This window comes from Nuphar pumila, chromosome 14 (assembly GCF_984573655.1).
Source record: "Nuphar pumila chromosome 14, dmNupPumi1.hap1.1, whole genome shotgun sequence".
In the NCBI taxonomy this organism is placed as follows: Eukaryota; Viridiplantae; Streptophyta; class Magnoliopsida; order Nymphaeales; family Nymphaeaceae; genus Nuphar; species Nuphar pumila.
In genome coordinates, this window is record NC_143262.1 from 89,517,902 (window position 1) to 89,662,080 (window position 144,179).

Genomic DNA, 144,179 nt, shown 5'->3' on the forward strand with positions numbered 1-144,179 from the left:
TGTGATGTTATCAGGCCATTTTGCAGTATATCTTCACGTGGTGAGGGTATTTTTGGTGTGGGCATATGAACTATGTAACCTTATCAACGATAAGTGTACATTACTACATTATAATTTCAAAAAATGTAGCTAATGATAAACATAGTAATGCTCATATTTTCATCTGCTTGATAGATTCAGAGGTTTAGTCATCCAAGTGTCCATTAGCTTCTTATAAACGAAAGTCTTCATTGAGTCGGTATCATGTACATTGAACTTTGTAAGACCCCTCAAAGTTGGTTTGATCTTGACCCTTTCAGTTGTAAACATGTTATATTTTTAAATCACTCTGTCACCTACACTACCCATGAATGAACGTTTAAATTAATTCTCTCCCAATAGATGAAAACTTCTATCCCTCTTTATTTATTAATAGGAAATAAATTCTTTTGATATTGGGTAGTCATTCAAATGTAGTGTTATCATTTTCCTTGTACTTATTGCTGATATGGTGGACGGGTGAGTAACGCTTAAGAACCTGTCCTTGTGAGGGCGACAATAGCTGAAAATGGCTGCTAATACCCCATAGACTAAGGAACAAAAGGAGGAAACAGACTGGGGAGCGGCTTGTCTTTGATTAGCTAGTTGGTGAACATACATAGACAGAATTTTGGTTCCATCAAGCAAAGTTGAACTTGTATTATCTTCATGTTCTCCTCGAAACATTTTGAGATTGTAACGAAGCATATGAAGAGGGTGTGGAGCCCAAGTAGTAGGGGTGGACCTAGATTTTAATAGCGTCAAGTATTGTAAACAACAATATATATATATAAGGGGACTGTCCAACCAAGGGAAGGTCCAAAATGATAAAATCTACAGCCGATCGATGATCCGTGGCATTCCTTCTCTAACGATCGAGTTTTAGAATGATCAAACTTTACATATTTGATTTGTATCATTCATTTAGGAACCAACGTGTTTTAGATTATGAGTTCTCGATATTTAGATGCATTTTTTAAAGCTCTAAAAATCAATGGCCCACAAGACTTTGTATTGTAAAGTTTTAAATTCATTGTGAGCCGTCAATTTTGTTAAGTTATATATATATATATATATTCATATATATGTATATATTGATATAATAGGTAAATATCCTCTAGGGGTATTTTTGTCATTTTACTCATGTATTGGTATTGTTCATTAGGAATAGTTTTTCTCTTATTTATTTATTTTTGTCTTTTTATTTTGTGTTTTTTTGTAAAGAGCATGGGCTCTATGGTAAAAAAACCATAGAGTCGTTGGGGGCTCCCCAATATAGCCTCATGTTCTCTCTTTGTGTATATATAGGGGTTGAACTCCTCTCTTGTAATTAATGCTTCTCTTAAGCATTTATGCTCAATAAAGATGAATATTTTTACATTTTGTGTTTTTCTATTTAGATCCTTAAATGTTTTATATGCACTTAGTGCTTGTATTGTTGCCCCTTTATGGCTATTGTTTTGTCCTATAGTGGACTTGTGCTTGTGCACATTCTGTTGCGATCTTGTAAGCGCATTGGTTTGTGCTTATGCATTTTTTTTAGTGTAATCTTGTAAAGCCCTTAGTGGCATTGTTTTTGTATTTTTCGTTATTTCATTACATGGTATCAGAAACAAGAAATTCTTCTTGGGATTCTTTGCTTCAAGTTCGTGCTTCGTGAAAGATTCATGATTGATGTGTGGCTTGGATTCAAGGGAAGTATAACCCGATATGTATCTTATATCTTTAAGTATTTCTTGCATTATGCATGAGAAAACACTTATTTTTTTATCATTATATATATGTATATATATTTGTTATTATTTTAAAAAATCTTTTTAAATGGTTTGTTAATCATTGTTGAACTTTTATTATTATTATTAAATATCTTATAAGACTTATTTGTTTGTTTTTAAGAAATTGGATATATATGTTTTGAAATCATGTTTGAATCTTAATTTTTTCAAAACTTGCTTTATTTGATATATATTTATATATATATATATACAATCGTGTATGCTTGAGCATGTATTGTTGGCATTTAGAGATTTTATTTGAACAAGTCATGATTATAAATGTCAAATCATGTTCATATTGGTTTTGTTCTTTTTGATAAATTGTTATATATTTTAAAATAATTTGAGATATTTCGAAATAATGATGCGTGTCTTTCACAAGTATAATTTTATGAAATTTTGCTTGAACTTGTGTTTAATATTTTTCTTTACACTTGGTATATTAAAAGTAGCATATGAAGTGTTAAAAATTATGATCTAGCTTATAAAATAATTTTTATTGATATTTATCCTTATGCACTTATGATTGCCTTACATAATAAATAAGATTGTTTGTTCGTGTATAAGGTATTGAGCATAATTTCTTATGGAAAGTCATTCACTTTAATAAATGTCTTTTATAGGTCTTTTGTGGGACATTAATTATGATATTAGGTATTTATATTGTTGATCCTTTTTGTGGTACTTATGATTATGTTATTAGTATCATCGCATTATTTTACATGCTTTGCATGTGATTTAAATAGTGTTGCATACTTAGTTTTTAATAAAATATTAAGTTGAAAATCATGAGAAAATTCAGTGTTTTATGGGAGTTATATGTGTTTCTCTCATGGTTCATTTTAGTACTTGTCCATTGTTGATGGTTGTGTTTGTCCACTTAGATCTTTGGTAGACATGTGTGTTCTTGATTAAAGACTCTTGATTCATTGCATATTTGTTATTCATAAAATATAAATTTTTATAAGGTGCCCCTAGTGCCTTAAATTTGTTACTTGCATATATACTTAAATTTGTTCCTATGAATGTCTTTTGTATAAGATATGTGGTTTCAAGTTATTTAGATTATTGCATATATGTGAGTTCTTTTAATCTCTTTATGAGAATCAATGATGATACACTTGTTTTTTTTATATGGTTATTTGAGAATCTCTATACATGTTTTGGTCCTCTTTAATGGCATTGATTGTCTCATAATAGACTTGTAATATAGATGGAGTTGTTTCTCTATATAGCTTGTTTATATTAGCGATGCTTATGATTCCATGTGCATATGATTGCACTATATTCACTCCAAGTTTTTCATCTATTGTTATTGGATTTGATTTAAAACTTTGTTTTTTCAATTCGGTTCTTATATTTGAACTTCACTTGTTTGGAAAATGATGTCCGTGAGTATTTATTGCCCTTTTTATGGCATTTGTTGTGTCTTATCACAAAATTTCATATAATGCATCATTTCTCTTGGTCTTGTTATTTTTTTATTTAGAGATGGTGTTGAGGTCAGTTTAGATTGTCAACTTATGGTTTGGCTCTAACTGACAGTTGTTTGATCTCTATATCTAAGCGTGTTGTATCACTCATTTTTCCTATGACCATTATTATGTTGGATACTCATGATTATGTTTATCTGTGGTGACTATCTATTTTTGAAACCATGATGTTTCGAAAGATTGTACAAATTGATGACATTATTTTGTTTTCATTACAAACTCTCTTACCTTTTGTGTTTTCTCCTATTATGCCTCTTATTTATGTGTCATTATATGTAGACAAGAGATATTTATTCATACCTTCGTGTGTGATTTTAGCTCATCGTTGGCATTATACTCTTGATCTATTCATTGATACACTTGATTTTTTAGTATCATTATGTGTAGACAAGAGTTGTTTATTCATAGTGTACAAATTGATGGCATTTTATTATATATGTGCATGCAAAAATATAGGGTTTGGTCAAACCCGACGAACCCTATTAGGGTGACAAAGCAGTCTTAAAATTGGCTCTTGCTTTGTTGTTTCAACATGGAATTCCTGGTGGATGTTTAATTGAAATTCCTGCATAATATATGTTGATTCTTATTGAGTATGAATCTGAATTCATTGGATTATATAAAGCATTGACTCAAGTTTTTTTTAAAATTTTAATTTATTTTCTGTTATCTACCTCCTTGTGTTTTTATATGCATTTGTAATTGATTGTTTGTTTTTATAACTCTTTGTTTATGCATTATATGTTTAGATATTTTTTAAAGTTTTTTCAAGTTTTCAATTTTTTTCGAGGCTTACGCTTTCCGCCTTGAGGCTTACATGCCTCAGTTTTTGGTGGAGTGTTATGCTGAGTGCTTTTATAGTGTTGGATCAAGCAACCAAACCTGATAGAATAGTATCTATAAAATTTGCTATCTAAATCTATGAAACATGAACATCTTAAAAGTGGAAATTCGTTAAGAACTATTTTAGGCTGTCCTGAGTAATAAAAGATTAGTATGTATATTATTCCAATTACTTGTAAATTTATATACATCATTTCTGTTTACTGTTTATGAAAATAGACACAAAGTGGACCTGTCATAAACACAAATATGCATGACCAGTTTTATTTTCAAAAGAAGAAAACTCTAACCATAAATAAACCTTTGATTCGGAAAGAATGGATGAAATTATGGACACAGTCGGTAATAGCTATATGGAATAAAAGTTTGACAATTTTCATGAAATTTTGGAGTTTTCGTGTTCATACTAGTGTCATGTTGTGTCCCAGTGTCAAGTGCATGCTAAGTGAAGTTTTTGTGACATGCATCACTGCTAATACAATTGAGTCCCAATGGATTTTTAAGATCCCAATCCACCACCACGAAGCCAGTCATTTGTAATTCCTTTTGATATGGTAAATTTGGCATTTATTTATTTTGATTCATAAATGAGCAAAAAGCAGGCAGAAAACTGTGCTAGTCGACCACATTTTTTTCTCCCCCTACAAACTTGGAAAACTGGCATCGGTGTTTTAGTATTTTAATGTATGAAGCTTGTTCTTAATTTTCTGTTGTTATAATTGCTCTATTTTGTTACTCCAGTATATCCCTGGGACGAAGATGGTTTTCCCCGGTCTGAAGAAGCCTCAGGAACGTGCAGATCTGATCGCCTACATCAAGGAATCAACTTCTTCCTGATTCAACCACTGTATTTTTCTATCCTTACATGCGGCGAGCAGAGACATTTTGTATGCTGAGAGACTTTTTTTGCAATAAGACCTTTGAGGTCATGCATGCTCTCCAAGTGGTTGGGCTGCTCCATCTTTTGCACTCATACAAACTGTCTTCGTTGCATGTTCTAAAACCTTTAGCGTTGTGAGAACCCGGTTTTACAGTGAAGTTACACAACGTTCTTTTGTTTTGAAGATGAAAATGTGTAATATACGGAATGGCATGAATCATGCTGGATCGTTTTCAATATTATCTAAAGAAGCTTTATTTAGATAGTAGTTGGATTGATGCTCGCTATTAAAGATGCGAGTGATTTTAATCTCCTATACAATGATATGTTTTCAGCCCCCTTCCTCTAGATTTGATATTATATATGGCTCTTTTTCAAGGTGTTTCTTTGGTTTTCTGTTCTCCAACCAATTTATATTCGGTATGAGATTGTCTCGATGACCAAATCATATTCAAGTGAATGAGACTTGGCTGAACTTAGAGAGGGGTGAAATACTATAACCTTCGGGTGTGAGGCGTAGACACCTCAAGTATCACCACGTGAAAAGCTTGCGCCTTTTAAATTATGAGATTTTTCAAAAGCTCGCGCTTTTTAAATGTATTCTGCTATTTCCATGGTTTTATTTTTTGTGCATATTGTAATTTCTTTTGTTATAAGTTTACTGAAAGTTGTCATTTTGACAAAGATTTTCGATTTATAGTGAGAATTCCTCTTGATGGCAAAATCCTGGAACACGATTTTTTTTACTATGGTGAAGGTAGGAAGGATTTGCCTCGTAGTTGCAGGGGCTGGCACCAGCCAGTCCAAATAGATTCTTATAACCACCCGAAGGTTAAATGCAATCAATGACTGGGCGTGTAACGCTGCCGGGTTTTTACGAAACTCTTGGGTCATAATGGATCTGAGGCTACACCGTGAGATCCACGTCAAATTTAGAGTCAGACCTGGATCCGCTTCAAAAATTGTGCCGGGTCAAACATGACACAACCCATTTCCCCCGGGCTTGTCACTAGCCAAAGCTCACCAAGATGAACTTAAATCAGGTGTGATGCCAAAGATTGACAACACCCGGGCAGACCTAATGGACACCATCATAACTTACCCACATTACTGCGATCTTTACGATCAATTGTGGAGATCACAAATCAATGATGATTTTGGCATGATCAGTGATCCACTTGAGCTCACATTCAGCAATCGACGGAATGCCGTGTCAAGCAATCAAGAACCTTCGTGTTCACTGTTTAGACGGTTCTCATGCGGTTATGAGTCACGTTTAGCTAGGTTGTCAACCAGGTCAAACCAAGATAGGTGTTCCAACTCACTGTATGAGTTTCCAGTACCGTGAAGGATCGTGAATACCGAATCAACAGGGGGATTGAGATCGGTTTGTGAAAGGCATGCTTCAAAGGGGTTTTTTTAACTCACGCTTGTATTTCGGTGAGTAATCCTTCCTCCAATTTATTGAAGAGGGTTGCTGAAAGTTTACCTCCCTCTAGATAACTGTTTACCCCCAACAACTTTTATGTTGTTTCACCTGGAGTTTATCCATAATGAGGGAATCATTCTAGATAAGGCCCTAATCCAGGGAAGTTTCATCCGTTAAAGAAAGAGTGGACCCTCATCTCTCTCTAACGGGTGAATGTTCTCCATTACCACGGTTATCAACACCTCCCACTTGGCCATGTGAAACAAAAACGAGATGCAAGATTTGGCCTCTCACTATTGAAGTATTTTTTTTTCATCAATATCTTGGAATGAGTTATATCTTTGAGTTTATCATCCAAACATATGTGTATATTAGACATATCTTAATCTCATACAGGATACATGTTTTGAAAACATTTCCTCTGATATACCCTTTGTTAAAGGATCAAAAATCATATCAAATGTAGGTAAATAGCTAACTTTAATTTTATTTTTTTCATTCATATCACGAATGTAATGGTATTTTATCATTATATATTTACTTTTAAAATTATCAGCTCCACCCTCGGTAGCCTGATTATCACAATAAATCTGGACTGGCCTGTTGGTTATTTTTTGCTTCAAATAATTAATAAAGCAGTTTATCCAAATGACAAATGTGACACCTACATTGCATGAAATATATTCAGCTTCCTGAGTATGTTGAGCTACACAACCTTGTTTTTTACAAGACCAGGAAATTGTTCCTCCTCCCAAGAATAAAACATATCCAGAGGTGGATTTACTATCATCCCTGTTGCCTGCAAAGTCAGCATCAGCATATCTAGTTAATTCTAAGGAATCACCTTGAAAATATAATTTCGAGTTTATAGTCCCTTTTAAATATCGAAATATTCTTTTTACTGTTTGACAGTGTAGCCAACCAGGATTACTCTGGTAGTCGACTAACGAGGCTAACAGCAAAGCTGATATTCAACCTGGTGCAAAGCATAGCATACATCAAGCTTCCGACATCTTGAGCATAAAGAAAATTTAGTCTTTCTTGTCCATCACCTGGACTATCATTTTTACTCAAATTGACACCTTTTACTACAGGTGTTCTAACTGGCTTACAATCACTCATTTTAAATTTTTTGAGTATATGATTTAAATATATTTCTTGACTCAAGCTTAACATTTTGGAGCTTCTATCTCGAGTGATTTTAATTCTAAGAACATAGGATGCTTCTCCCATGTCTTTTATTTCGAATTGTGAATTTAACCATAACTTATGGTTTGATAATCATATCATTATCGTTTTCAGTCAAAAGAATGTCATCCACATATAGTGAGAGAATAGCAAATTTACTCTCACTTTTCTAAACATAAATACAGTGGTCAAACTTATTTACCATAAATCTTAATGACGTAATAGCCTTATAAAACTTTAAGTACCACTGATGTGGTGATTGCTTGAGTTCGTATAGAGATTTTTTTAACCTACATACTTTATCTTTTTTGCCTTTTATTATATAACCTTCAGGTTGCTCCATAAAAATGGTTTTCTTAAGCTCACCATTAAGAAAAATAGTTTTAACATCCATTTGATGTAGATCTACGTCGTAGTGAGCTACTATCGTAAGAATTATCCTTATCGACGCAAATTTTGTGATCGACAAATATGTGTCAACATAATCTAATCCTTTATTTTGAGAGAAACCCTTAGCAATTAATCTTGCTTTAAATTTATCAATGCTACCATCAGACTTGAATTTCTTCTTTAAAATTCATTTACATCTGATGGTTTTTCTCTCCTCAAATAAATCAGTCAATGCCCAGACCTGTTTTTTCTCAATAGACTCAATTTCTTTATCCATGGCTTTTACCCAGTTTGTTGACTCACGTGAGTTTATTGCCTCGCGTGAGTTTATTGCCTCAAGATGATCGTCTTCATTTATTTATGGAATAACTTCTTCCATGTTTTGATCTTCCAACAAGATAACATCTCTACTTTCGATTAAACCCTTATCTGGGTGATAGAATCTATAGCCTTTAAATCTTTTGGGATATCTGATAAAATACATCTTATAGATCTGGTATCTAGTTTATCCTTTGATCGCTCTATAATTTTTATATGAGCTACAGAACTCCATCTACGAAGGTGACTTAGACTAAGTTTTCTTTTTGTCTATGACTCATAAGGGGTTATGACAATAGCTTTACATAGAACTCTATTTCGGACATATGTTGTTGTATGTAAAGCTTCTCCCCAAAATACTTTGGTTAATGAAGTGTTAGATAACATACATCTAACCATATAAAAAAAAGTTATATTAAATCTTTCAACCACACTATTTTGTTGAGGTGTGTCCGGAGTACTAGTTTGCGGTCTAATCTCATTTACTTTGTAATATTCAATAAATTTATGAGGTATATTCTCCTCCCCGATCAGACCATAAAACTCTAATCTTCCTACCAAATTGATTTTCGATTTCTTGACGATATTCTTTAAATTTATCTAATGCTTCAGATTTATAAGTTATAAGATAAGCATAACTGTATCTAGAAAAATCATCAATAAATGATATAAAATACTACATTCCTTTATGAGTTGGAGTCTTAAAGGGAACACATATGTCTATGTATATGATTTCTAATAATTCAGATACTCTAGTGACATTTTGTGAGAATGGTTTCCTTCATTTTTTCATAAATACAAGGTTCATGTCTATGAAATGATGATTCATCAAAGTGAGGTATTAATTATAATTCAACAAGTTTCTTCATCTTTTTTAAGTTAATGTAACCAAGTCTTTGATGCCATACATTTACATCTACATTAAAGACAGTATCAATATAAGCAGAAGTCAAAGTAATTTTATTCATGTCTAAGTTATAAATTTTGAACAATCCCTGGTGCTGATCAAAGACCCCATCAAACATGACTCAACCATGTTTTTCTATAATGACTTTCCCTGGTAAAAAATGAATTTCAAAACTCTTGGAAACCAAAGCTGGGACATACACTAGATTACGTCTCATGGATGGTACAAACAGGATATTGGACAATAAAATATTATTTTTAGAGGTTTCAATCTGATAAGTCCCAGCACCCATAACATCAGAGTAGGTGTTATTGCCCATGTACACTCGATGTTCACCAGGTTTATAGTCGATTATGTCCACCATCCCCTCCTTTTTCATAGCAATATGTCGCATTGCCCTAGAGTCCACCCACCAACCAAAAAGAGTTTGGTCCGCATAAGAGCATTCTGATATCACGCAGATAATATCTCATTTCTCCTTTTGCTGATTGCTTCCATTGTTTCTGCCAGAGTTATTATGTATTCGGCTCCTGCAATCTCTCTTGAAGTATCCAGATTTTCCACACATGAAACACTTCACTTGTGAGGCGGCTATCTGTGACATGCGGAATGTTGGACCATTTTTCTTATCAGATTTGCCATTTCTTTTAAAGTATTTCTTCTTGAATTATGGGCGTCTAGAAGGGTTATAGTCCCGAGAAGGTCCATCTTTAGCGAAGTGTAATTCACTCTTTCATTCTTGTTTCATATGTTGTTGCTCAATTTTCAGTTGAGCAGGAAGTTCTTCCAAAGTTAGGTTTTTTGAATTCAAGCTAAGAACAATTTGTATCATCTTCTAAGAGGATGGTAAACTATGCAGAATGGTGGACATCTGCATCCGGTCAGAAATTACATTCTCAATAATTGTCAGGTTCTTGGCCATAACTAGCATTTTGTTGACATGGTCAACAACATTGTCATTTTTTTGCACATGGCATGAATTGTATTATTCCAAAAGAAGTTGAATGTGTGTTTCTGAGGTTGTGTCATATTTCTTATATATGGTTTCAAACATTGACTTTGTTGTACGGTAATCCTCAAAAACCCTAATGAGATCATCATTTATATATGTTAATATGATGGTTATGGCCAATATGTTGTCCTTTTTGTATTTGTTATATTAGGTTTTAACCTCGTCAGAAGCAATAGGACCAAGGTCACTCATCTCAGTAGTAAGGGCATTCTCGATGCCCTTTAGAGTCAGAACAAGAGGAATCTGTCTCTTCCAAATGTGAAAATTTGTGCCATTGAGTTTATCAGCTTTAGCTAATTCAGTAGCACAAACTCTACTTAGCATTTTTCTATTGTTGGTTATTTGAATATGGTATAACGTAATAAGTTTAAGTTCAACAAGGAGAATAACACGAGAATATCAGTCATGAATGCATAAAAGAACATGTTCATAATCAAAAGAAAATTCATGATCAATTTCACTATTTCATGCAACAAAAAAAATATATGACAATCAAGCTCTTTGATTTGAACTAAATTGAGCTAATTTGCACACTCTGACCACTTTTTTGTAATTTCATAAAAAGTCATAGGACAGTTCTGTAAGAGTAATCTCCAAAAGTAGGACTTAAAAGAAAATATGGGGTTTTCTACAAAAAATCAAAAAATTGACCATGTTTTGAAAAAAAAATCAAGATTGGGTCCTTTTCTAGAATTTCCAACAAAAATGAGGACTTCTGCTATAATTAAGAGACACAGAAGTAATAAACAACAAAGACTATGATACTGCTATAATTTTATAGGAGAAGGATATAATCGACAATTAAACTAAAATCAAGGGCTTTAAGATAAATCAACTATAACAGGACAGAACGATCTTTAAAGTAAATATGCAGGGTCAAAAAAGTAATTTAGTCGGTTAGGGACTTGACCAAACTTTTCGGAAAAGACCGGGGGCAAAAATGTATTTTGACCTAGGAAACAATATATAAACTGGGTTTTTTTCAAAAATAGCAAAACCTTCTCGATGAAGCTTCTATTTTTTTTTGTCTTTCAACCGGCGAGATCGATGTCGGTTCGTTCGCCGAAGGGAAGAAAACTGGCAATGGCGTCAAAGCTGCCTAGTGGTCGTTGAAGCAACCTTGCCAGTTGTTGCAGCGGTGGAAGACACTGAGAAAAAAAGTTTTCAACCATTCTTTGTCTTTCGCTGAAAAACATACAATGGCGTTGAACGGAGAGAAAAACTCTGATAATATGTCGAAAAAAGGAAGAAACCACCGGTCGGAGTCGGTGTGTTCGCCGAAAAAGAAAAAAATGACAATGGTACCCGGGCATTGTAGCAACCCAGAGGTCACCAGAGAGGTGTCGTCGGTGTTGCAGCAGTGAGAAAGGAACTGAAGCGTGCGATGGAGTTTTTGAGCCCGAAGGTTATTAGGTTGGGTCATCGCCAAAACAAAAAAATATGAAGACGAAAAAAAAATGGTAACCCTTTCCCTCTCCCCTTTTTTTATGTTTTTTTTTCAGAGTTGCCGGATAACAACGATCTCCCTTTTTATTTTTTCAGATGGAACTCAGATCTCCCTTTTAAATATCAAAATATTCTTTTTATTGTTTGACAGTGTAGCCAACCAGGATTACTCTGGTAGCGACTAATGAGGCCAACAACAAAGCTGATATTCAGCCTGGTGCAAAGCATAACATACATCAAGCTTTCGACAGTTTGAGCATAAGGGACATTTAGTCTTTCTTGTCCATCACTTGGACTATCATTTTTACTCAAATTGACACCTTTTACTACAGGTGTTCTAACTGGCTTACAATCACTCATTTAAAAAAAAATTAGTATATGATTTAAATATATTTCTTGACTCAAGCTTAACATTTTAGAGCTTCTATCTCGAGTGATTTTAATTCTAAGAACATAGGATGCTTCTCCCATGTCTTTTATTTTGAATTGTGAATTTAACCATAGCTTGGTTTTGATAATCATATCATTATCATTTTCAGTCAAAAGAATGTCATCCACATATAGTGAGAGAATAACAAATTTACTCTCACTTTTCTAAACATAAATACAGTGGTCAAACTTATTTACCATAAATCCTAATGAAGTAATAGCCTTATAAAACTTTAAGTACCACTGATGTGGTGATTGCTTGAGTCCGTATAGAGATTTTTGTAACCTATATACTTTATTTTCTTTGTCTTTTATTATATAACCTTCATGTTGCTTCATAAAAATGGTTTTCTTAAGCTCACCATTAAGAAAAATGGTTTTAACATCCATTTGAGGTAGATTTACGTCGTAGTGAGCTACTATCGTAAGAATTATCATTATCGAGGCGAATTTTGAGATCGACAAATATGTGTCAATATAATCTAATCCTTTATTTTGAGAGAATCCCTTAGCAACTAATCTTGCTTTAAATTTATCAATGCTACCATCAGACTTGAATTTCTTCTTTAAAATTCATTTACATCTGATGGCTTTTCTCTCCTCAAATAAATCAGTTAGTGCCCAGACATGTTTTTTCTCAATAGACTCAATTTCTTCGTCCATGGCTTTTACCCAGTTTGTTGACTCACGTGAGTTTATTGCCTCATGTGAGTTTATTGCCTCAAGATGATCGTCTTTATTTATTTGTGGAATAACTTCTTCCATGTTTTGATCTTCCAACAAGATAACATCTCTACTTTCGATTAAACCTTTATCTAGGTGATAAAATCTATAGCCTTTAAATATTTTGGTATATCTGATAAAATACATCTTATAGATCTGGTATCTAGTTTATCCCTTGATCACTCTATAATTTTTATATGAGCTACAGAACTCCATCTACGAAGGTGACTTAGACTAGGTTTTCTTTTTGTCCATGACTCATAAGGGGTTGTGACAATAGCTTTACATAGAACTCTATTTCGGACATATGTTGTTGTATGTAAAGCTTCTCTTCAAAATACTTTGGGTAATGAAGTGTTAGATAACATACATTTAACCATATAAAAAAGAGTCATATTAAATCTTTTAGCCACACTATTTTTTTGAGGTGTGTCCAGAGTACTAGTTTGCGGTATGATCTCATTTACTTTGTAATATTCAATAAATTTATGAGGTATATTCTCCTCCCCAATCAGACTATAAAACTCTAATCTTCCTACCAAATTGATTTTTGACTTCTTGACGATATTCTTTAAATTTATCTAATGCTTCATATTTATAAGTTATAAGATAAGCATAATTGTATCTAGAAAAATCATCAATAAATTATATAAAATACTGCATTTCTTTACGAGTTAGAGTCCTAAAGGGAACACATATGTCTATGTGTATGATTTCTAATAATTCAGATGCTCTAGTGACATTTTGTGAGAATGGTTTCCTTCATTTTTTCATAAATACAAGGTTCATGTCTATGAAATGACGATTCATCAAAGTGAGATATTAATTATAATTCAACAAGTTTCTTCATCTTTTTTAAGTTAATGTGACCAAGTCTTTGATGCCATACATTTACATCTACATCTACATTAAAGACAGTATCAATATAAGCAGAAGTCAAAGTAATTTTATTCATGTCTAAGTCATAAATTTTGAACAATCTCTGGTGTTGATCAAAGACCCCATCAAACAGGACTCAACCATGTTTTCCTATAGTGACTTTCCCTGATAAAAAATGAACTTCAAAACCCTTGGAAACCAAGGCTGGGATAGACACTAGATTACATCTCATGGACGATACAAACATGTCGTGATGCCTTTTGAACTCACGAATGCCCCTGCCGCTTTTATGGACTTGATGAATCGAGTCTTTAGGCCCTACTTGGACACTTTTGTCATCGTTTTCATTGACGACATATTGATATACTCGGAGAGTGTGGATGAACATCGAGAGCATCTAAGGACCGTACTGGAGATGCTACGAGAACATCACTTGTATGCAAAATTTTCAAAGTGCGAGTTCTGGCTCGATTAAGTTATGTTCCTTGGACACGTTATCTCCAAGGAGGGTGTTTCGTTGGACCCAGCAAAGGTGGAGGTTGTAACTAATTGGGCTCCACCAAAGAATGTTAGCGAGATCAGGAGTTTTCTCGGATTGGCAGGATATTATAGACGATTCATTCAAGACTTCTCCAGAATCGCGATGCCAATGACGAAACTCTTGCGAAAAGGTGTGAAGTTTGATTGGAGCGAAAAGTGTGTGGAGAGTTTTCAGACTCTCAAGACAAAGCTGACTACAGCCCCTGTACTGGCATTACCCTCGGGAAGCGGTGGATTTGTGGTATACACTGACGCTTCGGGTACTGGATTGGGCTGTGTATTAATGCAACATGGCAAGGTCATAGCTTATGCGTCAAGACAGTTGAAGACACATGAGAGGAATTATCCCACACATGACCTGGAGTTAGCAGCAGTAGTGTTCGCTCTTAAAGTATGTAGGCATTACCTATATGGTGAGCAATTCGAGATATTTACAGATCATAAAAGTTTAAAATATTTGTTTTCACAAAAAGAATTAAATATGAGACAAAGGAGATGGCTCAAATTCATAAAGGATTATGAGTTTACCTTTTCCTACCATCCAGGGAAAGCGAACGTCGTAGCTGATGCTCTCAGTCGAAAGTCGGGCAGTGGGTTGGCCAGTTTAATAAATATAGAATGGAAGTTGATAGAAAACTTTGCAGAACAGAGTTCATTCACAACGAGCTCCGGCACAATAAAAGTGAATAATCTCACTATACAACCAGAATTCAAAGAGAAGGTGATAGCGAAGCAGAAGAAAGATCCTCAGTATAGAAAGATGGAGACAATGGCTCAACAAGAAGATAACGAATTCAGGCGAAAAGAGGATGGAAGCATATGGATGCAGGAAAGACTATGGGTTCCTAGCGACCCGGAGTTGAGAGAAGAATTACTAGGTGAAGCCCACAAAAACAAGTACACCATTCATCCGGGAAGTACAAAGATGTTCAAGGACCTACAACGTGGATATTGGTGGAATGGAATAAAGCGCGATGTCGCTAGGTACGTCGTGAAATGCTTGACTTGCCAACAAGTCAAGATTGAACACCAAAGACCCGGAGGTATGATGCAATTGATGGAAATTCCTCAATGGAAGTGGGAGAACATAACCATGGACTTCGTAATGGGATTACCCCGCACACTGAGAAACCATGATGCCATTTGGGTCATCGTCGATAGACTAACCAAATCGACACATTTTCTGCCGATGAGGAAGGGTCAATCATTGGAAAGCTTGACGGAGTTGTATATTCAAGAGATAGTCAGATTGCATGGAGTACCAATCTCCATTATTTTCGATTGAGATCCTCGATTCACTTCTCGATTGTGGCGACAACTTCAGTCTGCGCTGGGTACCAAATTAAAGTTTAGTACAACTTTTCACCCCCAGACTGACGAACAATCAGAAAGGACCATACAGACATTGGAAGATATGTTGAGGGCTTGCATGTTAGACTGGAAAGGTGAGTGGGATACTCACGTGGTGCTAGCAGAGTTCGCGTACAACAATAGTTACCATGCAAGCATCAGAATGGCACCATTTGAAGCTTTGTATGGGCGACCCTGTAGATCGCCAGTACATTGGAATGAGGTGGGAGAAAGAACAATTGAATCCCCAATAATACTCCAACATTATACTGAACAAATCCAAAAGATCCAGAATAGACTGCGTGCTGCTCAAAGCCGACAAAAGAGTTACGCGGATCAGCGACGTAGGGAGCTAGCGTTCGAAATGGGAGACCTAGTATTTGTGAAAGTATCGCCAACCAAGAGTGTTTTTAGGTTTGGCAAAAAGGGAAAGCTCAGTCCTCGATATGTAGGGCCATTCAACATATTAGAAAGAATTGGCGAAACGGCATACCGAGTGGAATTACCTCCTCAATTTGCAAGCATTCACAATGTATTCCACATATCAATGTTGCGAAAGTATGTACCAGATCCCTCCCATGTGATACAATTCAAGGATCTTCAAGTACAGGAGGACTTGACGGTAGAGGAGCGACCCATGGAAATCGTAGATCGTCGCGAAAGAGTAATGAGAAATAAGACCATCACATTAGTTAAGGTTCGCTGGCAACACCATGGGCTCGAAGAATGTACCTGGGAGCCCGAAGAAGCAATGAAAGAGAAGTATCCTGATTTATTTGTGCCTGACTTATAACGAATTTCGCCGACGAAATTTGTTTTAGGGGGAAAGGATGTAAAACCCTGTAAAATTCAAGTCTTTTCAATAAATAAATAAATGAAGAAGAGTGGTTTTCGTTTTTTTTTGCGATATTAGAATACCATAACAATGCGATTCAGACCTTCTAGGCAATAAACTTGAAGTTCGAGTAAGAGCGCTACAAACCAAGAGATATGCTTAAAAGATATTAAAAGAAGGAGCAAGACAACAAGAAAAGTAATAGCGTTGTGGTGGAGTGTGCGACCATAGGGAAGGACGTCCTAAGTTTGAAGCCCTTGTATACGGAAGAGATTAGTAAAAACATCCTTTTTGAGTATTTTGACTAAAACGAAAAAAAAAAAGAAAAAAGAAAAAGGATAATGTAGTTTTAGTCGCAGAGAAGTGCAACCAAGAAATAATTGGCGCATTGGTGAGGTTAGTGGCCTCCAAGGGAGGAGAACCCCGGTTCAAATCCTCCTTGGGCGTCAAGTTATTTTTGATAGAAAAATCTTTTTTGAAACGGTTGGGAATTCAAAAAGGTTTACCATAACTCCTTAATAAAGAGGACATTAAAAAGGGAAAGGAGTTAGCTTCATAGAAAAGAGGGTTGAACTATCACCCAAATTTGGAAACTCCACCAGATAATTTGGGAAGACTCCCTTCACACATTATTTTTTTTATTTGGGAAGGGAGGGGTCCAAGGTGAGGTAGGTGAAAAGACTTCACGTTTTTTTTTAGAAAAAGAAGAGTTATGCCTACACTAATGAATTTGGGTTCAAGAAAAGGAAAAGAAAATGTTTTTGGATGGAGGCTTTACAAAAACGGGGGAGAAGGAAAAGCCTTTCCTCTTCTCCCATCGAATTTCTGTATAACCCTCACCTATCTTTCAAAAAAAAAAAACAATCGAGCTATTGGTGTTTCGTGGTGCTGGAACCATCCTTGCTCTTAGCTACATCCGACAGGGTGCAGGCCAGTGGGTGTAGGGAGCAAAGGTTAACCTCCGGTCGATTTTGTGGATTTTCTTCTTCAAAGAGGTAAGTGTACTGTTCCTAGTTACTTACGGGTATTGCCATGAAACATGAGTGTACGTGCTTATCGAAATCAGATATTGAGACTAGTACACAAGGAAAATAGTTGTTGTTATCTCCGTAACCTGCTAAAACGAAGTAGTAGTATAGGATTAGAAAACACTCAACAACGTGAGAAAAAAAAAACATATAACAATAGAACCAGCGTGTTATACAGGAAATTTAGTAATTTAGCATCCAATAGTTTTGTAGTTATTGGATATCATGTTACAGGAGCAATGAAATTAACTGATCATGATATATTTCATATGGTGTTGATGGTTTTCTTTTTTTTATTGAATACCCATCCACTACAGGGTTGTATCGAGTTTTTTTTTTTTACCATAAAGAGCATCGATCATACTGCTTTCCTATGAATATTGTCCGAAATTTTAGTGACCACCGTGGGAGAAAAGAAGAGTGTTAAAGTCTGCAGTTATTTGCTGAACTCAAAAGAAAAAAAAATCGGGACAGACCTATCGCTCTGTCCTCATATGTTACTGTTAGCGGCTGAAGGAGAAGGATGATCAAATATGATTGTGTTTTTTTTACATCGTGGTATGTATGTTCCTGTTTTCCTGGTCCATCAAGTTGCCCTGGTAAGAAATTATCTTTCCTAAAAGAAAAAAAAAGAAAAGAAAAAAGGGGTCTTCAGTTACAATCTTGAAAAAAAAAATGAATGGAAATATGTTATCCCTTCTACCAAACTTCCATGGTTTTGAATACTCTTGCTGGATTTGTCGGATGAACAGAGCCCATACACCCGTAGTAACTTTGATATGACTTGTATCATCTAAAGTTTTTGTTCTAATGGTACCTGAGAACTGCTCTTGATATTTACATTCTTATATGGTACATCTTTACATTATGCAATGTGCGTCTGACAATGGCCTCTTGGAATTTTGTGAGAAATTGTCCTCTTACAGTGCATCCTGCATATGCTTATGTGGTACTTATGAAGGTCTGAATTAGATTTATAAATCATAGGAGCAACTTGGATCATCTCAATGACCACATAGATATCTTAGATATAGTTTGTGAGGATTAAACCTTGAATGGTATTTTTTTTTCTTCAATGTATTGAAGCCCATGAAACACCTGCTTATATGACACAAGATCCAGTTTCTTCTAAACAAATGTTGTAAATCACAACCATAGGGTCAGATCTACAGAAAATTCTAAAATGTGTGAGTTAGAAAATGGACTTTGAATTTAGATTTAGGAGAAGAGATAAACTTGAAATGGATTTGAATTTAAATTTGAAATCAGGATGGAATTGAGAAATCCAAATGGTATAAGAAGATAGAAATAGATTTAGGAAGTTCAGACGAGATCTGAAAATGGAATTGGATTTTAAATCTAGAAGTGAAATGGAATTGGATTTGAAAGTTGGAATTGAAAATAGAACTTGATTTGAAACCTGGAATTCAAGATAAAATTGGATTCTGAATTTTAAATGGAATTGGATCCAAGATTTGGAATCCAAGATGAAATTTGGATCTGAAATCTGAGATCCAAGATAGAATTGGACTCTGGATCCTAAGATGGATTTTGGATCTGAAGTCTGAGATCCAAAAGTGGAACTGGGTTCAGGATCTTAAAATGGATTTGGATCTGAAGTCTCAGATCCAAGGTAGAATTGGATTCTAGATCCTAAAATGGATTTGGATCTGAAGTTGGAGATCCAAGGTAGAATTGGATTCTGGATCCTAAAATGAATTTCGATCTGAAGTTTGAAATCCAAGATGAAATTAGGTTCTGGATCCTAGAATGGATTTTGGATCTATAATCTGAGATCCAAAGAATGGAGATTTATACTTGGAAATCTGGATTCAAGTTGAGATTAGGATCTATCTTTGGAATTGGAAATTTTGATTCGAGATTTTGAACTCTGAATATATAAATGAATTTCAAAGTCAAATTGGACTTTGAATTTGAAAACTTGAATTTTTGGAATTTAAAAGATGAATCAAGAATCTCAAAGTAAAATTGAACTTTGAATTTGATTGGAGTTTTGAATAAAAAATAAATTTGGAACTTCAAAGTCAAATTGAACTTTGAAATCTGATTTTGAATTGGAATTTTTTAATATAAAATGAAATTTAAATCTCAAAGTTAAATTGGACTTTGAGATTGAAAATGAAATAGAATTGAAAATGAAAAGATGAATTGGATTTATACAAGAATTGAAGATTGATTGAAGAAGATATTTACATCACTTGGAGTTTTGAAAAAAGAATTTTGAAAATATGATGCAGTTCTATCCTAAATGATGAATGAATTTAAAGAATTTGAAATTGATTTTTTTTTTAAAAGCTATTCCATTCTTTAAATGAATTAAAACAAGATTGAAGATATAATATATCCTTGACTATGGTCATTGAATGTATTATATAATAATCTATATTTAAATTCAGGTAAAGAATGAAACATATTTTGTGCTTTTATAGAGTTTAAAATGAAATTAATTCTCAATATACCCTGACTATGACCATTGGTATATATGTTGAATTAATTTTAAATTAAACTCTGATAAAAGATGAAATATTTGAAAATATGATGATTTTTTAAAAGGATCCAGTGTGGACCCAATGTTATTTTATAAAAGATAAAAATCCTAAGTTTTGTTTACATCCTGACTATGGCCATTGATGTAAATCATCAACTTAGGATTAATTACCTCTTACGAAATGGTGCACGTGCCATTCGTGTTCCCATTCGTGAATTTTAAAAATAAAGGAGAAAATATGAGAACAAGTAATTCCTGATATTTGTAATGCTCATTCATTCTATCTAAGATTGCGAATGTAAATATTTTCATTATATCTAGTTATTTACAAGTTTGAAATACAAAGAGATAATAAAAATCCTAAATATAAAGACATCTCAACAATTTCTGAATATTGCCTACAAAACACTTAAGTGAGAGGGAAATGGAAATGGCAAGATATTTACATGGAATCTAAGGGTGTCAATAATTAGATAGACATACCTAAATGGATATTTCATAATTAAGAAAAGGATATACATAAGGGTTGGCATGTGAGATGCAATGGAGGAGCTATGAGACACGGAGTGTGTACCATCCACTCTCTCCAAAGTGGACCATGGGTCTGGTAACATACACTGCGATCTAGTGTACCCAGAACCCGAGAATCCAGTAACATACACCGCCATGGTGTACCCAGAAACCCAATGAGATACCCGTAACATATACCCCTTTATTTTTTAGGATACCCAGTTCTCACCTTAATTGTCTTTCTATAGTTTCTCATTCATTATATGCCCGACTAACCCCACGAAGACTTATTTTGCCAGGTACTTCACCTAATTCACCTATCTCACTTGACATGTACCTAAATTTTTGATTTATCCCACACACGAGCCATGCGCTACTGCCCCTTTCGGGTGAGTGAGCACTCTGTCCCCTTTCATAGTCAATAACCATGAAGACCCATAACTACAAATACACGGTTTAGGCAAAAGGACAAAGTTATACAATAAAAGAAAAAATTGGGGTGTCAATGTATAAAAACATGTAGGGTAAATATTTGATACTAATGAAGGCCCGGAACTATTATCATTCATTTTTATTTTTATTTTTATTTTCATCCTATTATTATTCATTGTATTGTGAGAGCAAGGTGTCTCACCCGGTCCCCAGTCCTCGGAGTTAGGGGACCAGGACCACCAGTGAATCCTAGGTGGTGGGTCCGAGTCTTCTGCAAAAGAGTTATGGGTGCATCCACTGTTAGTTTTTGCCAATTCGGGGATCTCTCTCGGTCGAGCACCGCACCCCTTTTTGGATATCCTTACGGCTAGATTATACGGGCTATATGTAATGAACCCCCATATAATCTCGGTCTGCTACGATGTCGAATGCATGTGCGTACCCACAGGGTAAGAATGAAATGAAGATTCAAAACAATAAATGTGGTAATAACTAATGAGACGGATAGGGGTTCAAATGGAACAAACATAAAAAGTTGAGATCATAGGATTTCCTACTCAGAAATCATATTAGACATGTTGGCCTTAGAAAGCAAAGTCTTTTTACATAAATATTAAAATTCTGTTAAGTTGTATCTCCCACATACCTGTTCACATGACACTACACATATGTATTTAGGACTGTAGCACTTACTCAGACAGTGGTAGTCTGATTCCTTTGTGGTTTATTGTTTCCAGGTGAAGCTATAAATGAACAGTCAGAGTGAGGGCGGCGGCATCGTCAGACGATCATGACACTATTACTTTTCTGTTTAATGTTTCTGGACATCTGAACTCGATGTAATAAACTTTGTTATGATGGAATAAGATTGAAGCTTTTGGTAACTCCTCATTTATCTAGTTGAAGTTTTTTTTTATTATATAAAAAAAATTGTTAGATTTTTCATAAGAAAATAAATGGGGTGTTACAATTATGGTATCAGAGCAGGACAGAAAAGTAGTAGTCATGACAACCTCGACGGTCTGCCATCACTCTATAAGTATACAATTTAATGAATTCACTAAAATCATGACCGATTTAGTCATATTTAACATTATTTTTGTATCTGTTAATCACTAAGTTATAGAACGACTATAACGTTATTTTTATTTTATAAACATGTCAATGCCAATTAGATGGCGTGTGCTAACAGGTGCAACGATATTCTGGAGACGCTACAAAATTTGGTGGGAGTGGTCGGCCAACAGGCTACCGCGATGCAACAAATGGGCACTAACTTACAACAAGTGGCCGAGGACAAGTTGAATGCAAGCGGGACCATGTCGTACAAGAAATTCATGGATATGGATCCACCTGCGTTTGTAGGAAAGACCGATCATGAAGCAGCGGAGTCCTGGGTGCGAGAAATAGAGAGGATATTTCGAGTATTGGAAGTTCCGGCCGAACGACGAGTTGATTTTGGCACATATCGCCTGAAGGAGCATGCAAAGAAGTGGTGGGAAACTACCCATGCGGTAAAGTTTCAGAATGGACCCGTGACATGGCCGCAGTTTGTAGAAGTGTTTAACAACACCTACTTTCCAAAGCACGAGAAAACCAAGAAAATGCAGGAATTCCTCGACCTGCAACAGGGAGAAGGGTCGTTGGCAGAGTATATCACAAAGTTTCACAACTTAGAGCGTTATTGTCCCAATGTATACACAACAGACGAAGACAGGGCAATGAAGTTTGCACGAGGACTGAAAGTAGGACTGAGAAACCGCCTATATACACGAGGGGCAAAAGCCCTCGAAGAGGCTATTCAGGTAAAAACAACTATTACGTAATTCAAAAAAAATAATTTGTTAGATTTTTCATAAGAAAATAAATGGGGCGTTACAATTCATGTCTAAGTCATAAATTTTGAACAATCTCTGGTGTTGATCAAAGACCCCATCAAACAGGACTCAACCATGTTTTCCTATAGTGACTTTTCCTGATAAAAATGAACTTCAAAACCCTTGGAAACCAAGGCTGGGATAGACATTAGATTACGTCTCATGGACGATACAAACAGGACATTGGACAATAAAATATTATTTTTAGAGGGTCCTAGTTATTTGAAAACAGGAACAATGGTCGCCGGAATTTGACGTCCTGCAAGATATGTCTAAAAAGCACTCACCTTTTTTTCGATCTGATTTTTCCAGTGATGTTTGCTCGGTAATTCAGAGTCGGTTTTGCACACACCACCGAAGATGGCTCTGATACTACTGAAGGATCATGAATACCGAATCAACAGGAGGATTGAGATCGGTTTGTAAATGGCTTGCTTCAAAAGGGTTTTTTAAGTCACACTTGTATTTCGATGAGAAATCCTTCATCCAATTTATAAAAGAAGGTTGCTGGAAGTTTACCTCCTTCTGGGTATCTGTTTATCCAAGCAACTTTTACGTTATTTCACTTGGAGCTTATCTCGAATGAGGGGATCATTCTGGATAAGGCCGCAATCCAGTTTCATTGTTAAAGAAAGAGTGGACCCTCTTCTCTCTTTAACGGGTGAATGTTCTCCGTGAAACACGGCCACGGTTATCAACATACCGAAGGTCTAGATTTATTGAACTCTATAGAGATATTCCAATCACTATTCCTCAGAAATTCATGATCAATCAAATTGGAGACTAGATGGGGATGGTCATGCTAAACAAGCGTTTGGTCTGTAAGGCAAGAGGCAGATGAAAAGTTTGTTCTTGCTCGTGGTGACGGGCCAAATTGGTAGGCAGAGATCTTTTATCCTCGGGTAGGCTGGAGAGAGAGAGAGAGAGCCGAAAAGCGATCAACGTTACTTAAAAGTGAAACTCAACAAAGCGTTGTTGAGACCCACAAGCACAAACACAACAACATAGCATGAGAACACCAATAACACAAAACAGAACACTCATAGAGGACCACAAACATCTATATGAGGATCGGTTTGTGGCAGAGGCAGGTCTTTGAGATATATGCGTAAGAGAGAGAGAGAGAGAGAGAGAGAGAGAGAGAGAGAGAGAGAGAGAGCATGCCTGACCCTCACTCTGCAGAGAGTGCAAGCCAAGTCAGGTCACGGATCAGCTTGAGCTGCGACGGTTGCTGCAGAAGCACTCTGGCGGAGCAGACTGCGAGACTACGAACCAAGGCGAAAGCACCGTTCAATCAAGAAAGCTAGCAGAATCACTGTAGTAAAACACAAATATTTGTAGATAGTTTTATTACTGAATCTATATCAGCGTTTACGCTAAGGTATTTTGCACAAAAGTTTAGATAGAGGCGGAGCCAAATTCTGTACGATATCATAAAAAAAACAACTGTCGTCAGATTGCTCCCTTCACACAAACAGGAAACAGGTGCCCAATGTTTTCTGCATACATTTCAAACCTTGGGCAGAGATTACTTGGGAGTATGGATCCTTTCGTGTAGGGGAAAATGCTCATTTAAGGGGTCGCCGAAGACCTGGAATCTACAAAAGCCCAAAGTAAGAACTTTTAGTGAATTATTGGCAACACAATGAAAAATTATAGCAACAAATGACTTCGAAAGCAGAAAAGATCATGGAAGATATAGGCAAAACAGTAACCAAATTATGATAAAAAGCTTAAACTGTCCTTAAATTGCTCAGGCTTTTAACCACAATTGACCAACCAGTCCAAACCATATGAAGTGTTCCACTTCATATCTAACCAATTGACTAAGCGTGCAGTAAATATACTTGGATAAAGCATAGATATAAATTTGAACACGATAAAAAAAAAGTTCTCTTTAGGCACAAGAGAGAGAGAGAGAGGCTTATGAAAGTATTGGGCATGTGGATCTACTCCTCAAGATTCGATGCCATTTTTTTGTATCAAGAGTTAAAAAAAATCTAAGCATAAAATTAATTCGGGTAAAAAAATCAAAGACAAAATTCATAGAAGAAAAAATCTCTATTACGATCCACAACAACCAATACTTCCAAAATCAGTATGAAATATTCCACCATTTTCTAAAAATGGGGAGAAGAGTTTTGTGTTCAAAAACTAGTGAGCGGAAAAAGAAATATAAAGTATGTTAAAAATAGAATAAGAATGATGCATAAAAACCAGCCACAGACGAAAAACAAAATTTTGAAGACTTCCGTTACAATTGCTGCAGTAATTTCTCTCTTCTTTTTCTTTTCTTATAAACCATGCAGAGAAAGGCTTGGACTCATAAAGCATATAAAAAATTGAGTAAATTATCCCCTCTCCCCTGCCCTCATCCAACAAAAGGAAAAAAAAGGAATGCATTTTTATGAACATTACTACGTCTTTTTCTTTTTTAATTATTGGCAGAAACCACAACATTACTGCATGTCCTTGTGTTGAAATTATGACACCCAATTTAGCACAAAATGTATACCAATACCCACATTTTAATAAGAGAAACAAGAGAGGACGTTGTTTCAATGGTTCTCCACATAACATAAAGAAACGAAGGATAATAAATCTTTTTTTTCAAGGTTTCTCATGAACCTATAAGTGCACTTATTAAATCTACAAAACCAGATAAGAATTGCACATTAAACATGAATCAACAAAAAGAAAACAGGAAACATAATGCAGGGTTTATGATCAAAGCTTAACTACCAGAAAATGATGATTAGTTATTAAATCCCCACTATTGTATCTTGTTGGAGTGGTATGCTGTACAATACAGGTAGAAGGGGTTTTATGATCAAAGCTTGCAACGTAGATAAAAATAAAATTTAACTACCAGGAAATTATGATTAGTGAGAAAAAATTTAGTTATTAAATCTCCACTATGGGTGTGGGTATGAGGTTCCATACGGGTATGAAGGGGTTTTATATGATCAAAACTTGCAACATGGATAAAAAAAAAATTGCCAGGAAATTATGATTAGTGAGAACATTTTAAGTAATTAAATCTCCACTACTCCATCTTGTTAGAGTGTTGGCGCCTATGTCACACAGGTACGGGTGTCAGTACGGGGTACAATACAGGTACGAATGGTACAACATGGGATTTTTCAAAAGGATGGGTAATGGGTAAACATAGCAAAATGTTCTACGCATGGATCTGTAGACTGTGAATATGAATTAAAGCACTAAACATATTAAAGATATATGATTAACTAATAAGTATTAATACAAAAGTATTATCGTTAATATTGGACTCCTTTGACATCGAGGACTATCTACACTTTGATTGGATCATGAAATGGATAAAATAAGTAAAGTCCAGTCCAAAACTTAGTTGAACCATACCCCAAGTATCCAATTACCTGTGTGGGTATGACATGGGTACGAAGGGCTGGTAAAAGTACCTATCTTACGTAGGTCGGTTCAGTGAGCATCCTTTTGAGGTTGCTTATCCAAGGAGCTTCAAAGAAAAAAACCTATTTTATACCTGAAGTACTCATTTCATGACCAGTAGGGATTTCTCGCAAATCTGTAGGTTGGGAGAGGGAAAAGTCCTGTTATATAGATAGCTTTGTAATGAAATACAAAAAGTGCACAAATAGATGCAACTTACAAGATCACAACAAGAATGTGCATAAAACATATACAAATCCATAATATATATATATATATATATATATATATATATATATATATATATATATATATATATATATATATATATATAACTTTAGCACTCCCCCTTAAACTTACAGTGATAACACTGAAAGTTTGCTAAGTATAAAATGGAACAGAGGAGATGAAAACGCCTTACTGAAAAAGTCAATCAACTGATATTTTGATGCCATATAAGGCAGAGTGATATAGACTTCTTTAAATATTTCTCACAAACATAGTAGCAATCCATTCAATGTGCTTAGTTATTTTATAAAGCGTATGATTGTCAGCTATATAAATGACACTCTTTTTGTTACAGCATAACTTTGAAGGTAATTGCAAATACACCCCCATGTCTTCCATCAGTCTTCTCAACCATACCATTTTTTATGACATGGTAGTAATAGTGTGATACTCAACTTCCGTTGACGATGGAGATACTTTATGTTATTTTTTGCACTTCTAAAACACCAGCGAGTTACTTATAAGAACATTTTTAATATAACTAACTTCATGTTTGTCTCGTTCAATAATGATCATGTCATCAACGTAGAAAAACAGAATAACAATACCTGCTTCAAACTTTTTAATAAACATGACAGTGTCAATATAACATGATTTGTAGCTAAGCTTAATCATAACAAAATTGAATTTAACATATCAAGCTTTTGGAACCTATTTCAAACCATACATGGTCTTTCTTAGATGAAGAGCCTTTCCAGATGAAACCTCATATCCAAGTGGTGGGTTCATATAAACTTCTTTCTTTAATTCATTATTTAAAAATACATTATTAACATCTATTTGATATATAAACCAACTGTTAGCAACAACTACGGCTATTAGGGTTCTAACTGAGGTCATCCTAGATACAAGTGCAAAGGTCTCATCGTAATCTATATCATATTCATGAAAATAACCCTTAACCACTAATTTAGCTTTGTATCTCTCTAAGGTATCCTTGCTTTTGGTTTTTACTTTATAAACTTATCTACAATCCTCGGTCTTTTTCCCTCTAGGCAGGTCTTTTATTTCTCAAGCTTTGAACTTCTCTAAGGCTTCTATTCATCACTCATGCACTTTTTCATTCAGGATAATTTTTTTGCTTGGTTATATGAGGTAGGTTCAAAATAAGAGAATAACTTAGCTAAGCATGCTTTATATTGAGGAGAAAAGGATTCATATGACATAAATTTATCTAGTGGTCTAGGGACTACTAGATCTTCTTTCTAAATTGGAGTAACTTTCTAATGCATTGGGATGTCTGTCATTTTCTCTCTTACTATATTGGATAACAATAGATTTACTTCCATCTATATTATTATGAACACCACCTTGGATATTAGGTTGAGGTTCTTCTTCAATATCATCAACATTTGCTTTTAGGAAGCAATTCCGAAAAAGATTAGTCATTAGCTTTCTTAAGTACACTTTGATCAAAGAAACTTTCTTTTTTTATAAATGATGTATTCCTTAAAATATAAAGTTCATCATTTTTTAAATCACAACATTTAAGTTCTTTTTTGTTTTCACCATAACCAAGAAAAACATAAGGTATTGCTCTAGGTGATAGTTTGTCATTTTTGTTTGTAAGAACAAAGTATTTACATTCAAAAGTCTTTAATTTAAAATAGTCAGGAAAAACTTTGTAAAGTTTTTCAAAGAGAGAGATATTTTGAAGTTTTGTGGAAAGGACCTTATTTATGAGATATACAATGGTAAGTGAGCCTCAGCCCAAAATTCTTTTGGAAATTGTTTTGAAATAAATAGAGTTTTAGTAGTTTATACTATATGTCTATGTTTTCTTTCAACCAATCCATTTTGTTAAAGAGTATTTGCACAAGATCTTTGGTGTAAAATATTATTGGTCTCTAAATATATTTTTTTTTAAATTATTTGACATAAATTTTTCTCCTGAATTGGAGCGAAAAATAGATATATTTGATTTTAATAAGTTTTAAACAAGGTTGTGAAAAGTTTTGAAAGTTTCAAAAACTTCGTATTTGTGCCCAAGAAAATAATTAAATCCAAGTATATCTAAAGTAATCATTCACAAAAATCACATAATAAGTATAGCAACCCTTTGAAGTAATAGTCGTTAGGCCCCAAACATCCCAATATACTAATTCAAGTGGTTTAGTAGGGAAAAAGGACATCTCTTTAAAAGGAATAGTTTTTATCTTTCTGATAACGTAATCAGTGTAATAATAATTTTCATTATAAAAAAATTCAAATGAGGTACATTGGATAATTTAGATATATGCTAGAATATACTAGCCATTGATGCAACAAAAATATATCCATATTTTGTATATTATAACAAAGGCATCTTTTGGAATAATCAACTGATTCATGTAATAGAAATCTCCTTCTCTTTGGCCTTCCTTAATATGCTTTCTGGGTTGGAGATCTTACACCAAACATCGGTCCGATGAGAATGAGATAATACAATCATGGTCAGCTATTTAAGAAACAAAAAAAAGATTTAAATTAGGTTTTGAAACAATTCTAACTTTAGAAATGAAAATATATAGAAAATTCTTTGAAATTTCTAATTCTTTATATGTGAAGAGAGGAACCATTGGTGGTAAAAATATTATATCTACTTGAATTAGTCTTGCAATCTAAAAGTAAACAATCATTGAGTCATATGAAAAAGAAGCACGAGAATTCAAGAGACCAAGAGGCGAGGAGGAGGAAACAACCACGACAACCTTGAAAGAACAAGACAAGCCTTTGAGAAGGGTTGTAGGGTCTCCATCAATTGGGACAACTCCATGGTTCCAATGGATTTAGAACATATATTGGTTCCACCTTTGTCCTCTTGAGAAGCATCTACCATTGCTACCCTCTTCTCATCTTTTCCTTTGAATTTAGGGCAATAAGGCTTGATGTGCCCCGGTTCCTCACAATTATGGCAAATAATTTTTTCTCTCATCATATCATGGCCTCTTGAAATTAGGTTTAGTGAGGTGTGGAGGCTTATATGCATTTGTGTTGGCATCGGAGACGACCAACACATTATCTTTGGATTCAGATATTGTCTACAATCTTATTTCTTTCATGCAAAGGTAGAATCTTCTTCCGATGGATGATGGTGACCTAAACTTGTTCATACTCAGGTCTAAGACCCTTCATGAATTGAAAAAATTTGTTCTTGAGGTTCCTTTGAAGAGCATTGTTGGGGGTATCCTATATAGGCCCTATTTTAGTCATTTGATCTTATAGTCTTTTGAGAGTACCACAATACGATTTAACGGTCTTATCCCCTTGTTTACAGTTGGGAATGCGATTGTTAAAAATATAAAAATGTAATTATATATTATATAATAATGTAATATTTTATTTATTTTTTATTTTATTTTTGTCTAGTTTTGATTGAACTAGATGTTTAAACTAGTCAAAATAGAACTAGATCTTGACTAGTTGTATAGCCATTAAACTAGCTCCAACAGCTCTTTATGAAGAGCTTATTAAGAGCTCCTCCTCCAAACTCTACTTGTATAAATAGGGGTGATCCCCTCTCCTTTGTAATAAATACTTCTTAAGTATTTTTATATGAAATAAAAGATTATTATTTTTATCTTTATATTATTTCTTTTATACCCTTTTGTGGGTTATGGTTGTAGTGTCTTTAATAGACACCAATTAAAAGCATTTGTGCTTTTGTGAAAGATTCTCATTTTCTTACATCATATCAGAGCTTTTAGATCTTGGAGAGTTTTCACCTTGCTTTTCATGCCGCTTTAGCAAAAGTTGATTCATTTCCTTGTTTGTGATTCAAGTGTTTTTTTTTAAGAAATGAGATATTTTGGAGGATTGTTGGTTACTCAATATTGTGATTGTGTTATTATCCTTCTCTTTCTCTTTTCATTTTTTTTTTCACTTTTCTCTATTATCTCTCTCTTTTCTTCTTCACCCTTATAAAAATGGATGACAATGATAAAGTCACCATCATGCCCATCAAATTAAATAATACGAATTATGTGATGTGGGCTTCAATCATGAAGCATCACATTTGGGAGAAAGGGTTGTGGTGATAGTAGACGGTTCTGATTCAGAATCTAAATTAATTCTCAAAAAATTTAAAAATAAGAAAGAAGTGCCTCTCAGGAAAGGAGAGAAAAATAAAGCATTAGCTACTTATGAGAAAAAGTGGAAAGAATGGAGGATAGAGCATGCCAAAATCATGCCATAGCTAATTAATAGCATTAACATCAAGAAATGCTCGAATTTAACCAAATTTGAGCATGCCAATAAGGCTTGGGAATATTTTAGAAATATGTATTCTCTTAAAGACATTGCACATGTGCAATTTGCAAGATAAATTTTGGACTTTGACTCAAAAAGATAAAAGTATTAAGGAATATTATAATGAGTCATCCAAACTTTGAGAAGAGTTGGCTCTTGAGCCAAAGTGGCATTGTCCCGAAGATATCGAGCTTCGCCAAAAACAACTCGATATGAAACATTTTTACCAATTTATAAATGGTTTGAGGACAAAATTTGAAACAACCAAATCCACCCTTTTACATAGAGGAAAAGTTTTCTCTATTATTGACATCATTGAGGAGCTAACTATGGAGAAAAATATGCTCAAGAAGAATACTCCAAAGAATAAAGATGATTTTATTCTAGCCGTATCTAGACCAAAAAATTATATGCGAGCTTATAAACGGCTTTATTTTGGTAGGCAAAATAATGACTATGATAAAAGGAAAGTTATTTGCTACCATTGCCATGAACCGGGACATTATAGGCCTCAATGTCCTAAATTAAAGAGAAGAGAAGAAAATAAGGTTGCATATGTTAGCTCATCACAAAAATCAAAGGATTAGATCAATCAAGATGCACCCTTATTCATGATTCAATTAATGAAAATCCTTCAACCTCATCTCAAAGCAGCATATTCCTCAACTGAAGCCTCAACCAAAGTCGTTATATCATTTTTTTCTGATCTATGTAACTTTCTTTGTCTTCTTGACTCTGGTACTTCTTTTCATATGACTCTAAACATCAATAATTTATCTGAATGTCTTAACAATAACTCAAGTATGTCAAATATTTTCATAGCTGACGGTAATCTCTTAAAATAAAAGGGATAGAAAATTTTGAAAATCTTCAAAAATCTAAAAAAAATCTTTATTTCAAAAGTTAGATATATTCTCAAACTAAATATAAACATTTTATATGTTTCTTCAATATTTGTTTATGGGTGTAACATCTCCTTCTCTTCTCATAGTTGTTGGGTACATAATCGTTAGTCAAAGAAACTGATTGAGGAAGACCATAAAGGAAGACTCTATTATATGGATTTTTTTAAATTACCCATGAATGTCTTTTGTTATAATGTTCAAAAACTAGAGTTAGATTTATGACACAAAAGGCTTGGCCATCCTCATATATTTAAAATCCAACACTTTTTAAATTTAAGAAAATTTTATAATTCTAAAAGTTTTGCTTGTAAAGAATGTATTCTTGGTAAGATGAAAAGATTATCATTTCATGATAGAACTTTTATTTTGTCTAGATCACTTGAGTTAATACATTTAGATGTTTGGGGTCATGCACCGGTCATATCAAAAGGCGAATATGCATATTATGTAATTTTTATTGATGACTTCTCTATGCATATTTGGATTTACTTCCTTAAGCATAAAGCTCACTATAGCGATTTATAGTGTTTTTGAATCTCACTATAGCGATTTGTAGTGTCTTTCGCAAATCGATATAGCGATTTATAGTATTATTCAGTAAGCAAATCGCTACCCGAATTAGGACCAACTTGTCAGGGTCATATCTCTCTAACCGACGGTCATATTCCAAATCCGTAAAAAATGGTGTCTTCGTTATTGAGTCTAGTTTATTCCTGTAAATTTTAAGCAATTTATATTGTCATTTTATTCTTCATTTTAACTAAAAACCAGACTATTATTATTTTATGTTATTTGAGTTGCACAACACCATTCTCGCTTGACATCCACATCTTGATTCTGGCATGCTCCCTGTTGGATTTTTCATTGATTTCTTCAAACCTTGCTTGAAACAAAAATATGTCTTTCTCACCACGACATCCTGTGCATTTTTTTACCACGACACCCGGGACCCGTGCCGGGGGGAGCCCCCGGACCCCCCTCCTGTAAGGGCAAAAACTCTAAATCAGGCTCCACAATGAATCTAGTTGAATGATGCTACCCACGCTGGGAGGAGCCTCCAAACCCTTCTCCTGTAAGAGCAAAAACTCTGAATCAGACTCCACAACGAATCAAGTTGAACGATGCTATCCACGTTGGGAGGAACCCCCAAACCCTCCTCCTATAAGGGTAAAAACTCTGAATCAGACTCCACAACTCATCAAGTTGAATGATGCTACCCACGCTGGGAGGAGCCCTCAGACCCCCCTTCTGTAAGGGTAAAAACTCTGAATCAGACTCCACAACTCTTCAAGTTTAATGATGCTACCCACGCTGGGAGGAGCCCTCAGACCCCCCTTTTCTGTAAGGGTAAAAACTTTGAATCAGACTCCACAACTCTTCAAGCTGAATGATGCTACCCACGTTGGGAGGAGCCCCCAGACCCCTCTCCTGTAAGGGTAAAAGCTTTGAATCAGGATCTACAACTCATTTAGTTGAATGATGCTACCCACGCTGGGATGAACCCCCAAACCCTCCTCCTGTAAGGGTAAAAACTCTGAATCAGGCTTCACAACAGTCAATGTGCAGGTCAGTCGATGCTTGATGGAGCAATGTAAGATCTTTTGTTGGATGTGCATAGAAGCAGAAATAGAAGGGAGAGAGAAAGTGAGAGGGTTGATGTTCATGGCCTCTTCCAGGGGAGATTTCTTTCTCAGATAATCCTGCAGTGCAGAGACTGGGTCTTAAATAGTCATCTTCGGGGCACTTAAGTCTTTACAACCACTCATTTTCAAGAATCGTCATTTTTTTTGCACCAATGGAGAAGAGGGTACTTAAGTCTTTGCAATCGCATCAAACTCCAACGCTAATTAATGCTGACAAACATGGGGATACGAGACGCACATGCTTACATACGTGGTGCTCTTTGGGATCCCCGAACATGAGATGTAGCTAACTGCCATGTTCGGGGGGGGGGGGGGGGGACATATAACTTGCGGCCCATTCGGCCATAGCACAAAAGCATCTTAAGGTTGGGCACCATTGTCCAAAAACTAGTTGGAGAAAACCATCGAAGAAACTAGTTGGAGAAAACCATCAAAGTACAATAACTTCCATCAATGCAAGAAGCTCCTCGAGTTAGAAACATTTGTCGAATCTCTAATCTGATGGGACTGTTTTCTTGAATCACTCGATCAGACGAATTGAAGGGGAACCTTCCCATTGCCCTGATAGATTGTTTCTTCAACCTCCACAATAAGGCGATGATCCAGGATAACAACCAAAGTTTTGATACGAGAATCTCTCTTGAACCCTGCTGAAGTAGGCACCCTAACATAGCTACAAAACTGTGTAATTAAAAAAATAATAGAAAATTGCAGAAAAATAACTAAAATTCACTAGCTAATAATTCATTCAAGTAGCTCTCTTCATCTTTTTTATACAATGAGTATATATGGCAAATCCAAAGAAAACCCTAGTCTTACTAGTGATCTGAGATAGATTTGAAACTCAATTAAAATCTAAATAAGATCTAAAAATAAATATCCAACTAGAATATGGATATCCAAATGAACCCTTGGGGGTTATATATAATATAACCAAATGAGTCGTACCCGAATGGAAATGTATGATGGGGATTGAATGAATGCGTACCTGTAACAGATCTGCTCTCATAAATGACCAGCATGGTAGGTGCAGTCTGATAAAAAAAATCTTGAAATGAACATAGTTTAGAGGCCCTATGAATGAGGAGGGTTATTGTCAAAGGTGTCATGGATGCCGATGATCTACAGTGACATGTTTGGGGCACAATACGTTAATGTCATGACCTAAAATGTAAGGGACTCGGTATGATGGTGTTTGAGGTTTTTTTTTTTTTTTTTTTTTGAAAGGCAAGCTGGGATTAGGCAGACCCCCTACCGGTTATACAACTATACCATTGGGTTTTGAACCTGCATCGTCCCAACACAAGGTGACGTGCAATAGCTGATCCTACCAGACAAGCGGTGCCCCCCTTTGGCAAAGTAAGTCTTGGCCAAGCAATGGACGATCAAGATGTTGTTTTAAGTTACCAGGACAATGATTGTAAGTACGGTTAGCAAGGCCAACACGACTAGGTCTATGATCTTAGGGTGGTTTCTCAGTGTAAATATAAAAAATATATATAATATTTTATATTAAATATATTATTTTATATAAAAATATTGCAAAACACAATAAAATGTTTTAAATTTTAAATGAATAATATAAAATATTTTATTAATATCAAATACTTTAAATATTGTATATATACTCATATTTTTGTGATAGATCATGACTTGACAGCTTGCTTCTCATATGGGACCTATAAATTTTTTTCAGAATCATTTACTTTTTTAGGTGAATCACATCCAGACTAGAAAAATGAATGGCTGAAACAAACAAGAGTGATGGTACCATAGGCACCTCTGATAGCAATACCATCAGAAAGATGCTTGTGACCTAATCCGCTCTCGAAAGTCTTCAAAGTTTTTCCAGGTCCATTTGTTTCCTGGAAAAAAATGATTATCTAGTTTTCGTATGAAAAACGAGGCTTTTTTCACCGTGGGTGAAATAAACAGTATACCCATCTGCATGGGTGAAACAAACACCTATATATATGTGTAGGCACCACCATTTTCGTTAGAAAGCTCATTCCCACGACCCAAAACAAGGAAAAGACGTAAAAGTGAAGGAGAATACAAATCATGGACAGATTTGATCAAGATGAAGGCCATGAATAGCTAAAGCTTTGATAGGTTTGTTCACAAATTTTTTTCAATTTAATTATTGGATAAAAACACCTTATTCCCAAAAATGCTTTTAGGGTTTTTTGCTCGGTGATAAGGATGGCAGTGGATCGGGGCAGGGCTGGGGGACAAGGTATCCACCCTTGCCTCATCTCAAAATCCGGACCTTCATCCCTGCCTTCATCGCCTATTCATATCCTCCATCCCCGGTCCAAACGGGGCGAGGCGGGGCAGGGCCTCGTTTCCCCTCTGTACATTGCCATCTCTAAAGAAGGATTGGAGATGGGGCGGGGCGGGGAAAGCATAAGTCCATCCCCATACGGGTTCCCTACTCGTGATGGGTTTTTTTTTACCACTATAAATATGGAAGAATTAAAAAGAAAGATTTAATTATGTCTTTTTCGTTGGGTATTCGTGTCAGTTTCAACAGGTCCGAGGGTGATCAATTTGTTAACTTTATTAGGTACTTGATTCATCCATCTCCTTTATAAGCCAAATACAGGTCCATCGAGCCCAAGGACGGGTGAACACCGGCGAGTGCTGTTCGACCGATCGATCGCTGGCCGGAAAATCTTGATCGTTCCATAACCCTCTCTTTCAATTGCTCTTCGATCGGAAGCAAACTTAGATCATCTCTCCTTTTTTCAGGTAATATTTTTTGCTTTATTCCTGCGAGTTTTCCTCCCGTTGATGGAAATGAATGCACACGTAAGTTATATCGGAAACTTTTGTAAGGATTTTGTTGTTCCTAACTCTCCCTCTCGGAAGGGAAGGAGTTCCTTCTGCGATTGTGATTCTTCATTTTTTCTGAGATTTTGTGGAAATTTGGGGGGTTTTATTGGAAATAATATCGGGCAATGCTAATGAGAGTTTTTGCAGTTTGTGTTGACCAAAGAAAGGTCCAAAATCTACAACCATGATAATAAACGTTGGAGTTCCTTCTCTAACGATCTATCCACTTTTTCATCAATGAGACTTTACATATTAGATTTTTAGCATTCATTTAGTGAGCTACATGTTTTGGATTATGATTTTTTTTTTATGTTTAAATGCATTTTTGAAAGCCCTAAAAGTAATTAACGACCCACAATACTTTATATAATAGAGTTTTAAATGCATTGAGTTATTTATTTTTCGTCGAAAAATATGACTATTTACTAAATAAATTATAAAAAACAAATATATGAGGTCTGATTGATGAAATGCTCAAGCATTGTGGAAAGTGAAGCCAATGACATTTGACATGGTGTCCTCTAGTTCAAAAATGACAAAAACTTAGTTTTCTTGAGTGACGGAGCTAGGAACCTAAACTAGGGTGGGCACAAACACATGGTAAGAAACCAAGTCAAAACCCTAAATCCTAATAAACATCATTCATAAATAAGCTAATTGAAAAAAAAAACCCTAAAATTCTAACCAAAACCAAGCTTACATTCATGGAATCTTGTTTAATGTTGATTGAAAAAAAAGATTGACAAAAATACCTACTTAAATATTCATGTCATATGAAAAACCAAAATAACACAAAAATACAACCGATAACCAAAATCAAGCATTCATTAATGAAATCATGTTTAATGATAATTGAAAAGAGAAAAGAACACGAAAAACTCAAAAACCATAATTAAACATTTACATCATTTGAAAATATCCAAATAAACACCCTAATTCCTAAAAAAATCATAGATTTATGCTCATTGAAAAAAAAATCTAATATTCCAACCAAAATAAAGTATTCATTTAATGGCTAATGCTTATTAAAAAAACAGAAAAAACTTTAAAACCTAAATTAAATATTTATGCTATTTAAAAATAAACTAACCTAAACCCTAACAAACATCATGCATTATGCTGATTCAAAACTGGCCCAGGTTCTATAGGGAAAATGTTAGATGCACTCCTAGCTGCATTAGTAGCATCAGCAACGACAATTCCAATATTTGCCTTCTTCAGAGCTGGAGCAACATTCTCTCCATCTCCACTCATTCCACATTTATGCTTCCTTTCTTGCAGTTTCCTCACGATTTCATACTTGTGCTCTATCGGGTTCTTAAATCCGTATCATGTCACAAGAAGCACATTTCATAGGAACCCTTAAAGTCCTTTTTTCTATTTTCAGGATAATTTTTATCATAACCATTACAAGGAAACCATAACCCTAACAAATTAACTCAAGTTGTTGATTCTTCAACTGCGATAAGAACTGATCTATGCAGAATTAGAAAAGGAAAACCCTAGAAGAACCAAAATTAGGCATCAACAACAAGAAATTTTGAAAATTAGAAGGAAAAAAAGGGGTTTCATTGAGAATGGATAGCGAGAAAATAATGGACTTTCTGCATAATCGTGCCCTGAGAGAGAAAGAGAAGAGTTGGGAAAACAGTGTAAAAGAGGTCAGGTAGTCTGGTCAGGGTGGGCACTACTCGCCATGAACCCCCCATATCGGGGAATTTTTCAGGTCAGGGTGGTCACGTGCCTGCCTACCCTGGCCACTATGTGGCTCTGCCACTGATTCTGGGGTGGGCGACCGCCCACCCCTGGCTCCGCCACTGGTTTTCTCCATTCATCTTTGGTCTTTTCACTCGCTATCTATTTGGTCTGTGAAATTTGTAGGATTTTTTTTTCTTATTGAAAAAAGAAATCTGGTAATAGACATTCTTACGTCTTTCATTTGATTAATTAAGGCTTTTGTTTGGTTGGAACTGTAATACCTTGTATAACCGGTGGACGTCAACTCCAGTTTGCCTATATAAAAAAGCTCCTTTTGAAAACTAAGTAGCTGAAATGAGAGTTAATGCAATTGGCAAAAGCAGGATGCCCCTTAAAGGGGGGCAAAAAAAATTTTATAATAAAATAAGATATAAAACTAAAATATAAAGAGAGACAAAATAATTTATAATAAAATAAAATATAAAAGAAGACAGTATAAATTTTTATATTTTGCTTAGAAGGAGGCAAAAAATTTCTAATAAAATAAAATATAAAACTAAAATATAAAAAAGGGTAATATAAAAAAAATAATAAAATAATGAAAAATTTTAAAACTTTAGGAAGCTGTATTTTATGCATTTGGGATGGGAAGCGAGGTCCTTGTATTTATACTGTAGCTACTATGTAAAAATTTGCTACCACCTTAGTTTAGATAAAGATTTTTTTGCTTTCGTGGACAGTGGGTAATGAAGACCACGGATATTTCCTGTAGGCCGTGTGATGCACATACTTGACTTGACGTTTTTTTTGCTCGACAATTAATGGATGCAATCACATGGCACAAAATTTGTGCATTAAGCACGTGATCGCCCTCCATCAGGCCTTGGGCCTCACAACTGACAGGCCTGTCCTCAAGATGGAGGGTGATCAGGTACTTGATGCACAAATATTTGTGCAATCATATTACACCTCACCAATTGATGATGACAAGCCACTGCAATGGGGCCCAAGCGTGAGAAACAAATACGTTGAAAATGTCAAAAAAAAATGTCATGCTTTGAGCCAATTTCAACCGTTCATTTTTCTGCAAAATGAATGGCATAAAAATTTCTTGTGGAGACCATGGGTTCGGGGGTGCCCTTTCTTTTTCTTCTATGTTGATGGCGCCCAAGGTGCGTTGAACCTTCTCTGCTCTCCAATTGTCTTCATGACAAGCATGTGAGAGACCATGCAATAAATATTTGAAAAGACAAATAAGACACGGGACACGCATGTGATATTTTCTTTCCTTGTTTTTTTAAATAATACAACTATACAAGGTTGAGTTGGAGTATCTAAGAGCCGAACTGATCATTGATTATTATTTAATTTTGAGTTAATTTGCAACTGTTGATTTTTGGGTCGCTGGAAAAACGTGTAGACAGGTAGGATCCGGCAATTCAAATATCGTTTAGAAGAAAGGAAAACTCTAATAAAAAAAGAAAGTTAGATATGAGAAGTTTTCCAAAAAAAAAGGTTCTCACCTCTTTGTGTATAGCATGAAAAAACCCAAAATGGAAAAATGTAAAAAAATGAGAAAGAGGAGGAGGAGGGCGATGGTTAGATGGTGGGTGGTGGTGATAGTGGTGAGATGTGGTGGAGAGTGTAAAAATAATTTTTTTCTTAATAGGAAACATATCTCCACACCCATGAAGCAATGTTTTTTATTAAAAAGTATACTTTTTATTAAAACTCTTCATTTTGGAAGGGTTTTCTATTTTGCATCACTTTTCTTACATCTTTTGCTTGGCCTTAAAAATATATAGCTCATATCAATGACGTCGCATGGATAAAAAAACTAAAAAAAAAAATTTGAAAATTTCTAAGTGGCTTTCCCTACAAACGATTGTAGCGACTATTAACCCTTTGTTCCCGACTGCACGTTTCACGGATCTGTGAGAATGAGGCCCACACCCGTCTCCTCCCTGCGGTGGAGTAATGGATTTACATGCATTGACCTCATCTGCCCACGGGATATCCATACGACATATGCCTAGAAAATCTGCAAAGCTTTTCGAGTAAACAACTCATCGCAGCGCGCAAGTTGCACTTTTTTTCCTTTTTGAAAGGGTAGCATTTAAAAGTAGAAATACGGGTTGCCGATACCAAATTTTTTATTATTTATGATTTTTAAATAACATTTTATGTGTATTTTGAGAATGTAAATGTATATTTGTTTGTTAACGTGTCTATTTTTTCTTTAAAGAAAAAGTGTTACTGTCTGTAAAAAAAATTCAATCTCTCTCTCTCTCTCCCTTTTGCCTAACTGTTTTGTATAACTACTTTTTTGGGATAAATACTTTTTACCCGTTTACTTCCCAAGATATTTAGATTGGGGAACATAACAAATTTTAACTTAAACCCACCTATAATTTCTTCCTTATTAATTTTTTGATCTTTTTTGTTTTACCAACAAATAGTGTGACAGTACCACCACCGAGGTGGTATCCCATGTGGTAAGAGGGGTCCTGTGCCAAGCTGAAGGCCCAGGTTCGAATCCCTGGGACACATGGGGGCTTAAGAGATATTTGATAGGGGTCTGCTTGCCTTCAAAAAAAGAAATAGTGTGGCAGTACCAACGGTAGGGGTGGCTTGGTAGGAGTTGTCAGTGCACGTCTTCCCGTGGATTAAAAACCCCAGTGGAAAGTTTTTGAATAGTAACTGGTGATGGGCCTAACCCCAGCTTGCGTTTCAAAAAAAAATAGTGTGATAGTAATTTTCACTAGCTTTTAGTATTTTATGAATTACATGTATTACAAAAACAATGAATCCCATTCATCCGTTAATAAGTCATATCTTGTAAGTATACAAGAAAATTATTTGCATAGTAAGAATATTTTTTGTTTTTTAGCATCAGAGTAGGTTTAGGTAATTTTTTCCACATGCAACCAATGGGGGCCTCCGGTTATAATGGGTGGGGGTCTGCCTAACCCCAGCTTTCTCTGTGAAAAAAAAAGCATTTCTTTTTAATAAAGGCATGTTATTTTAGATATGAACCTAAGATTTATTTTCATTGATTTTGTTTTTTATATATCAAGAGGAATCCTTGTCCTCGGGTGGGGCCCACGACCATCCTGCCTTACGTGACCCACAGCCCAGTTACGTGGACTGGCCGTTGCACCGTCCTAATATTATACTATAAAAACGCCCACCACCATTTTAGAGTCCAGAATATTTTGTTGTATATTATTGAGACACATTATTAGGGTGACATTTGATTTGACTGCCACCAAGCTTTATAATAAAATAGTAATAATAATAGTAAATAGAGGTGGGACCCAATTCTGTCCTTTTCAGAAAGCCATAAGATTCTCGTTTTTTAAGTTCAGTGGTCGCCCCGGACTCTCTCTCTCTCTCTCTCTCTATATATATATATATATATATATTAAAAAAAAGGATTTTAAGATCCTTGGATTTTTAATTGGTGGTTATTTTGATAACCATAGTTATGATTTTTTTTTAAAAAGTCTATCTAGGGTTAGGCAGACCCCCCTGGGGTTTTCAACCTGCAAAGTCCCACCCAATGTTGTTGGGTATTGGTGAGTATCCTTATCGGCAGAATTTCGACATGTGTTGGGCCGATTCAGCTAATTTTTAATAAGTCTAAAAAATACCAAAAATATTTTTAAAATATTATTTTAATAGTTTTAATACTTGTCATGTATGATTGACACATACTAATTTTTTATTTTTTATTAGTCTATATAGAACGATTCAGTTGAATATCGGTATCCGACAGATACAGCTAAATCAGCAGCCCAACAATTCATGAATGATTTTTTCCCACCTGCCCCATGCGGAACCTGTGCCCTTAGTTTGGCACAAGACCCCGCTTACCACATGGGATACCACCTCGGTGGATTTTCTGCTCCAAATCTTCAAAAGTCGCATAATATGACTCTCAGCATCCAAATCGAGTCAATCCAGAACAATGTTGTTGATGAACCGAATTCTAATAATACTCCAAATGTTGCTTTCATTAGAAGATCTAGTTGAATTTTCAGATTACCTGAACGGCTAAATGATTTCTCCACCTATTTGGCATCTTCTTCGTCTCTTAATTCCACGTCTCACCCCATCCAAAATTATTTCTCCCTCAAAGGCCTCTCATCATCTTATATATCCTATGCCCTGAGTGTCTATGCTCATCGTGAACTCAACACTTTTCAAGAAGCCAATCTTGATGCTAAATGGTGAAAAGCATTGGCAGAGGAAATTCAAACTCTCAAAAAAATAGTACTTGAGAAATAGTCTATTGTCCTGAAGAAAAAAAACTTGTAGGATGTCGTTGGATTTATAAGATCAAGTATAACAGCAATGACTCTTAAACAGTATAAAGCAAGATTGGTAGCGAAAGGCTATACTCAAATAAAGAGAATTGATTATACTGGAACTTTTGCACCTATAACTGAAATGAATTCTATAAGAATTCTTTTATCGATTATCGCGAATAAGAATTGGAAAATGTTTCAATCTGATATGAAAAATATTTTCCTTCACGGAGATCTTGAAGAAGAAATATATATGAAATTACCCCCAAGATATCAAGTGCGAGACAGAGAAAAGGCCACCTACAGATTAAAAAAGGCCCTTTATGGACTAAAACAGTCTCTTTGAGCTTGGTTCGCTACGTTAAGTATGGCTCTTACTGAAATGGGTTTTAAAAGAAGCACAGTTGATCACTCTATATTTGTCTCAATTCAGAAATCCAAAACTGCTATCATCCTTGTAAATGTGGATGACATAATCATAACAGGAAATGATGAAGTCTTGATCGAGCAAGTAAAGAAGAGTCTTCATAAAAAAAATTGAAATAAAATACTTGGGAGTGCTAAGATATTTTCTTGGGTTAGAGGTCGCCCATTCAAGTAAAGGAGTATCCGTTTGCCAAAGAAAATATATAGTGGATCTTCTCAAAGATACAAGGATGCTTGGCGCCAAGCCAACAGACACTTGGTTGACTCTAGCAACAAGCTAAGAAAATATGATGGAAAACCAATGGCAGATGTTGGCGAGTTTCAAAGACTTGTAGGTCAATTCATTTACCTCACTGTTATACGATCGGATATAACATATGAAGTCAACCTAATAAGTCAGTTCATGCATGAACCCAAAGAATCTCATCTTGAGGCAGCCTACAGAATCCTTAGGTATCTAAAAGGAATGACAGAAAGGGAATCTTGATGGAAAAAATGATAGTTTAAATATTATTGGATATATTGATGCAGATTGGGCTGACGATCCAAATGATAAGAGATCCACATCTGGATATTGTATGTTCATTGGAGGCAATCTTGTATTTTGGTGCAATAAGAAATAAAATGTTGTTGCTCGATTGAGTGCTGAAGCAAAATATCACTCTATAGCTCTTGAAACCTGTGAACTCGTATGAATCAAGTCCCCGTGATTAGACCTAAGAATTAAAGTTGATGAACCTATGAAGTTAAGGTGCGATAATTAAGTTGTCATTCACATTAGAGTTAATCTAGTATTTCATGAGAGAACAAAGTATATTGAGTTGGATTATTATTTTGTTCGAGAGAAAATTCTGACTCAAGTTATTAGAACTCCCCATGTCAGAAGTCAAGATCAACTTGCTAACGTTTTTACTAAAGCCCTGAGAAGAAAGAAACACCTTGATATTATAAACAAGTTGGGACAGATCGATATCGGGGAGATTGTTGGTGAGTTTTTTAATAGGATATCTTCCTATTCGTAGCCGACGGTTACTCTTGCCCTTTTCATGCTTATACCTTTTCATGCTTATCTTGTAAAGTTACCACTTTTACTTTATTAGTAGCTATCCAGGAAGATTCTTGAGTTTGTTATTTGTTGGTGCTGCCTTGTAACAAAATTATCATTGACATATATGAGAAAGATGAGAGTCGTTTCCTCCGTGGATGTAGGCAAATGTAGAACCAAGTATATTCTGGTTTCTCTGTATTGTTGAATATGCAGTGTGCCTTTTAACACGGTGGTGGTAATAATTATAATTTATTATGCTACCTGTTAGTTAGCTGCTCCCCTTTATTTGTTCTTGTTGCTGCTAATATTTACTCATGTAAAGCTTTAGTAGGTGGTGATAAGCTGCTAGGCATGGAGGGAAATGGTTGCATTGAAGAACACCAGCATCTTTGTGCCGAGAGTCCTATTGCTTTGTCCAAAGGTTCACAGGTAATTCTTCTTTGCTTTTGATATGAAATTTGGTAGCTATTGGTGGGAACGTCCTCTGTGAAGAAGGGAAACGTGTTATCACGGTGCTCCACTCGATCTCACATTGGTATTTTTCTCTCTTCTTTTTTGTTTGATAAATAAGCTGAGGTTAGGCAGATCACTACAATGCAGTCACCAGATCTACATGGTAAGCCAAGTAAAAAGCTCCCCATCACAAACCACTCATGGTAGGTCTGTAGTTGGTAAAATCTCTTGAGGTTCTCCCTACCCACCTGAGAGTACACCAAGTTTCGACCTTGTTCACTTCCGAGTCTAACAAACTCAAGGAGTCAGTTGATGAGAATCTTCATTCTTTATGTGTAGGCATAAAACTTCGAACACTTTCTATGTAAAAATATGAATTTTTTAAACACAAAATATTGGTATATTCTGTGCGGTATAGATTTTTGAAACTCTTAAAAAACGAGATTAAGATAATCCGAAACATGTTTTTGTCTAAACAAACCATGTAGATCATATGGCATGGCATGATCCAGAAAAAACAAACAAAAAAGTGAGTGATTTTTATTAGAGACTATGGTACGCAATAGGGTGTAGCCAATATTTTTCCTTTTCTTGGTATGCAATTTAGGAATGTTTGTGTAATATTTTTCCTCTTTCATCAGTACGCTTCTGCTAATCTTATGGGAAATATAAACAAGAATAGGATGTTTCTGCTGCCTCACCCGCTTGCCGGTGGCAAACATCTAAGTTAGAGGGAATTTTAATGAAAAACAGTGGACCATTTCACTTTGTGGAGGCTTTTCATCTATATTTCTTTTCCACAAACCACAAAAAGAAAAAAAGTACCACATTCTTTGTCAATGCCTGTAAAGTCCCTCTTCCTTTTTTTATTTTTGTCCATCAAGATGAATCACATTGAGCCCTACCTTAGGTGATAAACTGCATCAGTGGAATTGACCCCAAAATTGCACTCCCGAATGCTTTTTAGCTCTTTAGAACCATCTAATGGATTAGTAGTCTCTGTTGTCATACTGAATAATTCTATCTCTTTTTTCCAGGCAACGGTTGATCCAGGGGTTCCTGCCTCATTGACATGGCAACGGAAAATAAATGCAGAGGTCGAAATTGCACCAGAGTTCACACTGAGCAAATTGGAGATGTTGAAGATGGTACATTTTAGTTGCACCGTTTCTGGGTGTTATAATTGTTTTTGTTATTTACCAATGGGAGCTCCGCTTGTCTCGTAGGAGCAGCTAGTGGACGCCACCTTGTGTTGGGACTTGGGACGTTGCAAGTTCGAATCCCAATGGTATATTTGTATAACTGGTAGGGGTCTGCCTAACCCCAGCGTGCCTTTCAAAAAATAATTTTTTTTGGACAATCGAGGAAAACCGCCTCGTTCATTCAAGAGAATCGGTGTGAAAACCCCAGGTCCTTCTTGCCCGCGAGCGACTTCCCATCAGCTTGGTTGATGTTCACGAGTAGCCCCTACCAGATGAGCAAAACCCTTGTGAAATTGAATACTGTTTTGTAAATTGATCACTCGTTTGTGGAGCTTACTTTATTCTTGTTTGATTTGTCTGGCATGTAACCTTTTGAACTCACGAAGGCCCCCATGGGTTTTCGTCTGTGGCGTTATATCAAAAGAGAAACATCCAAAGGACGGGTATAAGAATTCCCCTATTTTAAAGTTTTAATTACATTAACTTTGTTTCAGTGAATGTACCAACTCATTGTTGTTGTTGTTGTTGTTGTTTTTTGGGGGGTGGGTTGCAGAAGCCAATAAACGATTTATTCAATCCCACCAAGATCCTGCCTTGCCAAGGTGTTCCCCTTGGTGGCATCGGGTATTTGCTTGATTTATTTTATTTGCTTCTTCAATTCTGCAATTTTTTAAATTTTCAGATAGGCCTTTCAATTCTGTTTTTGTATTTGTTGCTCCATCTTAACAAGAGAATCTCTCTGTTGGAACGATAACAGATCAGGTGATTTGACAAAAGACAAACTTTTTGTATTTTGAAATTACCATGGTCCATCACTTCAATCACCACCATTCATTATGCAAACAGCGGGGCACACCAAAAAGTGCCGATGTCATCATTTTCACAACTGATGGCGATGATTGAAGTATGGACGGTGGTGATTTCAAAACACATAATCTGTCCTCCTGAGAGGCAGGAAGGGGAGGAACCGGAATTGTTTGGCCCATCGCTGAATCTGCTCTCTTCATACCAGTTACCATCTTATTGTATAGGGAAAATTTCATTAAGAAACAACTTTTTGCCGCTAATTTCAGAAACAGACCACTTTTCTGAATTTTTTGATATCGTCCACAGGTTTTATGAAAGCTGCCAAAAGCCAAATTGAGCTTTTTCCAAGCACAGTTTTTAGCTCGTTTTAACTAAACCCGCCTAAAGCTATAGGCTTGCGGGCTTGGCTCATTCATAACAGAGCCGAGCCCGAGCTCATCAAAATCTTTATTCAGATTCCAGCTGGTTTATAGGCTTGCCTGCTTTTCCATGCACGGCTTCTTGAGGAGTGACTGATTAAAATTGGATACAATTGTCTCTCTCTCAGTGCAGGAAGCATCGGCAGAAACTATAAAGGCGAGTTCCAACGATGGCAATTGTTCCCTGCTGAATGGAAAGAGGAAGCCGTCTTGGCAAATCAATTCTCTGTAAGCCTTTAACCTTTAAACTCCACCTCTCTCTCTCTCTCATTCTTTACATCCTAGTGGTCAGCTCTTAAATTAGATTTTTATAAAGCCTTTGATTTTGTGCATTGGCCCTTCTTATTTCAAATGTTATCCAATTTTGGCATTGGTCGTCGTTTTTCTGGGTGGGTGAGGGAATTGGTATCTAATGCTCAGACCATGATTAACATTAACGTCATTAGAGGTGGCCAGATCAAGTTGGGGCTATTAGAATATGGATCAAATATGAGTCCAGTAGAGAATCCATATCCGATACAGCTTCTTATATATGTATGTGTAATATGTATTTCTTGTAAAGGGCAGTTTTGTCCATGTAAAATTGTTTGTAACCCTATTAATCTTAATGAAGGATTAATGCAGCAAGAAGAAAAATAGTGGTTGCCGATTCCCAAAAGGCTGAGTTCTCTCTCTCCTCTCTCTCTCTCTCCTCTCTCTCTCACCGATTCTTCGATTCTTTCAATAGTTTTATCATAGTATTAGAGCAGCAATATCTCTGGGCGTAAGAAGGTTCTTCATCGGGAATGTGAAATGTTGAGTCCTCCTCGTCATCAGGTCAAGTTTTCTTAATTTTATCTGGTCTCCCTCTACCTCGCGTTTTCCTGCTTCACGCATCTCGTCTGATCTAGATCACACCTGTTCCTTCCTCATCTGTCCTCATATCCCATACCTGGTTGAATCAGATCTGTTGTGCCCCTTACACAAATCTGTTGTCCCTTCCTTCTTGTAGTCTTTCTCTTTGTGCGCTCAAGCTTTGCTCAAGCACGTAACTCTTTCTCTTGAGTGAATGCTCAATAGCGATTTACTATGATTTATGTTTATCGCCAATAGCGATTCCCTGTGTTTCTGCTTATCGTCAATAGCGATTTATTGTATCGCAATTTATTGTGCTTTCAGTTTATCGCCAATAGTGATTTACTGTGTTCCTCATCTTCCTCTTACCTAATTATTTAAAGTTCTGTCGAGACACAATTTTTCTTTCTTCTCTTTGTGTGCCAAGTTCTGTCATAAAGCTGCAACTTTATGATATCAGTCTCATTTCTGTCGTAAGGTTGTTTTCTGTTACAAACCTGTAAATGGATAGTTCAGTCAACTCGGGCCTTTCCTCCAATTTTCTTGGACAACTAGTTTCTGAAAAGTTAAACACAAATAATTATTTAACTTGGAAGAGGCAGATTACTCCTTTCATTCGCAGTCAAGACCTTTCAGGTCATTTGGATAGCTCCACTCCACCACCTGCAGAATTCATCACACAAGAAGCAAAAGAGGGTGGAGGTTTGTCAAACATCATTCGCAACCCTGCATTTGTTGGTTGAATGAAGCTTGATCAGGCTCTTATCGCGTACATCACTTCCACATTATCACAAGAAGTATTGGTTTTTATTTCTGATGATTGCACATCCAAGGTATTGTGGGAGACTCTAGCTTAGACCTACTCTCAGATATCAGAGGCTAAGGTGTTATTTTTCAAGCGTGAATTTCAACTCTTAAAAAAGAGGACAATGACCATTATTGAATTTTTAAATCAAGTCAAGAGCATCACAGATCAATTAGCCATTGTTGGATATCCAGTGTCAGATAAAGAAAAAGTGCAACAGACACTGAATGCCTTGGGATCAGAGTATCACGTTCTTGTGACTTCTTTATTGTGTTTGCCGACGTTACCTAGTTTTGAAGATTTACGTGCTAAACTGTTCCAGTACGAGATGTCATTGAAAAGCATCTCTGATGCCCCACCAGGACAATCATCCATCATGATGTTCTTGCCACGGGGATAACTGTTGATCGTGCACGAAGAGGGCGTGGCAGAGGTAGGGGAGCACAAGTTCAGGGTAGTCGTGGTTTGCTACCTGTAACGCCCCAAAATTTCAAACTTTGCAAACCTTTCAGAGAAACAGACGAGAGACTAAAAAGGAGTCTCTTTATCTCAGAGATGGTTTATGAAATCAGCGGAAGACTATTCTTTTGTTAATTTCAGAAAGGCAAGCTGACAACTTTGGGCGCGTTAGCTAAAAGAATCAAAGCGCACAACCCATGCTACTTGCAAACACTTAGAAAAACCACTTTCATTTAAGAAGTTCTCCAAATAGTACAAAATTCGGATATCCCAAGGAAAATCCGTTATGAAACCCCAAACATCCAGGACGCGAGCTAAGAGCAGGAAGAAGAAAGTCTTGGAGCCATCTTGTCATCGCGCCATCGCCCGTGGTGTACATAATCATCACTTGTACCCATAGAATGAGTTAGTTTCGCGAAAAACTAGTAGGTGCACAAGAGAGACTACAAGAAACTGAATTATGTACATTTAATTCAGTAGGTTATGTAGTTAAACAGGTAAGCAATGCAAGCAGATGAATAGTGCAAACGCGTAAGTAGTACAAGCGAGTGAGTAGTGCAAGCGAATAATTAGTGCAAGCGAGTCAGTAGTGCAAGTGAATCTGTAGTGCAAGCGAATCTCACGACCCAACAACCAGTGTGAACAGACTTTATGTTTCGATATTACTGGCCTGAGGGTACGCGCAGGCAAAACGTAAAAACAACTGAGACTAGTTCGGGCGTCTGTTATTCTATGTATTTTGAATAACCTGAATAGTTAGTTGAGTCTGCTCCTAAAGGGACGACTTTAGCCAAGAGAGGATTCCCCAAAGGCTGAAAAGCAGTGCCACGGATGCATCCAACTTCTGCAGAAGTGTTGAGCTAACTATTGTAGCCTCTTTCCCCTAACTCCAATGACTGGGGAGGCCAGATCATTGCCCGTAGGGTGGTTGTTAACAACCTGTCCATGGAGTTTTGTACCGCTTTGTCCTCTCCCTTGACAGACAACAAGAAGCGAATGGGTGCGTTAGGAGTTGCTTAACTAACGACCCATTTTATGTTGTGGTCTTTAACTCACTCGAGCATCTTGCCTGTGAAGGCGAATGTGAGGCCATTTTATGTGATTACAGCATTGTGCATTTAGCACTATTCGAGGTCGCATAACCGTCTCATCCGATCATCGCATTACTAGACGTGTCGTGCACGACTACAAGTGCTCTAGGATGAAGGGGGTATAGCTCCTTAATAGAAGCCTCAACAGGAGTGTTTCACAAAGATGTAATGTTTATCAACTTTACTTCTGACATTCTTTATCTTTTGAAACAACAGTACTGTTGTAGTGAGGGAACCGATAACTCTCGCTAATGGATGTTGGCGTCGACACTCGTTGATGCAACATGGACATCGAAGTTTTGATCACTATGATGCAACGTGAAGATCAGATTCTGTGATGCACTTGAGGTGTAGCAAGTAGGGGCATAACTTCCACGATCGTGCGATGTGCCAAAATGAGTAAAGAGATCACCGTAAACTAACGGTGCAGGACTGTTGATTTTATTCAATAGGCTTTGAAACAAACAATGGGAAATAAAACCAAAGGCAACAAAGGAAGCAATAAAAAAAATAAAGTTGTTGCAAACTGACGTGACAGAGAAATAAAGACATGAAAAGAAAAGTTGTTGAATGAGACAAAAAGGAATAAATGCCAGAAAGACAAAATAATGGAGAAAGGGGAAAACCCCAGGCTGCTGCAATCAAAACTGACAGATCTTTAAAGTAATGAAAAGGCTGACAGGAAAGTAATAAAGAAACAGAAAAGGAAGACAAAGGTTGTTGCCGACTGTGCGTTAAAGAAAGAAACTCAGAAAAAAAAACATAAAGGAAAAGGCTGTTGCAGTATTGATATTTTCTCCCCCCCCCCCTCACGCAACCCTAGAATAGGGTATTTAAAAGGTTGCTAATGGATCTGGATCTTGGGTCCAATCCTTGGACCCGAGACAAACCCGATGTTGTCGACGTGCTGAAACGCTGTCGAGCTGGAACATTGTTGACGTGCGTGTGCATGCTTCAGACCTTCGTTCTGATGAGTCTCCACCATCCCATTGGTGTTGGCATGGGTCATTCTGTAGAGACCAGACCCGGTTCTGCTCTTCATCATTCTCCCCTGGTTGGGAAGAAGTCGGCTCTAACGACTTGTTGTTACCACGATATGCATATAAATCAGACACATTGACGATAGGCAACATATAGCGATATTCCTGGACGACTCCAAATCAAAGCCTGTAGATTTATTTTGAAATTGATCGTCTGTAGCATCTGCTATGACACTCTCTGGAAGCATAAGCTAAATTTTTGTCCCTCCAGTACGCGATCTTAAGGGTTTGGCTAGAATCCCAGCAATACAAGCATGCTTACCAAAAACTGGACCACCTTTTGAAAACTTCACTATATCTGCCCCGAATGCATAGTGGCTTTGCTCACCGTCCATAGAGAAATCCCCGTTCAGGATCTTGTTCCCAAAAGCAAACCCAAACGGCTTCAAAAGATCAATTATTGATGGAGTGTTCAATGTTTCGTAAAGAGGCTCGTCATTCCCAATAGTCGAAACCATAATAATATTATTTGCAGTCAACTCCCAACCCGTTTCGACCAATGGAAGGTCTAAGTAATCAGGTCCACCGATATGCAAATTTAAGACATCCATATTTGTTGAAATGACATAATTGAATGCATCAAGAAACCATGATGGATATGACACCACCTGCTGGATGGTCGCGCGACCAACAACCCTACGCAGGCCCGCCTTAATGTCATCTGGTTGCACGTCGGGACCCTGCAGGCCCGACCCACCTTGTGGTGCGAGCTCCCCAGCGCAAGGCCACAAGCTCAGGCCTGGGACAGGAACCAGCGTAACGTTGTGGTCCGGCAGCTCGGGCCCAGCCTGCGATGCAGTTGCAGGGGCTCGCTGCCATTGTTGGGGTGCATTCGCACCTTGATAGTTCAGTTGGAGGGTACCTGGACATGGGCGACCCAGGGTCGCAACTGATTCGAGATGGAGGGAAGGTACAGGATGGGTAGAACTGCCACAACTTGCTTCCCTGTGCAAGGTTTTCTTAACGCTTTCTCGTCGTGCCGTGTGCTGGAGCGTCATCGGGGTTGGATCGACGATGGTAGTATCAACATGATTAACCGCGCGCGTGCCTAACTGGTTTAATTGCACTGCGTGCGCATCCATCTTGGATTCAAGCGCATCCATCCGTGCTTTGACCCCATCCATGCGCTTCGACAGACCGGCTACCTCCTTTTTTAGGGATAACATATCTTCCTGTATCTCCGTCAACTTGTTGAGCATCCGCTTCATGATCTCCTTTCACACATTTCTGCTCTTAGGACCGTTCCTCGCTTCTTGCGTCATGCCGTTAACGAAGGAGGGGCTGGGCTCTGATACCATTTTGATGCAATGAGGGAACCGATAACTCTCGCTAATGGATGCTGGCGTCTACACTCGTTGATGCAGCGTGGACATCGGAGTTTCGATCACTGTGATGCAATGTGAAGATCGGATTCGGTGATGCAGTTGAGGTGTAGCAAGTAGGGGCATAACTTCCACGATCGTGCGATGTGCCAAAATGAGTAAAGAGATCACCGTAAACTAACGGTGTTGGACTGCTGATTTTATTCAATAGGCTTTGAAACAAACAATGGGAAATAAAACCAAAGGCAACAAAGGAAGCAATAAAAAAAAATAAAGTTGTTGCAAACTGACGTGACAGAGAAATAAAGACATGAAAAGAAAAGCTGCTGAATGAGACAAAAAGGAATAAATGCCAGAAAGACAAAATAATGGAGAAAGGGGAAAACCCCAGGCTGCTGCAATCAAAACTGACAGATCTTTAAAGTAATGAAAAGGTTGACAGGAAAGTAATAAAGAAACAGAAAAGGAAGACAAAGGTTGTTGCCGACTGTGCGTTAAAGAAAGAAACTCAGAAAAAAAAACATAAAGGAAAAGGCTGCTGCAGTATTGATATTTTCTCTCCCCCTCACGCAACCCTAGAATAGGGTATTTAAAAGGTTGCTAACGGATCTGGATCTCGGGTCCAATCCTTGGACCCGAGACAAACCTGATGCTGTCGACGTGCTGAAACGCTGTCGAGCTGGAACATTGTTGACGTGCGTATGCATGCTTCAGACATTCGTTCTGATGAGTCTCCATCGTCCCATTGGTGTTGGCCTGGGTCATTCTGTTGAGACCGGACCCGGTTCTGTTCTGCATCAAGTACCTTGTGCCAATATTATGCATGTGATTTTCTAGAATCTCATCCACTGTCGGGGTATCTACATGCCTCGCATGACTCGATACCGGCCTCGATAGACGGGATACAAGTTTCTCAACAGAACCTCTGCTAAGAAGTTTGCTCGAACCCCAACTCGTCTGCAGAATTGCGTACTCGAAGAGTCAGGATCCTTGCGAGGTATCCCTCTCCTTAGATGAGGATGGAATGCTAGCTCCCAACTCAACTCTCGTCGCAAGAGAGAGAGTGGTAAATGCCCCTTGCATCCTCCAGAGGATGCCTTTAAGGCATACGCAAAGAGCAAGAACCTGCACGTCATCTGCAATAGCAAGGCAATATCAACACATGCAAAAGCAAGAGCCTAGGCGCAAAGCGCGATGGCAAGGTAAAGGCGGTAAGCAGAAGTGCAACGTTAAACCTCGACGCGATGCGTGACGGCAAGTAAAAACTGTAAGCAGGAGTGCAACGCAAGATCTCGACGCGATGCGCGACAGCAAGTAAAAATTGTAAGCAAGAGTGCAATGCAAGATTTCGACACGATGTGCGACGGCAAGTAAAAATTGTAAGCAGGAGTGCAACACAAGATCTCGACGCGATGCGCGACGACAAGTAAAAACTGTAAGCAGGAGTGCAATGCAAGATTTCAACGCGATGCGCGACGGCAAGTAAAGACTGTCAGAAGGTAAAGGGCAAGGATCTCGAAACCGCGTCCTTGAGTTAAGTGCATACTCGTATAAATATATATATTTGTATATATATATTCATTTAATGATCGTTTTTAGTTTAATTGAACTTAATTCAATTATCCAAGTCTTCCGTGCAATCTTCCCCTACCTCGGAGAGTTGCAAGCTTGCTGGCGTCTGCGGGTGTACACGATTGATGGCTCGGATCGCGGAGCGCGAGCGGGATCCGTCGTAGCTGCAAATATGCGATATTAACACGCAGCCAAGACAAAAGCAAAAATAAGGAGAAGACTCAACTTCTCCAATACATAGGGCTGGGGCAGGGCCGAACGACTCTTGCCATCAAAGAATAGGTGCAGGGGCCATCGGCCCCCGCTGGTTATTTTAAAAAGACAGGGGCCTTCGGTCCCTATTGGAAATCTTAAAAGAAAAGAAAAGCAGGGGGCCATCGGCCCCTGCTGGGAAAGTACAAAGGGCAGGGGCCGATGGCCCCTGCTGGAACAGTAAAAGGGGCAGGGGCCTTCGGCCCCTGCTGGAATAGCAACAAAAAAAGGGCAAAGACAGAGAGACGCAGGGTCCAATAGCCCCTCTGCGACATTTGGGAGAGGAGCCAAGGGCCAAAGGCCCCTGTCGATTTGCTTAACAGAAAACGAGACAGACACCAAAGGTCCCTGTCGGTTCCTTAGAGGAACAGGAGGCAGGGAGGGGTCTCGACCCTCCCTGGTAGAGTCAAAAGGGCAGGCAGGGGCCCCAAAACCCCCTGCCGGAACCCTCCTCACAGGCGGCAGGGGTTTTACCCAGAGTTACCGGAAGCGCCTAGCTAAAAGGGGAAGCGCGCTTCGGAAGCGCGAAATGTCGCGCTTCCGAAGCGTGGGGGGAAGCGTCCCCCTTTTTTGGGAAGCGCGCTTCCCTTTAATGGGGGACGTGTTTCCCTTTAATGGGGGACGCGCTTCCCTTTAATGGGAAGCGCGCTTCTCCCACGCTTCCCCAACGCTTCCCCCACGCTTCCCCCTCGCTTCCCCTGTTTTTTCAAATTTTTTGTATTTTTTATTTTTTATTTTTATTTTTTTCGCTTCCCCCTCGCTTCCGAGACGCTTCCTAGGTCGCTTCCGAGACGCTTCCTAGGTCGCTTCCGAGACGCTTCCCGAATCGCTCCTAAGTGGTCCCACGCTTCCCCGCTTCCTAAAATTTTGAAAGTGCCTCGCTTCCCGCTCCCGCTTCCCGTATCGCTTTCCGCTCCCGCTTCCTCAACTGGCAACCATGGTTTTACCCCTGCCGACCTGTCGGCAACAGGTGGGGCCAAAACCCCTGTCGCACGGCCCTTTCCCGTCGTAAACAACCGACGGGAAGGGGCTTTGCCCCCGTCTGTCGATGACAAGGAGAAGAGGAGAAAAGAGGGAGAAGAGGCGGCGAAAGTGAAGAGAAAAGGGGGAGAAAGGCGTACCTGGTGGTCGCCGGAGGGAAGCTCGCCGAAAGGAAAGGGGTTGCCGATGTCGGTGGCGGCGGGCTGTCGGGGGTCGCCGGCGTCGGTGACGGTGGACGAGCGAGAAGGTAAGGGAGAGTGACGAGAGAGCAGAGGGGAAGGCGGTGAGGGGGGTTTCGTAACCCTCCTCCCGCTTGCCTCATTGTCTTTAATGACAGCGAGAGGCGGTGGTTCTGGTTGGGTCCGGATCCGGCCTGAATCTATACAATTTTTTTTTGAGTTGTTACACTACCTACACCAAATGTCACTCACAGCTCGTCAAGGAATGTTCCCGCGTGCTACCAGTGCAACAAACGTGGCCACATCAAAGCCAACTGCAATAGAATACAAAATAATAGAAATGTTGGTGCATCAGGATACACGGGTACCTTTCGGGTCAGTGATGATGCCAAGGATCTTCTATTGTCTGCTATGGCTAACTTGAACTTGAAACAGATTGATGATGGAATATGGTATGTAGACTCAGGGGCAACAGCTCATGTCACTGGCAATGCAGGTAAGTTCTCCACTTTGATCCCCTACTTTGGTAAATTTAATATTGTAACTGGAGATAGGACTCACCACCCTATTTCAAATGTAGGCAACGTTCTCATCCCTTTGTCTGAATCTTCATTCATTCCTCTATCTAATGTTGTCCATGCACCAAATATAAAAAAAAATATGTCTTTGTTTCTAAGCTTGTTGATTCTACCGATTCTTCTGTTGAATTCACTCCTACTTCTGTCTTTGTCAAGGACCTTCAAACGAAGAAGATGTTCGCTAAAGGAGAGCAACGTGGAAACATGTATATCTTCAATGAAGATCCTGCCTCCAGTGTTCTAAAGCCTCCCAAGTCTGATTACACCTCCAGAAGTATTTTAAGTATATCCCAATGTAATAAGCCAGAACTTTGGCATTCTCGTCTTGGTCATTGTAGTCAAGTCTTTATTGAAAAACTAGTGTCCAATGGATTTCTTCCAGCGTCTGTTTCTCCTTCGTTGAAGAATAAAATGTGTCCCAGTTGTCAGGTCTGCAAAAGTCATGTACTTCCTTTTCATCAAATAAATAAAAGAGCCTCCATGCCTTTTGAGATAATATGTTCAGATATTTGGGGCCCAGCCTCCAATCCTTCCTCTTCTGGAAGTAAATATTATGTATCCTTCATTGACAGTTTTTCTCGCTTTACTTGGATATTCTTTATGAAACACAAATCAGATTTTTTTCTCATCTTTCGTCATTTTCATGCCTACGCTAAAACCCAATTCTCTCAAAAGATCCAAATTCTTTAATGTGATGGAGGTGGTAAGTATTCCTCCAAAGAATTTTTAGATTTTCTCCAAGATAATGGGATTCATTGTAGAGTTTTTTGCCTGTACACTCAACAACAAAATGGAATTGTTGAACGTAAGCACAGACACATTGTGGAAATTGCAATGAGCATGATGCATGGTTCTAATGTGCCTAATAGTCTTTGGACAAAAGCTTTTCATACTGCTACTCATGTGATAAATCATCTTCCTATGCCTATTCTTGAAAATCAGTCTCTCTATTGTGTTCTCTTTGGTTACCATCCTGATTATGATGAGTTACGAGTTTTTGGATGCATATGTTATGTTCACATTGATAGATCCATGAGAACTAAATTTCAGTACAAAGCCTTTATGTGCCTGTTTGTGTTAAAATGTAAAATTGTACATATATGTATATATAATAATATTATATTATTATATATATATAAATACATTTTTCATTTCTTTCTTTTCTGTAATTTTTTTCCTTTATTTTTTGTCTTTATGTCATCTAGTTCAGTTTGAACTAGAATGACTGTTGCTAGTCAAGTCCTGTCCAGACTTGACTAGCAATAGAGCTGTTGGACTGACACATTCCAACAGCTCTAAATAGAGTTGTTGGACTGTGCCCTACAGCTCTATTGAGTCCTCTTTCAACTGTGTATATAAAGGGGTGCAGCCCCTCTTGTATTTTACTCCAATGCTTCTTAAGCAATTGGTTTTTCATATCAATAAAGAATACATTTTTATTTTTATTTTGTTTCCAGTTATACCCTTTTTAAGGGTTATGCTTTAGTGTCATTCTTGACACTTGCTCTTGTTAATCTAAGCTCATGTTTCGAAGATCCCCATTTCATTTCATGGTATCAGAGTCGCGGAAGTACTAAATCTTGAGGAAAATCTGCCTCGGTTTCCGTGCTCGTTTGCAAAAGTGTTCGCCACTTGAAGAGAAGTGTTTTATCACTTCATTGGAGAAGATTTCACATCTTGTTGTATTGTTTTTTTTTCTTTCTTTTTCATTTTCCTTCTTGTTTCTCTTCTATCCCTATTCTTTCTCTTCTTGTAATCGATGGATGACAATGATAAAGTCACCATCATGCCTATGAAACTAAGCGATACGAACTATGTAACATGGGCTTCAATCATGAAGCACCATATATGGGGAAAAGGCTTATGGGGGATTGTGGATGGTTCCGATTCGGAACCTAAGCTATCTCTTACTAAAAAGGAAGGAGATAAAGAGGTCCCTCTATCGGAAGAAGAGAAAATCAAGGCTATTGCCTCATACGAGAAGAAATGGAAAGAATGGAGAATATCTCATGCGAAGATAATGTCATGGCTTATCAATAGCGTTGACATTAAAAAATGCTCAAGTCTTGCCAAATTTGATCATGCCGATAAGGCATGGGAATACCTTAAGAATATGTATTCCCTTAAAGATATTGCACACGTGTGCAACCTCCAAGAAAAAGTTCTAATGATGACACAAGGAGACAAAACTATTCGTGAATATTACAATGGGTTGTCCGAACTTTGGGAAGAACTTTCCCTTTTAGAACCAAAGTGGCATTGTGCCAAAGACATCGAGCTTTGTCAGAAACAACTCGATGCTGAACATTTTTACCAGTTTATCACTGGATTAAGGCTGAAATTTGAAACCACTAAATCGGCCCTACTTCATCGGGGAAAAAATCCTTCTATTGTTGAAACTATTGAAGAGTTAACAATGGAAGAAAATCGTCTCCGGAAAAGTTCTTTAAAAATTGAAGATGATTCTGTTTTAGCCGTGTCTAGACCAGGGAATCATGTTCGATCATATAGGCCTCCTCACTTTAACCGACAAAATGGTGACTATGATAAGAAGAAAGTTATTTGTCATCACTGTCATGAACCGGGACACTACAGGCCACAATGTCCCAAACTTAAGGAGCTGAGAGAAAAAAGAGCTGCAATTGCTGGATCGGAGCCTAAAGATCAGGATGCACCAGTTTCCCTGGCCCAACTAATGAAGATTCTTCAGCCTCTCATCAAAGGTGCCTCTTCCTCATCTGAAGCTTCAACCGGCGCAGCAGCCTTATCTTTTTCTGATCTAGGTAAAATTTCTTGGCTTCTTGACTCTGGTGCATCTTTTCATATGACCCCAAATAATCAAAGTCTATCCAAATGTGTTAAAAATAAAACAAGTGTGTCAAAGGTCTTTACTGCTGATGGGACTTCTCTTGAAATAGAAGGAATAGGAAATTTTGAAAAAATTTATAAAACAAAAAATTTTTTTATTCCAGAAATTAGACATGTTACCAAATTAAATTTAAATCTTTTATTTGTATCTCAAATTTCTGATTATGGGTGTAATATTTCTTTTTCTTCTCATGGTTGTTGGGTACAGGATCGCCAGTCAGGCAAGCTGATTGGGGAAGGCCATAGAGAAGGAGGACTCTATTACATGGATTTTTTGGAAATGCCGAAGAAAGCTTTTTGTTATAATATTCAAAAAATAGAGTTGGAACTGTGGCATAAGAGACTTGGTCACCCACATATAGCCAAAATCCAACATTTTCCAAATCTAGGGAAATTTTGTAACTCTGAATCATTTGATTGTAAAGATTGTATTTTCGGCAAAATGAAAAGATTACCATTTCAGAACAGAACCTTTTTCTCTTCAAGACCACTTGAATTAATACACTCGGATGTTTGGGGTCCTGCACCAGTAATTTCTAAAGGAGGATTTGTTTACTATGTTATTTTTGTCGATGATTTCTCCCGACATATGTGGATGTACTTTCTCAAACATAAGTCTGAAGTATTTTCATACTTTCAAACTTTTCATAATATGGTTAAAAACAAGTTTCAAAATGATATTACTATTTTTCGCACAGATTCAGGGGGAGAGTTTTTATCCACAGATTTTCAAAATTATCTTAAATTGCATGGCATCACACATAAAAGATCTTGTCCTTATAAGATCTTGTCCTTATACACCTCAACAAAATGGACTGGCAAAACGAAAACATCGCCATATTATAGAAACCACTAGGACTTTATTAATAGCAAATCAAGTCCCGAAAGACTTTTGGGCAGAAGCTGCCTTAACTGCCACCTATCTCATTAATAAGATGCCATCTTCTTCGTTACAAAATATCACTCCCATTGAAAAACTTATGAACATTTCTCCAGACTACTCTAGACTAAGAATATTTGGGTGCAAATGTTTCATATTTACTGACAAAAATGATAAACTTTTCCCTCGTGCGATTCTCTGTGCCTTTTTAGGATATGCTGAAAACCAGAAAGGTTATAGATGTTTTGACTTCAAAAATAATAAACTATATGTGTCTAGAAATGTTTCCTTTCTTGAAAAGGAGAGCTTCTTTGATTTTAGAAAATTAAAAGACGTCACTGAGTACTCCTTTTTGCTAGATCTAACATCAACATCTGATGAATATGATCTTGACTGTAACTTTGATGATGATCAAAGAATTATTGATCTTAATGTTGAAAATGAAGAAGTTCATAGAGATACTAGTATTCAATATTCCAGGCGACAAGAGTCTAATCCTCCATGTGCACTTGAGAAATATTCTAACATTCCAACTAGACAATCAACCCGAATCTCGAGGCCTCCAGGAAAGTTTGTATCATACGAGTCTTTCTCACCCACATATAGGGCAGTTATTGCATTAATTCACTCATATGAAGAACCATCCACATATTTTCAAGCAAAAAATGATATCAAATGGATAGAAGCCATGAAAGCTGAATTAGATGCACTTGAAAAGGCTTCTACATGAAATATTCAAGATCTTTCTCCAGGGAAGAAAACTATAGGATGTCGATGGGTTTATAAAATTAAAACCAAGAGTGATAGTACTCTTGAAAGATATAAAGCCCATTTAGTAGCCAAAGGTTATGCCCAAGAATATGGGATTGATTATGAAGAAACCTTTGCTCCGGTGGCTCGTATGACTACTGTCCGAACCTTAATTGCCTTAGCTTTTATCAAAAAATGGTCTATTTTTCAAATGGATGTCAAAAATGCTTTTTTAAATGGAAAGCTAGTTGAAGAAGTATATATGGAACCCCCTCCTGGTCTAAGTATTCCTAAGGGTAAAGTCCTTCACTTAGAAAAAGCTCTTTATGGACTTAAACAAGCACCAAAAGCTTGGTATGATAGGTTTAGTCGTGTTATGATTGATATTGGTTTTCAATTCTGTTTAACTGACACTGCTTTGTTTATTAAGAATTCTGATGCAGGGATCATTGTGCTTCTTCTCTATGTGGATGATATGATCATCACCGGAAGCGATAAACAGGGAGTTGAAACAATCAAAAGACTTCTTAAATCTCATTTTGAAATGACTGATTTGGGCTTGTTGAGATATTTTTTAGGCATTGAAGTTGCTTATTCTCCTAGAGGATATTTATTATCTCAGACTAAATTTGCTTTTGATATTGTTTTCAGGTCTGGTATTACTGATGATAAGAAAGTCAACACTCCAGAAGTTGTTAATGTTAAAATGAAGATTGATGATGGAGAACTTCTTGCAGACCCTACTCCTTACAGACAGCTTGTCGGGGCACTTTCCTATCTATCCATTACCAGACCAGATATAGCACATGTTGTTCATACAACAAGTCAATTTCAACATGCTCCTACTTCTGTTCATATGGGAGCAGTCATGCGTATTATCAGATACATCAAGTCCTCTCTTTCACGAGGACTTTTATTATCATCCTCCTCTTCTCTTGATTTAATTGCATATACTGATGCTGATTGGGGAGGTGATCCCAATAACAGACACTCAACCACTGGCTTTTGTGTCTTTTTAGGGGAATCATTAATCTCGTGGAGGTGTAAAAAGCAGCAGAAGGTATCTCTCTCATCCACCGAAGCTGAATACAGAGCCATGGCAACCACGACCATGGAAGTAGTTTGGCTCCGACGACTGCTTGCTGACATGGGAGTTGAAGCAACAAAGGCTTCACAAATGTGTTGTGACAACAAAAGTGCGATCTACATTGCCAGTAACAGAACATTCCACGAACGCACCAAACACATCGAAATGGATTGTCACTACGTCGGAGAGGAATATCTACACGGGATAATTGATCTGCCATATGTCACTTCAGAATATCAGTTAGCAGACTTCTTTACAAAGCCTCTCGCTGCTCCCCGATTTCACTTTCTCTTAGACAAACTTTCGCTCATTGTATCGTAAGTTTGAGGGGGAGTGTTAAAATGTAAAACTGTACATATATGTATATATAATAATATTATATTATTATATATATATATAAATACATTTTTCATTTCTTTCTTTTCTGTAATTTTTTCCTTTATTTTTATTTTTTGTCTTTATGTCATCTAGTTCAGTTTGAACTAGAATGACTGTTGCTAGTCAAGTCCTGTCCAGACTTGACTAGCAATAGAGTTGTTGGACTGACACAGTCCAACAACTCTAAATAGAGTTGTTGGACTGTGCCCAACAACTCTATTGAGTCCTCTTTCAGCTGTGTATATAAAGGGGTGCAGCCCCTCTTGTATTTTACTCCAATGCTTCTTAAGCAATTGGTTTTTCATATCAATAAAGAATACATTTTTATTTTTATTTTGTTTCCAGTTATACCCTTTTTAAGGGTTATGCTTTAGTGTCATTATTGACACTTGCTCTTGTTAATCTAAGCTCGTGTTTCGAAGATCCCCATTTCATTTCAGTTTATAGGTTATGCAGATGAACACAAGGGTTACAGGTGCTATGATCCTGCCAATAGAAAGATCAGAATTTCCAGAAATGTTGTTTTTGATAAAAATAGTTTTCTGGGAAATAAAGCAGATCATAATCGTGAACATATTGACACCAATGATAATTGGTATGATCCATGGCTCAGTGTTGAGCGTATTTCACAGGCTGGGGACTATACTACTTTGACTCCTGAAAGCACAGATGATGAGACGGTTTCAGATGAGGCATCGAAGACAGAATGTCTGAGATACAAAGGAAATGTCTATACCAAGAGACTCAAAGAGCGAACAGATGTGCCTGCTGGAGAACACGTGGCATTGTCCAATGACAGAGAGGCACCGAGAAGATCAGGCAGGATAAGGCATCCCATTGAAAAATGGGTGAGTTATGATAAATTTTCAATGGATTTTTAGGTTTTTCTATCCAAGATTGAGAAACACGAAGAACCACTCAGTTTTTGTCAAGTCATTCACTCTAAGAAATGGATTAAAGCGATGAATCAGGAAATCGAGGCACTCCATGAATGCCAAACATGGAAGATAGTTGGGCGTCCTCCAGATAAAAATATTGTTGGCTCAAAATGGGTTTATAAGATTAAATATAAACCGGATGGTAGCATTGAACGATACAAAGCACGCCTTGTTGCCAAAGGTTTTACTCAAGAATACGGTCAAGATTATGAGGAAACCTTTAGCCCAGTGGTGAAAATGGGAACTATTCGTATTATTCTTGGCCTGACAATTGAACATGGGTGGACCCTTAGTCAGCTTGATGTTAAAAATGCATTCTTGCATGGGGATTTAAAGGAAGAGGTCTACATGGAGCAACCTCAAGGCTATGCAGAGGGAGATCCAAAGGAATATGTATGCAAATTAACCAGAGCATTGTATGGCTTAAAGCAAGCCTCCAGATCATGGTTCGAAAGTTTCTCCTTAGAAATTTAGAACCACGGTTTCATCTGTTCCTAACTAGATCATTCTCTATTCATATACAAGATGGTACCATTGTGGTTTTCTTACTTATATATGTTGATGATATTGTGATCACTGGCAATGCTCCAGACTACATTCAGCGAATTAAGGTACTTCTAAGTATGCGGTTCAAGATGAAAGACCTTGGGGAACTGAGATATTTCCTTAGCGTAGAGGTGGACAGGCAGGATGGAAAAATGTCATTAACTCAACACAAATACACTCTTGATCTTCTAGCCAAAGCAGGAATGACATATTGCAAACCTCTGCCTACACCTAGTGTTGTCAATAAAAAACTCAACATTTATGATGGTGAGTTGTATCCTGATGCAAGCAAGTACCGCAGTATAGTGGGTATGTTGCAGTACCTCACTTTTACCAGACCAGACATTGTATACTCTGTAAATCAAGTATCTCAGTTCATGCATGAACCAAAAACTGGTCACATGGATGCCGTCAAACGTATTCTTCGTTATCTAAAAGGCACGGTGGGTGATGGACTCACATATGTTCAGTCTTCATGGGAGACACCAAAACATGATATATTGGCATACACAGATGCAGACTGGGCAGGGGACCCAGATGAAAGGAGATTTGTTTCAGGTTACTGTGTTTTTATTGGAAAAAATCTTGTCTCATGGAGTAGCATAAAACAGAAGGTTGTAGCAAGATCTAGCACAGAGGCAGAGTATAGATCTATGGCAGCTGCCACAGCTGAAGTGACCTGGATTAGGCATCTACTTATAGAAATGGGAGAGAATGACTCAAGTTCGATTCTTATGTGTGATAATAGAAGTGCCATACAAATTGCGATCAACCCTGTTCATCACAATCGAACTAAGCATATTGAGATTGACCAACATTTCATTAGACAAAAGATTGCAGATAAAGAGATTGAACCAGTTTATGTGTCTTCAGAAGACCAAGTTGCTGATGCGTTCACAAAAGGTCTCACAAGTAACCGTTTCTGGTATCTAACGAACAAGTTGCACATGGTTTACTCCCATGCACAACCTGAGGGAGGGTATTAGAATATGGATCGAATATGGGTCCAGTAGAGAATCCATATCCGATACAACTTCTTATATATGTATGTGTAATATGTATTTCTTGTAAAGGGCAGTTTTGTCCATGTAAAATTGTTTGTAACCCTATTAATCTTAATGAAGGATTAGTGCAGCAAGAAGAAAAATAGTGGCTGCCGATTCCCAAAAGGTTGAGTTCTCTCTCCTATCTCTCTCTCTCACCGATTCTTCGATTCTTTCAATAGTTTTATCAGGGGCATGGATTACGACAAGGCTGCCCTTTCTCACCTTTGTTGTTCAATGCCATTGCTGAGGGTCTTATGGTGTTGCTTAAGCGTGTTGGCGCCTGATAGATCCTTTAGATGTTCCGGATTTCTCAGACCATATTCTTATTTATGTTGATGATATGATTATTTTTTGGTGAGCAAACGTGCAACAGATGCTTAGATTCAAACTTATTCTCTAGTTCTTTCTCTCTCTTTCTGGGCTTTTCCTAAATGATAGCAAATGCTCTCTTACTATGTTCAATGTTGACTCTTCTATGCTTGCAGTAAGACAATGGTTTTTTAATTGTGCAATTTCTGAGTTACCGATGACGTATTTGGGCCTGCCGTTACAAGTGAAGTGCCTCTCCTCCGTTGCTTGGGCTCCAACTATTCAAAAAGTGAAAAACAAGTTTTTTTGTGGTAGGTGTCCTATCTCTCCATCGATGGTCGTCTCAACTAGGTTCTCCATGTGCTCGTTTGCTTCATGCTAAATATGGTGCTCTTGATTTATCTCTTTTTCGTCATAGAACCCGGGGGTTGGCGATCTCGCACTTGCGAAGCATGTAGCTGAGAGCCTTATTGTTCTTCAGAGATTAAATTGGGGACACGGGAAATTACGATCAGTGGTTGCAATGAGCGATTGCGCCAAATGGTGCGTTCCACACCCACAAAGTGTATAGATCGTTGCTTCCCTCTGGGGCAGATTGGTTCCCTGGGTGTGTGTTATGGGCTAAGGGCCCTTCCCCAAGATCTCGGGTCTTGGCTTGGTTAATTTTGCATGATAGGGTTCAGACTCACAGTTATTTAAAGAAGTTGGGTTTTCAGTTTCCTAGCTGGTGTGTGCTTTGTCAAGTTGCTAAAGAAACTACCTCTCATTTATTTTGGTCCTGCCCAATCTTTGTGGCTCTATTTAATAGGACGTGGAGATATCCGGACGTAATTGTCAAAGAGGAGTCTTTCGCGCTTGATCTGCTCTTGGGCCCTGTTGGAATTATACGATGCAAGTGGTGGAGACTGATCTGGAAGACGTGGTTGCTTACTACTTGGTGGTTTGTTTGGATGGCACACAATGATGCTATTTTTCGTCAAATTCCGGTCGTCCTTAATAATCTTGTAAATAAAATCCTAGTTGATGTATATGTGATTTTACGTATGCATCTTAGAGACCTCTCCTTCCCTCTGATCAACGTTCACTCATCGATGGTTCCTTCTAATCCAGCGGATCCTGGTTGAGCTTGGCTTTGTTGTCTGTTTCTAGTTCCTTTATTTTTTTATATTTTATTTTTGTTTTCTATCGTGTTCGGTTCATGGGTTCAACATTTTGTTGATCTTCATGAGTGGTAATGTTGATCTTCTCTCTCTCTCTCTCTCTCGGTTTATGAGAAAATAGCACTTCATCACATACTGAAAATACTTCCTGCAGTAATTAAAAAACTCACTGTTTTTTAATACTTGTAAAAAATTCAAGGCGGCTAAATAATTCTTTTATTACCTGTTCATGCTTTGTCGGACTTTTTTCCCCTTCCTTATACAAGCTTATTGAAAAGGAATGCATGTGTTTAGTTCTTGTCTAGGATGCATGTTTCGATTCCTAACATTGGTCCTCTTTTACCTGTGATGTTTCACGTAGTGGTCTGACTGGAACTCTGTTTCATTGTTCAGGTTTTCTGTTCTCGTCCAAATGGTAAAAAAAATTCCTCTGTTCTGCACCCTGGATGCCCAGATAGGGTCAAGTAAGAACTTTCTCCAGTGATGGTTTTTTCATCCAGAACAAGGCATGATGTGCATATGAGAGCGACATGAATGTTGTTCGTTTATCTGTTTATGTTATTTAGTTATCTATTAGCTCACTAAGAGGTTCACTTGTGTGAGTACCATGGATATGCAGAGAGAGCACCGGTTCTGGCATTGGATCTTGGGATTGGAAACTTGATGGCAAAAGTTCTACTTACCATGCACTGTTTCCAAGGGCATGGACTGTATACAATGGTAACATATAGTATACTAAAATTGGGATATTATGAACCCTGATTGTTCATATGACATCCAGAACTCTGTTCTGCTGAGAATTATTTAACTTTTTTATGCAGGTGAACCTGATCCAGAACTTAAAATAGTTTGCAGACAAATATCACCTTTTATACCCCATAATTATCGGGAGAGTAGCTTTCCAGTTGCAGTATTCACATTCACGGTGCGGAGATAATGAATAGTTGTGTTACTTCATTCATAAATTTGGTGCTTACTAAAACATGATATATTCATTTGATCCAGCTAACCAATTCTGGCGACACTGCGGTAGATGTCAATCTGCTCTTTACATGGGCTGTAAGTTGGCCATTTAAAGTTGCCACGTTACTGTTAAGGATCAGATATTTTTATCTTTTTTGTATGTGAAGAGAAAAGAAAAAAATCTGTGGTGTTTTTGACTTCGGTTTCAAGTGATTTTCCATTTAAAAAGATTGAGTAACAAAAATATAGATTTTTCCAGGCAATCCTACATATCCCTTTTATATATATCTCAATATTAGTGGCCAACTCATCTGCTCCCATTTCATGTTGTCCTTGTAGAATTCAGTTGGTGGGGACTCTGAATTTTCTGGTGGACATTCCAATTCTAGATTTATGTAAGGCCATGTTACATATCCTTATTTTTCTTCCTCTGGATCCTTCTCATATGTAGTTTGATGTTGTTTTCATGCACAGTGGTTAGATATGATACCTTTGTTACAACAAACTTTCTTTGTTTGCATCTGCTGCTTTTTTTTATAGTTATTTTTTTATTTCAGAACAAAGAATGGTGTACGAGGAGTAATTCTAAATCACAAGCAAGTGCCTTTCCTTGGTTTGAAAGAACTATTTCCATATTAATTTATTTAATTTGATGTACTATTTCTAAGTGGAAACATTTCTTTCATTAGCTGCCTCCAACTTTTCATGTTGTTGCAACACAGGACCACAAATGGCCAACCCCCTGTTGATTTTGCCATGGCATCTCAAGAGACTGATGATGTTCATGTATCCGAATGCCCTTGTTTCCTGATATCTGGTAATGGGCAGGGCTTATCAGCAAGAGGGATGTGGAATCAAATCAAGGAGGTCAGTTAAGTAGCCTTTGTTTTGTTTGTGGCCATAAATGTTTTGCCTCTTAAGAGCTTGACTCTTGAATTGGTCAGAATTTGTTTATTCGAGAAAAAACATTATGAATAAAATAAAGATTTAAAGGTTGTCTTCTGCTACAAAATTTCCCTCTGATTGGTGTGTGAACCAGTAACTGCCGAGATAGAATATCACACAAAGAATTGTATTGGCCTTTTACAATTGAGCTTCTCATTAATGTTTGCATAACACCACCAGTCCTGTGACCTGTGTTAACCCACTTCTTCCTTTGCTTTGTATTTTTTCTATTCTTAAACGAGTGAAGTCCTTATCTGTTTGGCTGCTAAGGTTAGGCTTTCCTTATAGAGGAGAGTAAACTCTTACCATCAATTTTAGTTCCTTTTTTCTTTTTTTGGTTAAAAAGTTAATTTTGATTTGTAGACATCTCAATTTGCAATCAGGTGCCTAGAACGAGCACAACAAAAGTATTTTTATCATATCATAATGACTGAATGGAGATCCCTGGCCATTCTGTTACACTGTACTCTGATGTTCCACTTCCACTTTTTTGAATGCAAATGATAGAAGTTTAAAGGTAGTCTAAAATTTCATGATATTGTAGGCCACTTAGAGCGAGCTTATTCAATGGAAGGTCTGATACCCATGAGAATGTTAAAATGTAAAACTGTATATATATATATATATATATATATATATATATATATATATATATATAATATTATTATATTATTGATGCAGAGCAGGACCCGACTGGGTCAGTACCACGTGACCCAGACTTGCAGGTGGCACCACCCGATCCACTTCAGGGGATAGATGGTCGGACCCAGGAGCTGGATCTGATCCAGTCCACGGCACCACGATGCAGGGTTGATGTACCCCTGCGTACCTACTCCAGAAGAGCGCAGGCACGGACGACACAGGCCCAACAGCACGCAAATGTTCTTTCGGGTCCGGACCCGAGACCCGAATCCAGCTGAAGCTCTTCAAATAAGTTGCCTAGGGTTTCGTGAAAGGCAGAGAAGATTGAGAATACAACAACTTTATTCTTTTTGTTATTGCCTACTCCATTTTCCCTTTACAGTTATTGTCTTTTGTTTTCCATTTACTGTTCGTTGTTCTCTCATTTGTTATTGAAATCTTATTGAAAATAAAAACATAAGCCACACCGATTTTTCGGTGGGCATCTATTCTTTTCTCCTTCGAAGAACGCTGCATCAAAGTGGTATCAGAGCAGGCGTTCACCTTCATCAGCGAGATGACTCTTGAAGCGGGGACCGATCCGGTACGAGGTGAGGAGCGTGAGGAGACTGGCAGCGAAGATCCAATGCTGCGCGTGATGGTCGTATTGACAAAAATCCAGGAGAATATGCTGCGCATGAATAAAGATATTGTCGGCCTGTCGAAGCGACTGGATGGGTTTGATGAGCGTCTGACAACCCTTGAATCACACAAGGAACCGTGCGCAGCACCAGGCACAGATCTCGTTGACGGTGCGTCCGCAAGCTTGAGCCCCAATGTTTCAGAACCCTGTCAACCGACACAACTCCAGCATGGTTGTGTTGCTGCCTTCCCGCCGGTTCCAATACCCACCTCTGATCCATGCACCCTCCAGTTGCACCAGGGAGTCCCGGCGAGCAACAACACTCATGTGGGGGTACCTCACCCCAGGCAGCGAACACCTGTGATGGTGCCGCAGGTCGGACCGAGCCTGCAGGACCCCAGCGCTACGTTGGGTCCACCTGCAGGTCTGGATTTGTGGCAGCGAGTCCCTGTGACCGCGTCGCAGGTCGACCCGAGCCAGCAGTGTAAAAACTGTAAGTTTTTGCCATTATTTTTTTTTATAAAATAAAATATTTTGAAATTTGCAAATTGGGCCTGAGATCCACATTTTGGATCTAGGACCCATAAAGGGGTATTTATGTATAAATGATACCATCCACGTTTGTAGTAAAAAAATAATAATAAAAATATTAATAATAAATATTTAAAACAAATAAATATATATATATATATATATATAAACTTAATACGAGGATCCACAGTTGGATCCATCTGGTTCCAACTTGTGGATCCATATAAAAGGGGTAAGACGCGGACCAAACTCGGGGTCGGTTACCGGGTCCCGGGCCGCGCTCTGTATAACAAAAAAAAACGTTAGTAAAAAAGATGGGTCTGCTCGATAAAAACAAAGGGGAGGAGGCGGTTAGGGTTGCGATGGAAGCAGGGGGCGGGGTCGTGTGAGGTTGCCGAATGGAAAGGGGGGAAAACCTATCCCCTCCTTCCTTCTCTCTCTCTCTCTCTCTCATTGGAAAGAAAGTTGCCGCCGGTCTCATCTTCGACGATCGGAAGGTAGGAGGGCCTGATTGTGCCCACGTCCCTCACGTTGAGCAATCGGGGTCGGCGGGATCAACCTCACGCAGTTGTAGCAGCAACCTAGCGCTAGATAGAGGTATGGGTCCCCTCTTGTGAAAATGAATGAGAAATCGAACCATGGTTCAATTTTTGTGCTATTTTCTTTGGATAGAAACCCTGAAAAAAAATGGAGATACAGGTGTATCGATGTCCAGGCAGACTCAGCCGATTAGGTCGGCTGAGTCATGCCCCAAAAAAAAAGAAGAAAAAAAAATATGAGGTCGTTTGCTTTAGTTGACGGTGGTAGGCGACAGGCCCAGCCGACCCAGTCAGCTGGGTGTTGTGTTAGCTTTGGCAGGGTCCCAGCCGACTCAGTCGGCTGGGTACATGTGCTTGTTGTGGCAGAGCCAAGGCAGGCCCAGTCGACTGGGTGTTGGCCTGGGGTCTCAGGTATAATAAAAAAAAAGTTTAGGTTCAATATCCTGATATTCTTGTTTGGCATTGATAAATACATTGACATCCTTGACTCGAGTGCTACGTTAGTCATTCCCTTTTTAGTATGTCTCAGGAATTTAACCAGCCTCTTTGTGTTTTCCAAAGCGGTGATTTTTCTGTAAATGAAAAATCTGGATTTGTGGGCTTACGTTAGGAAACTTTATGTATGTAAAAAAAACAAAAAGCTATGGGCTGGGTATAGGTAGTGGGATTTCTTTTGTGTTAGTACCCATGGATAAAACCCTGTGTAGCTTCTTGCATCTTTTTGAATAGTCTAAATGGAAGTAGGGGGAAAACTCTACATATGAATATGGACACATCTGTGTCGGGTTCAAGCTGTGTTTGTTCCACCAAGTAATGTGTGTTTATGAACCTATGTTGGATTGCCATTACACAGTTCAACTCATGTTTTGTTTAAGACTTCAACTGTGTATATTGGCCTGCTTATTTTTGCCTTGTTGTCTTGGGCTGAGATCACACTAGACTGATAGTACAGTCCGTGTTCTTTCAGGATGGAGTTTCACTTGTGACGGGCTTGAAATTATGTTATCCATTCACACTCTTGCTTTTCTTTTTATCTATGATTGAATATTACCTAATTAATGTCTTCATGGCATAGTTAAATCAGAGAGAAATCTGTAGTCTGTTCCATGTGATGAATGACTTGCTTTTGCTGCCTGTGGTACAGGTGCTATATATATATATATATATAAATAGTTTGTTTAAGCATGTATGATGTTGTTTACTGGCAGCACACACATGTCCAAACTGGGCTTGTGTGTATGCTGTTGAGCCGAGCCAATAGGGCCGGCTGGGCTTGGCAGGTTACAAAAAAAACAGAATTTCATAAAGGAGATTTTCTCTATGTTGTTTAGGTCTTGACAGCATACACAGGCCTAGACCGGGCCTGTGCATATGCTGTCAGACCCAACTGATAGGGTCGGCTGCCTGTCGACTGGGCTGGATTTGTTTATTAGAACAAAAAGAAAATTAATATATAATCCCTTCTTTTCTCTTGCAGTGATATGTTGTTCAGTTTGACAGGAGGAGTGTGAGTTTTTAATGGATACAGATTTTAATGGAAATGAGCAATGTTATGAGTATACATGTAAAATGTATAGTCATGCTTATACTAGATTATTGATGTCTCATTTAACATAAGTATGCAAAATTGAAGGGTTTATTCGCGTGCACACACTCGCAGGAGATATGCATTGGTGATATACGTATGTGATGGAGGTAGCACACGTAGTGAGAATGCATATGATTGAAAAATGACATGCTTATAATTGGGTTTATGGTTGCATGAGTGGACATGCTTTTGGCACTTTGACCTAGTGTTATGAATAAAACACTACTTTAGTTTTGTTATGTGATGCATCGATGGCCTAAATGGATCATCACTGGCCTGGAGAGTCGTGGGTTTGATTCCTTCTTATATATATATTTTTTGATTTGCGTCACTTAAACTACCCAAGTTGGTATGACACAATACTACACTGTTCATGTTGTCCTCACGGGCTGGAGTCTCGTAAGGGTCCCCACAAGGGAGGATGCGGGTTTTCACTTTACTTTTGCATATGGTGTCGCAAACTTAAAAAATTGACTTTAATAAAAATATAATAAATAAGAAAAATGTAAAATTATGTTCTGGGATCTTCCATCTGGAGAATGGAGATCTTGGAGATCCGGTCTTGGGGAGACTGGGAGAATACAAAAACTCCGTGTGCTTAAATTTGGTCCCCTGAACCCGATATGAGGTTCCTTCTCCTGGCCACGGTTTTAGGGAGAGTCCGCCACTTTACCCGGGGGTGGTGTGTTTTGACACAGCTGTTGTTTATGGTACCAAGGAAGTGACACTTGTGGGCGTGGGGTGTCCCTTGTGTCCTCGACATTAGATGTGGAGGTCTAATGTTCCGAAGGTGATTCGGTCGAAGGCTAAGTTGGAACCCAGTAATAAAATACAAATTGTGTGCTAAGCTACCTTGGGAACCTAACTTAACCTCGGGGATTTTACCTGTTTGGTGTATCTGTGGGCGATGGTAATTAAAAAGAGGAACTTAAATTGTATGTATTTAATAGGGCATGCATATGAAAAAGAAAACTTAAATGCAAGACAATAAGGTGTTTATACATTGCACATAATTCATGCATAACCCTGCTATGCATTAGGACATGCATAATTTACTTTTTCCCTTAAATGTTACACGTTGTTGAATGGGTGATGGTTAATTTTTAATGCATGTAGAATATCTTGCTTACTTAAACTGAAGTACTTGCTGTTGATTAAGGTTCTTGTATACTTAATAGATGTTGTATGAATGCTTAAATTGGATTAGGTAATTGTCATAATTGCATTCCTCTAAAAAATTGCATAAAATTGTACCTGTGTTCTTTATGCTCACTTATTTTCATTAGAGGGATCTGTACGCAGAATTCTTTGGATTTCTGACCCTCTCTTTTTATAATTTTCGTAGAAGCAGGAAATCAGTGAAGTGACTGGTGTCAGGAAAAGTCACGAGTGTCACGCACTTGCTAGATAGATCACAGATGGACATCATAACTCTACTTTTGTTTCCTTTTCGGTTCATTTAGTTGTTATTGCACTCTGAATAATTCATTTATGCAAGTATCTCTAGACGTATTTATCAGTATTTCAATAAATGAATAATGGTTTGGTTTGGTATGGATGATAAGTGTAAGCTCTATTGTGGTGTGTGGTTATCCAGTTGTGAGTGGAACTGTAAAGGACTCGGATCTTTGGGAATATTTTCGCAATTGTTTTTTTTTTTAAATCTGCATTTTCAAGTGGATGAGTTAGGGTCGTTACAGGTTTGGTATCAAAGCCACCATAAAATCTTACACTTTTATTATCCTTTTTGCAATAAGTTTTAAATTTTGGTAAGTGAGCCATGTCCTGAAGTGGCACCAAGTTGTGTCTCGTACTCTAGAGCAGTCGTCTTCACTGGTAAGGTTATTCAAATACTTTTATTTAAGCATTAACATTTAGTATGCTTGATTGTATGTATGAGTGAACTTCATTATAGAATATACTAGTAATCGTTTGTGATCTTTAAAGATATTTGTAAGGGATCGACCCCAAGGGGGGGTAGGATCGGAGAGGCTCTAATTTTGTGAAATGTATGTGCGTTATAGATGTCGTATACCCGCAGAGGTGCTTCGTCCTCTACTATTGCTCCCGTGAACTGGCAGGAGCAGAGGGATTTTATGATGGAAGTCATTCATACCCTAATCGAGACCATGACGGCTCAAGCGACACAGACATCACAGGCGGTGCAAGCGGCTCAGGCCATACAGGCGGCACAGGCTGCGCAAGCGGCACAGGCTGCGCAGGCATTCGCGCAAGCTGCGGTCTGTGACCCTCCTGTCGATGTTGCTTCAAACGTGGGCGGTGTTTCCTTCGAAAGGTTCCTAAAGTTGGATCCGCCAACTTTTTCAGGAAAGGCAGACCCAGAGGTAGCAGAGAGATGGGTTGAGGAGATGGAGCGGGCGTTCGACATCCTACCTGTCCCCGAGGACAGAAAGATACCTTTTGGCACGTACCATTTGAAGGGCGATGCTGAGAAGTGGGACACCTTGCAGAGGGTGAAGTTCACTGTCTGGGACGAGATTTCCTAGGAGACGTTCAGAGAGGAGTTTTTAGATGCATACTTTTCCTCTTATGCCGAGAAACAGATGCAACGAGAGTTCCTCAATTTGACTCAAGGGACCATGAGTCTGATGGACTATACTACTATATTTCGGAGCCTCGAGAGGTACTGCACGAACCTCTTCAAGAGTGAGAAGGCGAGAGCGGCGAAGTATGTGCACGGATTGAAGGATGGGTTGCGGACTCGCGTCCTGACGAGTCGGCCTACTACTTTGGCCAATACGATCGAGTCGGCTACCGTTCTGACCAAAGATTGGGAGAAGTCTAGGGCTACATTTAAGAAAGGGGGTGGCGATGTAGATGGTTCTTCGGGCGGGACGAAGAAGAACCCACCGGCAGGCGGAAAGGTTCAAGGTGGCAAGAAACAACGGACCCATGATGGGCAACAACAGGGTCGACCCCAGCAGCAGAGGCAGCAGGGAAGGGCCCTACCAGTGTGTCTCAAGTGCGGCAAGAGCCATCAACCTGGCTTTTGCTCTATGTGTAAGGGGTCTGTTTTCAGTGCCAGCAACCAGGGCACATCGCTCCTTTCTGTCCGAACAAGCCTGCGGTTACGGGAGGACAGCAAACAGCAGCAGAGGCCTCAGCAGCAGCAGGGTCAGCGCAAGACCAATGGGCGGGTCTACGCGGCGACAACAGTCTCCTAGGGAGATCAGGCTGATCTGATCGAAGGTATATTCTTAGTTGTTGAACACTTTGCACGTGTGATGTTTGTTTCAGGTGCAACATACAACTTTCGTCTCAGCTTTGAAGGTCTCCAAGTACCACAAGCAGGGTTGCATGGTGTTCTTGGCCAGTGTGTCCTCTCAAGATAGTCAGGCGACACCCTTGAAGCAGTTAGATGTTGTCCGTGAGTTCCCGAATGTCTTTCCGGAGGACTTGCCAGGCTTACCGCCGCATCGAGAAATTGAGTTCTCGATCGAGCTAGTGCCTGGTACGGCACCTGCGGAGTTAGTAGAATTGAAGAAGCAGTTGTAGGAGCTTCTTTACAAAGGATTTATTAGACCGAGTGTGTCCCCTTGGGGTGCACCGGTCCTCTTTGTTAAGAAAAAGGATGGTTCAATGCAACTTTGTATCGATTATCGTATGCTAAACCAAGTGACGGTGAAGAACAAGTACCCACTACCGATGATTGATGATTTGTTCGATCAGCTGAGGAAGGCAAAGCTGTTCTCGAAGATCGACCTTCGTTCTGGGTACCATCAGTTGAGAATCAAGATGGAGGACATTCCGAAAACAGCATTCAGGTCCAGATATGGGCATTATGAGTTTCTGGTGATGTCCTTTGGACTCACCATTGCTCCTGCAACGTTTATGGACCTGATGAATCGGGTTTTGAGTTTATGGCTGGATTCGTTTGTCATCATGTTCATAGATGACATTCTGATTTACTTGGAGAGTGTGGAAGAACACCGAGAGCATCTACGAATCGTATTACAAACACTGAGTGAACATTAGCTCTATGCTAAGTTCTCAAACTGCGAGTTTTAGATTGATAGGGTGATGTTTCTCGGTCACGTGATATCCGAGAGGGGCGTGGAAGTTGACCCAGCCAAGGTAGAGGTTGTCTTGTCATGGGAGCAACCAAAGACGGTGATTGATATCAGAAGTTTCTTGGGATTGGCGGGCTACTACCGTCGATTTATTCAAGACTTCTCGTGTATAGCTGCCCCTATGACTCGACTGTTGAAGAAAGGAGTAAAGTTCGAGTGGTCACCTCGATGTGAGGACAGTTTTCAAGAGCTGAAGAATAGGTTGACCACGGCACCCGTTTTGACATTGCCTTCTGGGACGGGTGGCTTCGTTGTGTACAGTGATGCTTCGGGGAGCGGACTGGGTTATGTCCTCATGCAACACGAAAAGGTCATAGTGTATGCTTCTAGGCAGCTGAAGGTGCACGAGAAGAATTACCCTACACATGATTTGGAATTGGCGGCAGTGGTCTTCGCATTGAAGATATGGCGCCACTACCTTTATGGGGAACAATTTGAGGTTATGTCCGATCACAAGAGCCTCAAGTATATTTTTACTCAGTGAGATTTGAATTTGAGGCAGCGTAGGTGGTTGGAGTTCTTAAAGGACTACGACTTCTCCATCGCTTACCATCCTGGTAAGGCGAATGTAGTGGCAGATGCGCTTAGTAGAAAGGCATCAGTCATAGCAGCTAGCATGATTGGACGCAGTTGGGATTTGATCGAGGAATTTGTCAGATGTCAGCCGTTTGCGGGTGACTCTGGACGCATCCTTTGTGCGGTGATGTAGGCAAGATCATAGATCGGATCGAGGAGCTTCAGTCAGCTGATTCGGATTTTGAGAAGCTATGCAAGAATGCCCAAAAGTCGGAAGCACAGTTTCGTCGAGAGGACGGAACCATCATGTTTGAAGACAGATGGTGGGTTCTGAAAGCGTTACGGGAGGAGCTGATGAGTGAAGCTCACATGTCTAGATATTCTGTTCACCCTGGTTCTACCAAGATGTTCAAAGATCTTCAGAGGACTTACTGGTGGAATGGGATGAAACGGGACATCGCAGAGTTCGTGTCTCGGTGTCTCACTTGTCAGCAGGTGAAGATTGAACACCAGAGACCTGGTGGACTTCTACAGCCACTTGAGATTCCAGAGCGGAAGTGGGATGACATCTCGATGGATTTCATAGTAGGGTTACCTAAGACCCGACGGCAACGAGATGCCATTTGGGTAATAGTGGATCGTTTGACAAAGAGTATCTATTTTCTTTCGATTAGAATCAGCCAGAGTTTGGAGAGTTTGGCCGATCTTTACGTGGATGAGATAGTTAGACTTCACAGGGTGCCGCATTTTATAGTGTCAGATCGAGATCCGTGTTTCACATCTTGATTTTGGCGCCAACTTCAGAAGGCTTTAGGCACTATGTTGAAGTTTAGCACTGCGTTCCACCCACAGACGGATAGACAGTCAGAGCGTACGATCCAGACGCTTGAGGATATTCTGAGAGCATGTGCTTTAGATTAGGCAGACGATTGGGACAAACATGTGAAGCTGGCAGAGTTTTCATACAATAACAGTTTTCATGACAGTATTGGCATGGCCCCGTATGAAGCCTTGTACGGTCGACCATGTAGATCCCCTGTGTGCTGGGATGAGGTTGGAGTGAGAGCAGTGGAGTCTCTTGAAAGCATCCAGCATTATGCGGACTAGGTGCGTTTAATCCGACAAAGGCTGATTGCAGCGCAAAGTAGGCAGAAGTACTATGCTGATCGGCGACGTAGAGAGCTCAGTTTTGAGGTTGGCGATCATGTGTTTGTTCGGATTTCGCGTACGAAAAGTATCTTCCGGTTTGGAAAGAAAGGAAAACTGAGTCCTCGGTATGTTGGACCCTTCGAGGTTCTTGGATGTGTTGGGGAGACTGCATATCGAGTATCACTCCCTTAATTTTCGCAGATCCACGCTGTATTTCATGTCTCGATGTTGAGAAAATATGTACCTGACCCCTCACATGTGATTCACTATGAGGTCATCGAGGTGCAGCCTGACTTGACTACGGAGGAAAGGCCAGTGGAGATTGTAGACTGTCAAGAAAAGACACTGCGAAATAGGACGATTTCGTTTGTGAAAGTGTGTTGGCAGCATCACGGGCTGGATGAGTGCACTTGGGAACATGAGACGGCTATGCGTCAACATTACCCTCATTTATTTGGTACGTTCTAATTTCGAGGACGAAATTTTCTTAAGGGGGTAAGGATATAAAAACCGTAAGTTTTTGCCATTATTTTTTTTATACAATAAAATATTTTGAAATATGCAAATTGGGCTTGAGATCCACATTTTGGATCTAGGACCCATAAAGGGGTATTTATGTATAAATGATATCATCCATGTTTGTACTAAAAAAATAATAATAAAAATATTAATAATAAATATTTAAAACAAATATATATATATATATAAACTTAATACGAGGATCTACAGTTGGATCCATCTGGATCCAACTTGTGGATCCATATAAAAGGGGTAAGACGCGGACCAAACTCGGGGTCGGTAACTGGGTCCCGGGTTCGGACTCGGGTCGCGCCCTGTGTAACAAAAAAATAACATTAGTAAAAAGGATGGGTCTGCTCGATAAAAACAAAGGGGAGGAGACAGTTAGGGTTCTGAAAGAACCCTAACGTGATGGAAGCAGGGGGCGGGGTCGTGCGAGGCTGCCGAATGGAAAGGGGGGAAAACCTATCCCCTCCTTCCTTTTCGGGGGTTCCCCTTTTTTAAATAGGGGATCCTGAATCCCGTTCTCTCTCTCTCTCATTGGAAAGAAAGTTGCCGCCGGTCTCATCTTCGACGATCGGAAGGTAGGAGGGCCTGATTGTGCCCACGTCCCTCACGTTGAGCAATCGGGGTCGGCGGGATCAACCTCACGCAGTTGTAGCAGCGACCTAGCGCTAGATAGAGGTATGGGTCCCCTCTTGTGAAAATGAATGAGAAATCGAACCATGGTTCAATTTTTGTGCTATTTTCTTTGGATAGAAACCCTGAAAAAAAATGGAGATACAGGTGTATCGATGTCCAGGCAGACTCAGCCGATTAGGTCGGCTGAGTCATGCCCCAAAAAAAAAGAAGAAAAAAAAATATGAGGTCGTTTGCTTTAGTTGACGGTGGTAGGCGACAGGCCCAGCCGACCCAGTCAGCTGGGTGTTGTGTTAGCTTTGGCAGGGTCCCAGCCGACTCAGTCGGCTGGGTACATGTGCTTGTTGTGGCAGAGCCAAGGCAGGCCCAGTCGACTGGGTGTTGGCCTGGGGTCTCAGGTATAATAAAAAAAAAGTTTAGGTTCAATATCCTGATATTCTTGTTTGGCATTGATAAATACATTGACATCCTTGACTCGAGTGCTACGTTAGTCATTCCCTTTTTAGTATGTCTCAGGAATTTAACCAGCCTCTTTGTGTTTTCCAAAGCGGTGATTTTTCTGTAAATGAAAAATCTGGATTTGTGGGCTTACGTTAGGAAACTTTCTGTGTGTAAAAAAAACAAAAAGCTATGGGCTGGGTATAGGTAGTGGGATTTCTTTTGTGTTAGTACCCATGGATAAAACCCTGTGTAGCTTCTTGCATCTTTTTGAATAGTCTAAATGGAAGTAGGGGGAAAACTCTACATATGAATATGGACACATCTGTGTCGGGTTCAAGCTGTGTTTGTTCCACCAAGTAATGTGTGTTTATGAACCTATGTTGGATTGCCATTACACAGTTCAACTCATGTTTTGTTTAAGACTTCAACTGTGTATATTGGCCTGCTTATTTTTGCCTTGTTGTCTTGGGCTGAGATCACACTAGACTGATAGTACAGTCCGTGTTCTTTCAGAATGGAGTTTCACTTGTGACGGGCTTGAAATTATGTTATCCATTCACACTCTTGCTTTTCTTTTTTATCTATGATTGAATATTACCTAATTAATGTCTTCATGGCATAGTTAAATCAGAGAGAAATCTGTAGTCTGTTCCATGTGATGAATGACTTGCTTTTGCTGCCTGTGGTACAGGTGCTATATATATATATATAAATAGTTTGTTTAAGCATGTATGATGTTGTTTACTGGCAGCACACACAGGCCCAAACTGGGCCTGTGTGTATGCTGTTGGGCCCAGCCAACATGGTGGGCTTGGCAGGTTACAAAAAAAAACAGAATTTCATAAAGGAGATTTTCTCTATGATGTTTTGGTCTTGACAGCATACACAAGCCCATATTGGGCCTTTGCATATGCTGTCAGAAAGAGAAACGAGAAGTGGAGATTGGAATCGTGGTAAAAGAAAAAACGGAAGGAGATGAAGAAAAGAGTAGGCGAAACCTCAAACATTGATTTTCGGCACCTTCGGAATCCACTTCCACCCTTAGTTGGATTTGTTACGAGAGAAGAAAAAGACGACAAAGGAGTAAGTTCAATTGTGTATGTCAAGAATGTTGAGTACCTCAACTGGGAAAGGAAAGATCAATTAGTGGTTGCTTACATCACTTCCACCTTGTCCCAAGAGGTCCTTGTTGCCATCCCCGACAATTGTACTGCTCTGCAACTTTGGGAAAAATTGGTTCAAACATATTCACAAGTTTCGCAAGCGAGAATGATTTTTCTCAAAAGGGAATTCCAGATGTTGAGAAAAGATTCCATGACCATCATGGAATATCTGAATAAGATGAAGACTATCACAGATTAACTTGCAGTTATAGGATGCGCGGTGAATGACAGCGATATGGTACAACAGACTCTGAGTGGATTGGGATCCGACTACAACATGATCGTCACTTCCCTATTATGTCTCCCTGCTCTACCTACCTTTGATGAGTTGCGAGCAAAATTAATTCAGTATGAGATGACTCTGAAAGGGTTCTCTGAGGAATCTCACGTTCACACAAATTCTCAAGAAGTTTTTGCCACAGGGGTGTCTTATGGTAGAAGACGCGGACGAGGAGGACAAGGGCGAAGTGGACACGGAGGGCGTGGTTTACTTTCCACTCCAAATATGTTAGCTCATGCGCAGAGGTCAAGATCCATTCCTACTTGCTTCCTTTGTAATAAAAAGGGGCATATCAAGGCAAATTGTTGGCATAATCCAGAGAATAAAGGAAAGGGTCCACAGACAGAAAACAAAAGGAAGTTCTCAAGCAGTGGAGAGATTAAAGATTTGTTGATATCTGCCTTGTCAGAGTTGAAATTGAAGCAGAGCAATGAAGGCACCTGGTTTGTTGACTCAGAGGCAGCGACTCATGTAACAGGTGATGCAGGTAAAATTTCTAATCACATTTCTTATTTTGGAAAAAGTAAGATTGTCACTGGAGATGGGTCCCACCATCCTGTTTCTCATGTTGGAAAAACTGTCATTCCCATGTCACATTCCACTCTTACTTTTTCTGACGTTCTTCATGCTCCTGACATTAAGAAAAATATTGTCTCTGTCTCCAAACTTATTGATAATAATAATGCTTCAGTTGAATTCACTCCCTTCTCTGTGCAGGTCAAGGACCTTCGCACGAGGGAAACATTCGCTGAAGGAAAGAGACGAGGCAATATGTATGTCTTTGAAGAAGCTCCTTGCCATGCTGTCCGCCCTGTCCACCTAAATTCAGAGCCTTCATTAGAGTCGTGTTCATCTTCTTCTGCTAATGTTTTTTGTATTTCTGAATGTAATAAGTCATTCTTATGGCATAGTCGATTAGGACATTGTGGGGGTCATTTCATTGAGAAACTTGTATCTAATAATCTCATTCCAAAAGAAAGTCTAAATAGGGATGAGAACAGTCACAAATGTTCCAGTTGTCTTTCCTGCAAGAGTCATGTATTGCCTTTTCATTCCATTAATAAGAGAACTTCAAAACCTTTTGAGATCATCTGTTCTGATGTATGGGGACCGGCCCCAGTTGTTTCTGGATCTGGGAGCAAATACTATCTAATCTTTGTTGATAGCTATATTCGATATACTTGGATATATTTCATAAAAAATAAGTCGGAAGTCTTCTCTTTGTTTCAAAATTTTCTTTCACTTGTCAAAAATCAATTTTCTGAGTCCATTCAATTTTTCCAATGTGATGGAGGTGGGGAATTCTCATCCCGTGATTTTATCTCTTTTCTTCAAAGTAATGGAATATGAAGAAGGGTGTCCTGTCCTCACACCCCTCAACAAAATGGAATTGCTGAACGAAAACACAGGCATATCGTTGAAAGTGCCATAAGTATGCTTCATGACAACAATCTTCCCATCAACTTATGGACAAAAGCCTTCCATTCTGTCGTGCATGTGATAAACAGACTGCCTATGGTTATTCTGGAAAATAAGTCTCCTTATCACTGCCTTTTTGGAACTTATCCTAGTTATTATGATCTGCGTGTTTTTGGATGTGTTTGCTATGTGCATATCGATCAGTCCCTGAGAAACAAGTTTCAAGACAAAGCCCAAAAGTGCAGATTTGTAGGATATGCAGATGACTACAAAGGGTATAGGTGTTATGATCCCACCAACAAACGTATCAGAACCTCAAGAAATGTTGTCTTTGATGAACAAAATTTTGATCACGGAGCTAACACAACGAGTATGCCAACTGAAATTTACCATCCTTGGATAAGCTCAGAACTTTTTGCTGGCTCCAATGAAACATGTTCCTCAGATTGTGTGCGACAAGAAGAAGAGGTTTTTGAGAACACTGGGACGTCGGGGTCACAGAATGCAGAGGAAGTACCGGGCAGATACAAAGGCATTGTCTATTCCAGACAGAGACCGACAACATCAAGTCTTTTAGATCAGGTCTCAGTCGCCAATCCTACTCCTTCTCATACCCTCGCAGTCAGAAAATCAAACCGCATACGGCATCCTATTGACAGGTGGGTTAGCTATAACAACTTCTCCTTGGACTTTCAATTGTTTTTAACTACCATCAATAAGGATGAAGAGCCCATCATGTATTATCAGGCAGCAACTTCTATGAAATGGGTAGAAGCCATGAATGATGAAATGCAAGCCTTGCATGAATGTGGAACATGGGAAGTTGTTCCCAGACCACCTGACAAAAATGTTGTCGGATGCAAATGGGTCTACAAAATCAAGTACAAGCCAGATGGAACTATTGAACGATATAAAGCAAGGCTTGCAGCAAAAGGATTCACTCAAGAAGCAGGGCAAGACTATGATGAGACTTTTAGTCCGGTTGTAAGAATGTGAACGATTCGAATTATCATTTCCCTGGCTGTTGAACATGGATGGAAGTTGAGTCAGCTTGATGTAAAAAATGCATTCTTACATGGGGATTTGAAGGAGGAGGTATACATGGAACAACCCCCTGGATATCAAGAACAAAATTGTAAAACCCATGTATGCAGGTTAAAAAGAGCCATCTACGGCCTGAAGCAAGCATCTCGCTCTTGGTTTGATAGCTTCTCATCTGAAATTCAGAAACATGGATTTTCACGTTCCATGCTGGACCACTCATTATTTATCTTTAAAAGCCAGTCTGTGACCACTTTATTATTAATTTATGTCGATGATATTATCATCACAGGAAACTCTGCGGACCACATTCAAGAAATAAAAGACTTATTAGGTCAAAGGTTCAAAATGAAAGACCTTGGAGTTCTACGCTATTTCCTTGGTGTAGAAGTTGACAACCAGGCTCATGGACTGACACTCACTCAACACAAGTACACCGTAGATGTTCTCAGCAAGACAGGCATGAAAGACTGCAAACCTCTAGGAACTCCGAGTGTACTTCATCAAAAACTTAGCGCTCATGATGGAGATCTGTGTGATGACCCCACCAGGTATCGCAGCATAATAGGAATGTTACAATATCTCACATTCACTAGACCTGATATTGTTTATTCAGTCAATCAAGTGTCTCAATTTATGCATGCGTCACGTACTGGACATATGGAAGCGGTCAAGAGGATCCTTAGATATCTGAAAGGGACTATTGGGGATGGATTGATATATTTACCACAGTCCCATGGCCAAAACGAGCACGAAATTGCTGTATATTGTGATGCAGACTGGGCAGGAGATCCCGACGAAAGAAGATCTACATCAGGATATTGTGCCTTCATTGGAAGAAATTTAGTCTCTTGGAGCAGTAGAAAACAAAAAGCTATCGCTAGATCAAGCACTGAGGCTGAATATAGATCCATGGTTGCTGCCACTGCCGAAGTCACATGGATCAGGCATCTTCTAACTGAAGTAGGAGAAAAGATCTCCCACACTGCCTTGTTCTGCGACAATCAAAGTGCTATCAATATGTCATTCAATCCAGTACATCACAGTCGTGCCAAACACATTGAGATCGACCAACACTTTGTGAGACAGAAGGTTGAAAAAAAAGAGATTGAACCTGAGTTTGTCAGTACTGAAAGACAGGTTGCAGACATATTTACAAAAGGGTTAACCAAGGATCGCTTTTGGATGCTTAAAAGCAAGTTGTTCATGGTCCAAAACCATGATCAACTTGAGGGGGGGTGAAAAAGGTGCATAGGATCTGACCCGATCCATGTACCCAATCCATGTAACATGTAATGTAATTTTTGTTTTTCATTTATCGGGTCTGGATACACCAGACCCGGACCCATACCTTAATGTAACTTAAATACCTAAGTTTAGGTCACGATTTCATAGAGAAATCGTGACAGCCGAAGTCGCTCTCTCCCTTTTCTTTCCCTCTCTATTTCTCTTCTCTTTCTCAATACAGGAACCGAAAAAAAAATTTACAGTTTTGGTCTTGACAGCATACACAGGCCCAGACTGGGCCTTTGCATATGCTGTCAGACCTTGCCGACAAGGTCGGTTGCCTGTCGGTTGGGCTGGATTTGTTTATTAGAACAAAAAGAAAAATAATATATAATCCCTTCTTTTCTCCTGCAATGATATGTTGTTCAGTTTGACAGGAGGAGTGTGAGTTTTTAATGGATGCAAATTTTGATGGAAATGAGCAATGTTATGAGTATACATGTAAAATGTATAGTCATGCTTATACTAGATTATTGATGCCTCATTTAACATAAGTATGCGAAATTGAGGGGTTTATTCGCGTGCACACACTCGCAGGAGATATGCATTGGTGGATACATGTATGTGATGGAGGTAGCACACTTAGTGAGAATGCATATGATTGAAAAATGACATGCTTATAATTGAGTTTATGGTTGCATGAGTGGACATGCTTTTGACACTTTGGCCTAGTGTTATGAATAAAACACTACTTTGGTTTTGTTATGTGATGCATCGATGGCCTAAATGGATCATCACTGGCCTGGAGAGCCGTGGGTTTGATTCCTTCTTATATATATTTTTTGATTTGCGTCACTTAAACCACCCAAGTTGGTATGGCATGTTAAAATGTAAAACTGTACATATATATATATAATAATATTATATTATTATATATATATAAATACATTTTTCATTTCTTTCTTTTCTGTAATTTTTTTTCTTTATTTTTATTTTTTGTCTTTATGTCATCTAGTTCAGTTTGAACTAGAATGACTGTTGCTAGTCAAGTCCTGTCCAGACTTGACTAGCAATAGAGCTGTTGGACTGTGTCCAACAGCTCTATTGAGTCCTCATTCAGTTGTGTATATAAAGGGGTGCAACCCCTCTTGTATTTCATTCAAATGCTTCTTAAGCAATTGGTTTTTCATATCAATAAAGAATACATTTTTATTTTTATTTTGTTACCAGTTATACCCTTTTTAAGGGTTATGCTTTAGTGTCATTCTTGACACTTGCCCTTGTGAATCTAAGCTCGTGTTTCGAAGATCCCCATTTCATTTCATGGCACACTACTACACAGTTCCTGTTGTCCTCACGGGCTGGAGTCTCGTAAGGGTCATCACAAGGGAGGATGCGGGTTTTCACTTTACTTTTGCATATGGTGTCGCAAACTTAAAGAATTGACTTTAATAAAAATATAATAAATAAGAACAATATAAAATTATGTTCGTGGATCTTCCATCTGGAGAATGGAGATCTTGGAGATCAGGTCTTGGGGAGACTGAGAGGATACAAAAACTCTGTGTGCTTAAATTTGGTCTGTTGAACTCGATATTGAGGTTCCTTCTTCTGGCCACGGTTTTAGAGAGAGTCTGACACTTTACCCGGGGGTGGTGTGTTTGGACACAACTGTTGTTTATGGTACCAAGGAAGTGACACTTGTGGGCGTGGGGTGTCCCTTGTGTCCTCGACATTAAATGTGGAAGTCTAATGTTCCGAAGGTGATTCGGTCGAGGGCTAAGTTGGAACCCTATAATAAAATACAAATTGTGTGCTAAGCTACCCTGGGAACCTAACTTGACCTCGGGGATTTTACCTGTTTGGTGTATCTGCGGGTGATGGTAATTAAAAAGAGGAACTTAAATTGTATGCATTTAATAGGGCATGGATATGGAAAAAGAAACTTAAATGCAAGACAGTAAGGTGTTCATGCATTGCACATAATTCATGCATAACCCTGCTATGCATTAGGACATGCATAATTTACTTTTTCCCTTAAATGTTATACATTGTTGGATGGGTGATGATTAATTTTTAATGCATGTGGAATAGCTTGCTTACTTAAACTGAAGTACCTGCTGTTGATTAAGGTTCTTGTATACTTAATTAATGTTGTATGAATGCTTAAATTTGATCAGGTAATTGTCATAATTGCATTCCTCTAAAAAATTGCATAAAATTGTACCTATGTTCTTTATGCTCACTTATTTTCATTAGAGGGATCTGTACGCATAATTCTTTGGATTTCTGACCCCCTCTTTTTATTATTTTCGCAGAAGCAGGAAATCAGTGAAGTGACTGGTGTCTGGAAAAGTCACGGGTGTCACGCACTTGCTAGATAGATCACAGATGGACATCATGGCTCTACTTTTGTTTCTTTTTCGGTTCATTTAGTTGTTATTGCACTCTGAATAATTCATATATTCAAGTGTCTCTAGACGTATTTATCAGTATTTCAATAAATGAATAATGCTTTGGTTTGGTATGGATGATAAGTGTAAGCTCTATTGTGGTGTGTGGTTATCCAGTTGTGAGTGGAACTGTAAAGGCCCCGGATCTCTGAAAATATTTTCGTAACTTGTTTTTTTTTTTAAATCCGTATTTTCAAGGGGATGAGTTGGGGTCATTACAAGCAGGGCCCTAGCGTTACGCTGGGTCCACCTGCAGGCCCTGGCTCGTGGCATTGGTTCACAAGGGTTGTGCCGCAAGCCGAACCGGGTCGGCAAGATCCCAACGTCATGTTGGGCCCTACCGCAGACCTGGGTTCCTCAGCTCGACCCGGGAAGGACTCACTCTTCCCTCCCGACCCCATGCGGGGAGGGCCCGTGGCGGCACACCCGCAAGCAGGAACAGGTGGGCCCCCATGGATTGGGCCGAACCCGAGAGGGTCCGAACCAGGATTCTCCTCAGCAGGGACCAGGCTCGGTTCTCGGGGACCGACCGTTGGGTCCCTGGGAGCGGGTCCAGGTCTCGAACCCTCTTACCCGACCTACCCACTTGGATCTGGTTCGTGGGCCGTCCCGAATCAGATCCCACCTACAATTTTTGCCTCCCAAAACATGTCCAATGCTGACCCAGACCCCTATCGAACCCGGGTAGAGCTCTAGTTCAGATTTGAGCAGGGTCAAAACCAGACCCATAATCATATGGATCATGGATCGAGTTCAAACCAAGCCTTTCACCCCCATAACTCGATCATCGATCCAACCTATCCACATTTGGCTCCGACGAGTAGTTTAGGAATAGACTCGATCCACATCCCATCGGGCGAATTAACCCAACAATATACCAACCAGACCCTGTACCCAAACCCGAACCAACCCAACCCTGAACCAGAATCCAATCCAGTATCTGACCCAACACCAGTATCCTAACCCAAACCCATATTATGTCATTCCTACCCACCTAGAACCCGAGACCCATCCACCTCACCTTGGACTTCCTGTCATCCCGGTGCCCCAGCGCCGACCGCAGATGGCTCATGCCCACGGGCAAGCTAGACCAAGGCAGAATCAGCAGGGACCGGCGCGACCTGAGCGCCGACCACCCATCGGTGGAGTTCGTCAGCACCAGCACCCAGGCGAGCAGTACCGCACAGAGGGCGATAAAGTAGTCTGGGATGATGACGCTTTCTAGAATGACTATCCTGCAGGAATGGTGGAGACTCGTTAGCAGAGAGCACTCGAGCACCCCTCCACTTACGGGGTGAAGTTGGATCTTCCGGAATTTGCGGGGTGGTTCGATGCGGAGCAGTTCTTCAATTGCTCTTATGTCGTGCAGTTTTTCTTCGATTATCACACCGTCGCTGAGCACCGTCGTGTTTCTTTAGCATCTACTCGGCTGAGAGGCCTAGCACAAACATGGTGGGTTGAGCTGCAGAGGTCGAGAGAGCGGCAGGGACTAGAGCGCGTACAATCGTGAGAGGAGATGCAGAGATTGATGCAGTCAAAATTCGTGCCTTCAGATCACGCCGAGAGAGCCTACAAGGTGTACCTGACCCTGCGTCAAGGCACTCGAACTGTGGCGGAGTACACTTCTGAGTTTCATCGTCTTTCCTTACGTGTGCAGGTCGAGGAAACTGCCCGCCAGTAGGTTACAAGGTACATTTCTAGTCTCCGTTCTGCTATTTCTGATGATTTTAGTTGTATCACAGTTGAGACATTAGATCAGGCAAGCAGTTATGCCATAAACGTCGAGAAAAAGTTGAAAAGGAGGCAGGAATATAGGACCTCTCGCAGTGACCAGTCCAGTCGACCAAAGTCGAGTTTCCCAACCAGGGGAGCAATCTCTCCTAGAAAGGAGGACTCAAAGCCTAGAGCAAACCTGACCAGTCAGGCCCCAGATACAATACCCGGTCCAAAGTCAAACCTAGTGAGTCGATCATTCGCTGTTTTAGGTGTCAGGAGTTAGGACATGTCGCGTCTAAGTGTCCCACGGTAAGCAAGAACACCCATCTCGTCGAAGGTATTGTGGAGTCAGCATCTGAGAGTGAGTCATTGGTTGAGGACGAGGATGAAAGGGAAGTTGTAGAGTTCGATGGTAACATCGAAAATTTATTATCCATCCGTCATGTGTTGACTGCACCCCGGGAATTAGCCCCATCAAAATGGTTAAGGAATAATATTTTTAGAACCCGGTGCAACTGTGAGGGTCACGCGTGTGATGTTATCATTGATACTGGGGCATGCGAGAACATGGTGTCTGAGAGTGTAGTGTCTACCTTGAAACTCAACACCGAGAAACTGTGCCAACCCTATAAGATGGCCTGGTTCAAGAAGGGGAACGAGGTCCCCATCACCCAACGATGTTTAGTTTGGTTTTCGATAGGGGAACACTACCACGATGAGGTGTGGTGTGATATAACCCCTATGCACGCATGCTATATCCTTTTGGGACGTCCCTGACAGTTTGATCGCAAGACAACTCACGATGGCCGCAAGAACATATACTCTTTTATCTTCAAGGGCCATAAAATAGTCCTTCTCCCTATTAAGGAGACCGGTTTTCCCACCGTGGATAAGCCTGAGCGAGTCCCCAGGCTCGCGGGCCTCTCGTACCGGCCTTTCTTGAACCATTGTCAGGAAGATGACTATTGTTATGCCCTGGTGGCAAAGCCGTTGATGAGTTCGTCTGTGTCCATTCCTGCGGACGTTGCCCCTCTTATAGAGGTGTTTCACAACATTATACCAGATGACCTGCCTGATGGATTACCTTCGATGAGGGTAGTCCAGCACGCCATTGATTTTGTGCCAGGATCGAGTCTCCCCAACCTCCCCGCATATCGCATGAACCCATCCGAGCATGCGGAGTTATTGAGACAGGTTCAGGACTTACTGCAAAAGGGCTTTATTCGTGAGCGTGTTAGCTCTTGCGCAGTACCTGCCCTGCTCACTCCTAAGAAAGATGGGTCCATGCGCATGTGTGTTGATACTCGTGCAATCAATCACATCACGGTCAAATATCGTTTTCTTATCCCCCGTTTGGATGATATGTTTGATATGTTATCTGGTGCCTCCATTTTCTCCAAAATAGATTTAAAAGGCGGGTATCACCAGATTCGTATACGGGAGGGGGATGAGTGGAAAACGACATTCAAGACATGTGATGGGCTGTATGAGTGGCTAGTCATGCCATTTGGGTTATCTAATGCCCCAAGTACTTTCATGAATATGATGACCCAAGTGTTGCGTCTGTGTATAGGAAAATTTGTCGTTATCTATTTTGATGATATTTTGATTTACAGTTCGTCTTTGTCTAATCATTTGAGTCACCTGTGTCAGGTCTTAGAAATTTTGAGGAGAGAAAAATTGTATGTCAATGCAAAAAAGTGTGAGTTCATGACGTCTAGTGTCGTGTTTTTAGGTTTTATAGTGTCTTCCGATGGAGTTAAAGTTGATCCTGCGAAAGTCTGTGCGATTGTAGATTGGCCTACCCCAAAGACTATCAGAGAGATCCGTAGTTTCCACGGGTTAGCCACTTTCTACCGTCGTTTTGTGCGAAATTTCAGTACCCTCATGGCCTCTATCACAGAATGCCTAAAGGGTACTAGTTTCCATTGGACGCCTGCCGCGGAAAAAGCCTTTACGGTCATCAAGGAAAGAATGACTAGTACCCCTATCTTAGCTCTTCCCGATTTCAATGCAGTCTTTGCGGTTGAGTGTGATGCCTCTAAGGTGGGAATTGGCGCCGTCTTGAGTCAGAACCGCTGACTTGTTGCTTTCTTTAGTGAGAAGCTGACTCAGGCCAGGTGCCAGTATTCCACTTATGATGTCGAGTTTTATGTCGTTGTACAAGCCTTTCGTTATTGGAGGCATTATTTCATTTATAAGGAGTTTATCTTGTACATGGATCATGAGGCGTTGAAGTACCTGAATAGTCAAAAGAAGCTAAGTGCTCGTCATGCCAAGTGGGTCAGCTTCTTGCAAGAGTACACATTTACGATTCGCCATCAGTCTGGTACTCTGAACAAGGTGGCTGACGGTCTTAGTAGGAAGAATAGCCTTCTAATGACTATGTCAATGCAAGTCATTGGGTTCGGGCAGTACAAGGAGTTGTACCCGACAGACCCGAATTTCCAGCAGGTCTGGGAACGGTGCCTCTCCCCTGATACCACAACTGACCCAACTTTTGCTATTCATAACAGTTACCTTTTTCGAGATAATAAGTTATGTGTGCATGTCTTCTCCCTTAGACTACAATTGATTTTTGAGTTGCATGAAGGGGGACTGGCTGGGCATTTTGGTCATGATAAGACGTTCGCATTGTTGGATGAATGGTACTTTTGGCCCAAAATGCGTAAAGATGTTGTCAAGTTTGTTCAGAGTTGTCGAGTGTGTCAAGTGTCCAAGGGTCGACGTCAAAATATCGCTTTGTATACCCCGTTGTCGATTCCTGAGTGAGCATGTGTCCTTGGATTTTATTGTGGGTCTTCCCAGAACCTCGCGTCATTTTGATTCCATCCTAGTGGTAATTGACAGATTTTCCAAGATGGCTATTTTTGTCCCGTGCAAACGGACCACTGACGCCTTGTTAGTCATCTCGTACTATTTCAAGGACGTGGCCCGTTTTCATGGGTTGCCTCACACGATCACCTCAGATCGTGACACCTGTTTTATGAGCCATTTTTGGAAATCGTTATGGGCCTTACTGAAGACCAAGCTCCAGTTTAGCAGTGCATATCACCCTCAAACAGATGGCCAAACCGAAGTTGTCAACCGCACCTTGGGAAACCTGTTACGGATTCTCATGGGGGAGAATGTCAAAACGTGGGACCTCGTATTGCCTCAAGCCGAGTTCGCATATAACAGCTCCATAAACTGGTCTACAGGCAAATCTCTGTTCCAAGTGGGTTACGGTCGGTCACCCACCCATGTCGTTGACCTAGCCCTTGTGTCCGGTATTCCAGACCCCGCCCTAGATGCATTTGATGCCGTCGAATATATGTGTGATATCCACAGACAGGTCCGAGCTAAACTTGTTGAAAGCTACGAGGCCTACAAAGCGTTTATAGACCAAAGTCGACGTGATGTCCAGTTTCAAGTCGGTCAGTTAGTTTGGGTTTACTTGCATCCTGAGCGTTTCCCCGTAGGTACCTATAGCAAATTGAGTCCTAAAAAGTATGGTCCTTTTAAGATTCTTCAGCGATTGGGTCTGAATGCCTATCTCCTTGAGCTGCCCGACGATTGGCACATCTCGCCTGTTTTCAACGTGTTTGATCTATATGCTTACTGCGGTGACAACAAGTCGCCAGAGCCGACTTCTTCCCAACCGGGAGAGAATGATGCAGAGCAGGACCCGATTGGGTTGGTACCACGTGACCCAGACTTGCAGGTGGCACCACCCGATCCACTTCAGGGATAGATGGTTGGACCCAGGAGCTGGATCCGATCCAGTCCACGACACCATGACGCAGGGTTGATGTTCCCCTGCGTACCTACTCCAGAAGAGCGCAGGCACAGATGACACAGGCCCAATAGCACACAGATGTTCTTTGAGGTCCGGGTCCAAACCCGAATCCAGCTGAAGCTCTATAAATAAGCTGCCTAGGGTTTCGTGAAAGGCAGAGAAGATTGAGAATACAACAACTTTATTCTTTTTGTTATCGCCTACTCCATTTTCCCTTTACAGTTATTGTCTTTTGTTTTCCATTTATTGTTCGTTGTTCTCCCATTTGTTATTGAAATCTTATTGAAAATAAAAACATAAGCCACACCGATTTTTCGGTGGGCATCTATTCTTTTCTCCTTCGAAGAACGCTGCATCAATTATTATATATATATATATATATAAATATATTTTTCAATTCTTTCTTTTCTGTAACTTTTTTTCTTTTATTTTTATTTTTTGTCTTTATGTCATCTAGTTCAGTTTGAACTAGAATGCCAATTGCTAGTCAAGTCTTGTCCAGACTTGACTAGCAATAGAGTTGTTGGACACAGTCCAACGGCTCTATTTAGAGTTGTTGGACTGTGTCCAACAGCTCTATTAAGTCCTCCTCTTTCAGCTGTGTATATAAAGGGGTGCAGCCCCTCTTGTATTCTATCCCAATGCTTCTTAAGCATTTGGTTTTTCATATCAATAAAGAATACCTTTTTATTTTTATTTTGTTTCCAGTTATACCCTTTTTAAGGGTTATGCTTTAGTGTCATTCTTGACACTTTCCCTTGTGAATCTAAGCTTGTGTTTCGAAGATCCCTATTTCATTTCATAGTATCGAAGCCGCGGAAGTACTAGATCTTGAGGAAAAGCTACCTTGGTTTCCGTGCCCGTTTGCAAAAGTGTTCGCCACTTGAAGAGAAGTGTTTTATCACTTCATTAGGGAAGATTTCACATCTTGTTGTATTGTATTTTCTTCTTTCTTTTTCAATTCTCTTCTTGTTTTTCTTCTATCCCTATTCCTTCTCTCCTTGTAATCAATGGATGACAATGATAAAGTCACCATCATGCCTATGAAACTAAGCAATACGAACTATGTAACATGGGCTTCAATCATGAAGCACCATATATGGAGAAAAGGCCTATGGGGGATTGTGGATGGTTCTGATTCGGAACCTAAGCTATCTCTTACTAAAAAGGAGGGAGATAAAGAGGTCCCACTATCGGAAAAAAAGAAAATCAAGGCTCTTGCCCCATACGAGAAGAAATGGAAAGAATGGAGAATATCTCATGCGAAGATAATGTCACGGCTTATCAATAGCGTTGACATTAAAAAATGCTCAAGTCTTGCCAAATTTGATCATGCCGATAAGGCATGAGAATACCTTAAGAATATGTATTCCCTTAAAGATATTGCACACGTGTGCAACCTCCAAGAAAAAGTTCGAATGATGACACAAGGAGACAAAACTATTTGTGAATATTACAATGGGTTGTCCGAACTTTGGGAAGAACTTTCCCTTTTAGAACCAAAGTGGCATTGTGCCGAAGACATCGAGCTTCGTCAGAAACAACTCGATGCTGAACATTTTTACCAGTTTATCACTGGATTAAGGCCGGAATTTGAAACCACTAAATCGGTTCTCCTTCACCGGGGAAAAATTCTTTCTATTGTTGAAACTATTGAAGAGTTAACAATGGATGAAAATCGTCTTCGGAAAGGTTCTTCAAAAATTGAAGATGATTCCGTTTTAGCCGTGTCTAGACCAGGGAATCATGTTCGATCATATAGGCCTCCTCACTTTAACCGACAAAATGGTGACTATGATAAGAAGAAAGTTATTTGTCATCACTATCATGAACCGGGACACTACAGGCCACAATGTCCCAAACTTAAGGAGTTGAGAGAAAAAAGAGCTGCAATTGCTGGATCGGAGCCTAAAGATCAGGATGCACCAGTTTCTCTGGCCCAACTAATGGAGGTTCTTCAGTCTCTCATCAAAGGTGCCTCTTTCTCATCTGAAGCTTCAACCAGTACAACAACCTCATCTTTTTCTGATCCAAGTAAGATTTCTTGGCTCCTTGACTCTGGTGCATCTTTTCATATGACCCCAAATAATCAAAGTCTATCCAAATGTGTTAAAAATAAAACAAGTGTCAAAGGTCTTTACTGTTGATGGGACTTCTCTTGAAATAGAAGGAATAGGAAATTTTGAAAAAAATTATAAAACAAAAAAAGAATTCTATTCCAGAAATTAGACATGTTCCCAAATTAAATTTAAATCTTTTATCTGTATCTCAAATTTCTGATTATGGGTGTAATATTTTCTTTTCTTCTCATGGTTGTTGGGTACAGGATCGCCAGTAAGGCAAGCTGATTGGGGAAGGTCATAGAGAAAGACTCTATTACATGGATTTTTTGGAAATGCCGAAGAAAGCTTTTTGTTATAATATTCAGAAAATAGAGTTGGAAATGTGGTATAAGAGACTTGGTCATCCACATATAGCCAAAATCCTCCAAATCTAGGGAAATTTTGTAACTCTGAATCATTTGATTGTAAAGATTGTATTCTCGACAAAATGAAAAGATTATCATTTCATAATAGAACCTTTTTCTCTTCAAGACCACTTGAATTAATACCCTCGGATGTTTGGGGTCCTGCACCAGTAATTTCTAAAGGAGGATTTGTTTACTATGTTATTTTTGTCGATGATTTTTCCTGACATACGTGGATTTACTTTCTTAAACATAAGTCTGAAGTATTTTCATACTTTCAAACTTTTCGTATTATGGTTAAAAACAAATTTTAAAATGATATTGCTATTTTTCGCACAGATTCAGGGGGAGAGTTTTTATCCACAAATTTTCAAAATTATCTTTAATTGCATGGCATCACACATCAAAGATCTTGTCCTTATACAACAAAATGGACTGGCGGAACAAAAACATCGCCATATTATAGAAACCACTAGGACTTTATTAATAGCAAATCAAGTCCCGAAAGACTTTTGGGCAGAAGTTGCCTTAACTGTCACCTATCTCATTAATAGGATGACATCTTCTTCGTTAGAAAATATCACTCTCATTGAAAAACTTATGAACATTTCTCCAAACTACTCTAGAATAAGAATATTTGGGTGCAAATGTTTTATATTTACTAACAAAATTGATAAACTTTCTCCTCGTGCGATTCCCTATGCATTTTTAGGATATGCTGAAAATCAGAAAGGTTATAGATGTTTTGACTTAAAAAATAATAGACTATATGTGTCTAGAAATGCTTCCTTTCTTGAAAAGGAGAGCTTCTTTGATTTTAGAAAATTAAAAGACGTCACTGAGTACTCCTTTTTGCTAGATCTAACATCAACATCTGATGAATATGACCTTGACTGTAACTTTGATGATGATCAAAGAATTATTGATCTTAATCATAATGTTGAAAATGAAGTTCATAGGAATACTAGTATTCAATATTTCAGGCGACAAGAGTCTAATCCTCCATGTGCACTTGAAAAATATTCTAACATTCCAACTAGACAATCATCCCGAGTCTCGAGGCCTCTAGGAAAGTTTGTATCATACGAGTCCTTCTCACCCACATATAGGGTAGTTATTGCATTAATTCACTCATATGAAGAACCATCCACATATTTTCAAGCAAAAAATGATATGAAATATATAGAAGCCATGAAAGCTGAATTAGATGCACTTGAAAAGGCTTATACATGGATTATTCAAGATCTCCTTCCAGGGAAGAAAACTATAGGATGTCGATGGGTTTATAAAATTAAAACCAAGAGTGATGGTACTCTTAAAAGATATAAAGCTCGATTAGTAGCCAAAGGTTATGCCCAAGAATATGGGATTGATTATGAAGAAACCTTTGCTCCGATGGCTCGTATGACAACTGTCCGAACCTTAATTGCCTTATCTTCTATCAAAAAATGGTCTATTTTTCAAATGGATGTCAAAAATGCCTTTTTAAATGGAAAGCTAGTTGAAGAAGTATACATGAAACTCTCTCCTGGTCTAAGTATTCTTAAGGGTAAAGTCCTTCGCTTAGAAAAAGCTTTTTATGGACTTAAACAAGTACCGAAAGCTTGGTATGATAGGTTTAGTCATGTTATGATTGATATTGGTTTTCAATTATGTTTAACTGACACTGCTTTGTTTATTAAGAATTTTGATGTATGGATCATTGTGCTTCTTCTCTATGTGAATGATATGATCATCACCGGAAGTGATAAATAGGGAGTTGAAACGATCAAAATACTTCTTAAATCTCATTTTGAAATGACTTATTTAGGCATGTTAAGATATTTTTTAGGCATTGAAGTTGTTTATTCTCCTAGAGGATATTTATTATCTCAGACTAAATTTGCTTTTGATATTGTTTCCAAGTCTGGTATTACTGATGATAAGAAAGTCGACACTCCAGAAGTTGTTAATGTTAAAATGAAGATTGATGATGAAGAACTTCTTGCAGACCCTACTCCTTACAGACAGCTTGTCGGGGCACTTTCCTATCTATCCATTACCAGACCAGATATAGCACATGTTGTTCACACCGTAAGTCAATTTCAACATGCTCCTACTTCTGTTCATATGGGAGCAGTCATGCATATTATCAGATACATTCAGTCATCTCTTTTACGAGGACTTTTCTTATCTTCCTCCTCTTTTCTTGATTTAATTGCATATACTGATGCTGATTGGGGAGATGATCCCAATAACAGACACTCAATCACTGATTTTTATGTTTTTTTAGGGGCATCATTGATCTCGTGGAGGTGTAAAAAGCAGCAAAAGGTATCTCCCTCATCCACCGAAGCTGAATACAGAGCCATGACAACCACGACCATGAAAGTAGTTTGGCTCCGATGACTGCTTGCTGACATGGGAGTTGAAGCAACAAAGGCTTCACAAATGTGCTGTGACAACAAAAGTGCGATCTACATTGCCAGTAACAGAACATTCCACGAGCGCACCAAACACATCGAAATGGATTGTCACTACGTCAGAGAGGAATATCTACACGGGATAATTGATCTGCCATATGTCACTTTAGAATATCAGTTAGCAGACTTCTTTACAAAGCCTCTCGTTGCTCCCCGGTTTCACTTTCTCTTAGACAAACTTTTGCTCATTATACCATAAGTTTGAGGGGGAGTGTTAAAATGTAAAACTGTATATATATATATATATATATATATAATATATTATTATATATATTTATAAATATATTTTTCATTTCTTTCTTTTCTGTAACTTTGTTTCCTTTATTTTTATTTTTTGTCTTTATGTCATCTAGTTCAGTTTGAACTAGAATGACATTTGCTAGTCAAGTCTTGTCCGGACTTGACTAGCAATAGAGCCGTTGGACAGTCCAAAGGCTCTATTCCTCTTTCAGCTGTGTATATAAAGGGGTGCAGTCCCTCTTATGTTCTAGCCCAATGCTTCTCAAGCAATTGTTTTTTCATATCAATAAAGAATACCTTTTTATTTTTATTTTGTTTCCAGTTATACCCTTTTTAAGGGTTATGCTTTAGTGTCATTCTTGACACTTTCCCTTGTAAATCTAAGCTCGTGTTTCGAAGATCCCTATTTCATTTCAGAGAATTTCACAAATATTCAGTTAGTTTATGCATATATTTGGGAGTCTTCCCAAATGGTCATCTATGTAGTCAAACGTGCTAGTCAACACTTGGGTGGCAGAGCCTACAATGCCTAGTCAGCACTTGGGAGGGATTAGTCAGCCTAGTTGGACCAAAAAAAGGTTATGAAATGAGGGAATTTACATGAATAAAAATATGCATATACATGGATACATACAACAACTAGTTAGTTAAAATATTTGTTAGTCATATGATAATCTGTGGCAACATTTTATTCCTCTTGGTTCATTAAACAAGCAGTTTTACTCACGAAATCAGTTTTAATCATTTAGTTTCTATAGGGCAAAAGGAAAAAAAAAAACAGTTCACTTACAACTGCCATCAATGAGTGATTTTTGTATTTTTTTTATGTGCATATTTAATTTATTTGTTTCAAGTTTGCTCTTTAAATACTTTCTTACTCTCCTGGTAACTCTTCTATGTTATGGTCCACTGGTTTCTTCCTCCTCCCAAACAGCATGGGTCATTCGATCAGCTTGTTCCTGATGGGAAGATAATGCCTTCAGAGAATGGATCATCTATTGGAGCTGCAGTAGCTTCCTCTGTCACTGTTCCATCCCATCAAGTTCGTACTGTTACATTTTCTTTATCATGGCCCTGTCCTAAACTCAAGTTTGCCAGTGGTAAAACGTATCATAGGTGGGTGTCATACTAGACGAGGCAGCCATGGCTATTGCAAATGATGTCTATTAATGGTGGATATGTTTCATTCTAGGCGGTACACCAAATTTTATGGCTTTGATGGGGACGCTGCAGCAAATCTTGCACACGATGCTATTCTTGGTAACCTTCTATATATGTTCTGCAAGCTGCATATGATTTCACCAGTTCTTTATTACAACCAGCAGAGGACATTTGTTGAACTTATGCCATGATATATTGTCATTCATCAGATGGACAATGTCTGCTTTATCATTTAAGTTTAAATACATGTGCTCAAGAACTCTATTTGACAGTAGTTTCTTATATATATATATATATATATATGCACAATTATCTTATATTTTATAAAATGCTCTAGATATGAAGTTAGATTATCAATCACAAACTAAAATTCTGAAGCATGTCAAACGTATATAGTTAACAAATATCAACAAGTATATAGTTACACTGCTATTGCCAAGCATAGACCATAGATCATAAGATGGATAAATTGGGTTGACCTACATAAAAAACCCAGTCGATCCGTGTCAGGAGTACCGCCTATTACTGGCATGGGTACATCATAGGTACGGGGCCTAGTAGAAGTGCCCATGCTATATAAAGCCTGAAAGTTCTAGCTGAACATTAGGCATCTTGACCAAGGAATCTTGGCTTCAAATTCCCTGAAAGAGAAAACAAACAAGCAAACTGGGTCATAAACACATTTATATCTCTCTTCTATTTCCTGAAAAATGTCTATTGCTACTTCTATTGCTATGAAAGATTATTGATGTTTTCTGATTTTTTTTCTTTAAAATAAAAAACAAATAAATGATAAAAAAAATAAAAATTGTGGTGCAATGCTACAAATCGTAATCATACAATAAGATTTTTGCTTGTAAAATATGTTCCTTGTTTTTCCTGTTTGTTTTTAATAGATCATGGACAATGGGAGTCTCAGATTGAAATGTGGCAGAAACCTATTCTTCAAGATAAAAGGCTTCCTGATTGGTAGGTTTTCTGATTTTCCCTTAGTATCGGAAATTTTGGAAACTTCACCCAAGTATTCTTGCAGGTATCCCATTACTCTGTTCAACGAGCTCTATTATCTTAATGCAGGGGGAACAATATGGACTGGTATGTGCTATACTTGTCATATTCTGGAAATACTAAATTGTATCCAGTGTTGTCTAGTGTATCTAAGTGTGGAAGTTTCCTGCAGATGGAATGCCTCCTGCTCAGGATAATGTTACCCTTACATATGAAAATATTTCTCTTAATAAGACCATTTCTCGAAGTACAAATGATGATACTGCAGTCAATGTCCTTGATAAGATAACTTTCATTCTCGAAAAGATGCACAATCCAAGCACATTAAACACAGCTTTTGGACCTGCATTGCTTCAAGATGGAGAAGAAAATGTTGGACAAATGTTGTATCTTGAAGGAATAGAATACCTTATGTGGAACACTTATGATGTCCATTTTTATGCCTCGTATGCTCTAGTCATGACCTTCCCAAAACTTGAACTCAGCATCCAAAGAGATTTTGCAGCAGCAGTAATGATGAATGATCCTGAAAAAATACAAACACTAGCTGAGGGTGAGTGGGTTCCCAGAAAGGTTCTCGGTGCTGTACCCCATGATATCGGGCTTCATGACCCATGGTTTGAAGTAAATGCCTATAATCTTCACAACTCAAATAGGTGGAAAGACTTGAACCCAAAATTTGTGCTCCAAGTTTACAGGGATGTAGTTGCAACTGGTGATAAGTCATTTTGCCATGCTGTTTGGCCATCAGTTTACGTGGCCATGGCTTACATGGAGCAGTTTGACAAAGATGGAGATGGGATGATTGAGAATGAAGGTTTTCCTGATCAGACCTTTGACTTGTGGTTTGTCACTGGTGTAAGTGCTTATACAGGAGGGCTTTGGGTGGCAGCACTTCAGGCTGCTTCTGCAATGGCACATGAAGTTGGTGATAAGATTTCTGAAGAGATTTTCTGGAGTAAATATGAGAAGGCCAAAAAGGTTTATGACACATTGTGGAATGGTTCTTACTTAAATTATGATCATAGTGGCAGTGCTTCAAGCTCATCCATCATGGCAGATCAGTTGGCTGGATACTGGTATGTAGGACCAATTTTTTACAATCTTATGTATATATTTGTACCTTGCTCGTATTCTGTTTATATTTGCCTAGGTTCTCAAGAACTATCATGATATCGATGAATCTGACCTTGGTTCTCATGAGATTTTTGCAGGAATAGCATTATGTGGGTTTTTCTAATTTAAAAATATTTAGTGTTTTCTTCCCTCTGTGCAATTCAAGGAATATTTTATCTTGTCATCATCAAGAATTTGATGCGTAGAATGGTTGACCATATGATTACTAGGGAAATTCTTCAATTTTGTGCATGGGGCTCATGGTCAGGATGTGATATTCTTTGGATGGGTGGGAACCATGCAGCCTGGATGAATCCTCTACTGGAATAAATCTTATTGCAATTTTTATGCCCTTGTTAGGATGGTGATTTATTCCATTGGTTTGTACTTGAATCCCTACTTGATGAATAAGCTTGCTTGCTTTTAAAGCAAGATGTGGTTAATATGCATTTGTCATTTCATATGTGATGGCTTACACCATGAAGTTTTATTTTTTTCTATGTTACAACCTTTGAAAAAATTGGCATGCACATGCACATATTGCACAGCAAGCCTAACTTGTATTTTTTTCATAGGTATTCAAGGGCATGTGGTCTTGCACCAATTTTGGAAGAACGCAAGGCACAAAGTACACTTGAGAAGATTTATAACTTCAATATATTGCAGTTCAAAGATGGTAAACAGGGTGCTGTTAATGGGATGCTACCAGATGGTCGGATTGATACAACTGCATTACAGTCAAGAGAGGTATGGCCTGGAGTGACTTATGCTCTAGCTGCCTCTATGATTCAGGAAGGCATGGAAGAACAAGCCTTTAAAACTGCACAAGGAGTATTCAACACTGTTTGGTCTCAGGAAGGACTTGGGTAAGCTCTCTCTCTCTCTCTCTCTCTCTCTCTCTCAATTTAAATATAAATATATGTATATACACATCTGTGCTATGTCACATGGGTGCGGGGACGGGGGTGCGGCACTTTCAAAAAACTTTGGTGCAGGGGTGCAGCAAAATATATATATATATATATATATATATATATATATATATATATATATATATATATATATATGAAGTCCAAAAGATGGATATAAATGACCTTGGGTGCGGTCAATGCACCCAGGGTCAGGTTGACCACACCGGGTGCCGCATGCGCACCCGCATCGCGTCGCGTCGACGTGGGTGCGGCACCCAGTTGGGCGAGTCCCTGTGACATAGCATCTGTGATGTTAGAAATAAATTAACTGGGTAGTTTAATCACCTTTTGGAGTCGCTGCTCACATGCTCAATCCAAATGGTGTTCTTGCTTTAAAGGGGTGTTTGTTTCAGCCCCTTTCATAAGAAAGGGGCAGTCTTTGCTGCTGGGGCTGAAACTAATGCCCCTGCAAAGAAAGGGGATGTGAGGCCCGCATTATCAAATGTGGCCATGGGACATGCTCTTCCTTCGCGGAGGTATGTAACAAATGTCCCCTAAAGGTATAAATCTTTGTTGAAGTTTAAAACTGGAACCGAAATAATAGTCACAAGATGCAGAATAGGGGTGCCATTATCTAAATCCGCTATCCAACAATGGTCAGTTCTGCATTAACAATTAAGAAACAATTTCTCTGAATTATTGCTGATGGAGACAATTATTTCTCCAGATTGATGAAACGTTTGGTAGTATCATTAGAATCAGTGGTGATCTGATACAAACTTTTCCTTGTATGTCATCAGTAACTATTGGCACTTGGAAAATTAATTGGTGAAAAAAATTGTGGCAACAGGTGCCCAACATTGCTAGATCTATTTCAGGCTTTATCATTAGCATAATGTACTCCCAACTGGCTTTCTGACGTTACTAACAATCGTATTTTTACCTTTTAGCCAAGTCATAATACAATGTCATCATGAGTATTCAATTATACTCTACAATGACTAGTTGCTAGTAAGATGCTTCTGCTGTTAGCTATGTTGCACAGAATAGAGCTGAAGATACGAGGACATGGCCATTTTTGTGAAGTTTTCTGATGCAAGTAATATATAAGGGGATACAATACAGGAGTAAAAATGGAGTATCCATGTTACATAGGCTGTTTGGTTTTGATTCAAGCTGCCTCTATGTGTGTATGCACGTGTGCATGCATATGTTGGTACATTGTATGGCTGATGTTGACTTTACTGACAGAAGAACTACCATTAGTTTTGACTTTAATAATTGTGCAGGTGGGCATTTCAAACACCTGAAGCTTGGACGAATCACAACGAGTATCGGTCTATCTCTTATATGCGGCCTCTTGCTATCTGGGCAATGCAATGGGCGCTTTCACCTCCACGGCATGCTAAAGAAGTATCAAGGTCAAGAATAAACAAAGATGTTCCAATAAAAAGTCACATGGGATTCACAAGTGTTTCAGAGTTACTGAAGTTGCCAAACGAGGAAGACGCGAAGAGCTTCATCCAGGTTCTTTATGATTGTGCTTGCAGAAGGCTATGGAATTGATAGTCCAGTTTGGTTTTTCGATAGATAAGCTGGGGTTAGGCAGACCCCTACCAGTTATACAATAAGCTACATGCCCGTAGGAATGATAGTGCAGCTTGATTGATCTTGTAATAAGTTCATTTGTCGAAAGAACTTGATTATTTAATCAAGTGATAAGATGTAATCAGTTCTTTTGAAGTGATAACATTTTGAAGAGTTTCTGAATAATAGCATTTTTTCCCCAGAAGTTGGGAAGGCTCACATCTATGATTCGTGGATGCACTTTTCAAGAGAATTAATATTTATCATGATGATTGGTAATCTTGGCGTGTAATTTGACTACATTTCTGTTATATAAGCAGACTAATAATGAAGTCTAGGCTCAGATCAAGGACAGATTAGAGGTCATCAACCTATGCAACAAAGAAGCTAAGAACATGATATACAATAAGAAAATACTCATTGGGAAAATGATGCAGAGTAGGATGAACCCGGGTCCATACAGCGTGACCCAAGGAGGGGACCGGATTTACACTCTGGGGATCGGATTCAATCCAGATATTGGTTCCAAGACATGGGAAAGGAGTCCCGTTGCGTGCCAATTCCAGATCATGAGCCCAAAGAGTACGGGACGGACAGCTCCAGATCCAGCAGCACACCGGAGCGGCATCGGGTCTGGGGCCAGATACCCGGATCCAGCCAAAAGCCTTTAAAAACCCCTCTAGGGTTTCATGCGCTGGATGGAGAATATTGAAAATCGCAGCCGTTTTGCCTTTGTTTTTTTCTCATTTGGATTTTTTCTGTCAGACTTTTCCCTTTGATTTCCATGTTTTGCTTATGACTCGTTATTCATTTATCTTGGTCATGTTAGATTGATTTTTGCATTGTCTTGTTGATCCTCATTGAAATAAAAGAATAAAAGGTTACTTTTCACTCTTTGGTGGCCCCTTTCTTTGATTTTGTTCACTGGTTCATAGCACGATGAGGGGTCGTGCTTCAGTTTCAGCCCACAAGCACCCGAGAAGTTGATACTCCACTGCATCAAATGGTATCAGAGCACCGGGTATCCTCTGTCACCAGCAGCATGCCACCAAACATGAGGAACGATCCGGCGAAGGGAAAGGAGCAGGAGGACACCGCCAGCGACGATCAAATGTCGCGTATGATGGAGATGATGACCTGAATGGACGAAAATTTGATGTGTGTCAGCCGAGACGTGACCATCATGTTGAAACGACTCGATGGGGTTGAAACTTGGATTGCGGCTGGAGCCCCACACGGCGACCCCACGTCAAAGGGGTTCGAGAGTGGTCGACGAAGCTGTCGTCCTCATTGAAGCTGCGGCAGTCGATCCAGACCAGCAGATCTGTCAGCTTGTCTGTGCCATCACTGCGACCTCGGTACCTCCTCAACACCCTGAACCGGCTCTGGTTCGCACAACCAATCCACCTTTGATGAATCTGGGCAGCCGACACCCATTTGCCTCAGCGTCGTGGGTCGACCCGGGCCTGCTGGGCCCCAGCGTCACGTTGGGTCCAGTCGCAGGCCAGGGTTCGTGGACTCGGGCCACTGGAACCCCGTCGCCAGCCAGACCTGGCCAACAGGGCCCCAACGTCACGCTGGGTCCTGCCGACCAGGTGGGCTCATGGCCCCGCATTGCGGGGGCCCGCCACAGGTCGGGACTGCAGGACCCAGTCTTGTCGGCTCGACTTGGGAACCCCCCCCCCCCTTTTCTTCCTGAGTCAGTGCGTGGATGCCCTATGGCAGCACCTCCGCGAGCAGGAGCAGGTGGGTCCCACTACATTGGGCCGAATCCGAGAGGGTCTGGACCTGAGTTCATTTTAGCAGGGCCTAGACCCGGTTCTCGGGAACCATTTTTCGGGTTTCAGGGAATGGGTCCGAGCCCCGAACCCGACTTACCCAGTTGGGTTTGGTTCGCGGTTCGCCCTGAACCAGACCCAACCCATTAGTTTTGACCCACAAAAATGGATCCCATACCAACCCAAACCCATATCGGACCCGGACCGAGTTCCAGTTTGAATTTGAGCCAGGTCAAAACCAGACCCATAATCATATGGATCGTGGATCGAGTTCAGACCAAGCCTTTTATCCCCACAACTCGATCCTTGATTCAACCTATCAAAATCTGGGTTTGACGAGTAGTTTAGGACTTGACCTGATCCAGATCCAATCGGGTAATTCATCCCAGTACTACACTACCCAAACCCAGTACCCTTACCAGGCCCAAGCCTTTAACCCAACCCAGATCCAGAATCTCGTACCAAACCCAATCCACTATCCCTACCCTAATACAACCCATAACCCAGACATGTACTATCCAGTTCCTACCCACCTAGAGCCCGAGACCCGACAACACCATCCCCCTTACCTTGGACCTCCTGTCATATCGGTACCACAACGCCGACCACAGATGGCTTTCGCTCATGTACCAGCCAGACCGAGGCAGATTTAGCAGGTAACGGTGCGACCAGAGCACCGACAACAGGTCGTCGGAATTTGCCAACCCCAACAGCCAGGCGAACAAGACCACGGAGATGAAGCAGTTTGGGATGATGACACCTTATGGAACAAGCATCCTGCAGGAATGGTGGAGGCCCGATAGCAGAGAGCACTAGAGCACCCCTCCACGTATGGGGTGAAGTTGGAGCTTCTAGAGTTCGCAGGTCGGTTGGATGCGGAGCAGTTCTTCGATTGGTCATATGTCGTCCAGTTCTTCTTCGACTACCACGATGTCGTCGAGCATTATCGCATCTCCCTAGCCTCTACTCGGTTGAGAGGCCTAGCACAGACATGGTGGGTTGAGCTGCAGAGGTCGAGGGAGCGGCAGGGATTAGAGCACTTACAGACTTGGAAAGAGATGCAGTGGTTGATGCAGTCTAAGTTTGTGTTGTCAGATCACGCCGAGAGAGCCTACATGGAGTACCTGACTTGACAGATTACACTGCGTCAATGCACCAATACTGTGGCAGATTACACTGCTGAGTTCCATCGTCTTTCCCTATGAGTGCAGATCGAGGAAACCGCCCGCCAACAGGTCACGAGGTATATTTTTGGTCTACGTCCTGTTATTTTTGACAACTTCAGTTACATCACAGTCGAGTCATTGGATCAGACAAGTAGTTATGCCATGAATGTGGAGGAGAAACTGAAAAGGAGGCAGGAACATAGGACATCCTGTAGTGATCAGTACAGTCAACCCAAGTCGAGTTTCCCAACCAGGGGAGCGAGCTCCCCTAGGAAAGAATACTCAAAGTCCACCCCAGGAGTTGACCCTAGCAAACCCGATCAGTCTGGACCTGCATACCACACCAGATCCAAAGGTAAACCCACTGAGTCTATCATTCGTTGTTTTAGGTGCCAAGAGTTGGGTCATGTTGCATCCAAGTGTCCCACTGTGAGTAAGAACACCCATTTAGTAGAAGGCATTGTTGAGTCCGCATCCGATAGTGAGAGCGAGGGTGAGTCATCTGTTGAGGGAAATGACGGGATGAAAGTCATAGAGTTTGATGGCAACCTTGAAAATTTGTTAATCATTCGTCATGTTTTTACCACGTCCCGAGAGTCGGTCCCGACTAAATGGTTGCAGAATAATATTTTTAGAAACCGGTGCAACTGTGAGGGGTGCGTGTGTGATGCTATCATTGATACCGGGACATGCGAGAATATGGTGTCTGAGTGTGTCGTGACCACCTTGAACCTAAAAACGAAAAAATTGTCCCATCCTTATAAAATGGCATGGTTCAAAAAAGGGAACGAGGTACCTATCACCTTAAGGTGTCTGGTCTGGTTCTCCATGGGGGAGCATTACCACGATGAAGTGTGGTATGATGTGGCTCCTATGAATGCGTGTCACATCCTATTGGGATGCCCTTGACAGTTTGACCGTAAGACCACCCATGATGGCCATAAGAACACATATACATTTGTCTTTAAGGGTCATAAGATAGTTCTTCTTCCCACCAAGGAGGTCGGGTTTTCCCGGCTTGCGGGCCTGTTAGACCGATCTTACCTCCTTGAGCTGCCTGAAACTTGGCACATTTCTCCTACATTTAATGTGTCTGATCTAAATGCTTACTGTGAAAACAAGTCGTCAGAGCCGACTTCTTCCCAACCAGAGAAGAATGATGCAAAGCAGGATGGATCCGGGTTCATACAGCGTGACCCAAGCAGGGACCATATTTACATTCTGGGGATCATATCCAAGCAACGGATCCAATCCAGATATTGGTTCCAAGACATGGGAAAGGGGTCCCATTGCGTGCCAATTCCAGATCATGAGCCCAGAGAGTACGGGACGGACAGCTCCAGATCTAGCAGCACACTGGAGCAGCATCGGGTCCGTGGCCGGACCCGATACCCGGATCCATCCAAAAGCCTTTAAAAACCCCTCTAGGGTTTCATGCGCTGGACGGAGAATATTGAAAATCGCAGCCGTTTTGCCTTTGTTTTTTTCTCGTTTGGATTTTTTCTGTCAGACTTTTCCCTTTGATTTCCATGTTTTGCTTATTACTCGTTATTCATTTATCTTGGTCCTGTTAGATTGATTTTTGCATTGTCTTGTTGATCCTCATTGAAATAAAAGAATAAAAGGTTACTTTTCACTCTTCGGTGGCCCCTTTCTTTGATTATGTTCACTGGTTCATAGCCCGATGAGAGGTCGTGCTTCAGTTTCAGCCCACAAGCACCCGAGACGCCGGTACTCCACTGCATCAGAAAGTTATGCTGGGAATTGACAAACTTCTAACTGATTTTGGTAGGAGTCTTCCCAATCATGTACAAGTCCATGAACTACTGAGAAACTTTGAGGTTCATGAACTTAATAACATTAATGATGTAAAATGTATCTAAATCCTTATCTTTTATAGGCATCTACCCTTGATTGATTGATGTTCTAGCGAGAAATGAGCTTTTAACAGTGGTAGGTGCTCATAATTTCTTTAAAATGAAGATGATACTTTTGTTCACTTCTCAATGCTTGGTGGGATTAGGTAGACCCTTTTTATTTAAAGAGAATATTAAGGATATATATATATACACTAGAAATATGATAACGGCCGTGTGAACTGGTTATTTGGCATTTCCTACATTTTTTTTTTTTGCAAATTCAATCATGTAGATGCGTTCGGCATGTCCTCTTGCCCCGTCAATAATTTCACACTCACCCACCTAAGGCTCCGTTTGGAAACTGGTAGTTGGATGGAGATTATGCATTTGAAAAAGTGGAAGCTGCCAAATCCTGGATTTGGCAACTACCACCTCTAGGAGGTGGTAACTATCAATTCCATTATTTTGTGTAAATATAAGGAAAGAGACCTCACTTCCCATCCTAAATGCATAAACGCCCAAACATCTACCATGAAGGTAGTTTGACCAAGTTTTTACCAATTGCATTAACTGGCATCCCAGCCTTTCCATATTTGACCAAATATACTATAAGTCCAACCTGCAGAAATATCCAGATCCAATCAATTACAATCCACTAAAAAAAGCTCAAGATCCCAATCATTTATTCCATCTATTAGTATAAATATACTTAAAGCCATAGTGACAAAAGTTTAAAACGACATTTTCTCATGAAATTTTCAAAAAGTTTTATATTTTTCAGGTTTTTATTGGAAAAATAAGTAAAATTAAATAAATTCAAGGGAAAAAATGAAAACATGGAGGGTATTGTAGACTATTCGTCATCTGGAAAGGCTCCCAACAGTTCACCACGTTGTGTAAAATAGAGAGAGCGAGAGTGTGAGAATTACAAAAACACCCTTCATTTTGGCTTATTTACATATACAATTTTTAAGATATTACAAATACTTCTCAAAAGTTAGCCGTGTATTTGTAATATTTTAAAAGTTTAGGGCCTAATTGTGAATTTTTATTTAAAAAAACAAATTTTGAAAATTTTTCTCGTTATTCAGGGATCGGATCTGAAATGGGTTCAGGATCCGACCCATTTGTGACCCGCTTGACAGGGAGGGAGTAGACTGGCCCATAGCGAGGAGACACGAGTCCGTCGTCCATCCGATCTTTCTTGGAGCAATCCCGGCCGTTCGATCCACACCTGTGCTCCGGCGATCCGTCCAGTCTGGTGGCGGGTTCCCTCCAATCGCCTCCTCTCTTTTTGTTTGTTTGTTTTCAGTAATTTCTTTCCCTTCTCTTTCTCTTCATGCGATCATCAACCAAACGAACAGAAATCTGTTCGAAATCTGCCAAAAATCCTCTAAATTCTTTGTAGTTTTTCCAGACTGAGAAGATTTTGAATTGAATACTGTGACATTGGCTGGAGGCATTTTCTCTACTCCTTACTCTGAAAAAAACAAGGTCACCTTGCAGCCTTGAACGGATAACCATCTTTCGGCGAACCCTCCTCCATTCCTCGGGACCAACAAGTAGTACAGGAATATTCGCCTGTTGTCCAGACTCCACGCTCTGACTCACCCTCTGTGGATGCACCTTGCAGAGGAACCCTTAAGTTTTTGGTGCATTGGATTCTCACCAATGTTTGTGTTTCTCAAACAGACATTCTAATTTTCACTTTGACCACACCTGCTCATGCGGGTGCTTCACTCTAAGGCCAAACACTCCAAAATATTCTTGTGAAAGCAAGTTTCTACATCTGATTTCTGGGAACTTATGGAAAAGTTCTATTTTTAGGGCGTTTTTTATTTTATTTTTGAGGTTTTCTTCTCTCTTCTTTCCACAAATTTGTGGAGTTTCAATGTCTGAGATACATCCGTCATTTTAAAATTCTCTCTCTCCTTGTTGGCTGGTTGGTGGGATGGACCCTGTAGATAGAATTAATACAAAGATACCCACATCAATGGGAGTTTTTTTTTTTTAAAGGCAAGCTGGGGTTAGGCGATCCCTACCAGCTACACAACATACCAGTGGGTTTCGAAGTTGCAATGTCCCAACACATAGCGACGTGCACTAACAGCTCCTACCAAACAACGAGAGGTTTAACATTCTTTTTATGGGGAATTCGAACAATAACCTGCCTGTTTCTATTTTGACATGGGTTGGGTCGCCCAAGTAGGAAATGATAAGTCTAGTCTTTCTTTTTTTTTTTTGAAAGGCAAGCTGGGGTCAAGCAGTCCCCTACCAGTTATACAACTATACCAGACTTGCACTAGCTGCTCCTACTAGACAACTGGAGCCCTCGGTGCATCCAGTCAAAACAGAAAGTTTGAAGGATGGATTATGTGAAGAGCAATGGATAGGTGCTTGATGGGTTTTTCGGCTTCTTCCGTGTTTTTTTCGGGGTTCTGGCCCTGTAAATGTGTTGAGCATGGTTGATTTAGTAAGAATGATGTAATTTTTATGAAAAAAAAAATAATGTTTGAAGATTCTAAAATTTACAAAGATTTTGGACCGTTGATTTTTAGAACCTTATAAAAACCCACCCACGTGTCATAATAGAAAACTTTAAGAGCTGATCCCTATAAAATCAAGTATATAGATCACATTTGTACTGTCAAAATTAAAAATGAAATGGAAAAAACCTGAAAACCCATCCAACATGTACATCAAGTACCTAACGTTCAAGCACCTACTCACTATCATTTTCATTATGTGAAACCCAAGGAGTCAAGTTGCCAATTGTACTCTATATTTACCATAATGATATTAAGATGATTTTGGAGAAGATCTTGAAATCCAAGCTGGGTGTACCCCCAACCCAATGGGCAAGGGTCGGGACTTACTATTTTTCAACTGGCTTTTAAGGTCATGATGTTGCTCTTTTAATACTGGTCTTGTTATCTTTCAAAACAATGACAAATAAAATTAGGCCCATGAATGTTCGGATTATTTAGTAAAGATAACTCATGCATATCACCAAGTTGAAGCAGCATGTACTCCCTGATGGGCAAGGAGAACTTGACAAACATGGTTTCCAACAACTCGCTAGGATCAAAGGGTAACACTAGTCAAATCCAACTAGTGTATAATGGCTTCATTGAAAAGTCACTAAGGCTTGTAAGATGGCTTGTTCGAATCCTCGACCCCCAACTTACACCCAGTTCTACTTGGACTTGACTGGGTCAGGTGCCCGAGGGGTTGGCGTTGACCATCAGCAGAACTGTGATTGCTTTTTGTTGTTGTTGTTGTTGTTTACCACCGCAGGGTGGCCAGCGGGGTGGTATTGAGGGTGCTGAGATGAAGGCATCGGATCAAACCCCACTAGCTTATTCGTAGCTTTCAGAGGTGGGCCACATAAGCAGGATGGTCACGGGCTCCACTCAGGGTTTTCTTTGTTTCGGCGAGGTTTTTTCGTCATTAAAAAGAGTCTTTTGTTGTTCTTTTGTGACGACAAAGACTGAGGTAATATTTTGAGTAAGTAGGGCTGGGAAACAACTATTCAGCATGGCTCAAAAATTGAGCCCAACAATCCCAGCTACAAGTCAGCTCATCTAGGTAAATAAGTTGAGCACGAACATGACAAGCTCGACTCATATAGGCTTGTTTTACCTATTATATAATTATATATCTTATATTTTATACATGAAAGTTGAACATATTAGGCTCCTTTTTTCTCATTCTGCCCTGTTAGGTCCTATAGTTTGAAGTGTTTGTGATAGATCTGAACCTTTAAATGTGTTTAACATGCTCGATTTAGTGGGAATCGACTCTTCGATCATGTTTTATCCATGAAAAAATATATTTTTATTAGTCGAAAAAATATGTTGATGCCTTCATAGCCATTGATTTTTTATCACTAGAACAACAAACATGATTTAAGGTATTTTTCAAAAATTGATTTTGGAAAAAACCTATTTGGAGTCTCGTATACCTCCAAAACCATCATATATAAGTCCAAGCACAAAACTAGGGTTGATATTATATCAAATACGTGCCATGTATCTCATTCAAGCATACATCCTTGGTGTTTCTCATACACACAAAGCCGGTGTACACCTACTTCAAAATCGGATAGGATAAGAAAAATTGTTTGATGTTGGTGTGTAAGTTTACCACCAATGGATGTGCAACCTCACCTTCAAACTTTAATGAAGGTCTGAACCTAGGATGTAAATAAAAAGAGAGTATAGAGAGGGAGGGTCGAAATTGGGTGAGGGGTCTCCTTAGCTTCTTTTGTAGATTTTCCAATAGTCTATCATTACTCATACTAAACTGAACTCATCAAGTGTCTTTTGTTGCAATCATCAAAATACTGTGAAAGAAAGAGTTGCCCCTTGTTCATGGGCGCTTGTGTGTACCTCATACAAGCTTGGCTACAGAGGGTGTCGCCCATGTAACATCTGTGATTTCCTTGATTTTCTTGAAATTCTTGATTTTTTTTTATTTCAAGTTATTATAAAATTAAGACTTAAGTTATGAAGAATATTACAAGAATAATTATAAAATTTAAAAATATGTGTCTTAAACAAGTGAATAAATGATTTTGCGTATACATTTATATTATGGATCTTGGATTGAATTAGGTTTGGATCCAAACCTAAGTTGGATCTAGTGTTGTTTTGGATTTGGTATTTGAATATAAATTTTTATGGTGTTATTCGTGTATTAATCTATATTAAGTCAGAACCAACCTGAAATAATAAGATTCTAAAGGTTTTATGATTTTAAAAAGGGTTTTTACAAAAATCATTTTCTAAAAAACCTAAAGTTGTGATGTCTGATATATTTTTTCTAACCAGTTTTGAAAAATCTAAATAAAATTACTAAGATCATCTACACATCTCGATCTTAAATTTAGAATCATGTTTTGCTCATTTTAGATCTGTATTGATGTAGATATGCCTATTTTAATAGAGCCCTAATTTTTTACTCTGTTTACAGGATGATTTTGACCTATTTTTGATAAACATTGTAAACACCTATAAAAAACGACTCCAAATATTTTATAAAAATTTTGAGTGAATATTAATACCTAATATTAGAATATGTAAAAAGGGTTTTCTCAAAAACATTTTACAAAAATTCCAAGAAATACCTTAATAAAATTAAAATCTTATAGATTACAGATTCTAGATTGAAACTCTGTCAAGATAGGGTTTCGTAAAAGATTTTTAATTATTTTTATATTTATTATTTTTATAAACGGTCTATTGTATTATATTTTTGACAAGTATAGGTAACCACAGTTAAAATTTCATGATTTTATAAGCATTCTGCTATTCTTGACAAATTTTATAAAATAAGGTCACAAAACATTTGAATTTGTCATGTAAACTTATACTTATTTTTAATTGCTTAATTAATTAAAGAAATTAGCTAGAATAAACTTGGATTAGGACTCATAGGGATCAGCCCTAGAGAGTTTCGGCTGGGATGGAACTCCAAGTAAGGGGATGCCTCTTCCCTTAGTAGATTTTTATTATATATATAAAAAAAAGAGTTCTCTCTTATTCTTATTTCCAACTATTTTCGTGTTCTTGTTCTTGTTCTTGTTCTTGTTCTTGTTCTTGTTCTTGTTCTTGTTCTTATTCTTTCTCTTTATTATTCTTCTTTCTTGGACATTTTTATGGATCTTGCATGATTTTGGATCTTGGTTTTCTGCCCTTATTTTTTATCGATAACTTATTGAAAATGAAGTTAATAAATTAAAATAAAAATATCAAAATATTCTACACATCCAAGGCTTAAATTTAGACTCTTGAATCACTTTGTTTGGCGATGTATTAAGGTCAAAACATCCTTCACAACAGAACATTAGTTTTCTGCCATTTTGCAAGACTATTCTGACTCATGATTTTATTGATTTTAAATACCCAATAAAAACTCATCAAAATAAATAAATAAAAAATCTGAGAGAGGTAATAAGTATGATAAAATCTTGTAAAAAGGGTTTCATAAAAAGCTTTTTCTGTAGGCCTGGAGAAATTCCCTAAATTGGGATAAATTTTTGCAGATAACAGGATCTGGTTTATATTTTCCCTGGACAGGGTTTAGTCCAAGACTTTTCATGATTTTTGTACAACAAATTTTCAGGTTTTGTTTCTTGGACTATTTTCTTAAGATATAAAGGCATTATAAATAAAATTGAGAAAGTATAATTAGGTATCTAAATTTTTTTGTGGATTTTTCAAAAATGGGTTAATAGGGACCCTAATTTACACATGAGGTCATGTATGATTGCTTGAATATATTTTACATTATGCAGCATGGTTATGGATGTTATCTTAAAATTTGAGTTCATATGCATGCAAACTAAATATATTTCATGTTACTCTTGTTTTATAACCATTTATATGACATGCATGTTGATGTACATTGAATATTATAAGGCATGGTCAGTGTAAAGTGAATTGTTACACATGTTGTTTGTTTAAGCATGATCATGAATTGCCTATAGTTGCAACCTTTATTTATGCATGTGAGCATATGACATGGTGATAATGATGTGTGATATGAGCATGTGTGTGGCTCGGTGTGAATCAGGGTTCAGTAGAACCTATGGGTGTCTATGGTGCACCAGAGATAGAAAAAGATATTCATGCACATAATCACATAATTGCCTCATGGAGGCCGGGCTCACAGTGTAAACTGTGAAATCTGGATGGGTCAAAAACAAACTTGCTTATAAAATTTCTAGTGGGGAGAATGGGATGGTGAGCCTGGGTGTGTGTGTGGTGAGCACATGTAATTTAATTTATAAGCATAATAATTAAATAACACCCATGACCCATTTGGAATAGGTCCTTTGGACTGAGGTTCACTTTGAAGAAAGTGGGGGTACACACGATCGGGTGATCATTGTTTTTGTTTTGGAGAGTGGTGGTGTCTCTTGGTCCCCTGTCTTCGATCGTAGGGGGCCCAAACTACCATGTATTCTAGGTGGTTGGTTCAAAGCTCTGCAGAGTAGGAATCGATTTTGCGTTAGACCACCGGGAGTTCTCTCGGTTACAGACTGCTCCAGTGGGACCTCGAGGTGAGGTTGTAGGTTCTTTTTGTTCAAGAGGTTATTAAAATACATGGCATACCCCTCATTGGATTGGATGAATCAAAGTTAGAAACCCGAGAGTGTACCTTCGAGAGTGAGAAAAAGTGACACATAAGAAATCAGAATGGAATCATTGTAATATTCAGTTTGTGCATAACTTGTTATTTCATTGGCATGAAGCATTGTAGCATGTTTATTTTTGAAATATGAATGCAAGCATGATTAGTTGTGTAGTTGTAAATTATGCTTAATTCTGATATTGTGATATTGCATGATTTAGATGATATCTGAAAATATGTCAATGCCTATTTATGTGATTGAAATATTTGTGTTCACATGTTTGGTGATTACCTACTGAGGTTGTAGACTTATGCCTCTATTTTTAATATTTCAGGTAATGAATAGGCTGATGGGTTATGACCGTAGGCTCGGAGTGGTGTCAAGAGGGTCACAGTTCTTTACAGTTTTGAGAGGATTTAATATTTCAATATTTGTTTATTTGATTAAGTCCTATTAACTTTGATAAAGTTTGAGACTAGTATTTGATTTATTAAATGCATGATTCGATTATTTTAGTTTCATATGTGTGTGTTGTGTCTGTAACCCGCCCAAGGCTTAAACCGTATTTAAAAAAAGTTTTTGCTATATTTCTTGAAAATGTAATAATTTAAAGATTTTGTCATTTGGATGCTTTAATTTTAAACTTGGTTCTACGGATCTATTAAATGTCGATGCATGCATAGGCTGACTCCCTAGAGTTAAATTTGATTAAGGCAAGGTCAATGTTGAAATACTGCTTTTAAAGAATTTCTTATATGTAATGGTTCAATCAAATTCATTGATGGCGGTTTCGTACCGGACCATGTACTAGGAGGTTAAGACACGCTCGTGCTTACGCTAAGGTGAGTCGTCTAGTAATTGGTACGGTTGAAACGAGTTCGTTGATGAGACCGTTGCATATTATATTAAAGAAAGAAAAAAATCTTAAATTTTCAATTTCAAAAATTAGGGCGTCATAGTCTTCGTATTAGAGCTAAGTTAAAGAATTTATGACTCTTGGCCCGTTGAGCATTGAGTCGTCACTATAAGTAGGGTGTAGTTTAAATTTTTGCTCGTTTGCTTGTTGTTGCTTAGAAAACTGTAGTGTAATGTGAGAACCTAGACATATGCTGGGGACACTACTTAGAAATTTGTTTAGAAATTGGTTGAGTTTTCTTGTTGGTTTAGATGGCATGGTCTAGTCGATGCAATGACATCATGGAGACCCTGAACAACCTCGCAGAGGTTGTGGGCCAGCTGGTCGAAGCCATGCAGGTCATGTGAGCCAATTTGCAACAGGTGGCTCAAGATAGGTTGATCACCAGGGGTGGCGACATGTCTTATAAGAAGTTCATGGACATGACTCTACCTTTGTTCGCAGAAAAGATGGATCTTGAGGCAACAAAGAATTGAATTTGGGAGATTGAGTGTATCTTTTGGGTCCTCGAGGTTTCAGAAGGACGAAAGGTCGACTTCGGAACCTATAAGCTGACAGATGATGCAGAAAGGTGGTGGGAGACCACCCATGCACTTTGTTTCTAGAACGGGCCTGTGACTTGGGCACAGTTTTGTGAAGTTTTCAATGCGATATATTTTTTGAAGCATGTGAGGGACAAGAAGTTGCATGAATTCCTCGACTTAAGGAAAATTGGTACTCTAGCAGAGTACATTATGAGGTTTCACAGTTTGGAGCGCTTTTACCCCAACTTGTACACTGAGGACCAAGATCAAGCCATGAGGTTTGCTTGAGGTCTGAAGCCAGCTTTGAGGACCAAGGTCTTTACATGAGGACCGAGGTCACTAGATGAGGCCACTGAGGTGTCCACTTTGTTGGGGGACGACTCGACAAAGATGTTGAAGTCCTAGGGAAAGCAGTATGGGCAACATTCGGGTAATCAGCGGAAGCGTTTTGGCGGGAAGGGATCTGCACCACCTGCCAAAAAGGGCAAGAAGTCATATCCACACAGAGAGCAGGGCATAGTATGCCCTAAGTGTCATCGTGGTCATCCAAGGAAGCCATGCTCTTATGACACGAGCATGTGCCTTCAGTGCAGACAGATGGATCACTTCGTGAAGGAGTGTCTCTAACGGAGGAACAATGGCAGGAGGCCAGCCACAACAACAACGACAACATAAGGGGCAGTAGAAGAAGGCTATGGGGAGAGTGTATGCTACCACCATAGCTGAGCTGGAGCACGATGTTGATGTCATCGAAGGTACTATTCTTATAGTCGGTTTTAGCGCTCGAGAGTTATTTGACACTGAAGCGACTTATTCTTTTGTTGCTACATGTTTTGCTTCACAATTGAATATTCTGTCTCTTATGTTGGGATATATTCTAGAGATAGTCGCACCTTCGAGCAGTAGGTCTATCGCTAGTGAGTACCTATCCAAGGTAGAGGTTTTGATTGCGGGGCAGAACCTATTTACTAACCTGATTATTTTGGATATGATTGGTTATGACATGATTTTTGAGATGGATTGGTTGCATGCGCATTATGCTTGTATGGAGTATCACAAGAGGTGAATATGTTTTGTTCGATCATATCAACTTATTTTCGAGTATAAAGCAGGTAAATCAATGAAGAAGGCAAAGTTGCTTTCAAGGATGAAGGCCCAACATATGGTTGGATGTGATTGTGAGGCTTTTATTACTAGTGTATCTTTGGTCGAGCCCATACCGACCACAATAGAAGAGTTGAAGGTCGTGAGGGAGTTTGCAGATGTTTTTTTTTAGGAGTTACCTGGGTTACCTCTAAGGCAGAAGATGAACTTTGCTATTGAGCTGGCACCTGAAATGACTTCAATCTCCAAAGCTCCATTTAGGATGACACCAGTTGAGCTTAAAGAGCTCAAGAAGCAGTTGCATGAGTTGTTAGATAAGGGCTTCATTCGACCAAGCGTGTCATTGTGGGGAGCACTGGTGTTGTTTGTTAAGAAGAATGATGGTTCTATGCGGTTATGCATCGATTATAGGATGCTAAACCAAGCGACTGTCAAGAACAAATGCCATTTGTCGCATATTGAGGATTTATTTGATCAGCTTCAAAAGGCTAAGGTAAATTCTGACTTAAAATTTGGGGTTGTGAAGGATCGTAAAGACAGAGCTTTTGATATGAATGTTGGTAGATTACAGGTATTTTCTAAGATTGACTTGAGATCAGGGTACCACCAGCTCTGGATTAGGAATAAAGACATCTCTAAAATAGCATTCAGGACCCGTTATATGCATTATGAGTTCTTGGTTATGCCCTTTAGACTCACAAATAGCCCAACAACATTCATGGATCTCATGAATAGGATGTTTTGATTGTATTTGGACGCGTTCATGATCGTCTTTATTGACGATATTTTGATATATTCTAAGAGCATGAGGAGCACCTGAGGATCATTTTGAGCACCCTTAGAGAACATCAGCTATATGTGAAATTCTCTAAGTGTGAGTTCTGGCTTGATCAGGTGATGTTTTTGGGTCATGTCATCTCTAAGGATGGTGTTTCGGTAGACCCTGCTAAGGTAACTGATTTTTCCCATAAGCATTAGTATAGAAATTCAAAAAATTCTTTAACCTTAATGGATATATTTTTTGTATTCTAATAGGTGGAGGCAGTATTGAAGTGGAAGCAACCCAAGAATATTGGAGATATTAGGAGTTTTCTTGGACTAGCTGGATATTACAAGCATTTTATACAAGATTTCTCATAGATTGCTTTGCTGATGATGAAGATTCTTCATAAAGAAGTAAAGTTTGTATGGGATGCCAAATGTGAGGAGAGTTTTCAGACCTTGAAGCATAAGCTTATCACTGCGCCAGTGTTGACTTTGCTGTCAGAAAAAGTTGACTTCGCCATCAAGGAAAGGTGGCTTTGCCGTGTATACAGATGCCTCAAGCACAGGTCTGAGATGTGTTCTGATGCAATAAGGAAAAGATATCGCATATGCATCTCGTCAGTTGAAGGTTCATGAGAGAAACTACCCTACCCATGACCTAGAGTTGGTGGCTGTGGTTTTTGCATTGAAGATTTGGAAGCATTACTTGTATGGTGAGAAGTTTGAGGTTTTCACGGACCATAAGAGACTCAAGTACCTCTTCGTGCAGAAAGAGATGAATATGAGACAAAGGAGGTGACTTGAGTTCATCAAGAATTATGAGTTTACGATCGTTTATCACCTAGGAAAGGCGAACGTCGTAGCGGATGCTCTTAGCCGAAATGCAGGAGGAGTTTTAGCAGGTTTATGGAGTTTGACTCAGGATCTTATAGAGTGGAGACCCTTTAGTACTGAGGACGGCAAGATCAGTATAGATAGTATGGCTATGATGCCAGAGATTATGGAGTGGATCATAGAGAAGCAGAAGGAAGATTCTCAATTTTCTCAGATGGTAGTTGCATGTTAGGAGGACAAGTCAGCTTTGCACCTTCAGGAAGATGGAAGCATCTGGTTTGGAAAGAGGCTATGGGTACCTAGCGACTCTCAGATCAGAGAAGAAGTGTTTGGTGATGCGCATAAGAGTAAGTTTACTAAACACACTAGTAGTACAAAGATGTTTAAGGACTTGCAGAGGAATTATTGGTGGAGCGGAAAGAAGAGGGACATAGCATAATATATTTTGAAGTGATTGACATTTCAACAAATGAAGATACAACATCAAAGACCTCGTGGTCTATTGCAGCAGATTGAGATCCCTTAATGAAAGTGGAAAGCTATCACGATGGATTTTGTTGTTGGTCTACCTAGAACTCACAAGGATAAGGACGTGATTTAGGTGATTGTGGATCAACTCACTAAGTCGGCTCATTTTCTTTTGATCAGAACCAACCAGTCTTTGAAGAGTCTAGCAGATTTATATGTGCAAGAGATTGTACGACTTCACATGGTACCTTTATCAATCATTTTGGATCGAGACCCGCGTTTTACGTCAAAATTCTGGGGACAATTGCAAAAAGCTTTAGAGACTCAGTTGAAGTTCAGTACGACCTTTCATCCTCAGATAGATGGTCAGTCAGAAAGGACGATTCAGAGTCTAGAGGATATGTTGAGAGCTTGTGCCTTGGATTAGAGAAGTGAGTGGGATAAGCATATTATGTTGGCAGAGTTTTCCTACAACAACAGCTACCACACGAGTATTGGCATGGCACCATATGAGGCAATGTATGGATGACCATGTAGGTCACCATTATATTGGGATGAAGTTGGTGTGAGTGCTCTAGACACACTAGTAGTGATAGAGCATTATACTGAGCAGGTACGCAGGATTCGTGATAGATTACGGATAACTCAAAGTAGACAGAAAAGTTATGCAGATCGTCGACATCAAGAGCTCACGTTTGAGGTTGAAGATTTTGTTTTTGTGTGAGATTCTCTTACCAAGAGTGTGTTAAGGTTTGAAAAGAAAGAAAAACTTAGTTTCAGGTTTGTAGGACCATTTAAGGTTTTGGACAAGGTAGGCATAGTTGCATATAGGGTGGAGTTACCACCCCAGTATGAGAAGATCCATGATGTATTTCATGTGTCAATATTAAGAAAGTATGTATCAGACCCATCACATATGATTTGGTATGAGGATGTTGAGGTATGAGAAGGCTTGACTACAGAGGTTCACCAAGTAGAGATCATGGATCGTAAGGAGAAAGTGTTGAGATTGAAGATCGTGCCCTTAGTAAAGGTGTATTGGCAATACCACGGTATTGAGGAGTGTACGTGGGAACCTGAGCCAAGTATGAAGGGAAAATATTCTTACCTATTTAAGTAAGTATAAATTTTGTGGACGAAATTTCTTTAAGGGGGGGTTGATTGTAACATCTGTGATTTCCATGAAATTCTTGATTTTCTTGATATTTTTTATTTTCTTGATTTTGAGTTATTATGAAATTAAGACTTAAGTTATGAAGAATATTACAAGAATAATTATAAAATTTAAAAAATGTGGCTTAAACAAGTAAATAAATGATTTTGTGTATACATTTGTATTATGGATCTTGAATTGAATTAGGTTCGGATCCAAACCTGAGTTGGATCCAATGTTATTTTGGATTTGGTGTTTGAATATGATTCTTTATGGTGTTATTCATGTATTAATCCATATTAAGTCAGAACCAACCAGAAATAATAATATTTTAAAGGTTTTATAAGCTTAAAAGGGCTTTTACAAAAATTGCTTTCTGAAAAACCTAAAACTGTGATGTCTGATATATTTTTTCTAACTAGTTTCAGAAGTAAATTGATAACTCTACGAATATAGGTCCAAAAAATATAAATAAAATTACTAAGATCATCTACATATTTTGATCTTAAATTTAGAATCATGTTTTGCTTATTTTGAATCTGTATTGATGCAGATATGCCTATCTTAATAGAGCCCTAATTTCTGACTCTGTTTATAGGATTATTTTGACCTATCTTTGATAAATATTGTAAACACCTAAGAAAAATGACTAAATATTTTATAAAAATTTTGGGCAAATCTTAATATCTAATATTAGAATGTGTAAAAAGCATTTTCTCAAAAACATTTTATAAAAATTTCAATAAATACTTTAATCAGATTAAAATATTACAGATTACAAATTCTCGATCAAAACTCTGTTAGGATAGGGTTTCATAAATGATTTTGAATTATTTTTATATTTATTATTTTTGTAAATGGTCTATTGTATTATATTTTTGACAGGTACAGGTAACAACGATTAAAATCTCATGATTTTATAAATATTCTGTTATTCTTGACAGATTTTATAAAATAGGGTCACCAGAAATTCAAATTTGTCCTGTAAACTCATACTAATTTTTAATTGCTTAATTAATTAAGAAAATTAGCTAGAATAAACTTAAATTAGGACTCATAGAGATCATCCCTAGAGAGTTTTGGCTGGGATGGAACTCCAAGTAAGGGTATGCCCCTTCTCTTAGTGGATTTTTATTATATAAAAAAAAGAGTTCTCTTTTATTCTTATTTGCAATTCTTTTCGTGTTCTTCTTCTTCCTCTTTATTCTTCTTCTTTCTTGGACCTTTTTCAGCAGCCATTGGAGTTGTACTAAGGTTCTAAGATGAGAGACGAAGGCTGATCTATGGTTAGAAACTCGATTAAGGTAGGTACATTAATCGCGTAGACACCAATTTTTTTAAACACATAAAATATGCGTGGGATGATTTTCATATCTGAATCAATGGTGGATCAGACCTTGAAACACCTCTCTAAGGTTGATTTTCAATCTAGAGAATATGTTTTTATGGATCCATGTTATAAAAGAATAGAAAAAAAATTGATTTTTGAAACATAATGATTTATAGGCTTGTAAAGAAAAAAAATGATTTGGAGATAGGTTCTTTAATATTTTTGTTAGATCTTATTGATCCAGCATGATTAATATGTTAATCTTAGTTTATATTGATGAAATATAGGTTTTATATGATCTGAAAATTCATTATATGCTTGAATTCATGTTCTTGTATGCGAAAAATCATTTTAATGAAGGTTTTGGCAAAAAACGTTTTTAGGGCTTTTTTGTTTTTTATAAAAAAAAGTTGATCGAAGCATGTATGATGGATTATTTCATATTTAGCATGATTAAACTGCATGCTAATGTATAAATAATCCATGTTTTCATGATTGATTAGGGTTTATTATGATTTTTGCATAGATGAAACCTTATTCGAGCTATTTCTTGATGATTTTACATTTCATGGATGATGTATGTTATTTTTTTTGGCAAGATTAGCATGAATCTAAGCAAATAATTATTGTATGATAATATTAACATGATTAGAGCATTAAAAAGTCATGATTGTATGGATCTTTACCTTGAATCTTGTTCTTTTTTATAGATCTTGCATGCTTTTGGATCTTGGTTTTTTGCCCTCATTTTTTATCTCAATCTATTTCAGAAAAAAATTAATAACTCATTGAAACCGAAGTCAATAAATTAAAATAAAAATACCAAAGTATTCTACACATCTAGGGCTTCAATTTAGACTCTTGAATTGCTTCGTATGAAACAGTATTAAGGCCAAAATGTCCTTCACAATAAAGCATTGGTTTTCTGCCATGTCCGCAAGACTATTCTGACTCATGATTTTATTGATTTTAAATAACTAATAAAAACTCATCAAAATAAATTTAAAAAAATCAGAGAAAAAGGTAATAAGTATGATAAGATCTTGTAAAAAGGGTTTTGTAAAAAGCTTTTTCTCTAAGCCTGGAGAAATTCTCTAAGCCAGGATAAATTTTTGCAAATGACAGGATCTGGTTTATATTTTTTCTGAACAGGGTTTAGTCCAAGACTTTTCGTGATTTTTGTACGATGAATTTTTAGGTTCTGTTTCTTAGATTGTTTTCTTAAGATATAAGGGAATTATCAATAAAATTGAGAAAGCATAATTAGGTATCTACAATTTTCGATGGGTTTTCAAAAAATGGGTTAATAGGGACCTGAATTTACACACAAGTCATGTATGATTGCTTGAATATAATTTACATTATGTAGCATGGTTATAGATATTATCTTGAAATTTGAGTTGATATGCATAAAAACAGAATGTATTTATGTTACTATTGTTTTATAACCATTCATATGACATGCATGTTGATGAACATTGAATATTATAAGGCATGGTCAGTGTAAAGTGAATTGTTACACATGTAGTTGTTTGTTTAAGCATGATCATGAATTGCCTGTAGTTACAACCTTTATTTATTCATGTGAGCATATGACATAGTGATAATGATGTGTGATATGAGCATGTGTGTGGGGCTCGGTGTGAGCCAGGGTTTGGTGGAACTAATGGGTGTCTATGGTACACCAGAGACAGAAAAAGATATTCACGCACATAATCACATAATTGCCTCGTGGAGGCCGGACTCAGTGTAAACTGTGAGATATGGATGGGTCAAAAGCAGACTTTCTTATAAAATCTCCAGTTGAGAGATTGGGTTGGTGAGCCCAGGTGTGTGTACGATGAGCACATGTAAATTAATTTATAAGCCTAATAATTAAATAACACCCATGACCCATTCGGAACAGATCTTATAGACTGGGGCCCACTTTAGAGAAAGTGGGGGTACACACGACTGGGTGTGAACACCCCAAATTTTTCAAAATTTTTGTAAATATTCTCTTTTTTCCCCTAGCCCCATTTTCTGAGTAATTGAGTCGATATTGAGCCCCCTTATTTCTCGAATTTACTGCAATCAAATCCATTTTATATATCTGACTCAATTGCGAATCAGGATCCATTACCAAAATCCAAATTTGGGCCTCGTTATCCAATTTTTAAAATTAAAATTACAAAAATACCAAAAATAATTTCTGAAAGGCTCAGACAGTCCATCCGGTATCCGTTTGGATCCATCACTCTGTATTTCTCGATCTGAGATCCAAAACTCGAATATTTTCTCAAAACCTGGATAAAAAAAATTGTTTTCAGAAAAAATCGAACCTGAATTCTTAGAAAACCCCTCTTTGTAAATATTTTTCAAAAATATGAAAAATAGTTTTAAATCCCTTATTTTCCCATAGTTTTAAAGTTTTTATATCAAAACACCAAAAAAATAGAAATATAAAGAAAAGGCGCAAAAAAATCGAAATAGAAAAGGAAATACAAAAAAAAATTGATTGAGAAGCCCTTTTGCAAAAAAAAATTCTAAGTGAAAACCGTTTTTAGAGAATTTTTACAAAAGAGCCCTCTTTTTGAAAAACTTTAAAAAAGGGAAGGATCCATTTTGAAACTTCTCTAACGGCCTTCACCTATATAAGCAGGCCTCCAGGGGTCGATTAAGGATCACATCTTACCCCAACACCCCTCTTCTTCTCATTCACGAATCTGTGTTCCCCGCCCCCCCCCCCCCCCCCATTGCGCTCGATCCCTCCTCTCTCCTTCCGCCTCCGGTACTTCCCCTCTGGGCCATCAAAGAAGGCCTTCTTCCCCATCGACTGAAAGAAGTCGATCCTAGTACAGGAGCTTCAAGCAATCTGTCTCCCCTTTCTTTGGTTCTCCTCTTTTCCCGTCGGTGAGTAAAATCCATCCAGCGGCTACACACAGAGGAGTAATCTTTGCTACCCCTATCTCAATCGGATCAAGGTAAGGATCATTCTCCTCTGACTTCCTTCGTTATAAAATTTCTTTTAAATCTTCTTCTCCTCAAATCTTGTATAAAGTCTCAATCGACATATCCTTATTTGACATCGGAAGCAACATTATACAATATCGATATGCCTATAGCAATACCGATCTGTATATTGCAAAAGCATAAAGATGGTTATCCTTTCAATTCTCTTTTCTTCTTAGATTATTAATGTTTTCAGCCACTTTCTGATAATTCATGGACAAATTATACCACTTATGTGTATTAAGGGCATGCTTCATACTACTGCACATTATACAGCATCGACATGCTCATGGCAGTGTCGATCTGTAGGCTGCAACATTTTTTTTCGCTTTTTTTTTCTGTTTTCGTTGAAGCACCTCTGTAATGCCGACTTACTTATGGTAAAATTGACTTACACAATGCAAGATTAATGGAATGTCTATATTCCTACATTTTGATCTTCCTTACTTCTAATTTTATAATTTCCTCTGGTTTTTGTTTCTGTTTTATTTATCTTTTGATCATGATTTCTTGTTTGATGTTATCATTTTCCATTTCCATCTCCCATTTTACATCATAAGTTGGCTCCTGTGCTCCCACTGAGGTTGCCATTTATGTTTATAATTAGCTGAGTCTACAACCAATGGTTGTAACATCAGATTTATGTTTAGTCTCATGGAGCCTGCATTTAAATTTGTTGAGAAACGGTATGCAGTCCTCGGGTTTATTACAGGGCATCGATTATGAAAGTTTATATATCATATCCATTGATTTGGATATACTCTGCTCAGGGTTGTCCTGCATGTTACATTCAATACATTCTATCTCTCGTATCATGCATCCATTTGCTTCCACAATTGAATGTAGAAGGAGGTCCCTTGAGGCTCCAACCATAAGTCCATCATAAGTTTCAATAAAACTCATCATACTGGGTGCATTTGTTGGAATTCACGAGCTGGATGTAGAAATTGACCTCCTGTCAAAATGCGAAAGTAAGAAACCTAGAAGAAATAACCCCGTCAATCTTGTTGGGGTCCCCATTCTTGGCCTACCTTGGCAGGGAAACAGTGATTATGTGGAAAAGGTTAGTCAAAGTTTCTCGTTCCCACTCCAGCGCCTTGGATAAACATTGAACTATTGTGGAGGCAGGATAATCACAGAGCCTGCGGATATTTATAATTGCGTCAAAGGTAATGATCTTGATGATGAGTTAGAATTGTGTTGGTTATACCTATGATCTGTTTCTTAGATCTGTGCTCTTCAACCTTTTCCAGAAGGGTAATAAATTTCCCACAAAATTTGGCTGCAGAATCACTTCAATTCATTATGAAATGCCCCAAGGTCTTGTAAGGGAATTCATTTTTTGTATGGTATATGATCATTCTGGGCGATCTCATTTGAAAAATTAATTTGCCATGTCATGTTTGCACGATTAACCCATGGAGGTCGGTTTATTAATTTTGTTTTGCAGGTTCCATTTGCCACAATTGTTTTCCCCTTTCACGTTTTACCTGCCAACACACCCACCATCCATTTTATTTGCCACATGTTTATGTTTCCTGTAAAATCACTACTCACCTTCATTTACCACATTCACAGCATCTATTTCATTTCTGTATCATCCCCTTTCATTTGCATTCTCTGTTCCATGAGCATGTTGTCACTAGTCATAGCATTCTGTTAGACTGTTAGCTATAGTCACATCATTTCATTTTCTTTGAAGCATTCCATCCATGACCCACATCTCTGCATATTGCTCTCTCTGCTAGCTTTCATCTAATGGTCATACCAAGGTCAGGTCCTACGCTAATAAGACGGAGGGAGTTAGTGTATCATCTCCAAATATTAGAATAATTAATGAAGTGGAGGCCATACAATTCCCAGAGTCGACATCTGCAAGTGGATATTGCATATCTGAAGCGGAAGGTAATGGAAAATTTAGTGGAGCATCTCCCTCAGAATTGCCCCATGATGATCAACCACATTTTGATATTGATGACCAGAGTTTTGATTAGTTTAAATACTAACCTTTTGTTTTTTGTTTTTGTTTTTTTTTTGCTCAGAATGTGACACTCGATCCTTTATTGTTGGACCCAGCTACCGGAAGAGATGGCTATTTCCAGTTGAATTCTATTATATAGCCAGGGTCTATTCAGGCCACTATCAGCGTGATTAATCCAATACCATCTCTATTCGCCAAGGGCTCACATCATCTGGCAACAAGCACCTGAAGATCCTGAAATTTCCTTACATCATAGGTATTTCTGTCCTGTGCATTCCCATTTTAAATTCATGTGTCTGTCCTGAGTTTATACACTGCTTCTCTTTTGTTGTCAAGAGCATGATTTGCTCATTACTTCCCATATGCTCAGGCTATTCAATATTTGGAGAATCGTTGGATCCTCTTGGTATGTCAAGATGCATTAATGGGTTTTCATTTTGATTAAGCTATCTTGTTACTCTTACTTATGTATTACCTGCAACCACTTATCCCCCATTTTAATATGCCTCTTCAGCTGTATTGTATCTCGTTTATAACATTTGCATCATTTACATATCTATCATACCTACACTGCACCCTTACACACACTTACATCTCGGCATGCGCAGCACGTTTGTTGCTAAGATGAATTTTCTGCAAAATACATTGTTCACCTACACCCTATTACTTGCATTGTTCCCTGCAATACTCTTTACGTGTGCCTTTAATTAGCTTCTGCTGCCACACTCCATCTTATTCTATTACACTCCCTGCAACTCCATTTATGTTTGTTGCAAACATAATATCCACTTGCACTGCCACTTTGCACCGACATCACTACCATCACCAACAGCATCCTACTACCATACTTATCTCCTGCATTGTATATTTAATTTGAGCATCCATTTTGAAATTCCATTTGTTGAAGGTTTGTGCCCACTACAGGTTGCCAAGCCTGTCATGCGTATACCTGCCCATCCATGCATATTGTGTGAACCATAGATGCTAACAAGGCCTCTATCATGTTTTTTGTGTTGAGGCCGAGCGTCAGTGCTGCTGGACATGCTAGGAGATATCGTCTGCACTCCAGACTTTAGGAAAATTTCCTAAAAAACCTTTGTTATAATCTTTGTTACAATCTTTAGGAAACTTTCTGAAATATAAACATTCCCAGTTTTTAGGAAAAGTTACTGACTATAGTGGGTATCTTTGGTGTCCTCTGCATGCAACTGGAGCACGATGCAACCAGGGTAGTTCATAAATAATGATTGTTACATTGTCAATGACAATGTGCCTAATCCTCACCTCTGAAGCACAAATTATCCTCTGTTGGTTTGAAATTCTGCATAGGCCTAAGGATATATGTGGGCAGTAAGGGGAGTTTAAACATGCATAGAGCTGTAAGGGTAGTTTGGAGTGGACATATAAAGTCAGTTTGTTGTTTCTTCAGATCTGTGACATCAAAGTTACCATTTCTTCTGGCTTATAATGTTTGCATTTAGTAGTAATGTTATTATTTGCATATAGCCTTAGTACTAATAGGGGCATTGGTCATTTGCATCAGATTTTATCTTGTTGTCACTTCTTATTTGTCATAACAAACTCAGCATAAACTCATTTAGTGCTTAAATTTGTTATTAGGCCCTTCACAGCAACTTAAAGTGCATTTATCACGGTATTTCTATGATTACAACTTAACTTTTCTCACAACCTTTAACTGTCATTCACAGCATAACATCTTTCACCCTTATTTCTAGTTGGATAAATGCATTCTCATATACATTTAGATCAATTCCTTCATGAATGCATTTTTCAATATGAGTCTGACATCTAGATTTTGCTTCATGTTTTCAAACTTGTCTTGTACTAACCCTGTTTTGCAGGAAAGATATAATGTATCAAGTTTTCTTTCTAGATTAGAATTCTGTCATTTTTATTTAAATTTCAATAATGCAATAGTTAGATCTAATGAGAAATCTTTACATTGTAGTCCTAGATTAGAATAGATGAGCATGTAAATATCATGAATTGTCTGTTTTAATGTCATTTTCCTCTTTTATTTCAAAAATTCATGAATGAGAACACGAATGGCATGTGCACCATTCTAATAAAAGGTGATTAAATCCTAAGTTGATGATTTGCATCAATGGTCATAGTCAAGGTGTGAACAAAACTTATGATTTTTATCTTTTATGGAATAACATTGGATCCACACTGGATCTCTTTGAAAAAATCATCATATTTTTCTAAATATTTTCTCCATTATCAAAGTTTAACTTGAAATTAACTCAAAATATATATGAATGGCCATAATCAGGATATATTGAGAGTTAATTTCATTTCAAACTCTATAAAGGCACCAAAATGTATTTTATTCTTCATCTGAATTTAAATATGATTATTATATAATACATTTTATGACCATAGTCAGAAATGTATTATATCTTCAATCTTATTTCAATTCATTTAAAGAATGAAATATGTTTTTCAAAATCCAATTTCAAATTCTTTTAATTCATTCATCATTTAGGATAAAATTATATCATATTTTCAAAATTCTTTTCATATTATTTCAAAATCCAAGTGATTTTGAGATAATTCTTCAAATACCTTCTTCATTTCTTAAATCAATTCTTATTTATAAATTCAAATTCATCTTTTTATTCTCAATTCTATCTCATTTCAAAATTGAACTTCAAAGTTCAATTTGACTTTGAAATTTTGAATTCACTTCTATACTCCAAATTCAATTTCCGATTCCAACCCCGATTTCAATTCAACTTTGAAAACTCAAATTCATTTCCATTTTTCAAGATTCAATTTCAAATTCAATTCCATTTCAAAGTTCAATTTAAAACTTTTAAATTTCCTGATTCATCTTCTGATTTTTAAACTCAAGTTTAAAATCAAGTTTATTCTTTATTTTTCAAAATCTCCAAAGTTCTATCTAAAGATTGAGTCTTGATTCTCAATTCAAAATCAAGGTTTTAAGATTGATTCTTAATCTCAAAATTTGATTTTTCCCTAAGTTTAAAGACCACTTTTAAATTCAAATCTGGATTTCCAAAATCCATATCCATCCTCAAAGTCCCATTTGGATTTCCAAAATCCAATTTCATCTTGGATTCCACACTTCGGATCCAATTCCATTTAGGATTTCAGATTTCGGGTTCAACTCCATCTTGGATTCCAGACTTCGGATCCAATTCCATTTAGAATTCTAGATTTCAGATTTAATTCCATCTTAGATTCCAGACTTTGGATCCAATTTAATTTAGGATTCCAGATTTCGGATTCAACTCCATCTTGGATTCCAGACTTCGGATACAATTCCATTTAGGATTCCAGATTTCAGATTCAAACCCATATTGGATTCCAGACTTCGGATCCAATTCCATTTAGGATACCAGATTTCAGATTCAAATCCATCTTGGATTCCAGACTTCGGATCCAATTCCATTTAGGATTCCAGATTTCGGATTCAACTCCATCTTTGATTCCAGACTTCGGATCCAATTCCGTTTAGGATTCCAGATTTAAAATCCAATTCCATCTTGGATTCCAGACTTCGGATCCAATTTCATTTAGGATTCCAGATTTTGGATTCAATTTCATCTTGGATTCCAGACTTCGGATCCAATTCCATTTAGGATTCCAGATTTTGGATTCAACTCCGTCTTAGATTACAGACTTCAAATCTAGTTTCATTTCCAATTCCTATTTCTAAAACCATTTTCAAATCTATTTTTAAGTTTAAATCCAAATTCAATTCCTCTTTCATGTTCTGAAATTAAGAATTCATTTTTCAGAATCGATCCATTCAAATTCAAAGTCCATTTTGACTTTGAAACTTTATTTTTTTCTCAAAATTCTATCTCAAGTTCCAAAAATCTCCTTTTCTCCTTATTTATTCAAATCAAAATCCATTTTCCAAACTCTGATTATTCCAAGGCTTGAAACTTCAAGTCTTCTTCGAGATCTATTTCAAAATTCTGAGTTAGATTCAAAATCTAACTTTTTCAAACCAATTTCAAACCTTTGAATCATTTCTTCACTCCATTATCAAATTTATTTCAGAATCACTTGGAAAAACCCAAAATTTCTAAATTATTTTCTTAAAAGCATACATCTTTGCATTCGCACAAGCATGATTCTTTGTGCATTTTTAGACTTAGAATAAATTCTTAAACAATATTTAGGCAAAGCAAAAGGCATAAGTTCGATTACCTCTGGTAAGGGCGCCAGAAACGGTCGAACCTCGTACCGACGGGCGAATTTCGTCTCTCAATTTTTCCCACAAATTTTCAAAAACGAAGGCGAGTAAATTTCAAAATATTTTCAAAAAATAAGGTCAAGTGGGACCTTTGCAAAAGAGTTTCTTTCTTCTTTCTTATCTTTTCTCTCTTCTTTTCTTTCTTTTATTCTCCTTCAAAAAGAGAATAGAGGCTAGAAAGGCAAAGAGAAAGAAAAGACGGAACCAAGAGGAAAAATTTTGCAATGATCATACTGGGTTACCATTGTTTTTGTTTTGGAGAGCAGCGGCATCTCCTGGTCCCTTGTCTTTGATCGTAGGGGGGCCGAACTACCATGTATTCTAGGTGGTAGGTTCAAAGCTCTGCAGAGTAGGAATCAATTCTGTGCTGGACCACTAGGAGTTCTCTCGATTACGAACTGCCCCAGTGAGACATCAAGGTGAGGTTGCGGGTTCTTTCTATTCAATGAGGTTAATAAAATACATGGCATAATATACCCCTCATTGGATTTGATGAATTAAAGTTAGGAATCTAAGAGTGTACTTTTGAGCGTGAGAAAAAATGACACATAAGAAATCAGAATTGAATCATTATAATATTCATTTTGTGCGTAAATTGTTATTTCATTGGCATGATGCATTGTAGCATATTTATTTCTGAAATATGAATGCAAGTATGATTAGTTGTGTAGTTGTAAATTATACTTAATTCTAATATTGTGATATTACATGATTTAGATGATATCTGAAAATGTACCAATGCCTATTTATGTAATTGGAATATTTGTGTTCATGTGTTTGGTGATTACCTACTGAGGTTGTGGACTCACGCCTCTATTTTTAATATTTCATGTAGTAAATAGGTTGATGGGTGATGATTGTGCGCTCGGGGTGGCGCCAAAAGGGTTACAGTTTTGAGAGGACTTAATATTTTGATATTTGTTTATTTGATTAAGTCTTGTTAACTCTGATAAAGTTTGAGACGAGTAATTGATTTATTAAATGCATGATTCGATTATTCTAGTTTCATACGTGTGTGTTGTGTCTTTAACCTGCCCAAGGCTTGAACCGTATTTAAAAAGAGTTTTCGTTATATTTTTTGAAAAAGTAATAATTTAAGAATTTTGTTATTTGAATATTTTAATTTTGAACTTGGTTCTACAAAGCTATTAAACGCCAATGCATGCGTAGGCTAACTCCCTAAAGCCAAATTCGATTAAGGCAAGGTCAATAATGAAATACTAGTTTTAAAGAATTTCATATATGTAATGGTTCAATCGAATTCGTTGACGGTGGTTTCATACTGGACCTGGTGCTAGGAGGCTAAAACATGCTCGCGCTCATGCTTGCGCTCAGGCAGGCCGTCTAGTACTTGATACGATTGAAACAAGTCCGTTAATGAGACCATTGCATTATTACATTAAAGAAAAAAAATCTTAAATTTTCGGTTTCAGAAAGTGGGGCGTTACAACCCACGTAGCCAACGAGGTGGTTGTTGAGTTGAAGATCCTAGATCAAATCATGTTGGCCAAGAGGTGTGTTTGTAGCTTTCAGAGGTGAGCCATGTAAAGCAGGGTGGTTGTGGGCCTCACCCTGGGTTTTCCCTTGCTTCAGCAAGGGTTCTTCATCATTTAAAAAAAAAACTTGGTTACAGTGGGATTAAGGATTTTGAATTCTGACGTTTGTTTCATGCAGGTGGTGTGAAACAAAGTTAGCAAACATCTGCATGTGATGGGGCCTGCATAATAAATGCAAAAAAAAAAAAAAAACTTTTTCCTATCAAAACCTTCTCCCATGAAAAAACATTTTCCTACCTAGACATCCCTATTATGGGAAAGTGGCTTCAGGTGTGCAGGGTCATAAACAAACACTCTTGTGTTTCACTGATGGAAATTGGCGCCGCCCTTCACCCAAAATGCTAGAAAAATAGGCCGTTCTACACTCTTGGTAAAATGAATGCGCACTCACATGATTGGACCCCATATTTTCATAGGAAACAAGTGTGTTTCATACACGCAGATAGGAAAGAACTTTCCCATGTGAAGGTCTTTCAATTTTTTTGGCTAGGCCAAGGGAAACCCCCCTCCCCCATCACCGACCGCACATTGGTCGGCCTCCAGTTAGTAAAACCCTTCAGTTTAGGCCAAGGGACCCACCCACCCCCGACCGCACATTGGTCGGCCTCCAATTGGTAAAACCCTTTAGTCTAGGCCAAGGGAACCTCCCGCCCCATCCCAAAATCACCTACCGCACATTGATCGCCCTCCTGTTGGTAAAACCCTTGAGTCTAGGCCAAGGGAACCCCCTCCCCCCATCACCGACCGCACATTGGCCAGCCTCCTGTTGGTAAAAGCCTTTACCCCCTGCCAGGGTACACTCAACTTTGATCTTGTGGCAAAGAATGCTCCCTGTGGGTTTTGAAGTCATTACAGCCCGTCAACTTGGTGACATTCACAAATCACCCCTACCATATGAGTGGAGCCCTTGTGGGCACAGGGGGGCCTTTTGTGTTAGTGCTGTCTCGGGTCACTGAAACCAGAACACCCTAAGGCAGTGTTTGCATAGCAGGACAAATGCCACTCAGGCAGAGCAGTGTGGCATTTGTCCTGGACTTGCCAGCGCTTTATAAAGCACCTGCACAGAACGTGTTTTGTTCTGTGATGAACACCGTGCGCCTGCGTATCAAACATGGGACAACGACCGCACAAGGACTGGTCAGTCCAGGCACGTGTGTGTCCTGTGTATCAAACGCCCCTAAGACACACCTTAGGCCCCGTTAGTTTTAGAAAGTATGTTAAGAGACAGACTGCATTTTCCCATGGAAAGCATGCTTTTGGAGGGAAACCAGTGGGCCCCATCTTGGGCATGTTTGGATTCGTTGGAAAAAAGGGTGGATTCGCAAAACCCAATTGTATCAAAAATTTCCTTGCTTCTTAGGGAACTCGATTGCAATTCTGCCCAATGCTCGGAATCCAAACAGAGCATTTGATTCCAGACACCCAATTCCATCAGGCCAAACGCGCCACTATAGAGACTGCCATCTTCCCCACTTCTTCAACGATTCATCTGCTCTAACGATTCGAGTCCGAAGTTTCCCACACCCATTTGGAAGCTAGAGAGGCTTCTCGATCGATGGAATAGTTTGAAGGAGCACCCATGTCGCCAAGCGAAGAACCATCGTTCGCAATCGATCGGAGAGTCCACAGCGTCTCCGACTCCCTCCGAATCGGCACCGTGAAGTACGTAGGACCCGTCGACGGCTATTCGGGAACTTGGGTAGGCGTCGATTGGGACAATGGGGACGGCAAGCACGATGGTAGCGTCAATGGGGTTCGCTACTTTCGCGCCAGAGGCGAGAAATCGGGATCCCTTGTTCGCCCTCATACCATAAGCAAAGGGGTGTGTCCTTTCTAGAGGCCCTTGCTTGCCGGTACACGGGTGAAACTACAAAGGAAGAAGAGGGTACGTCAAATTTCTCGATTTTTACTCGTTTTCTCTTCTTGGGATGCTGTTTATACGGATTTTTCTTTATGGTTTTGATTATTTTTGTGAAGAAAATTAGTTCCTTTCATATTGGTTCTCATCTGTTCCTGGTTTGGCACTGCAAATGCAGTAGATGGTTTGTAAAAATCTTCAATTCGAACTTCGTTTTGCCTTCTTGGTGTTGTTGTTATGGGTCTTTCTAATGGTTTTGATTTCCTTTTTTGTGAATATGACTGATTTTTATGAGAAAATTAGTTGCTTTCATGTTGGTACTTTTCTGTTTCTTGCTTGGCACTGCAAAAGCAGAAGATGGTGCGTCGAACTTGCCATTTGAACTCATTTTTCCTTCCTGGTGCTGTCTCTAAGGATTTTAAAATGGTTTTGATTTATTCCTTTTTAGTAATTTGGTTTTTTGTCATGTTGGTTATTTTCTGTAGGCCATTTTAGATTATGTGACTTGGGAATTACTAAATATTCTTATCATAATCCGGTTGTTATCACATATGGCATCCTCTAACTACTGGTTTATTTTCTTTAAAGTATTCATTAAGAAAGAATAGAGTGGCAATTCAACTTTTGGGCAAGGATAAAGCTCAGGAGAAGTTCAGTCGACTTGAAGAATTGCAACATGCTTCACTCGCTTATTTAGGAGTTAGCTTGTCTGGGCCTACGTATGTGATTTGTACTGTGATACCAAGTGAGTCTTGCTTTATGACTAAATTATAGTATGAAGGAAAAGACCGGGATGAACATGATTCTTCTAACATAACTCTATTTGTATTCTTACATGGTGTGATTCGTGCTTCCACTACTAATACTGCAGAACTGTGTGCTTCTTATTCTTGCAGAATTAGATCCTTTTTTTGCCCTTGTATTTCTTTTTTATGGATTCCTTGAGACTTTCTGAGAAATATTTTTCTTCTCCATTGATAGTGTAAGATTTAGAGACAAAAAAATCAATGGCTGCAGGACCTCTAGTATAGGCTTTAGTGAAGAACAAAAGGCATATGATAGTTGAAATAGATTCAGCAGTGAAATGCCTATAAATGTACTTTGCGTGAGAACACCGCCATCAGATATTTGCACGAGTGGCAGATATGTCAACCTTCAGTTATAGCTCCAGTCTCCATCTAGGAGATTGCAAAAATGGGCTCAAATGGGTTAGCTTCATGATTCATGACCATATGACCGATCTTGATGATCTGGTCAAATCATGATAGGAACGGTTAATTAATGTTGAAAATGTAAAGAGTACCATATTAATTAATAAAAGATACTAAAACACACAGCATAACTTGCCTCGGCTAACTCTCACCCATCATTGTGGTATATAAATCCATCATAAGGGTCAGTTCATTACCTTGAATGTTTTATCATTGACTTAGATTGGTTGGAAAACACAAAGTTGGAAATGACAAAATTCATATTTGCAGTCAGCCTTTGGGCAGGTAGCTTGCAGCAAAGCTGTTCCACCTCCTCCTGTATCCAAACACTAGGTCACAAGTTGTGATGCAATATGGATATTGCAGCTTAACATACCCTAACACACCCTTATGAGGCCAACTATATTCATTGTCTGCTACTCTAATAAGTTTTCTATCTATTGAGATGAAGACAATAAATCCTCTTCCAAGTTAATTACAGATGGAACAATAGCTAATTTCAGTATGTTCTGCTACTGAATGAGGTCGTGAAAAACCGTTGAACTTATTGTGATGTCACAGACTGGATGTAAGGCAAGTGATAATTGAAGAAACCATACAAGAAGTAGTGTTTTCTTGAATGTGTTTGATGTCACTAGCATGCGGCCCCAAAGAAATGAAAATCAGCTATTGGATTGTAAGAACATCACTAGCTTATGAATTTTAGACCTGCCTGATATGTTTCAATGTAAAATCATACAAATGCTACTTTATGAAACTATTGTTTTTCTCAAAACAGTGATCCACATTAAAAAGTTGTGCAGTTGAAATGGTTCTTTTGATGTAGACCAATTTATGCACAGAACTGTGCTTTCTTGAGAAAATCTCATGAATGTGACAAATCTTGACTCTAAATATTGTGCTTCCATCTAATTTTGACAATAGTTCTATCAAGAAAATTTCACATGATTTTGTTTTCATGTAGTTGATATTAACAATTACTGAAAGAAAATCCTATGCTGCACATAAATGCTTAGAAGTGAAGAGCGTATGTGTGTTGTTCTAGAAAACCCAATCTAGCTCTGGAAATCAACTTGTGGAAGGATATATAGAATCAAGGTTTGGTACCATGTGAAACTGAGAACTGTTTTATGTACTTAAGAGGAACATGGATTTCATTGATTTTTTACAATTGTTCCCTTTGTGGACACTGCAACTATCCTAGTGGCAAAGCAATCATTGTTAATAAACAACGCTTGAAGTTGTATAGAAATGCTCAACCGCAAACTATCTACTGCAAGTATCACGTGCAGTGAATTGTATTAGCAATTAAATATAGTTTATGAAGCAAGTTTTACCTCTGCGGTCCTTTTTCCATGCATATTCTATTCAGAAAATTGGGCATGCTATTATTTTAATTCCTTGCCTAGAAGATTATGACTTGGATGTAGCTACACATGTTCCTGTGCGACTTTTTTTTTCAAAATAAATGGATTTGTGCAAATATTTATACATTATATTACACTTGACTAATAATTTGTAAAAACTCTGATGAAACCTATAAATCATTAGTTCTTTTCAGCTTAATCATTTTTTCTCCTTTTTACTTTTACTATGTTTGCTCATAAACTTTTCATATAATAGATAATTTTTTTTTGTTTTTTTCTTGTTAATGCTGATCTTAAGGAGCTTGATCTGACCGGAAACTTAATTTCGCATTGGAAAGTATGTGTTTTAACATTTACCTTATATTTATGTAGGCCTGCTACTGTTCAACGTTATTTTAGGAACTAATATGCTTTTAAAACCAATAATAATAATTTTCTTGCAAAAGTTCCCGAGGATGGACGCATAACTGCATATCATGGACTAATTGCAATAGTAAATTAACATACAGTCTTGATGTTGCTCTTTCAGGTACATATTTGTATAACTTCATATTATGCATAATGTTTTCACATTAGTAAATTCCAACTAATGCTGTCAAATAGCTTGTTTCAGTCACTTCTCTATTCTTCTCTAAGATTTCAATATTTTATTTCAATTCCATGTTCCATGAAAATATGGGAATATCAAGTAATATTGAATTCTAGTTTGGTATTGGAGCTGTTATATGCATTGCCAACGTCAAAAGATAACTTTCATATCTCATTCTTTTTTCTTGTATCCTCCATTCTTCCCTCGTGTCATCATCTTCAAGGTTTGAGGTTTTATACATACCATAGTAATGAGGCAAGCAAGGCATCACCTTGACTTCCCAAGCCATGCTTGATCACTTGAAGTAGGTCCAGAAGAGTGCCTAGTGAAGTAGAGCTTCTCATTTAGCTTGCCGGAAACACACACATATGCATATGCATAAATATACACACTAATACTATGTGCATGAATTGGTATGAGTATGATGATCCTTTGCTGGCCATATTTTGGAATAGAATCAACCCAATCTGTAGATGTCAAACTGTGTTGTTGTAACTTATTTCATCCATATTGGATGCCATCTTTTTCTTTTTTGTCCTCTTGTGATAGCTCTGTTGGGGAACAGCCCTTAATGAGATTTCAGACCCAAGAACTCTTGGTTACAATAGTGTCACTCTATGATGTGCTGCTATCTGTTCAAGCCATATCAGATGATAACTTCTAACAGCTTGTATTTCAACTGCCATGGCTCATGTCTTCATGCTAGGATACTTGGCATGCTTTGTCCATGCCATCATCATAACTTGGACTTTTATAGTTCTGCAAAAACATGATTGATTTGAGTTTGATGGTAGGATGTGAATTCTATCTGTGAAGAACTGCCAACTCTTGAAGTCCTTGATTTAACTAACAACCGCATGTCACTTGATGTATCTGGGATGCACTCTCAAAAACATTCGTATTTTGGTCCTCAATAACTGTGGCATGACATGGAAGCAGGTATTGCTGTGAGTTTGTAGTAACTTGATGTAGCTTTTGCCATTGAGATGTAGGGTTCTTGGTCCTGACTACTGATGTTGGATTCCAATAGGTTGATGTGCTGAAGAATTCTCTTCCATCTATTGAAGAGCTCCATGTAATGTCAAATAGATTGATGAGAATCAAGGTAAGAACCAATGTTTACAATAGCAACCATGTCTTATAGATGCTATTGTTGGATAGCAACAATGGTGTCACATAGTAACAAACAGATCGATGATACTGACATGAAGGGAGGAGCAAAAGGTTTTTCATGTGCTTGCACGACTGTGGAATGTCATTATGTCCACACTTTTCACTTTGACAAGCTTTCAGGGTTTTAATTTTTCTAAATCAAAAAAGGATAGAAGGCTTGCACACTTTATGTAGTTGGATCTATCCATGACAAGAATTAACATAAAACAAATGAGGAAACCTTCCAATCCATTCATTGTGGTGTTCCAGGCTTTGTTCATAAGGAGAAAATGTCTTCAATTTTAGAAATCATATTGGGTGTTTGCATATAGGCATTAACTTTTACCTCACCTCAAACAATAGAATCTTGGTAGCTGCTTTTATGAGGAGGTGATTTTAAAACAGAACTGTAGAAATATTTCTTCATACAGATATTGCCCTGTTCACTTTCATGCTCCTACGTGGAAGGATTTGAACTCTTGCGGGTTTTAAATTTGGAGGATAACTTGATAGATACGTGGGATGAAGTTCTAAAGCTCTCAGTTAAGAAGGTAAAGTATGAAATATCATTCCCACATCAGAAATTGTTGATTTTAAGCTATTATTTGGCTATGCTTCTGGATTCATTTTAGTTTTTAAAAGATACTTTTGTCCAGCTGGGAGCAACTTCATTTGAGCAAGAACAACTTGAAAAGCATAGCTTATCCAGCTTTTCATCCAAATCATGATTCCGTGTATGGTTGTGACTTGCAAGAGAATCACTTCAAGCCTTTCAAGAACTTGCGCTGCTTACTTCTAGGTATCTTTTCAGCTTTTTGTTTTTTTCTTTTATTATGAGATGACTATGTCGTGTATAAGTTTCTTACCGTACCACTGCTCAGGTGGTAATAAGATTGAAGATTTGGCATCTGTGGATTCACTAAACAATTTTCCAAGCTTGACGGTGAGGTTCCTAGCTTTATAGTTCAAATACTTTAAACCTATTAAGAGAGTATCTTGCACCATTTTTTTTTTCAGTGACAATTTTCACAGAGGATTTGCAATAATAAATGGTATATGTATAGCTGTATTTCCTACAATAATCTGCTTGCTGAATGTATTTGAAGTATGTTAGACTCTCTGAGAATCCAATTGCTGATCCTGGAAAAGGTGGTGTGAAACGATTTGTTCTTATCACACGTTTAGCAAAAGTCATGGGAGTGAGGTAGTCCAGAAAAAAAATCTTCTATTTAGTGGTCAGTTTTTTAAGTTACAAAATTTTGTTGAAAGTTACATCATACTTGGTAGGTGAACCAGAATGAACGGAAGGAAGCTGAGATAAGGTGAGATCACACCAAGCAAGCAAATAATGTGTTGAAAATAAAGGGAAACAAAAAGGATAGTAGTTTTCCTAATATTATCTTTAGTTATCCTTTTATGTGCTTCACAGTCTTGTGTACATTATTTTACACAAGCAAGCAAATAATGTGTTGAAAACTTCCAAGATTTTGGAAATGTTGTCAACCTTACAACAACAAACAGGATATTGTACAAACAGCTTTTCATGGAAAATTTATTGCAGTTGCTTGAAGAGAAATAAACTTAATACACCCCCTATATAGATGAATGGAATTTATGAATGTTTGTGATCTTCAACTTATCCATCATATGGTTACCTATTTTTCTTTTCTGAGTTGACAATCAACTTTCAGGTATGTTCGTCTAGTAACGGCTAACATGCAACTGGACAAACAAGAGGAGATAAGAAAAATGCATCCAAAGTAAGCTGCCATATAGTGTGCTTTTAGGCATTAACTGTAGTTTATTTGACCAACATATGTTAGTAGATCCACACTCTCCAATTCAAATTTTCATATAATACAAGCATAAAGATACCAAAGTTAGGACACAAAGGGATCTTGTTTTATAGTGCTGATAAGCCTTGGATGAATGCGCATTCATATTAACACCTTGACCAATTTGCTCAGGTGCATTCAGAGAGAGCTAGGTTGCTCATGTCCCTATCACACAATGCTTGCACTTAACCTACCCGCATATTCCAGCCTTTAAACATGCCTAAAGCATCGAGTGATTCTCGTGCAGGTTTTTTGAGCTAAAAAAGTTTCATGGTATCGAGGATGAGAAGCAATCTTCTGGGACATTGGGACCTCAGAAAATGGCTTCTGGTTTAATGTGTAAGAAATGGAGGTTAAATTGATGGTTGAAGAAAGCCATTTGCAAGGGGCTTTTGTATGATGACTCATGTATGCCACATGTTGGATGCAGCAATTACTCTGAAATGCGTTGGAGCATCCATGGGGGAAAAGCCGCCTCTAACAAAGAAACTTCCTGCTACAACCACAGTATTCACAATGCTGTTTTTGCTTTTCTCATCTTCTGCATATGCAGAAAGTTTTCTAATCATTGAAAGATGTGATACAGGTTGGAAAGCTGAAGGTTCTGTGTGTCAGTTTCTTTAAGATGAAGTCTGTAAAGCCAAAATTATCTCTTCAAGAAGAGGTATGAACTTGCAATAGTTTCGTCATAAACTTGCAATGGGGCTTTTTTATCCAAGTATTCTCTATAAATTCAAAATATGGTAAGAGGAAGACCAGTACACAGCAGGCGTGTATATAGGTCAACCATATCCAGCATTAGTCTTGGAGGACAAAGTTGGAGTCCGGTCTTTGGGTGCCATTTATAAAATCCTCACCTTCCAACGATCTTTTATTCTGTTGGGGTATATGCAACTATCATGTGCTGACTTCTTTTTTAACTATTGTGATATACTTTTTCTTTCCCTCCTTTGTTTTCTAAAACATGACATGTTTAAGATACGTTACAAGCATTTGAAGTGACCAATTTGCACCATAATTGGTCATCATGAACCAAGTAAAATATACTCAAGCGTATGCTTGCTTTGTTTTTTATTTGGGAAATATTCATCTGTGCAGGGTCGAACCATGCCTTTGCTGCTCGACAATGATATGGACCTTAGAATTGGAAGCAGTGGAGATACCATTTTGGTGGATGAAGGCTAACCATTTTGAAAGCACGTCATAAGTTGCACTAGTCATTATAAGAACAGAAATCAATGAATGATAAAAAAATACCCAGGAATACCACATTTTGCATTTAGCAATAGGTGACATACAAGGAGAGAGAGAGAGAGAGAGGTGCATTATGTTTTGCTGCTTATGAAGTTACTTGACTCTCGAGATTTGCTCTTTTTGCACATATCTGTTATGAGTTAGACTTGTATTTAAATTTGAGGAACTACTGCCATTGAATCTTGTTTCTTTATGTCATGAGTTCCCATGTCCAATAGAGTTTCAAAACAGTCCAATGCCATCCTGTTTTTTCCCATTTCTCAGATCTCAGAAAGGCTGCATGGAATCTCTCCATCCAAGGAAGAAATTCTGGGACCCATCATATAGGTAGGTTAATTGCCCTGATGAACAATTATTTTTTTGTTTGAGAGGCCATGATGAACAAATTCTAAAGATCAAGATATTACAGAATCAGAAGTGGCCTTTAAATGCTGATCATTTTCAGATCAAACACCTACTGGTAGTAACAGTGATCTCGTTAAACAATGTTGAGGTGATAACCAGCGTCTTCAGACTTCAATCTTATATCCAAGCCTACAAAACTGGCATACAAGAGCACTTCTAAACCAGCATTACTACTCTACTACAACCCATGACTAAAATTTCATGACCAGACCTAATAACCAAAGGAAAAAGATAAACCAATCCCAGCACATATGTTGCTGCATAGCACAATATTGCATGTATCACATGATTCTGAAACTCGCATGTCTGCAATGAATTATCGAGATGCCATGTAAATATATTCTGAAACAGATGATTATGGATATGCATTGCGACACAGCCCCTTAGCATCACATAAAAGCAAAGCTTAAAACCACATGTGAGAGCAAGTCTCTTAACACTCCACTTTCATCTTGTAGATCAACAGTGGTAAGTTGCATATGTAAAACAAACATGATTGTGCATGCATCATGTAACAAAATTTTAAGTTGACAAGGAGATCATCGATTCGACTTCACAGTAGCATGTACCAAAGATTTTCTGGCATGCTTTGCCTGCAATGATTGAAGCATGTGAATATATTTGTTGCACATGCACGCACAGATAAAACGACACAAAAATAAGCTTAAAAGTTAAGATCATATATGAGTACAACTCATAAGTGAGATATTTCATAAGAAAATTATAGTACTAAAGGACCTGTCACTGGACATGAAGTTGGCAACATACTCCATGCCTCATATGCAAGAGATTAAAGGATAAGCCTACTGGAGTAATCTCTACTGGAAACAACAAACTAGCATGCATGATTCAGACTAAACTTGATGGCAACAGAGAGGTCAGTTGGATTGCCACCAGCTAAGATTGGAATATATGTTAGTGACGACCATACATTTGAGAAGAATCATACTGTCCATATCCGGGTTGCGGTGACAGGGTTTTGACATAACCAGCTGGTGCATTCCCACCATAACTTCCATAACCTGGTTGAGGGGCGGTTGGTTGTCCATATCCCTGTTGGGTGTTTGCTGGACCACCATATGTTGGACCCTGCACGCTACTGTACCCCGTATCTGTGGGTCCTTGGTAGCCATAACTTGAACTGTTTGGAGCCTGTTGATCACCATACCCTGGTTGAGAAGGGTATTGGCCATAACCACCAGCCTGACCAACAGGTTGTGCATAACTAGGGGCAATAGCAGAACCAACAGGCTGTTGACTGTATCCATCGTTCGTAGTTGGTGCTGATCCATATGGGTAGGATTGCTGCGGTGGTGCACTGGATGCATAAGGATAGGTCTGTTGTGATGGCACACTTGACCCATATGCATGAGGAGCTGACCCCTGCTGCAGCATTTCCCCTGGCTGAGCTGCCCTTGGTGGACCATAGGACTGTGGTGCAGGTCCTTGTGAAGACATGTTACCATAGGTTGGTTTGTTGTATCCATCTTGCATGTATCCCTGAGAATTAGCCTGCTGTCCACCATAAAACTGCTGAGTTTGGTTTGGCTTTTCATAACCCGAGTCAACATACGTGGGTGGTTGCCCATAACCAGAACCACCTTGTGGCTGTCCATAATTGTAATTAACTTGAGAAGGGGCATGATTAGGAGCAGAAGATGGAGGCTCTGTGGAATGACCTTGTCCATAGTAACCATAACCAGCTTGAGGGGGTGTTTGTGTAGCAGCAGGAGGCCTTTGTTCCCAGCCTGGATGGAAGGTACTCCTTGGTGGTGGCTGTTGAGGATAACCACCATGATTTTGAGGAGGATATTGAGTCTGAGATGGATAAGGCCCTCGCTGCTGATAATCATAACCCATTGGTTGTGATGGAGGGGGAGGGCGAGTTCCCCATTGAGGGACA

At 38.5% G+C, this 144,179-nt stretch overlaps 3 protein-coding genes and 1 pseudogene across 14 annotated transcripts in view; 3 read left to right on the forward strand and 1 right to left on the reverse strand.

The window, feature by feature from the left end:
* The window catches only part of LOC149817346 (cytochrome c), an 8,344-nt gene extending 3,076 nt beyond the window's left edge, over positions 1-5,268 (forward strand). The window contains exon 3 of the mRNA XM_089987190.1: positions 4,871-5,268. Within this exon, the coding sequence (XP_089843316.1) occupies positions 4,871-4,966 (96 nt within the window). The 3' untranslated portion in view covers positions 4,967-5,268. The remainder of the gene's footprint in view (positions 1-4,870) is intronic.
* A 30,641-nt stretch (positions 5,269-35,909) lies between these two features.
* On the forward strand, positions 35,910-103,009 carry LOC149817347 (uncharacterized). 12 transcript variants are annotated; one of them, XM_089987924.1, is made up of 21 exons: positions 35,910-36,054; positions 43,943-44,049; positions 44,192-44,236; positions 45,111-45,221; positions 45,662-45,718; positions 45,829-45,899; positions 46,630-46,729; positions 65,970-66,040; positions 66,196-66,296; positions 66,398-66,501; positions 66,582-66,635; positions 66,879-66,934; positions 67,097-67,135; positions 67,262-67,406; positions 97,942-98,123; positions 98,200-98,267; positions 99,065-99,137; positions 99,202-99,263; positions 99,349-100,255; positions 100,868-101,158; positions 102,493-103,009. In XM_089987924.1, the coding sequence occupies exons 2-21, from the start codon at positions 43,972-43,974 to the stop codon at positions 102,767-102,769; spliced, it is 2,892 nt and encodes a 963-aa protein (XP_089844050.1). In that variant the 5' UTR covers positions 35,910-36,054; positions 43,943-43,971; the 3' UTR covers positions 102,770-103,009. The 12 variants fall into 12 exon arrangements, with proteins under 12 accessions (XP_089844050.1, XP_089844051.1, XP_089844049.1 ...); XM_089987925.1 differs by having other exon boundaries at positions 43,949-44,049; XM_089987923.1 differs by having other exon boundaries at positions 43,952-44,049.
* A 31,175-nt stretch (positions 103,010-134,184) lies between these two features.
* LOC149817348 (tubulin-folding cofactor E-like) lies at positions 134,185-141,802 on the forward strand (annotated as a pseudogene).
* A 1,158-nt stretch (positions 141,803-142,960) lies between these two features.
* Positions 142,961-144,179, reverse strand: part of LOC149817349 (uncharacterized) — a 6,398-nt gene continuing 5,179 nt past the window's right edge. Inside the window, exon 7 of the mRNA XM_089986543.1 lies at positions 142,961-144,179. This exon is cut by the window's right edge and continues 50 nt beyond it. Within this exon, the coding sequence (XP_089842669.1) occupies positions 143,192-144,179 (988 nt within the window). The 3' untranslated portion in view covers positions 142,961-143,191.

Excerpts from the sequence above, each read along its gene's own strand:
- LOC149817347 (XM_089987924.1), top strand. The coding sequence starts at position 43,972 with ATGGAGGGAAATGGTTGCATTGAAGAACACCAGCATCTTTGTGCCGAG. Across the intron at positions 46,730-65,969 it reads TCTTGGCAAATCAATTCTCT|GTTTTCTGTTCTCGTCCAAA; the intron begins GTAAGCCTTTAA and ends TTCATTGTTCAG. Across the intron at positions 66,502-66,581 it reads TTGCAGTATTCACATTCACG|CTAACCAATTCTGGCGACAC; the intron begins GTGCGGAGATAA and ends CATTTGATCCAG.